The 114,372-nt window shown below is 39.7% G+C and overlaps 3 protein-coding genes across 6 annotated transcripts in view; 1 reads left to right on the forward strand and 2 right to left on the reverse strand.

The window, feature by feature from the left end:
• The window catches only part of LOC143282068 (uncharacterized), a 43,184-nt gene extending 40,322 nt beyond the window's left edge, over window positions 1-2,862 (reverse strand). For all 4 annotated transcript variants that reach the window (XM_076587528.1, XM_076587529.1, XM_076587527.1 and 1 more), the window contains exon 1: window positions 2,800-2,862. The gene's annotated coding sequence lies outside the window, so the exon portion shown is untranslated. The remainder of the gene's footprint in view (window positions 1-2,799) is intronic.
• Window positions 2,863-13,753: 10,891 nt separating this feature from the next.
• Window positions 13,754-61,163, reverse strand: LOC143282070 (uncharacterized). Its single transcript, XM_076587530.1, has 4 exons — window positions 60,996-61,163; window positions 30,156-30,254; window positions 24,659-24,864; window positions 13,754-23,372 (listed from the first exon to the last, which is right to left on the reverse strand). The coding sequence occupies exons 1-4, from the start codon at window positions 61,117-61,119 to the stop codon at window positions 19,293-19,295; spliced, it is 4,509 nt and encodes a 1,502-aa protein (XP_076443645.1). The 5' UTR covers window positions 61,120-61,163; the 3' UTR covers window positions 13,754-19,292.
• An 85-nt stretch (window positions 61,164-61,248) lies between these two features.
• Window positions 61,249-103,289, forward strand: LOC143282071 (ubiquitin-like modifier-activating enzyme 6). The gene is made up of 34 exons (XM_076587531.1): window positions 61,249-61,325; window positions 64,824-64,891; window positions 66,479-66,573; window positions 67,030-67,058; window positions 67,740-67,834; window positions 70,858-70,969; window positions 71,779-71,859; window positions 72,676-72,798; window positions 73,930-74,053; window positions 75,007-75,116; window positions 76,394-76,456; window positions 77,137-77,213; window positions 77,970-78,036; window positions 79,323-79,481; window positions 81,182-81,249; window positions 82,602-82,680; window positions 83,619-83,696; window positions 84,970-85,047; window positions 85,511-85,559; window positions 86,842-86,871; window positions 87,144-87,249; window positions 88,307-88,412; window positions 90,135-90,305; window positions 90,955-91,083; window positions 92,044-92,095; window positions 92,766-92,829; window positions 93,509-93,578; window positions 94,181-94,249; window positions 95,649-95,769; window positions 96,419-96,498; window positions 97,422-97,663; window positions 98,431-98,518; window positions 99,784-99,878; window positions 102,034-103,289. The coding sequence occupies exons 1-34, from the start codon at window positions 61,287-61,289 to the stop codon at window positions 102,152-102,154; spliced, it is 3,138 nt and encodes a 1,045-aa protein (XP_076443646.1). The 5' UTR covers window positions 61,249-61,286; the 3' UTR covers window positions 102,155-103,289.
• Window positions 103,290-114,372: the final 11,083 nt, after the last annotated feature.

The following is a 114,372-nucleotide window of genomic DNA, read 5'->3' on the forward strand; positions in this document are numbered from 1 at the left end:
ATCAAATGCCTGAACAGTTGACATGGCACACACACACATACACAATCAGACTATGTTTTATAATTATCGTGAAAAGGAAAACTGCATGACTGACTTCAGCAGGTACATGTTTTTACTGTTTGTTTGGTGTTTTATGTTAAGAGTGCAAGACATTTTTCATAGTCATCAAATTTCTGAGAAGAGAAGCAACAGACAAATTTGAAAGCTTCCTGACCGCACTGCTTTGTCTGTTGGTCTGGACACATAAATCAGACATCTTGAGGATCTCAGTGGTTGAGAAGCACTGTGAAAAAGAAGTTGCTTAATTGGTACTTAGGAAGATTTTCTACCTTGAATATAAATATCATTGAGCAATTTCTGATAAAAGTAATATGGAATCATTTCCTGGACAGGAAGCCAGTGAGTCCCCTTCATTGAACCCTGCGCCCAAGCATTGCTAGGACACTGAAATTAATTGAAATTCATTTCATTATAACATAATTCCACTTTCCTACATAAACTACAAACCTTGGGAACCAACTTCTACAGTATTTCTGGCTGTGTCCACAAATGTCAATTTGGAGAAAGAAACGGTTATTTCAGTATATTTTCAGTGTTTTCCAAAACCTGACGAGGCTGTGAACTCCCCAGGGTTGCATTGGTTAAAAAAGACCTGATATGCCCAGACTTTTTTTTCTGGACTCTTGCATGGCTGCAGCTGCACCATTATACACTGCCTGAAAACTATCAATTTACAACCTGTAAGAATTATACAAGAAGACAGTTGCAATCACCAAGCTTTGACAAAATAACAGTCCAAATTTCAGAAGTCAATTGCTGGACAACCACAAAACTCATTGACCCTGGACACATGAGCATTCAGGGACCAAACTCCAGCAACAGTCTATTAGCCAAGGGTGTCTCCATCCATATAAATTGTAGCTATAATACAGATATCTGACACAAATCAGGTTCGTCAGTTGGACTTCCATCTCGAGTCTGTAAAGCCATGTCCAGAATCTGGCAGTCACTGGAAGGTAAGGTTAAAAGGAAATAATTTTAACCCATCCTAACTCACCAGAAAGAAAACCTTGCTACCAATGTACTATTGGTTATTTTGTTATTTTGGGGAGACTTGGGCTCTGTTAGGTATAGAAAGCAATATCTGATTCAGAAAGAAAGATATGCTATCAAAGCAAGTGTTCACAATTTTGAAATGATCAGAGCATCATGTCTTAACCTGAAGTTGAACAACCTGTTATTGTAAATAAGACTAAAACAGTAAAACTAAAAGGACTGATAAACATATTCCATTATGCATGGAATAAAATGTGTTTACATTTGATACACTTTCTTTCCAACAAAATTTTTAATTTCCTGCCTGCATTTCTGAGTGGGAGAGCAACACTCTGTTTTATCATTTCATTAGCCTACCTCATGTCAGAGTCTGGAAAGATTTGTTTTCCTCCACAGAGTAATGAAAGACAAATTTCTGACATAACGTAACATTGTGTTTCGAACACTCAAACAGTGCATGTGTTAGAAATATCCCAAATGCCATTTTATGATTTACTGTTTACGATAATTTCATCTAACCAAAGAACACGTCTCAAAATGAAATATGGGTAAAGCAAATGAGCGGACTGTTGTTAAGCCTGAAGTGTGTACTCAGTAATGACATCAACACAGGTTATTACAGAGTACTGGTAATATAACATATTGACTGATTCACTAATTCACTTACTGTTTAAACATATGCAAAAGACAGAATAAGTATATAAAAGGTTCTAAAAATAGTAAAATCAATGAGGTGTCTGGTGGTGAACAGAAACCAACACTACCAGTAAGTACCTTAAAAAAAATAAAAAAAAGTATTATCATCTGAATAAATCCCAGGGCTGGGTTGCAAACTGATATCAGCAGCTTTGTGTTAAAAAATGTATGTTTGTGGAATTATCTGTGAAGTTAAGGAAATTTTCTGACACTTCACAAACTTTGTGCTGATAAAACCACTCATCCAACTCAGTCCTCGCTCACTGCTATTATGATTAATCAGTTTATTTACGTGTTGGGGTACAGGATACAATAACTGCCAGGATTATCATTGTATACATATGTGAAAGCTGACATAAAAAGAACAAAGTATGGCAGTCGAAAGTCTGATATCCTGATCCCGATTCTGGTTGCCCAACTGATTTCTCAAAGACAGAAAATGGCTGGTCCATGCCTACTCAGTATAAATATGCCCAGGAACGGACTACGGTATTCGCAGTCTCATCGATAATCAAATTATCATCTAAACGTGAGGAACGAGAGAAGATCGCTGACTTGTCCACAAAATCATCCACAAAACTAAATGATGAAAAAGAAAAACACTTACAAAGAAATTCAACGACCTGCGACTCGTGAAATGGTGTCATGCGCCGTTCAGTTCAATGATAAATCAAAAACACTTCAACATAAGTTTATCATCTCATCGCCACTTTGAAGAATCCTAACTAGTGAAACGCTTATGTTTTGTTTGCCTTCCTTCAGTAAACAATGTTTTAAAATGATACAGACCCAGCTGTTTGGGTATTTCCGTCTAAAATGTCGCTGACAAAAAAATCTAACTTCACCCATCAAGAGTAAGCTATGACGCCATGCCGGAATGCAGAGCACCGAATAAATCCGATTATCGAGAGAATTCTCGCTCTGATTTACAATCTCATGATATATCTTTAATATTTGAGTTATATTTCACAAGTCTGCATATTAATTTCTCCGATTTGTAGTTCTAGTGAGTAAATAATCAATATTAATACCCTGCACCCTTCTTACCTGGTATCTGCGCTTATGTGAAATACCGTCACGTGATCAGCAGCTCATTCGCGCCGCCATGGGCTTGCCAACACAAATTGTTGCTATCGTCAAATGTTAAACATTAAAAATTCAAGTATATTACTAGAGATGTATAACATTATTTGTTTATTTAATTACAAATAAATTATTATGTTTTTTGCTGAATTATTTTATTTATTTTATCCTATAAATATGTATTCCAATCCACATTTTTTATTACCTTCGAGCCAACAGAGGGCGCTTTGGTGTCTTTGTTCATAGTGAAAGTTCGCCATGCTTCTTTCAGAGAAGGTGCTATGTTGCGGAAGCGGAAATTTATCCAACGGAAAATGTCACCATGTCCCACATTTTATTTCTTTAAAAAAATTGCTTGTAAAAAAATCATGCAAGTTCTAGTGTCGAAGTTGTGTGCACGTTGAGGATCAAATTAATTTACAGCACTCTCTTATCGACCCTTGATCCTGGTTTTGTGCGCACTGTGTTTGGGCTTCTGTCATTTCACTTTTTTTTTCCAGTCCTGAAATCGGACTGCTCTCCCCTGAAATTATTTTTCGTGGCTGAAGACTGGTGTACTTTTTTTCTCGTTCGCGCTCCATAGGAGTGAAAAAAAAAATCACACACACACACAAGAAAGACACACACACACACACACACAAACACATATATGTGTGTGTATAGAAATATTGTTTGTGTAGTTGAGTATGCGTTTGTGCGTGTCTACATATCCTACACCCTTATTACCCCTGAACATCATTTGTGAACGAGCATTCTGGTGTGTGCGTGTGTATGTGAGTGTATTATCTCTAGTATGATATTAGTTGAAGAGCGCTTTTCCAAACCACCGCAAAGAAAATATTTTTTTTAATAACTTACGGAATAAACAGATAAACAAATGTAGAAAGAAATTCGTTTGCTCTCTGTCTCACGTACTATACACACACGCACGGACTCGGACGTACATGTACACTACTGACGCCAAAAAGCACCGTTTGCGTACACACGGCTTGATATGATACGCGGCACTGACTCAGCGACTGATGTACGTACACACACTGACGTATGTACATATTCACAAATAATGTGCAAATCAAGTTTATTCATGAGAAACTTTAAGATCAACTTATCGAAAAGCCTGTGAAGAGCCTGCCTGTTTTAAGTTTGGGTGTGAAATGTCGATTCTAGATTTGCCTGACTGGGCTTATTATGATACATTCATGACCGAATAACTGCAATACAAGCCGGTGAAGAGCCTCTCAAATCTTCAGTAAAAATTTTCTAAGACAGAGATGAGTCGTACTCGATCGAAAGAAATGCCATCAAACCGGCTAACACGGCAGTGGACCCGGCCAAACCGTAAGAAGGGAAATAGCGGTTCTCTGAGTTTAAGACTGAAAACTGAGGAGGAAAAGAGAGAGACGTACTCGATCGGAAGCCGGAAACTCGCGGTAATCAAAAACACGTGGACCCACCCGTGCAGTGCGACTGAAGGGAAAGAGCGGTTCTCTGGTCAAATCTACTGATCCGCGGCTGTTATCTGAAAATAGGGATGTGCCGTCAGTTCTCGATCGGAAGAAATGTAATTCAGTAAAACACCGTGACACACACACACACACACACACACACACACACACCTGACACACACACACACACACACACACACACACACACACACACACACACGGGCACAAAACAAAAACGAACTGAAAGACGTGGACCCCGACCCCCGGGCCGGCCATACCGTCGGCGCGAACTTGAAGAGACCGAAAGAGCGGTTCTCAATTTCATATCAATCTATGTATTTGTCTAGATATATATACTATATATACATAATCTGAGTATGATACCCCAAAAAAATCTTATATAATAATAATAATAAAAAAACACTCTGCACTGGAAATAGGCCCGCAACACCTACCGATGGAAATATCGCTATTCAACAATGCGCCGGGGGAAAAAAACAACGTTAAAATATACCCTATTTAGACTCAGTTAAATACTGACTGAACAAAAAGCACACACGATGAAAAACTGAAATACATGATCAGATGTACTTACACGGATACTGCTGGAGCGGGCAGCCGGTTATGAGACGGAGAGAAACACAACTGAACTTGAGAAACACACACGTGTAGCTGGCGCAATTCTACCTTCCCTACCGAGCTGAAGTTTCACTGAATAATAAAGGGAAGTGACAGGTCTACTGGCCTTTATACTGGTCACAACAAAGACAACACGTGACAGTGACGTCAGAATGGCCACCCAGTCACGCCGGGAACCGATTCCCGGCGTCCCGATTCCCGGCGTCCTTTCGGGTCATTTCTCGCCAACGTGACAATGTTTACATGAGGAGAACTGCACCCACTGAGCAACAGAAGCGTTTTTATGGCAGAAACTAACAAAGAATAAATAACGCTCCTTATGGTGTAAAAAATATGACTTTTAAAGCCTTGCCGAAAACCCAAGTAAAATGAGTTTGAATGTCTGCAATATCAGGAAAAATTAACATTTTGACAACGTCGGACGTTTCAAGTCGACTTCTGTTCAAGACGTTCGGATTGGGTAACCGTGGTTGTACACACGGCAATAGTGGTCGTTTTTTGTTGTTGTTGTTGTTTTGTTTTGTTTTCCTTTTCTTTTTTTGTTTTTGTTTTTTTTACTGATGTCCGTGGGCCAACATGCGTGAAGAAAGAGACATCGCACAGGTTTCAGTTGTGGTTTGACTCTTTATCGTTTTCATAAGAGGGAGCCGGCGGGGGGCGGAGAGGGGTGGGGGGACGTACGTTCGTGCGTGAGTGTGTCAAGCCTATTTTTAGACCAGTGGGCCAAGGCCTGGTCCAACCGGCGTCGTCCCAATCTTGTATTGTTATTGTGGGGAAAGGATACCTTGTGGAGCTCCTGCTTGAATAATGCCAAGCAAGCAGCCTTTGCCGGAACTGTGGCTGGAAAGATGTTCGGCAAAGAGGAACTGTTCTCAGTTGGGAAAGAAGCCTCGTTTCTGGTTGTTTTTGTTTTTTGGTTTTTCTTTCATTGAACACATAATGTGTGTTAGCGCGTGCGTGTGTGTTTGTATTTGTGTGTGTTTGAACAAAAATATTTACATCAATTTAGACTTGGTTAAATTGTTCATTATAAACCGGCACTGTGAACGAGAAGACTGGTTCATGTTTTATTTGAACAGAACGATTGTATGGTCATCGCCCATTTCACGGCAGTCAAAATCCTGTATACATGATGTGCGGTCTATCGTTAGGCTGCTTTGTGTGTGTGTGTGTGTGTGTGTGTGTGTGTGTGTGTGTGTGTTATTACCTTCTTCCTTTTTTATTGAAAAAAAATCAAGTCGTTTATATATACTTCAAGTCAGAAAACAGTAGAAGAATTCACCGATTTGAACAAACCCGCCATTGGCTCTCTCCAGACTGATATAGAAGTGAACTTTTGTGTTGTGTTAAAATGATTTGTGAGAGGACTAATTATTTTTTCAAGTTAAATGTCTAGTCTGGGTATTTTTCAGTGCACATCAAAAAGCAGACCTTTGTATATATCCGAGACTGTGCATATTCTATTCCTGTTTGTAATTTGCCCTATCGACAACCGCTCTTTCCCAAGTATCTCGATCTTTTCCCTCTGATGTTCTACCATGTGTCTTACTTGTCTTTGGTCTTGGTTTGTCCATCTGTGAATTATGTATAAAAAATATTTTAAAAAAACTTCTGTAAGTGGAATTTCAAGTAAAAAATTCATAACCATTCCTCAAGTAAGAAACAAACCTTCAAAAAGTAGGAATTCAAGTGTAAAATTAAAAAAACAACAACATTTGTCTTTAAAACTTGCTCTTGTTGTAAGAAACAAACCTTCAAAAAGTGGGAATTCAAGTGTAAAATTAAAAAAAACATTTGTCTTTAAAACTTGCTCTTGTTGGCGGCAAATTTGTTTAACTTCGGCCAATTGATAGGGCAATAATTTGTTTTATCAAAACTCACACATGAAACACATTATTCTTCACTTCAAGACGGTACATATCGAAGTGAGTTTTCTTGGCTCCAAAGGGAAACTAAAATCTAGTTCTGGCCTCCATCCCTTTGAGGTTGCCTGTGTCTCCGACAGGTAAATGCTCAGGTAAATGCTCACTGGAAAGCTTTTCCAAGAGCTGCAAGGGACGTTGCATTGTTGATTCGGTCCTCAGCGCTATGGTCACTGACAAAGTATTCAGTTTCCCAGTTCCAGTGTTGCAAAATGAAAGAGACGGAAATGTGCATGAGGCTTTCGGTCACCCAAAGACCGTCAATTTACCAGCAGATACAGAGATGACTGACAGCAGACATGGGAGCCAAGATGGTCTTGTTCAGTTGTTGATAATCAGCACAATGAACACTTTGGCCGGAAAAAAAGGGGGGGAAAAGAGATCATGACAGATAATTCCAACGATTGGGAGTGTTGCTCAAAATATCCTGAACAACGATGTGGGTGTCTGTATCGTTCGGGCCTGGCTGACACCTGGATTATGATGAAGAGAAGGATAGAGTGGAGTCTCATTACGTAGCCCGTCATCATCCTCGTTTTCATTCATCATCCATACAGAAACATGATTCTGGTGTCCTTCACTCATTCCCTGTCCTCATGGTTACCTCAGTTTCGTTCCACATCCACTTCCATGCTTAGGGCGAATTTCTGTCAAGGTTTCCAGTATCGACAGATTCAAGGGAGACACATGACAGCATGGATGCATATCCATGGTGGCAGTCACGGACTTAGAATGCCAATCTAATTATAATTCCGTGGGTGGAAGTCTTCATTTTGGAGTGGAAGCTCACTCACTCTGACTCTGCGATTTTGTGATTATTTCGTTTGTTGGGAGCTTAGAAGTAAAGGTGGCGTCCTGCATATGCTGAATCAGTACAGGCACGACTGAACACCACCAAAGTGACTCAACAGCAGTGCAGTGTCTTTTCTGCTGTTGGTGTGGCATTCTGGCGACCTGCTATCGTCTCTATGCACTTCCGGCATTGAGGCAACGGCAGACGAACCCTGTGTGACCGGTACTCGGGACTTGGAATGAGTGGCGCGGGAGTAATGTCACTGAGAGGGTGTAGATGATTGGGCAGCAAAAAGAAAAAGAAACCGTTAAACTTAATATATTTGCTTTAATAGTTTCCCCTTCTTCTTCCTTGGTATGTAATGGGTTCCAGACAAACTTTTAAAAAAATGTTTTATAATTGTCCAGCGGTAGTCTACTGAACTAACTGGGTACGAAAAGGGGGTGGCCCTTAACTCAGAAATAACTTGTCTAAAAGGTTAAACAATGTTCAAGTGGCACTGCTGGTTAGTGATTCCTAGCTGGGCCAGTATGCTGACCCTGGCCGGCCTGGAAGACCTCCAGTGAAGGAATATCGGTCAGGCTGGGTGGCAGGTTGTTCCACTGGAAATTGAAAATGTTTGTTTCCTTATGACATAAAACTCATACTATTTGTACGGTATCTGTTATCTGCCGCAATGTCCTGCTCACAGAGGTCAGCATCAGCGCGGCAGCAGTCAGTACTGTACTGCGCTCACTTTCTAGCGAGCTGCATTCCGCGCTTGCGTAACCTCCCTCACACGCTCTCGCTTTGCGACTCTTTGTAAGGCGCTCTCTTACGGCCAGAATAATAATTATAAAAAATCAAAATCTAATTATGTTCCCGCCCCATACAGTGGTAAACTTTATATCAGTGTGATCAGTATAATTTACTCTATTTTATCGTAAAAAGAACGGCTTCTTTGCACACATTTGGACCATTAATTTTTTGTATTGGCTCTGGACTATTGGGGGAGAAGCAGAGGGCTGGGTGGGTGGTGCGTTTCTGGAACTGTCTTTGGGCTCCCATTGTCCGGCGATCCTCTTTGGTGTAAAGTAAGGACTCAGCGATGTTGATCATGCTGTTGTTGATCTTGTAAAGCATGGTGAGGCGGTTGTGTCGTCTTCTTTCTGCGAGAGGCTCCCACTGAAACGTATTGAGTATACTGGTCACACACCCTGGTGTCCAATCACTATATAGTTAATGAAGATGTAGCGGGCTGCCCTGGGTTGCACTTTCCCAAGCGCCATGACGTCTTTTTGATAGGTCAGATCCCAGACAGTGAATGCGTACTCTGGGACCGGTCTGACCATGGCCTTGTATGTCGCTGACTTGATCTGGTGAAGCAATCTCAGAAGGTCCGCCTCAGAAAATCTACAGCTCTGTTGCCCTTGTTGACCGTGTTGGCAAAGTGGTAACACGGTGGTAGTTGCTGGATGATGTTTCAAGTGTCTGCCCATTGAGATTGTTCGTAGTTGGTATTGCAGCTTTCTTATTGCTTGGGGATGTGTGGATGACAGAACATTTGGTGGTGTTGAAGCTCATTAATTTTGCCAGGCTGCTTCCCAATGTTCCAGGGACAGGTATTGTAATTGGAGGCTCTCTTGAGGGGAGGTGATTCGTTTGAGGAGGAGACAGTCGTTGGCAAAGAGTTTGATGGTGCTAAACATAGTGTCAGGGAGATCATTAATGAAGGTGAGGAAGAGGACCGAGGACTGCGCATTGCGGGACTCTCGAGATAAGATGACATCAACCGATGTTGATATGTTGCCCTCCAGAATCACCCTTTTTGCTGGCGCAAAGAAATACGGAATTTTGCGCAATCTGTAAGTTCTTAATTTTTTTTTTTTATTATCATGATCATTATCATAAAAAAGGATAAAAAAGAATGCTGTATTATCGTAAGAAAATCGTCCTAGTTTTGCATCCCCCTCCCCTCCTCTATACCAATTTTTATGGACTATCTGTGCATGGTATCAAGTGTGTGGGTGTGTGGTGAGTTAAGACCCTCGAATGGCTTATGTGGTTTGTGCACATTTCCACAGGGTGTCAGCTGTGTGTGTGTGTGTGTGTGTGTGTGCCGTGTGTGTGTGCGCGCGCGCGTGTGTGTGTGCAGGTGCGTTTGTGTGCATGTTTTTTTACTCACTTGAGTAAACAAAGTGAGTCAAAAAACATGCACGCAAACGCACCTGCACGTGTGTGTGTGTGTGTGTGTGTGTGTGTGTGTGTGTGTCCGTGGTAAACTTTAACATTGCCATTTTCTCTGGAAATACTTTGTCTGTCAATACCAAATTTGGCTTAAACATAATATGGAAAAAAAAAAAAAAATCTTCACAGTCATATCAGTAATAGGTTTTAAGTCTCCCAAATTAAGCGTATTTCCGTTATGTGGTTTGTGCACATTTCCACATGGTGTCAGGTTTGTGTGTGTGTGTGTGTGCGTGTGCGTGTGCAGGCGCGTTTGTGTGCATGTTTTTTGACTCACTTGCGTAAACAAAGTGAGTCTTTGTTATAACCCGGTGTTTGATTGATTGTGTGTGTGTGTGTGTGTGTGTGTGTGTGTGTGTGTGTGTGTGTGTCCATAGTAAACTTTAACATTGCCATTTTCTCTGGAAATACGTTGTCAATACCAAATTTGGCTTAAACACAATATGGAAAAAAAATCTTCAGTCATATCAATAATAGGTTTTAAAGTCTCCTAAATTAAGCCGTATTTCCGTTATGTGGTTTGTGCACATTTCCACATGGTGTCAGGTTTGTGTGTGTGTGTGTGCGTGTGCAGGCGCGTTTGTGTGCATGTTTTTTGACTCACTTGAGTCTTTGTTATAACCCGGTGTTCGGTTGTGTGTGTGTGTGTGTGTGTGTGTGTCCGTGGTAAACTTTAACATTGCCATTTTCTCTGGAAATACTTTGTCAATACCAAATTTGGCTTAAACATAAAAAAAAAAAAAAAAAAATCCTGTCATATCAGTAATAGGTTTTAAGTCTCCAAATTAAACCGTATTTTCGTTATCATTAACGGTTCATTTCATAGAGATTTGTTCTGAAATCCGAAAATTCTAAAAAAACAGCTCCCACTGAGTTGCTGAAAGGTATGTTGTGTTTGGTAAGAAAACGACATGACCTCGTTTTTCTCGTTCACAATTGAAAGGAAAGAAAAACAAACTCTGGACAGAATACATACAGTGATACTAACTGCACCATTAACATATTCACTGCATATAAATATTCTAAAGTGGAACCTGGAATGAACATAAATGAAAAATCGAATCAATCCTTTCATCCCGTTGTAGACTGGTTCGTGCAGATCTAGAGATCTACAATGTGTTGTGATGTGATTGAAGTGATGGCATCCTCTCCTTTACCGCCGAAATAAAAGAATAATCGAGATATAATGAAACTCACAAAAAAACATGCTTTAAGCGGTGTTATTACGTCCAATATAATTATTTATTACAGGAAGAAGAAAACAACATTGCTTTAAATATTAAATTTGGACAAATGACGTCGCCGCAGCTGTGGGGATCAGTCAGCTTGCTTCGCAACTGAAAGTGCATGCTCCCCCCCCCAATCCCCCCACTTTAAAAAAGAAATTTATATATCATATTTAATACAGAACACTTTTGAACGATATTTTAATCTCTTTTTTGTTTTCTCCTCTTGATTCCTTTACTGGATAAAGCGCAAAGCACAAGTGAGTCTTGAAGGCTTTGCCCCTTGTTTTTAATGTTTGTATGAGTGTGTGTGCATGAGCTTGCATGCATATGTGTGTGAGAATGTGTGTTTAGGATCTATGACGAAGAGGGGGAGGAAACACAATGCAGAAGCATGATCACAAATCCCCAGCAGGCTTTGCATCAAAACAAAGAACCTGCATCTTGTGGTGGGTGAAACCAGCAATGAGGATAGGTTTGAACGAGACCAACACCAAATTACCTTCCGAAATGTTGTCTTTTGTGATCATGTGTCAAAATCATACCCGTTTTGCTTTGTGTTATGGGTGGCTTTGTAGGGATACAGCTGTTATATTGTTGGTCTGGTGGGTTGTCAAGTAGCAATGTTTGTGGGAGGAGGAATGCCTGGTGTAAGTGATGTGAGTTACGATGAGTTTGTTTTCGATTATCAGGTATCTTAGTTTTTATTTATTATGTCTGTGACATTGGCTTACATCTGTGAGGTAGTGATGCGTTAATATATATCATGTGATAATGATGACATGGCAAACTGAGAGTTATCATTTTTGTGGAGATACATGCACACCACAAGCAGAATTTTGGAAATTTTATCCGTCTCCAGTTTGGGAAAGGGCCAAGTACATGATCATGTTCCTTTGATGGAGGAACAGCTTTCTTATTGCTGATGCAAGTGACTGTTGGCAGAATGAACCATATCCAAATGATTGGAAGAATAATGTTCTCTATTCTGCAGATCAAGTGATATGTATCAATGGTTCAGAATTTCAGCTGGTTGCCAGTGTTTTGGGTTTCCCCAGAAACTTTGTATGCTTCTTTTTGGTTTCTTGACTAAATTTCATTTACCCGTTTTTCTGCTTGATTTTTCAAGTGCATGGTCTTGTGACTGGTACATACCAAATAGAAAAACAAAAACAATATCCACATAAGCATGCCATAAGATGCAAGGGATCAAATTAAAAGTGAACTGAAACTAATCATAAAATGAATGAATAAATAATGAACAAATGAATACATACATAAACTAGTACACCCACAATATTAAAAATGGTATGATAAACCCATCTGCGATGATGAAAATAAAAGTGCAAGAAACAAAACATTGGCATTATATATATATATATACATATATGGATTCACAAGAAATTTTAAATACCTGAAGACGGTAATAATTAAATTTATATTGTTCAGAATCAGTTCAGACCACAACATATCGACATTCTAAATACAAATAATTATCGTTTTAGAACTATTTCTCCAGTATGTTCTCAATACCAGTCTCCCATTTCCTCAGAATGTGTACCTGCAATACATATTATCTGTGAGCAGGAAGCAGTAGTTGTCCAAAAATAGTACTTTGCCTTCCTGATTTTTCTTAGCACACATATGACATGCTCACAATTCACAAGTAGACTTGGTATCATAAAAACAACCACCCAACTAACCCCCCTCCCCCCACCCCAAGGAAAAGAAAAAAAAGAAGAAAAAAAAAGGAAACATCTGAAGGTTACTTTTTTGTGTTTCAAGTGTACTGGTCTGCTCAAGTTAAAATTTCTGATAGTGTAGCTATAAAATTTACCTGTATCCTATTTCTCTCTTCATATGTTTGGATCTATCCCAGGATCACAGACCAGAAAAAAGGACCTCCATCAGAAGAAAATTATCATGCTAAAATGAGACATTCAGGGATGAATTGTCCAAATATTATAATGTCAGGATTCTCTCACTTGTATTGCGTTACTCTTTTGTCACAACAGATTTCTCTCTGTGAAATTCAGCAGCTCTGCATAGGGAGACGATTTCAGTACAGTGCAGTGCCATCTATATATTTTTTTCTTTATTCTGCCAGTAACACTGTTTTCCTATCAAAGTGGATTTTTCTACAGAATTTTGCTAAGGCCAACCCTTATGTTGCTGTGGCTTCGTTTACGTGTACTATATGCATGCAAAACATGGGACCTGTTGTTTTTGGTCTCATCTGAATGAATAGCGTCAAAACCTCAGCTCAAGGTCTAGTGGAGATGGAGAAAATACTGCCAAGAGTGGGATTTGATCCTGTGTGTTCAGATTCCCTCACTTCCCAGGTGGATGTGTACCCACACTTCCTTGGTGGGTGTGTTACCACTAGGCCACCACACTACTTGCTCTCCCACTAACACAGATTTATTCACACTTTCCCACAGCACAACACCACAAACTCACATTCGCTCTTCCCCACAGCCTTACACCACTAACCACTAATACACATTCATGCTTTCCTATAGCGTAACACCACTAACACACATTCACTCTCCCACACCACTAATGCACATTCACACTTTCCCACAGCAAAACACCACAAACACATTCACTCTTTCCCACAGCATAACACCACCAACACACGCTTTTCAACAGTATAACACCAAAAAACAGCATTTTGAAAATGTTTACTGACAACACTGAACATGATCAAAAAACAGGATGAGCAAAACAACAAAGAACAACAAAATAACAACACAAAAACTCACAGCGTGGAAATCAAACTGCTTGCACAGAACAATGCTCCATAAAAAAATGAGAGAAAAATTAATAAAAAGGAGGAAGGGGAGCAGACATGGCAGTAAACAAAAAAATTAATGACTGCGTAAATAAATTTGCGTTTCCATACAAATGTAATAATCAGAAGAGTTGGAGATAAAACTCTTTCACAGCAATCTTTGTTGTTCAGTGACAACACTAATGTCTGAAGACTGGCACACTATTTGAAAGTAACTTCCACTCTCTCAGTCTCTCACAACACACAGAAAATGACAATAAAAAACCCAACACATCCAGCTGACTGAAATTACACCCCTTACCAAACACCATCAGCAAACAAAACCCTAAAATCAAAGCAATGCCTTAAAAACAAAGAAAAAAGACATACTGGGTTCCGACAAAGCCATATTTGAAACATAACTCTGCACAAAAAAATGTCACAAAATCAATTATTTGAGGGAAAAAAAAGAAAAGAAAAAAAAAAGAGCAGCAAGCATGCATAAAACATTGCAGTCACCTTACATCAACTAGCTGTTGACCTTCTGTGCGCGGTGCTCATGCAGATAAACTTATGCACACACACACACACAAACGTATGAACGTACAAACTACACAGGACTGGTATGTGCTTCATGAGCTTAGCAGCTGAAGGGCAATGAAAAGCTCCGATACACCCAAATGTAGTATGTGATTACGCTGCAACAGAATATGTGACACTTTTGATTCAATCACAGTCAAGCATAAAAGCATGAAGGCAAAAAGGGTGTATCAAGTGGGGCAAGAGCAGTGCTTTAACTACATTGTCACAAGTTGTGTACACTCAATGCCATCACACGGTTCAATATGCTGTACATGCACCATAGTAGATGTCAAAGAAGAAAGACTCATGTTCACATGAAAAGCCTGTATTTACCCAGCAATCTTTTAAAGACTGGATATTCAACATTATTCTGTACATGCACCGAAGATGATCTTGAGGAAGAAAGACAGATGTTAACATGACAAGTGTATTATTGCCCAACAATACTTTTTGCACTGGCTGCTCTAAAATTATCAGCCATATTTCTTGGACAGGAACACAAGAATTTCCAATTATTTGGTCAGCAAGATAAACGGTCCATTATTGAAGCTGGAGAAAGCATCCGCTAATCTGGATTTAAAAAAGAACAAGAAAAAAGTAATCGCAAGATACAGATAAAATGTATATAAAGGATGTTGTTCACTGTCTGACAAGCTTTACACCATTTGGATAAAGCCAGAACATTTTTGCCTTTATCTGGGGAGAGGGGTGGGAACCTAACAACATGGGGGAGAAAAAGGCCCAATTTTCTTTGGGAAGGAGGAAGGACTGAAGGACGAGTATTGGGAGCCAGTTCCATCACAAAAAAAGAGAGGAAAAACTGCAGCAGATTTCACTGGAACAACACACAAGAGTCAAGAGTAGTGACCAAGTGGAAGAAGAGTTCCTACATTGGTAACCAAGTCCCACACATGGTGAGGACTTTTCCAATATTCCGTCACAATGAAGCAGGTGTAGACTCCTTTCTTTCCTTTTGAAGAATACAATTAGTTAAGGATCCATGTGCACCATAAACTTCACAGAAATAAAAGAATCAGGACTGAACAACTACTTGTTTGTGGCTAAATTATGCAGAATAAATAAATTTCAATGAATAAAATAATCATTAAAAAAAAAAGGGAAAAGAAAAAAGGACATTAAAAACAGGCATTGCACTGTACTGCTAATTTCATAAGTTCCTTTCCCAACTTAGGCATAGAGCAACCTACTATGACAGGAACTGAAAGAACACAACACTTGCACAATAGTGGTGCACAGTTTTGATGGAAAGAGTATGGGTGAGAATGGGGAATTTATTTCAACCCTAGTGATCACTTGATCTTCCTTGAATATAGCAGTGCATTGTTGTTTTTTTATTTACTGCAAGCTTAAACAAACCCCCTTTTTCATTCTTCAGTTTATGTGCTTGCTAGTTTTGTTTGTTCCTTCGGCATAAGATGCTATGTTTCTATAAGTCAAAGGTGAACCACACAAGCATAACTCATGTGAATTGTGATGCACATTCCTCAGTACTCCAGCAGTAACAGATCCCTCACAAACACACACTATGAATGGCCTCTGAATGGCACTCAACGTACTAAAAATGAAAAGACAAGTTGAGAACAATCCAAGCAAAAAAGAGGGACACATGTTATAACATAAACTGAATACAAACATGAGTGGGGGTGGGGTATGTTACCATTCTCAGCTGGTTACAAACTTGATTTACAGTGATAACACATTACCAACAAAGACAAAATGATAGGCTGGCAACTGAGTGTGTTCATTATACACTGACTTATTACCATGGTTTATGCATGTTTCTTACTATGCTGAATGTCCAATCAATCTACTGAATATGCTTCGCAGATTGATTTATGACAAATGAACAATTTCAACTATTAATTAGCTGCATGTGGTTAACCTCAAGTTTATGCTTTCTCCACACAGTTAGCAAATCCAGATAAAAACTTTAACAGTGATTCTATATGCTAAACACACACTCACACAACTGAAACACATATTTATAAAACAGAAAAAAAGCAAGTTGCAAGTTGCTTCAGAAATATGAAAGACAAGTGCAGACAGGATTGCATTTATGTCAAAAGGTAAGAAAATACACATATGGCATTGCTGAACACAAAAGAGACCACACTAACAGCTCCAAGCAGCAAATAAAGCAAGACTTTTTTTGTTGTTGTTTTATTTATACACAAATAACATAGCATCTTATACAGAACGTAAAAATCTCAAAGAAAAAAATATACAGGTATGAAGGCTATAAACATCAAAATCATACTGACAGTTAAACATGTCTGCAGCTTGTAATACTTTTTCTTGGACTTTCAGTCATATTGTGGACCACTGTATCATCACTTCATTGCAGGTGACAGCTGAAAACGGCCACTGTTACCAGCGTGTATCATATGGGGATTCAAAAGGAAAGCCTACAAAAAAATTCTTACTTCCTAACACTGGCAGGTTCTGAAAAAAAGAAACTGGAGAAACAACCAATGAAACAAAAAGAGGAATACATCATAGAACTACTGATATGAATGCTAATTACGATTTCAAGGCTGTCGGTGATAAGAAACAGAACAATAAGTTCTTAATATGGACTTGCTTCAGAACTCACTACCAACTGTATCAGTATCATATCACTACCAACAAGAATGCCAACAATGGTTTCAAGGCTGTCGATGATAAGAAACCGTTCACTATTTCTTAATATGAAAATGCTTCAGAACTTTTCAAACTCACATCTAGCTGATAATGTTTCAGACTGGATGTCTGACCAATAAAAGCAAAATGCCAAGTTGTTCACTAACAATAGCCATATCATTTTCCTTTTCATATTTTTTTTTGGTTTCACAAGTCATTAAAAATGATTGCAATGTCCATTCCAATTCACACTCGCCAATTTTCCTGTGCCTCTTACCCAAATTTGTTAAAACAACTGTTTAACAGCTTAGAAAATCTTGGTTACAAAACTGATTCATACATGCACACACGCAGCTTCTTTGCTTCAAGTTACTTTGAGTTGTCTCCCTTTCTTTGAACTGACTTTCTTTTCATCAGAAGAAAACCACTCACAGTCACACACAAAATTTCCTTTCCCAACATTCAATATAATACACAGTGCCTCTCACGGAACGAATAGAAGAGGAGGAAAAAAAAAAGAAAAAAAGGGACCAAGAAACTGAAAAATCCATAAATGCACAGAAGGTAAGTGCGTAGTCTGACAAAGACTGAATCTGAACAAGGCTTTTTTTTCCCAGTTACACAAAATTGCTAACCCCCACAAAACCTCTCTCACAACAACCTCCACAATGCTGTTATTTTCAATGAATCATAATAATATTGAAACTTCGTAAATTTGGAAATACAGTAAAATGTGAGATTCCAAGAGAAAAGGGCACATTGTGTATTTCACAAATGAAACCTAGGAATGGCAGCATAGCATCCAATTTTCACCCCACAGACACATCCAAAAGAAAAAATCATAAGTATTTCAAAGGTATAGCTTGCTGATATGATTGTCTCCAAAACAGCTCGTCTCATCACACTGCCATGTTTGTGCCATTCCCAAGTGCCAGAATAATTCCTTTAATGGACTGACAAATCACACAGTCAATCTTAAATGACAAAAACCAAGGCAAACTGGTTTAAAATGAGCAGTCAAGTCATTTTCAAACTCTCAATAAAGAACTGAATCTGATTTCATCTTACGGTGTCCAGATGATGCTCATACATGTCTCTTTTTAGTAGTTAGATCTATAGGGATGAAGACCCAAAGACAAATCCTTTCTCATCACTGCTTTGGTTTCAAACACAGATGCTGAAAACAGCATAGATTACTGGTTAATCAAAACTATATTGCACAATTACAGAAATGTTATGCTATTTTTGTTTACAAGTCTTTTTCTTAACTTGAAACAACCATATTACATTCATGAGTTGACATATTTCAACCAATTTCTCACTCTAGAAAGCCATGTGATAGGTACTTGGTTTCTGTGTTTATTGACAGCACTGCTTTTATTATTGCAATGATATTTGCTTAGAAGTCTTATAAACACACATGCTTGCTGAAAAACAAATCTAGGACCATTTAAGAATAAACATTAACTGTTCCTCCCAGGGAATACCAAAAATAAAAACAACAACAGAGGAGACAGGTTTAGATAAAGATGCTGTTTTTACCACTGAAGGTAGTTACTGATAATCTCTTTAAAATGACAATAAAAAAAAACCAACAACAAACATCCCAGCAATAATCACTTTGTACATGTAGATCTCCCCAAGATTCTTGTTTGAATGGTAAACAACCTACCAAAGTTTGCAGCTTGTGTGATCCTGAGAAATATTCATAAAATGGGGTATAGGAGGAGAAAAAAGAAGACGAAACAGATCACACAGATACACATACAAAAGCATAAAGACAAAGCACCAGAGCTAAATAAATAACAAAGCAGAATGGAAAAAAAAAAAAAAAAATGGCTGGGATGGGAGAAGAAGAGGAGAGTGAGAGACTGGGGAAAGACCTGATTAGATCAGATTTCCAAGTGAAAATGAAGCCATACCATACAAGAACGGAGAATTGTATTGGGGCAATACCATCAGATCCGAATACCACAAGCAATTATATGAAAAACGAAACAAAACCAAAAAATGTTTGTGAATACAGCAAACTTGCTTGGCCCTTCATTCCCATTTCTAAGCTAAAGCAGTATCCATCCTAAATCCTATCCTCAAAAAAGCTTGAACTTTCACTCTGTAAATGCACACACATGAAGCCCTCCCAGATTGGCCAGTTAAACCTCTCCCTTCCTTTCCCCCTGGGTGGTCCGCCTACAGCCCGTGGCAACACGCTCAAAACTCTAGCCTGTAAGTGTAGCAGCTGTCCTCATGGTCCTGTAACCTGACTGTGCAGCGACTGGCCGCAGGGGCAATCTCGATCTTGCTCTCTGCCAGCTTCTCCTTGTGGACAGCCATCCAATGCTGCAGGATTTGGGTTTCGTAGGTCGGAATGACAGTGACTTCATGGTCGTTGGCTTTATCCCATGTGGCTTTTGCGTCAATCAGCATCTCCAGAACTTTGGGGTTGGGGTTGCGGGCACTCAGGACATAGTACCGGGCGCGGATGCGCTTGAAGAATTCGGCATCGACATAGGAGATGTCGCCATGATTAGGGATGTAGGTCAAATCCATGTAAAAAGGGGTGAAGGGAGGCAGAGGAGGCATCTTGATTACGTCAGGAGAGGCGCGTGCTTTGGACGCACTAGCTGGTTTGCGTGCGGTAGGGGCTGACGAGACCCGGGGCTTAGACTCCACCCGTGATGTATCTAAAGATTTGCCACTGGCTGGGCGAGCAGAACGCGATGCATCCAGACTGGCTTTCTTGGGATCTGGTTTGGAACGAGCAGACTTGGGAGGCTCTGCGGTGCCATTGGCTGGCTTTGTGGGAGATTTTGCTGCACCTGAAGTTGGTCTTCTTTCCGCAGTTCCTGGTCTTCCTTTCATTGGAGAAGCACCCTGCTTTTTGGGTTCTGCCTTCTTGGTGTCACCAGCACCACCTTTAGCAGAAGCCTTACTGCTGGCTTCTGGTGGGGGAGGGGAGGGGAGGCCCATGGGCTGACCCCACTCTGCCAGAGGGTCAAATTCTGATGCGTCAACCTCACTGCCCTTGTCTGAATGAGCTGTTTCAGTATCACCCCCAGCCATTACAACCTGTTCCCCATCTCCTAGGGCTGCGAATTCTTGTCCTCTCATATGGTCTTCACCCCTGTGGTCCTCTCCCTCCTGTCCAAGAACAGCTTCATCCTGAAGCAGACTCTCTTCATGTGCATCATCCATAGCCTCCTGCACTTGTCCTGCGTCCTGCTCTGTGCTGAACTCATCCTGCAGTGGAGAAGGAGCGGGCAGACCGGTGGGAGGTCCCCACTGGGCAAGGGGATCAAACTCTGCAGGCCCCCCTCTCTGCTGCATATCGTTCAGCTCATCCTGTTCAAAAGGATTGACTTCACTGTCCTTCAGCTGATCAGCATCTGCAGCCATACCAGCATTCTGAGCACCAAGGCCAATGAAAGGGTTTAACTGCTCCCCGTCTCCCGCACTTGTGTCCTGTCCTGCCATCAGATCCTCCAGGGGGTCTGGTTTCTGCTGCTGCTGCATTGCCAGAGCTTCGTCAATGTCTTTGTCATGGTCAGGTGTTCCTCCATCAATGGAATCTGTGTCTTCCTGTCCGCTGTCCACTTCAGGCCCCCTTTCTGCCTCTGGTTCCATCTGTTTTTCCATGGGGGTCGGGCTCTCGTCTCTTTCAAAGGCTTCAGGAATGTTAGAACTCTGGTGATCCTGATCTCCGAACGCCTGTGTCTGATCTTCTGCGTGCTGATCGCCAGAGCCAGCTGCCATGCAAATCTCCTCATCTTCAAGGTTACCATCGTTCTCATAGGCATAGTTATCTTTTCCATAATCTTCAGGATAACCAGCTTCAGCAGCCTCTTCATCTTGGCCTTCATTATCATCATCATCATCATCATAGATTCCCATTTCTTCCATGCTTTGTTTGGTCATGTCTGGTTGTCCCATCAGCCCTTGAGAATCTCTTTCCAAATTCTGTCTGTCGGCTGCCTCTTCCTCTTCCTCCTCCTCCTCTTCACGGATCCCACCCATCTGGAAACCATTGTCATTGGTCATGCCATACTGAATATTCTGTGCGATGTTGTTACTACCTTGTGTTTCAACTGGGTCATCAGCAAAGCTGGGTTCTTCCAAGGCTGGACTCATGTCCTTCTCTTGATCTGGGGACGGCTCTTTGTCATATTGTTGTTCTTCGTTCTCTTGATCTGGGGACGGCTCTTTGTCATAGTGTTGTTCTTCAGGCATGGGACTGTCTTCTTTGACATCATCAGAAACAGCTGGACTTTGTTCTTTTAAGTTGTCTGGCTCTGGTTCAGGGGAGACAGACTCTGCTAGGTCAGCAGAAGCAGGAGCATCTTTGACATCAGCGCTGTAGTCTGGTTCTATCTCCTCCTCAAACAGCTGTGACTGTTCCATGGCGGACGGCTGACACAATGCATCCTGAATCAGGTCAGGCTCTGCACTAGGCGCGGTCTCCACAGCTGCTGGAGGTTCTGGGAGGGACTGGGGCTGTGTGCCAAACCCTGCCTCGTTCTCCCTGTCATCAAAACCATCATCAACTCCCTCATCGTCATCATCATCGTAGATTCCCAGCTCTTTCAGTCTTTGCTGTTCCGTTAAAGCAGGAGTTGCTGCCTCTTGAGGGGCAGCATCAGCACTGCTCTCGAACGCCTCAGGCTGTGGTGATTCTTCCGGTGCATCCACCAAGCGGTTATCTCCACCCATCATCAGGTCTGGCTTGGCAGGAGCTTGCTGCATCAGATCAGTTGCTGGGCTCAAGTCCTGGTCAATGTGATTGGCTTGTGGAGACAAGGGCGATGGCTGTTCCTGAGGAACAGGTTCAGGGGCCAGAGGCTGACTTGGAGGTGGTGGGGCGGCGGCGACTTCAGGGGCAGTGCTGGGGGAGGCGGCCACTGGGGTCTTGGAAGGGGATGAAGGAGTCTTCACTGGGGATGTGGTCTTCACTGACGCCTTGGAGGGACTGGAGGAAGTGGAAGATTTCGATTTGTCTTCTTTTTCCTTCTCATCCAGCTTCACCTTTTCCTTGTCCTTGGCACTGGAGGCCCTCTTGTTGTTGTTCTCTTTCTGTAGTTTGGCAGTTTTGCTGGGTGCTGCTGACAGTTTGCTGGCAGCTGCTTTTGTTTCCAGATGCCTTGGGGGTGCTGGCTTTGGTGATCGAGAGGCAGCAGCAGAGAGTGGCTCAGGCTTAGCACTGGCTGTTGATCGAGAAGAAGCAGCAGAGGGAGGTTTGCGGTTTCCAGGACCTGTTCGTCCACCAGCAGTAGCTGGAGGTGGTTTCTTTGCCTTATCCTGGGTGCAGAAGGTTGGGTGTTTGAGGAAATCAAGATGCTTTACACGCTCCAGACCTTCGAGCAGCTTGTACTGAGGGGCTGTACCAGGGAAGAGAATGCGGGTGACATTCTCTGTGGGGCTGGCAGGGCGGACCACCAGCAGGGCACAGACAGAGGTACAGTTGGGGATGGGGATACCATTGGCCTGGCTGAAACTGGACACCTGCTTATCCCACTGAGAAAGAAAGTCTTTCATTTCCTTGGCATCGCCAACTGGGTTCAACACGTACATGTCCAGCGACCCCTTGCCGACTTTGTGGAACAGGTTGATGGGTTCAAGGTTCCCTGACGGTGCCCGGGTCAGTGGATGGGGTGAGTGACCCAATTTACGACTGAGCTCCAACAGGCGGCTTCCTTCCGTGGCCAGGTTGATGACAAGGTCAGGATTGTTGCCCCCTTCTTCAATGGCTTTGGTGCCATTGGCCACCTTGCCAGTGTTCATGTACATGTAGTCGATGTCTGGGTGGATGGTGTCAATGGCCTTCCTCTCCAGCAAGGCCTTGATGCCAAACAGGTTGTCTGGGCCCAGGTGGGTCAGCAGGAGAGCGTCAATGCCGTCCAGGTGCCGCACAAAGTCCCAGAAGCAGGAGTGGCGACTGTAGCCACCATTCACCAGCATGTTAAAGCCTTTCATACCAAACAGAGCGGCATCCCCATGGTGGCCGGGGAAGATGTAAAGCACGGGGCGGGTGAAGGAGATGTTGCCGATGACGTCCGACGCCTGCAGCATGGAGCCCAGTGGGATGGCCCGCACCAGGTTGCCCACGTAGGCCGTAAACTGGACCACACCATGAACATGCTCCAGGTGAGGCTTGGGGTTCACCAACACCTTCAACAGCCGTTCAACATCTGACCCTTTCAGAGCTGAAGTCCAGTCACCTGGGGATGTGGTGTAGAGCATCAAGGTGGCTCCCTCAATCTGTTTGAGGGCATTTTCCACATTGGCATCTTTGAACACCTGTAACATCATCATCACCCATGGATCATTAGCAACACAATCACTAATGGATCATTAACACCTGTAACACCACAATCACTTATGGATGATTAATACCAGAAACACTACAATCACCAATGGCTCGCTAACACCTGTAACATCACAATCGCCAACATCCGCAACACCACAATCACCAATGCATCATTAGCACAGATCTGCAGAACCAGTATCACCAATGGTCATTAACACCTGTAACACCCCAATCACCAATAGATCATTATATTTCTCCCAATTTGTATGACACAGTTAACCTGTAACAGCACTTTCACTCAATGGGTTGTTACATTTCTCTCACTGTATGACACACTGTTTTAAAATACACAAACGCTTTTGACGCTTATGCAATTCTCTTTCAGTGCATTTGATATTGCATCCGTGTAAGCGTGTGTTTTATTAAATGCATTTTTATTTAATCTAAGCCTTATCAATTCAATAACCTTTATCATTTAATTTATTTCTGAAATGTGTTTTTTAATTTTTATATGTGAATACATTGGATATTTTTGTTGACAAAGAGCTGTAAAAATGTTTTTAAGGCCTGTTTATATTCAACTGGATGATGTAAGGCACTTTGAGCAGCATTGGTACTGGATATTGATCCATGGAAAAAATTATGTATTAAGTGTTTTTGTGTAAGTAGCACACACATGCATGCTCTTGCATTTATGTATAATGAAAAATATGACTCAGAATTAACTGTCAGATTGATCTAAGTAATGTCTTGCACAATGCTGGTTCCATTATCAATCAAGAACAGATTAGAAACGGGACTTACATTATCGGGACAGATTAAAAGAGCAAGTCAGTAGTTCTCTGTATGGTTTTTGTTGTTAAATATATCAGCATTAGAGTCGCAACAGCTGTTGTTGGTGATATCATACCCAAGTTTCAACCCCTTCCCCATTTTCTATCCAGATTTGCACAGGTATTTGGAATTCAACGACAACTCAGTGACAGTCATGCTCAACTGACAGATTAAAAAAAAGAAGAAAAAAAAGAAAAAAAAGAAAAAAAAAAGAAAAAAAGAAAACCGCTTTTAAATGTTTCTGCAAAGCTCTCACATCCCTGAATATACCAGCCATTCAATTTATCACCTCAAGATTTTAAAACAATGTAGAAAAAATATTTTAAATACTATATCAAAAACCAGTTAAAAACAACTACTTAATATTATGGCAAAGAAGTCTGCCAACAAACACAGAACTGACAAGACAAGATCAACAGGACAAAGCCTCTCTCCCACTGACCTGGTTGAAGGTGGCAAACGAGAACAGGTCATCCTGAACCACCCAGGCTGCGGTGCCTTGGAACGCATAACCTGCGTAAATCACAAGTTTGGTGGCTGACAGCTGCGTCAGAATGGCCTTCAGGGACTCCTTCACAGTCTGGGCCTGGGGGTTGATCAGCAGTTCCACAGCAGAGTATTCTGAGCGGTGTCGAATGATACGCTCCCCTTGAGTCACAGACACAAAAAGGTAAAGTATTTAATGTCAAGAGTTTTCTGAGCAGTGTTGAATGATATGCTCACCTAGAGTCAAAGACACAAAAAGTGAAAGTATTTAATATCAGAGTTTTCTGAGCAGTGCTGAATGCTAACCTAGAGTCAAAGATGCAAAGAAAGTATTCAAAGTCAGTTTTCTGATCAGTGTTGAATGATTATGCTCACTTAAGAGTCACGGCACAAGAAAGTCTTTCATGTCAGAGTAAGATCCTCCCACCCCCCAAGAACACATGAATAGGTAAATCAAAACAACTTAGCAAACTTCCAATAGTTTTGTAAATATATTCCTATCTGTAAATACATAAACATTATGCAAAAGAAAAATATGCTTGAACAAAAAATGGGATACATCCACCTTGTGTTGTCCAGTTTGTTTTTACGCACACACACACACAATCAGCACATAAAACAACAAAAACAACATCATATTATCACAAATCAGATTTGTTAGATGAGTCATAGAAACTGTTTTGATTTTTTTTTTTTTTTGGTAATCACCAATGGTGAGCAAGGAATCTATAAATATATGTTTCATTTCATTAATTGTGTGTGTGTGTGCGTGTGTGCGTGCGCGTGTGCGCACCTAAATCAAGTATATGTCAAAACCGATATTCATCTCAAGTATCTGACAAAACTGATATTCATCAGTGACCGACAAATGCATGCACATATATGTATTCTTAATCCGTATCATTAAAACAGCAATCCCTAACATTATGTAGAAAATCAAATGCATACTGATATTACGAATAATGCTGGACAACATAAAAAACAACCCCCCCCAAAAAAAAACAACAACAACAACACAAAACCCCCCAGAAATCAGCCAGAAGTACCCGCCCATCTACCATGGGGAAGAATTCAAACTTCATTTTTTGTTTCTTCAGAAGTCTTCATATCATCATGTACAGTTTCAATCCTGACAAGCTTTTTCCACGGAGTGTTTGTGTATTATGGGAGAATATGGGAAAATTTGGACAACACTGCAGTCTCGTTCACTTCACAGGTATGTTTCTAAAAGAGCTGCTGAAAATTCCTGAAACTGCAGGTGCCTATCTCCTGGATACCAGAATATGACAAAAAAAACCAGCATGACATACATCCCTTTAAAAATGTGCGCGACAGCTGTGTGGTTAAAGCACTGGTCTTTCAATCTTGGGTTCCTGGGTTTGAATCCCAGTTATGGCACCTGGTGAGTTAAGGGTGGAGATTTTTTTCCATCTTCCAGTCCAACAGAAATATAGGCCCATCAGTGCCTGAAACTTCTTTGCGTACACAGGCAGGCATAAGATCAAATGCACATATCAAATTTTAAGATACTGTAATCCATGGTAGCCACTGCGGGAAACAAGAACATACCCAGCATGCACCCCCCAAAAAAGTTTGGCACGTCAAGAACAGAGATGCATGTAAAAGATCACTCCTACATATGTGTGAATATGGGAGTTGCTGCTCAGAAGAAGATCCCCTAAATCTCCAACCAAACTGTAACTCCATGGGAACTATGTCAGGACTGTGCAACATCAGGCAGTGCTTTCAGACACCAGTTTTTAATTTCCCCTTCAGCAGTTCTGTCCATGCCTGTGGTCAGTACTTCCCCAAGTTTCCAGTGTTGTCAGGCTCATGAAGATTGTGGTTAGAAGAAGAATCTCTGGATGTCTCCGTTTCAGGAAGTACTCACGCTCAGTTTAGCACTGTGACTGAGCAATTATCTTAGAGCCTGTCTTGTAGTGGAAGGTGTGTGTGTGTGTGTGTGTGTGTGTGTGTGTGTGTGTGTGTGTGTGTGCAGGGGTGGGGTGGCGGGTAGAACCAGTCTTCTGAATTATATATCTGGACAGGTGCTCTTGAAGTGCCACTGAAGAGAGCAGTGCAGGCACATGTGTGCTTTTGACACTTTCTAACAGCATGAACAATCTTTATGGCACAGATCACACTGATCCAGCCACAAGAGCCTACCCCTGGCAATGACAACAAGGCGATTTTTTAATTAAAATTTTCTAAAACATTCTTTCAGGACACAATTCTCTTATTCGTTTACAGAGAACACTGAAGGTTAGCTGTAGCAAATTATTTTCAATCCTCAGGTGGGTAAACAGTAAAGCCTTGGAAAACAAATGACAACATAACTTGGTAAATTGAGGTGATGTGTTCTTACTATTGTCAATATTTGTGACAAGCCTCCCACCTACACACTCAGGAAACATTCGACTGACTTCAGCTCTGAGACGGTCTTCCTTTAGTCAGCCACATCAACAAGGAATGCTTACTTGGGAGGGAAAACTGTGACAGACTGCAGCAAGCTTAAACTTATGTACTTTGGGACAAACAGATCAAGAACCATAAAGTAAACTGGTGATGTACACAACAACAAAGTCCATCAAATGGGATGATGACACTAATAACAAAGTCTACAAAAAGCAATGACAAAGTCACACTCACAAAAAGCATCAACACCTGTCTGTAACAACACTGCAGATATTATTTTTCACAACACAACTGTGCTCTGGAACTGTCAAAAATGGGACAATTATTTTTTCTTATAAATGTACAATGTGCTTTGCTTGTTTATAACTGGATAACAACAATAATGGGACATGTGGTGATGCCTAAAACTGGAAGTGCAACTTTGCTTCATTAATCATCTATTATAGAATGTAGTCAGTATGTAACTTAATAGCACTAGCATTACATTATTTGTGGCAGGCATTAACCATTTGCCTTCATATTGAGCACAAATACCGACATTAACAATGCACACAACATTAGATACCACCATTCCTTTAAACACAATCTAACAATATCAGTCAACATATTTTTGAAAATGTACAAGTTCCAACAATGAAAAGAAGGGGCTAGTGGGGTGGGGGTGGGGTAAATAAAAGGAAGAAAGAAAGAAAAAGAAAAGTTTTTTTTCATTATTATTACATTCAACACTTTATTCTTAAAATGTCATTCATTATCCACAAGGAAAAGAATAGGGAAGGCCCTGCATAGCAACCCAATGACATTGTCTTTGCAATGAAACCGTGGCTCAATAACTTGGAAATGTGCATAAGGTAATTTAATTACTAAACTAATTTATTTTGATTTACTTAAATACTGTCAGTTGTTTTTAGATTTGTCAAATACCCTCTTGCTCAGGTTTGTGAATTACTATCTAAATTTCATGATGCTGGGGTTAGCATACCTAAATATTTGTTATAGATAAGAAAGCATCAACTGTTAACAAACATTTCTGACAAGCATGCACGACTCCTTAATTCAGACCTTTCTCAATTAGAACGTCAAGAATTTCTTTTCAGACCACTTGTATAACCTGTCATGTTGCTGCATTTTAAATTAAAGATGCTTTTTTAATTTTTTTTTATTTTTTAAATCAATCAAACTTGGTACTATCACTGTCAGTCTATAAGCTGGAGTCTTTCACATTAAATTTTCATTTTTGAAACATGCTTTTTGCCACTCTATATATTCTATTATTAGTATTAATGTATAATCCAAACACTTAAGTAACTGAAATTCAACAATTAAGTGTGAAAGAAATTGACCCCCTTTCAGTTTGGTATAATCAGTGTATCCCACTCTCCCTTTTTGCTTTTACTTTTGTTCCACCCTCAAGCTACTCACAAATTAAATCAGACAACACACTCACATCAAAGCGTGAGGTTAGAAAATCCCACAAGTCATTCAAATTAACCCACTGACTGCTAAACTTTGGTGAAATGAGATTGGTACGGAATGAGTCTGAAGTGCACTTTTGTGGGGAAAAAAAAGGGATAATAATTATTTATCTTCTGCAAAGAAATCAGTCTCAAATGAAAACAAACTGACTGAAAAATAATATCAGAAAAAAAGGAGTGAAAATAACTTCCATAATTCCCTTTATGCATGCTCTATCTGGGCTGTAGTCCATATACATGCTTTTGAGCTACCAAAAATCACAACTGTGGAAAACAAGAAAAAAGAAAAGAAAAAGAGGACAGTATCTGACAACAAACAACTGCTTAGTCAAACTATAGCCTGCAAACATAACCATTCAAACATCAAAACCACTGTAAGTAAGAGGCAAGGGGTCAGGAGGATGGGAGGGATCCTGGTTGTTACAACACCTGACAAAAAAAGCAAACAGTTTTGTTCCTCAATCAGCACTGAACCAACAAAAGCATAGAACAGGTGACAGAAAATTGCTGAAATGAAATGATTTTAGTTTAATTTGCAAGCTGCTGGCAACTTCATGAAATGAACATGAGGCAAAAAAAAAAAAAAGAAAAAAAAAAGACTAAATGAAAATGAAAGAAATCATAACAATCAAACAAAAAAAGAATACATTTACTTTCATTTCATACATTTTTTGCGACCATGACAAAGCATCTTTCATGTGAATGAAATTTACTTACCCGATTTCTTATCTGTGCAATGATTAAAAAGGATTCATTATGTTAGTCTAATATGGAGATACAGAGTTAATTACAGTTAATACAAGCAACAACACACACACACAAACACCACCAACTCTTACACACTAATTTCATTCTTCTTTAACAAAACCTATAATTCTGGGAACTAAAGAATTAAATGTATGTTCCAATGCTTTCAAAGCTATTCCGGATGTCTTTCTATCTCTTATATGTGCACAGATTTGCAGAAATTCAACCTCTGCAGTCACCAGCATTAACTGATGTGAATGATAATAATTCATAGGTGAGTAAACTGACACATTTCACACCAAAGACTTCATGACACTTGAAACAAAAATGGGTAATGTGAGAAAATAAAAACAAAGTAGGGTTCACAGACTGAAATGAAAACAATTAACATACTAAAACTGGACAATGCAATCACACATTTACTTCATGTTTGATTGGTTTCTGTATACCAATTATAGTGTGCTGTCCAGAAAAACAAGAGTGTTTAAATCAAATCTGACAGAAATCATCCCAATCTGGAAACACAGAAGACAGGATGATGTGTGAAGATAAAATGGCTGATGATCATGTAACTTGAAGATATATAATAGCTTATGATAACACAACTACTTTCAAGAAACCATGCAGGAGACCGAACAAAGCCACCTGACCAAATGTTCTAACATCTTGGCCGCTGCTAAAATCCAGCCTTTGTCACTACATCATGAAGATGACAGACCTGGCTGATGGACTGAAAATCCTTCAGATCGGTCAAGGAGGATTACAGATAATTACATGAGCTAAAGCACTAGTTGTAAGAGACCAATCAATACTGACCATTAGGGCCCTCCTCTCCAAGATCAGCACGGTTGGCAATCTGGGCCAGTTCATTGTTGATGTCAACACCCGTGGCCTCACTGTCCCAGCCCTTGAATCCTGAAACAGATGAAAGTACCACCCTGTAAAACAGTCATCATGTCATGGTGCTCAGGGAAAGTGAATGTGAAAAATGAAACAGAATACAACTTCCAAGACAACCGAATGAGCATCAATGTCAAGAAAAGAGTGGAGTTGTGGCATATAGGTATCAGCATCATTAGAAGCAAGGGACTGAGAAGAAAAAAAGAAAGAAAAATGAAACAAGCCAATATTTTCTGCCACTTCACTCGACTTTAAGTGGTGGTCTGGATGCTAATAATCTGGATAACACCCTTAACTGAGGTCCTGTTTGTAGCATGCATGCACTTACCATACATAAAAGAACCCATGACAACAAATGTTTAATCCCTGGCAAAATTCTGCAGAAAAGTCCACATTAAGAGGAAAACAAATAAATGGCATGCAAAAAAAGGGGGTGGCACTGCACTGTAGTGATGTGCTCTCCTGGTGAAGATCAGTCCAAATCTTACACAGATCACAAAGAGAAATCTGTTGTGACAAAGAGCAATACAATACATATTTAATGGTGCTATTGTAAACTGAAAGTGAAACATGAAACAAAATCCAAGATGACCAAATAAGCATCAATCCATGAAAAGAAGTGACACCCACACTGAGAATGGAAGGTAGCACAGAAGTAGTAAAGTGAGAACAAATCAATTACTGATGTCAAGTGCTCTCAAATACTACTTTTCAGTTCTAAATGTACAGAAACATGGAAACTCCATTCATAAAAGCAAGATTCAGGAAAGGTTAACTCATCACTCACTTGCCCTGTCAGGCAGGTCATGGGAAAATACATGTTCTATTGACACTGCATTTGCCCAGAGTTCTAATGGTTTTATGCTCACATCAGATTAAAAAAAAAAAAAAAATTTTTTTAAAGGAAAAAAGAAAATGCACAGATTCACACAATAAGGCGATTTAGTTCTCCACTAGATAAAGCTAAAAGAAATGGGAAAAACACACACACACACACACACACAAAACAACCCGCACTTTTTTCCATTAAGTATATCATCATATGAGCCAGCAACTGATCACTTTACCTTAAATATGTGACAGAAACTGATTTTCTGTTAAAATTGGTACTTACATGAACATTTTCCAAAGGAGGGGGCACCCTGTCTCAAGCTTAACCTCACTAGCAAAAATTACATTTTTCAAATGTGCATTATTTCATGGGCACTGTTTGCTACATTTTCAATTGGAAGGAAAGAGCAGAGCAGAAGTTGTGCTTGGATGGGAAAGAATGGTCAAATTCACCAGTGGCTTTCTGATAACAGCAGCCTGTGGCAAGGTGCTTTACAGCAAACTAAAAGCTGCATTCCTCACTGAAATGTATTATCAGACCTATACCTCTTTCTCTCCGTCCCATCAACACCCTGTCACTTATTGTTTGATATTGGAAACTATAAACACAGTGCATGCATCACAAGACCTCTTGCTTTCCAATCAATAATTCCCACTCCGCTTTGCTGCAAGGCATAATATCACTACCGGCTTATCGACCCTGTTGGCAGCTGTTGCACAAATAAACAGCAGGACCAACATTCTCCACATTCCTAACTGGTAAATGAGACTCTAACCACAGATGATGTCAGTTGTGGATGGTATCACTGATCAATAAAACCTGTCCTCTATCTGCATATTTGGTGACAGTCAAAGTACAGTCTCTTTCAGTCACAAATAAAAATAATGATGACCACATAATTACTATCAGATGCACAATTTTCTTTCCTTTGACTTTGAGGTCTGTAAAAAGATCTGCAGAGCTCTACAAGCAAAAATAAACATTCATGCAGGGAAAAAAAAGAAAAGAAAAAGAAACCATCAATACAACTCACATTTTCGCTATATACAACAGTGCAGCTACCTTCAACTACCTGTAACTCCAGGAACAAATTTTGATTAAAATTTAAACAATGTAGAACTTGTGTATCTTAAATTAGGCAGCCAGCACTTTGATCAATAAGGGTAACATACTGAGAAGGAGAGGAAGGGGGAGGGGGAAGAGAGAATGTGGGAGGTGGGTGGAGGAAGGGAAGGAGTTGGGGAAGTAGAAAACTTATTATTTCTGTCAGTTTTACTCCAAGATACCCTGTGCAACACACATGTATGGCAGCAGGAAACTTTCATTGAAAATGTCCTCCTCCCCCACCCCACCCCTTTCATGATCACAAAATATCTTGAGTTTAATTTATTAGGTGCTCCCCCCCCCCCCCCCTTTCCCCCACTCAATCCCTCAGTGCCCTCTTTCGAAACAAGCTTAAAGTAAACAGGTTTGGGTAAAAAATGAAGTGTATGTGGACAACAGAGAAGTCACATTATATCTGATCAGGAAATATCTCTAAATGTTCATTGTTCATTCTCACTGGATACCATCATCCTCTCCCATTTTAACTTAAACACACAATACAGACAGAATACTTGTACAGTTGTAGACTCATAACAATTACACAGCATGCAGAGTATTTTGTAAAGTGTGTGATTTCAATGTAGGGAAGCACTCGTCCCACAAACAGCTTTTGCTACTGACCAACAAGGAAGTAAATGAGAGGAAACAATGAATACTGCTCCTAGGACTAGTTTCCTGTGAAAATATGAAAGCCAGATAACAATAACAGCACTGCTACAGAAGTGAACGATTAGTTAAGTGGAACCACTGAGACTGAAGTGTGCTTGTGCAGGTCATAGTCAATTTGTCTGAGTAACCAGTAACGACTGAAAATGGGGGTGGGGTTCATGCAATCTATAAAAAGAAAATGAAAAAACAACAACAACAAACCCCCCCCCCAAAAAAAAAATTGAGTTGTAGAGTATAAAAGGATCGTCAATGTATGAAAATAGAATCTACTGGCAGTCTCATCTACGGTGTTCTAAGTACTTGTAATAACAATTCATCTTCAGTGTTGCTTTGTATTTGTAAACTCTTTAGTGTTGCATTGTATTTGTAAACTTTTCTCTACTGACTTTGACTTTGTAAAAAAAAAAAAAAAAAAAAAAAAAAAATTTCCACTGATCAAACCCTTTCATGATCCCAAATGATTTGCTACCATCTGAATATGCCTTCTGTTGCCATAACCACTTACTACCTTCCATTCACTGTTTTCAGAAACAAGTATGCACAGATTAATATAAAATGTGTGTTGAAAATTAAAAGCAAAAAAAAAAAAAAAAAAGCATCCAGTTACATGAACTGATGACACAATCATAAATTCACACAGATCTGCATTCAAGCGCTTCATTGCAGAATTAAAAATGCTTGCTTTTCCTTCACAGCTCATCTATCTATTCAAAACAGCCAGACTATGACTGGACATGTGTTTTGGGCTTCATCAGCGTATGAAAGGGCAGACAATGTACAGACTGTTCCGCTTCACTGCCTGAACAATATACACATGTCATCCCAGCTGTGTGCATCGGCCATTAATGTCATCATGTCTCACAGGATACTTTTTTTGCATAACATCAGCATCAAGTTGAATTGCACATTGTTTTGGGTGGCCCTTTTGCCAAGACAATGTTAGGCTAGGAACCTGTGCGCGTTTTCTATATACTGTCTTGTTACAACTTCCTGAGAACTTTACACCTGTCAGCTGATTACATATTGCCTGCAGGCTACATGCACATACAAACACTTTTGCATATACATATTACAATCGCATCACAAGCATGCACAGATGGTTATCCCCTACAAAAACAAAGCACTTGGAGGGGCTTCAATAAGTGGTGCATGTGTATGTGGGTGTGTCAATGTTTGTTGATCATTAATTGAACGTAAAATCACTGAGATGATTTCAGACAGGATGTGCATGCATGCTTGTGTGTATACATGCAGTGTTCCCCTGTGAAGGATTAACTAAGTAACATTGTACTGTGTTGTGTTGTATTGCCTGAAAAGGTCTACTGCGCATGTTGAGTCACTGATGCGCGTGTGTGTGTATGTGTGTGGTGTGTGTTGTGCGTGACTGTGTGTGTGTGTGTGGTTGTGCGCATGTGCGTGTGTGTGGTTGTGCGCACGCGCGCACACAGTATGCAAGCACAAAAGTGTGTCCCTGACAAGACAAGACACATAAAGTAAACCTATCTTTATGCAACTGCAAATGCAAAAAATCCCCAACTACAGGAAGGAGGGAGGGAGGGAGGGAGGGAGAGAGAGAGAGAGAGAGAGAGACAGACAGAGTGAGTTGTGAAATGGCTGGCTTCACCCGATTCATTCACGCAAAAATACTGGTCACATACTGTACACAGACTCTCATAAATTGTATGACTCACACACCAGACTGTTCAAAGGCTGCTGGCTGACAGATTTGCTTTGTGAACCAGTGCCAACACGCATGAGGTCTTCCCCTTTATATCACAGTGAAGACAGACATTGTGGCGCTGACTGGACAGATGGTTGCATTTCATTTTGCGCAAACTGTAAATGCTCCACGGTGTATTTTTGTACTTTTAAATAACAGTGCAAGCTGATAATTATGCGGTGTTGGCCTGTGGAGATACAGATGAAAATAGGTTGTAATACACTTTTTCCTTAAGATACCAGTACTTGCTTGAAAACTCCAAATCGTCGCATAAACCAAACACTTCTGTGTGTGTGTGTGTGTGTGTGTGTGTGTGTGTGTGTGTGTGTGCGCGCGCGCACATATGTGCGTGCACATACATTTGCGCGCATCCCTGTTTACACACATCTGCACATGTGTATGTGTGTGTGTGTCTATGTGTGTGTGCGCGAGATAGATTGATAGATAGCGCGCGCGCGCGCGCGCGCGCGAGCGAGCGAGTGAGCGAGAGAGAGTGTAAGCGCAACCGTCACACGAAACACTACCGACACGGTCTATTTGCAATGGCAACGCCAAGCGTACAGCATGGAAAAAGAATAGAAGGAAGGAGTGGCGATGATGATGAACGCAGAGATGGAGTGAGTTTGGGGAGGTGGAGTAGCGATGGTGTGGACCTGAAGCATGTGGTGTTGGGGGCAAGCAGCACACATGCACGCAAGCACGCACGCGCGCACACACACCTACTCTCTCACACACACAATGGAGGTAATTGTTCAAGTTTTAGTTCCCACTCATCCCTCCTAATGATGTCTGGTTAGTACTGAGTGAATGAGTAAAGTGTGTGTGTGTGTGTGTGTGTGTGAGAGAGAGAGAGAGAGTCACCGGCAATGCCACATGGGCTGACCGCAAAACAGCCTGGTCAGGCACTTCTCCCGCACTGGATTATTTCTCCTCCCCTCTCTCTCTGAACGGCTGATATTAATTACATCAACAAAGGCTGTCATATCGAAGGATTTTCGCATAGCCCCTCTCTTTGTGTGTGTGTGTGTGTGTGTGTGTGTGTGTGTGTGTGCGCGCGCGCGTCACTGTGTATGTGGCAGTCAACTGTGCAAAAGGGAAGACAGCAGTCGTCAAAAACAAACAGCCGTCAAAGCGTTTGTATATATTATTTAATAAAAAATAAGATAAAATAGAAAAAGAAAAGAAAAGAAGTTGATTTCGAGCCTTCAAGGTAGTTTTCATCAAATTTGTGAGTATAATTCACAAAATCAAAGACATGCACACAAACACATGTCCTCTCGTTGAAGTTACGCACAAGAAAAGGGCACAGAGAGAGAGGGGGCAGAGAGAGGGAGAAAGAATACATACAATCATGTACGTCTGCACACACGTTAGAGTTCTGGATGGAAACGGCCCTAGATTGGAACCAGAAAACGCATTACGGAAGTATCTTTTATGCACTGTTTATTGTCTGGAAACTATTACTTTATAAGATGAGACAAAAGTCCGAGCGAGATCCAGTGGACGGCGATTCACAACAACAAAAGGGTTTGTTCCTGACAAAATTCTGAAGATCCCCTACCCCTCCCTTTGACAGTACAGTGAAAAACTCGCAGACACACACATACAAACACACACACGCACACACACACAAAAACAGAAGGAAAAAAGGTGGCGCTGCACATGGGCGAAGCGCTCTCCCTGGGAACAGCAGCCCGAATTTCAACACACAGAAACCTTGTAAACAGATCAAGTCCTTTGTGTGTGACTTAAATAAGGTCTGCTCACTCTGTTCTACAAACAACGCCCTCGAACCCAATTTTAATGAAACTGACCAGTCACCAAAGCCCGTTTCCCCACCCCTTCAATTAGTTTCATGTTTCCCCACCAGGTCGTCTCCTTTCTTCAAGCAAGAAGACAAGGGAAATGTCAGGTGGAGAGTGCAGTGGGTTGCCACTGGCTAGAGGCTTGCCTTTTCTTTATTTTGAAAAGGGCTTGCCTTTGTTTTGTTTAAGGTTTGGATTCATTTTGCAAGAGTGTCTTTACTGCAGCCAACACTTTAAATCGAATGTGCTTTTCAGCCACATTCCACGTTAAAAACAAACAAAACCCCCTACTAAAGTTGATATCACAGCACTGTTTGCATGTGAACTTTAATGTGAAAGAATGTTCCAGCAGAGCTTTTCCAAAGGACGGTGGACGTGAAAAACGCGCACACATGTTAGTATTTGCAGGTTCTACTGTTGGAAATGCACTGTTGTAGAAAGCCTAAATTATACCACCGCTCACCCTCTTATCTGAGCCATTATCTGCAGCAATCTCTGCTCGTGGCAATGGAGCAATCTCCCTCCACTCGTGGCAAAGGTTAACGACTTCGAGGTCTGCAACTGCATCAGGGGATTGGGAGTGGGGGCAGAGGGTGATGGTGGGGGTGGCTGTAGCGTTTATGTCTGCAGGCTGGTTCACAGGGGTGCACTAAGGGGTTTTGTCTCACAGGAAACTGGACTGCGTTAGTGGGGGCTCCTAACGGAAATGGAAATACCTTTCGTGCCACTATGTATGGATACACATTACGTCATCATTCATACTGCGCGTGGGAAAACCCAACCACGGATAGGAAATTTCACATTCAGAGAACACATTCTTGGGTCAGGACGCTGTTGTTTTACTTTTGAGAAAACACAGCCCAAAAGGTTAAAAGAAATCTGAATATTTTCTGTGATATAAGGTTTTGAAGCCAGAAGCAGTGCAATAATTTCGACAAACACGCTATTCAATAGATCAGAGATGGGTGTTGCTAGGTGACTTACGTTTTGCAAGTAATCTCTATGAGATGGTATTCACGGGGGTAGTTATCATTTCTTCCTAAACCAACCCTCCCTCCACCACACACACATGCCTTCCCGCCTCTATCACTCAACCCCAGCGAAAAAGAAAATGAAAAAAGAAAGAAGTCCTTGGCAAGTCATCTTTATCTCTGACAAGAGAATGGAACTGGAAGGCGTGCTCCTTTACCGGTGAAGTGCAGATAGTGTTTTTCACCCTTCTCTCCACTGTTGTTAGCCGTAAAAAAGAGAACTGCCACTTTTAAACGCTTGACTGTTTGTCGACAGGTGTGAAAGCCGGCTGCCTTGGACTGAATCACGTCTCTCCCCTGCCCACCCACCGACCATCACCCTCCTCTCCCCTGTCCCCAGATGACCTGAAGGTCTCCCGCACGTCCCGTCCCCACCCCCTTCTCCCTGCACTCCACACGTCGACTGAGCCAGTTTCCTTTGCTCGAACTGATTCAACGCACTCAGTAGGCTACAATCAACAATGCAACCACTTCAACCGACACTCTTAATAAACACGACCCAAAGGTGTCTTCCACGCATTTGTCTTATCAGATCATTGTCTCTCAGTGTTGTGTTCTCTCGACACATGACAGCTAGGTTTCCCTGGGATAAGTTCGGGCTTCAATTTCCTGGGAAAAAGCGTGGGCGTCCCCTTTTTTCTGCGTTATCTTATCAATTTAACGTGAATGTTTCAACGCAGTTCAGCCTGGGCTATATTTGTTGCAGCGAGTTCTTTTTTCAAAGTCCACTGGAAACTCGGTTTGTTCTCTGACTGGAAAGACAAGAACACTGGTCAGCTTTTTACACACCAAAAAATATTGGTGAGGAATGACAGGGTGTATATATTCAGTTACTATGCGATTTGAATGTGGGTTTTTAGTCTTTCCGGTTTGTCGCGTTGTACCCCCCACCTGGATACAACTCCCCCCAAAATCAATCACCGACACCCATCCGCTGGAAACACACACCTGGGTCGGCACCCCCTTCCCTGTTTTTGTTGATATTGTCATTACATATTTTACCATTTGAAAGGTCGTGCCAACCAAATATGATTAAACATTGTGGGGACGAAATGCGCCACGTGAAAACGATTATTTCGCTTTAAATGGTTAACACGAAATAGTTATCAGACCGGATAGAGAATAATGTCTATGAAAACTCGTAAATTATATATATATATATATATATATATATATGAGTACATAACATTTTGGAATATTGTATGACCTCGAGCCCTACGCCTTCACACAAACATACTCTTCTCTCTCTGAAGGAAAGCGCGGGGGGTGGGGGTGGGGGTACGTGGGCTACAGAGAGAGAAGAAACAAACCCTTCCTTGTCAACGCTTTTTCACCACTCCTGGGACAACAAAATTTGTGCAGCATCAGCTTACAGTGAACCGGCCGGCTCATTCCGGTTTCAAGCCCCCTTATAAAGCGGACCGGCATGACTCGGGTGACAGCAGAGGGACTGGCATATGGCACCGTTCCACGTCCTTGACATGTGACTCACCACCACGAACCATGACACGACACACAACACGCCACCAGAGCCAGACAGCAGGCCGTGTCACGTATCAGTTTAAGAACACCCCTGTTCACTGACAAGCGTTGCTTAACAACTGACAAATGTTGCCTAACGAACCCTTCTGATGATCGTTCCGTGTATAGCAGAGCTGTTTCACATTACATGCAGTCGTTCGGTGTTGTAGCTGTTTCCAATTACCCACTGTCAATACAGAGTTTCGGATCTGATGAAACGATAATCCTCCACATTTCGGTGGGGTCATGTTGTTCCCCAACACTTCCGTTCGGCTCAGTTCAAACTTGCAATAACATCCCCAAACAGCACTTCGTGGCTTTAATGAAAACGGATACTTCTCGTTGCCTTCTTCGTATACGCATTAAATTTAAAGGCATAAACGCTACTGAATAAAATGTGTGTCAGATGTTGAATATAATCATTATTTTGGGGGGGTTCCTATTCGTCCAATGGTGTACATGATCGAAGAAACTAAGGATGGTTGACACGGTTGAGGGGAAATAGCTAACAAGTATACAACTGTGGGCCAACTAAACACACACACACACAACATACAAAAAGTAAAAACAACAACAACCCCTCTGCCCCCTCCCTCCCCCCAAAAAAAACCCCAAAAACAATCATCATCAACAACAACAACAAAAAACCGCATTAGAGATATAAACTCATTTAAATCAAAGAGTGGAAACATAAACATCTCATTTTCTGTGTTTCTGTGGTAAGATTTCCACAAAAAATAAGACATTGCTGTTGTCAACATTTGATAACACATAAGTACTTCTTGTACGCTTGTAACAAAAAAATCAGGAAAGTCAACACCATATCAATCAGTAACATAACGTTAGGCTGCACTTCTCGCGTCAGCTGCAGTCAATTTGGAATTTATAGCTGACATGACCCAGTTCTACTGGGGTTCTACTAATTCTTCCCTAAAGAGAATTGACAGGTCACTGGTATGGGAGTGGTTCAGACAGAATGTTAGAACAAAAATAATCAAGAGCGCCTTTCACAAGATCCAAGCTAAATCCGGGGAAAACATTTTGAACTGCTTACAAATCACAAAACAAAATTATCAGATCTGATGAACTCCACCCAGCCACCTAAACGTCTATCCTAACCCCTCCCATGAGGCGGAAGATACCCGTGTCCGAAATGAGTCCAGCGGACTGAAGAAACAGCTTATACCCAAACCTATAAAGACACTCAAATTCACTCTCGGTCTCTGGCTCTCTCCCTTCATACGCATTACGATCAAAGGTTTGCAGTCATAAGTGTGTGTGTGTGTGTGTGTGTGTGTGTGTGTGTGTGTGTGTGTGTGTGTGTGTGTGTGTGTGTGTGTGTGTGTGACAGATAGAGAAAGAGAGAGAGAGGGGGGCGGGATGACGGAGGTGGGATGTGTGTGTGTAACAGAGAGAGAGAGAGAGAGAGAGAGAGAGAGAGAGAGAAAGAGAGAGCGGGTGGGGTGTGGGGGGGAGGGATGGTTGTGGGTTATTAAGAGTGGAGGGATGACGGAGGAGGGATGTGCAGACATGGGTCAAGGAGGAAAAGAATGATTATCAGCATCTTCCTTTTGATCCCAACGTCTTATTACACAATGCCTGCAATGAAGTGAAATGAAAATGTGATGCCTCAGCAAGGTCCAGGGAATGAGATCATGTGCTGTATGACTTTTCAAAGACCTGCTCCACACCAAAATGTGACGGTTTTGAATCCCCGTGTAATGAAAAGGTGAGGAGGGAGGGCGAGAGGGCGTGATGGTTAGGGCAGAACTGAAGTATAAGGATACCAGCTTCCACTCATCCCTGGTGTCACGCATTCCAGCCTTCAAACTTCCAACTTTACAATTCAACAGGATCTCGATTAAGCTTCCAGTTGCATTATACCCACATATAATGAATGGCCTATGTTTTTACACTGAATTTTCTTCACAAGACCATGATAAACACTATATAAACCGAATCACACATGATCGTTGGGCCAACGTAACGCAATGAAGTGCACGCAGAAATGAGTGTGTAGGGTGAGGGTTTGGGTAAATGTTGTCGAGAACTCTTGAAACAATGGAACAAAACAACTACACGAATTGGCACAACAGACGAGCATCACTCCTGCCCCCCACTACAACTTGGAACGGGTGGGGAGGGGGGAATGAAAGGATGGGATCGAGGGATGTAACGTGAACGCCTGGCACACATGCAGTAGAAGTAATAAAGAGTGCACGTGAATCGTGTTCGTCAGCCATGTTGTGCAAATGCTTTCCATCAGGGTAGCTTCCTGGCTGCCAAGCAGGCCGCCGCCTCCACGGCTGCGAGAGGAGGTGTATGGGTGGTAAACGAGACTGCATGGGGGAGGAGGGGGGGAGGGGTGGAGGGGAGGGGGGTGAGCCAGCCAGCTAGCAGACAGAACGTAACCAACGATCCGCTAGCGAGCTGCTAACACGATAAAAATGAACAGGGGATAAAAAAACAACAACAAACAAACAAAAAAAACCCAAACTTTTCATCATCGTTTCGTCCCCCTCTTTTATTTCTATTTGGGTCGTAGGAAGAATGAATATTTTCCACACACATATACACACACAGACGCATCGACACACGCGCGCGCGCACACACACACACACACAGTGACCCTCTTCAGTTTCATTGGCATGTGTGTGTTCCGCAATGGAGAGAGAGAGAGAGAGAGAGAGAGAGAGGCGCACGCATTTGGTCTGTGGTATTTATGAACACAGTATACGGTATGTCAGACATTATATCGGCTGTTTGAGCTTATAGACAATTCATACCCGAACTGGATTAGATGATCGTGCAACCATGAGAATATATAGCATGTAATCCGGCCTTCACCTTCATTTCATCACCGAACGAATAAAATATGACATGAAACACATGGTCCGGATAAACCATTGCATGTTATAAGATCTAACTTTCGCATTCAACATAAATTCAGACATAACTTTTGTACAGCTCGGGTGACAATGGAACAAAACGAATAGCAACTAACAACAAGAACAAACATTCGAAGACAAAAACAGACCATAACCAACAAGTGCAAGGCAATTTAGTCACACGCCAGCCAGTGGAATGTCGGCTATGCGCGATGGGATGTCGATTGAGAGCTGGCTCCCAACTGCTCTTGTGTTGCTGGCGACAATCCCTTCTCATTCTGTTTGCCCTGGCTGCAGCAATCCAACACTTCATCGTCCCCACACCCCCTTCCCTCCCCCCTTGGGTCGTGCTCAGTTGTCAGCATCACCCTCCCGCCTTGTCCACCCATACGCTTTGCGATCGTCAGCGCTGGAACAAAATTCCCCACGCCAGACAGACGTAATCGATGTCGAGTCTGCTCAGCGAGCGATCTGTTTTTGTTCAGCCATCCAACCCGAGACCATTCACCCCACTTCATTTTTGACACACGACCCATTTCTACGGGAGGGGCAGTGCAGACTGATCGACTGATTTCCTGTTGCAGCACTAGGCATTGATTTTATAACCCCCTCCCCGCCCCTCATCCCACCCCTTTCAACAACCACCTCGCTCAATCCTGACCCTTCGCTTGCTTTCTCATGTTCTCTAAGCGGCGGCCATCAAAGTTTTATTGAAGCTATAGTTGGTGTGCAACGGTGCAGGTGCTCAAACTGATCGATAAGTGCGCCGTCGTCCTATCTCCGTTCCATAACACTACACTCTCTCTAGAATAGATTCAACCGAAGTCTGCAGTCACTAATGATTTTGTGGTAGTCTCTGATATACACTAACATACCCCTTCTTAGAAACACATACAATAAATCTTGTGACATGAGGGCCACACTTTCAATGTATCTTTGAAATGTACTGTGCGTTTCTATTATCTCACACATACACACACACACACTGCATGGCAATCTTTGAATAAAAACTTCAACACATCCCTTCAGAAAAAAAACAACAAAAAAACCCCATACAGAATGAACCAAAAGAGTTGAATTCAATCTCAAAATGTGTTAATTCCTCCAGGTAATGTGAAGAGTTCATTGTTTCCCTATCTCCTACCACTTCCAATGTTTGCTCTTCTGAGTTTTAGAAGAAGAAGAAGAAGAAGAAGAAGAAGAAAAAAAAAAAAAAAGCAGCAAAACTGGACTCCTTTCATGGGTTGATGCCACAACTAAGACTGTGACAGAATGATCAAGAGTGTAGCTGTACACATGAAAACCAGGTACATAGTAAGTGTAAACCTCCCCTTGCTCTTATCGTAAAGAATAAGTCATGGTCTTTACCCAACACAAGGGGAGTCGGGTTCGGGGAAAAGAGATTAGGATTTACTATTATAAAGAAAACACAGTCAGGCCCAAAGATGTTTTTGTTCACTTTAATTTCGTTTCAACACTCTGTTAAGACTGAAGGGTGGAAAAGTTGTACTAACTGACTAGCTAAAAGGAAAATGCTAACTAAAAAAGTCAATTAAAAGAAAAACTGAATAAAAGGAGAAAAAAACTAACTCAAAAAAGGGCTCTAGCAACCGTGGCCTGGAAACATCAATGCAAACCAACATAAGAACAATGCATTGTACATCCATTTCCAGACTTGAGTTACACACAATAATATCAACATATATCATACGTTTCCCCATCCAAATGGAGGAACAACATACAGAATCTGGAACTAAACAATTCCATGGGTAGTCGGCTGGACTCTTATTTTTATTAGCAAAGATAAATCAGATAAAATCATGTTGCTTATTGCCAAACTGACCGCAAAGGGGCCATTTCAGGGCTTAAAAATAAAAAAAGACAACTTTTAAAAGCAAAGATAAACAAAGATGAACTAGGCCACTATGTTTAAAATATTGGGGGAAATCTAGTTTCTCAATAAACATGGTTAGGTAGGCAATATTCGACCATATCAGACTTTTTCACAAGGTTCCATTTGACGTTGATGTTTTAATTTGAGGTCTGTTCAGTGGTTGGAGCTATTTCCAATTGAAATGGAAGATTTTTTTTTTCAGTGCCTTGCTAACAGGGTACACAGAAATTGACCATAGACTGATTCATTTGTCTCTCATTGATGCTGATGTTTGTTTCAGTCTGTTCTGTTACCAACAGCTCATGTTTTTTGACAATGCAATTTGCAGAACAGCTTTGATTTCTCAGAATAAAGTGCATTTACATCTGAAAATCTACACATCATTTTGTCACTTGGTGAAAGCTGCTGAAAGGCAGAATCCTAACATATGCATGGAAACTGAAATGCAAATCTGAGGGGAATGTGATAATCAGAAAAGAAAATAATGGCTTGTGGATAGGGGAAAATGTAACAGCATTGCATACATATTTATTCCATCAGTCTGGTCATGTGATGTGTCATAATAAAATGCTTGATGTGTCATAATAAAATGCTAAGCCAAACACGTTGCAAGTACAGAAATAAACATGTACGACACACACACTCTTTCTCTCTCTCTCTCATCACAGAGGAACTTGTAGTGAGTCAAAACCTAACGAGCAACTTCCTTTCACTCTTTGTACAACGCTTCCCCATCACTTGGTATAATGGAAATGACGGCTTCAACACACAACAACGCACAGCTTTGTCTCTGAACTACCATTGTGGTTGTCAGCACCCTACATCACTGTATCATACAGATGTTAGTAATGAGTGGAGAAACTGAATCAAAATGCCGACTCCCTGGGGTCACATATTTTCCTCAGTGTATGATTCATTATCGTCTCCATCAATCACAAGATAGGATCACATTCTCTCGATCCGCAGTTATTCGTTAAAAAAAAAAAAAAATCGCCGAGAGGTTGTGGTGGTGGTGAAGGGTTGGGGGCGGAGAAAAAATGGAGGGAAGGGTGGTGGGTGGGGTGGGGGGATAGCATGAGCAAGTCAGCAATGGTGAGAAATGGCGGGAAGAAAGTGTGCGAGTGTCTTACTAAGCTGACCTTGACCCAGTCGACGGCGAGGGAACACCGCCTCAATCTTTCTGTCTGGGAAAAGATCTACACGCCGTGTGAATGCTGTGTACATTGCTGTGTGTCTAGTAAGGTGGAAAGGGTGCTCCCAGGCAGTCATTAACCCCCCCACCCTACTCCTCCCGCACCCTCATTTATTCAACTTGCATGTATACGCGCGACACATACGCAGACAGAGACTGACATAAAACTGCGCACATGCAAGTACGCGCGCGCGCGCACACACACACGTATCTATGCCACTCACTTCATCGTCCTTCGCACTGAAAGGGGCTGAAGTAGCTAACTGGACAGCAGTACTTGTAAATGTTAAGAACTCGCTAACATGTTAAGGCTCTCTGTCACAACTAGATGCTTTTCGCATTCAGGAGGGGGTACGGGGGTCGGGGGAATTGCTTTTAGCATTTTATTTCGATGTGATAATGTCCTTACAGTATCTGAAATCCAAACTTAGTCATTTCGTGTCTCTGAATTATTTTAAGTCTAATGTATCTGATCGTACAAAATTCTGATCAAATTCAAAAACACTCGTGCGTGCGTGCACCCCCCCCCCCCAATGTATTCCTTATGAAAGTAAAATAGCTTGTAAGAATGACAGCGTAACTCTTTTTAAAAGGTAGGATTTCTGAACCATGTTTATGCAGCTATAAATATATTTCAAACGTGTGGCCTTCGCCGATTATTCAAACTCATATAGTATATTACTTCTGTTCGAGATAACAGAGTGACAAACCGGTTTCCCCATATTGCGCGCGCGCGCGCGCGTGCGTGCGTGTGTGTGTGTTCTTTTTAGTTTAGTTCATTGGAGTCTCTGTATGTAACTGCAGTCGGTTTTGTTATTTATATACCAAATCACTTTATTTCTTACTTTTATTAGCCTGGTTCAGTTTGAGAAAAAAAAGGGGAAAAAATGGAGATCCGGAACCACCACTCATTACTCAACCGTCTTGCAGCACAAACATGACATGGTCAACAGAGCGTCACGGTAAACTCTCCGAGTATGCCCCGTCTGTGCCCACCTCTTCTTCGTCTGTGTCTTATTTCGTGGACCGGTACAAAGCTTTAAACATCGCCATTTTCTCATGAAGGTTGAACACGAAAAGAAGAACGCGCCCTGGACAACAGAACACAGTGACATTGCGTGACCAGGTGATCACCATTCAGGCATGTCTTTAAGAAAATAAATAAATAATAAAATCCCCGGGAACACTCAAAAAATGACGTATGGATCACGTTTGCTGAGCACAATAACCCCCAAATCGTTTTTTTCTTTCTTTCTTTTTAACATTAAGTGTACGATACCACAGCCCAAGACAATAACATTGTTTTAAAATTTAAATTTGTGTAGTCAGTTTCAAACTCATAGCTGTGATGATATCCGTCACATACTCAGTATGTCATGTATCAGGACATGACTTTGTATAAGATTTTCTTCTTGTCTTGTTCATATAACTGTGTTGTATTGTGACAGTTTCAAATAAAATACCGTTTAAACCCATAACTTTGTCAAAAAAAAAAAAAAAAAAAATCTTCCAGTATACCTATGCAGCGAAAGGACTTTGCCCTGGCCAAGGACAAGGGCCATGGGGAGGAAAAGACAATGAAACGTGCGCTGAGTCAGGGGCTGCAAAACCCGGAGACTGTCAAATCTGCCGGAAGAAACGCACGCGACGAAAACAATGTCACGCACGCAGGGGGCCTGCATTGTGCAGTGGGTTGAGCACCGGGCTTGTTTTCCGAAGGTTGTAAGGTCGAATCCTGGGTGTCCCCTCCGCATAGGCACTTTCATACGTGTTATAGCTTATCATGACTTTTACTAATAATGTAGTTTTGATTGTGTTAGCGTCGTATTGGGTACAGTATATGCAACTCTACTGTGCATTGTTGCCCTGTATAGGGATTACCACTGGATTACAGAAAAGACAAGACCCCCCCCGCCCCCAACCCCCACACTCTCGGAGATAAAAGCATTTCACCCGTCCATGTCACTCGAGGAGGATGTTGACGTTTATCAGAATTTAACCAATCGCATCAGGCATAATATAGAACAATAACAACACAGGTGCAAATTTAAAGATTATTTGTCACACCAGGAGTCAGAAAGGTCAATGTTCTTGAAACGCCTGAAAACTGAAATTGAGTATATATATATATATATATATATATATATATATATATATATATATATATAAATAAATAACAATCACTGGCAAAACAATATGCAGTGACAATACCGTATATTTAGGTTCGTTTTGACTGACATTTCTGAGCTGATGAAATAAATCGTTCTTTATGCATGTACTAAGCAAAAAGTAAAAAGGAAATCTAAACGGGCATGATGATACAAGATCCTCTCTGATCTACGTACGCTCTGATCGATTTTTCTCAGTCATGTCAGTGGGTCAGGATAAAAGCGGAAACGGTCGTGACGAAGGTTCTTGGTTTTTCTTGTTATTTTGTCGCGACCTATAAAAATAAAAGCTCTGAGACGACAGACTTTGATAACTCTTTTACAAAACGCACCTTTCTTGTAAAGGTCAGGATCCAAAGCGATGTCATGTCGCAAATTTCAGAAGTCAAGTGTTTCGGTAGCTGATTATTCAGAACACTTATGCAGTTCGACAGTTTCTGAGACAGGACACATGCTCTGACAGAACTGATACCATCCATATATGACTTTTTGTGACCGAAACAAAATTTGGACTTTTTGAAAGAAGAGCAGAAAAAAAACCCTCCCGAATAAACAACCCTACCTCCCCATAAACCTCGATGTGTGTGCGCAAACGAGAGAGAGAGAGAGAGAGAGAGAGAGAGAGAGCACTCGCTTAATATTTAAGTCCCAATACAAGACATTTTTTTCATGTACTGCGTGTTTGATAAGGGCCTCGTGTACACGGTATGCCCACTGGGTATAATACGACCTTTTTCAAGCATCTTTTCCCATGGTGCAAAGGTCAACGCTTTCTTTCTTCTTTTTACCCCTCTTTGCCTCCTCTGTATGCCCTATCCTGGTCTGTAATGATGCACAAGTGTTGGTGATCAATAGGTGTTTGTGTGCTTGCGTTCTGCAGACGTATACCCTTTGAATCAATCTCCCAATTGAGCTCTCCCTCTGTATGTGTGTGTGTGTGTGTGTGTGTGTGTGAGTGAAAGAGAGAGTGCGCGCGCGCGTTTTCAGGGGGCGGAAGATGCGCGGGCTTGTGTGTATGTGAGTTGCATGCGTACAACCTTGTATAATGACGTGCCCATGCATTCGTGCAGACAAAACATGTAATGTATGGTCCTTCAAAAATTGTTCAAGGAGGGTGGGAAGAAAAAAAAAGTATTCTCTTGCTTCACAGCAGCTGCTACCAAATGTTCCAACAGATATAACCGGAGAACGTGAAGAGGAGGAAGAGGAGGAAGAGGAGGAGGAGAGGCTGTGTACTCTCCATGCAGTTCTGGTTCGACAGTCACTACAGCTTTTTAAGCCAGCCTGCAGTGAGTGACGAGCTGTGCCAGATGGTAAAGACTTCTTTTCTTTTTTTATCGCTGTGTTCCACTCCATCCTCCCCCGACATCTCTGTACCACAATATACACGTACGTCTCAACTACCACTACCGGCAAACGCAAGCCGCCGCCGTGACTCCAACACACACACACACACATACACATATATACACACTCACTCTCTCCTTGGCTGTGCTGCTCCCTACCGGGCTCCACCACAGACAGGTATCAAATACCGTACGTACACACGCACGCAAACACATTCAGTGTCAGTCTCTCTCCATCCTTCCAATCTTTTCCGCAAACTTCTCGGACATCATGACCGGCATACGTTCACGATTCTGTTTCGATCATAATACTTAAGCACGCGCGCGCGCGAACACGCACACTGTCCTGCACCTCCTTCCTATTTTTTTTCTGCATAACTTCTCAAACATCACGACTAAGAAAAGCACAAACTTCAGTTTCGAGGTACAATCACGTGCATGCGGACACACTTCCCTTTTCCGTCTCTCCATTCTTTTCTCCCAAGTTCCCCCCCCCCCCCCCACCCCGGTCTGCTTGTACACCTGTGCTTGAAGGTAAAGATTCTTTCCTCTTACCTGTTCACCCCCAAAAAGAAGGCAGGTAGACTAGAAGAAGCCAGGTAAGGGAAAGGAAGGGAAGGGGGAAATGGAAAGAGCAGGATGGGGCAGTAACATGGAATAGGAAAAGCTGAGTAGACAACGTAGTCGTATACCTGAGGTGAGGCAGTCGTGTTGTGAAAAGACAGTAGTTAAAGAAAGAAAAGAAAAGAAAGCAAGAAAAAAGCGTCGCTATTACCTTTTCCGTAGCGTTCAGCGTGAGATAAAGACAAACGGCGTGTGTGTGTGTGTGTGTGTGTGTGTGTGTGTGTGTGTGTGTGTTAGTGTTTACTAAACACAGGACTAAGTTATTTTGTATACATCAGATACTGTACTAGAGCACGCCAGAATAAAATACTGAGGAGGGTATGGAGTGCATACACACACACACACACACACATGCACGCAGACGTCGTACGCGTGAGTAAAGAAGCGAAACAGAACCCAGAATTCACTCGCCTGTGCACTGACAGCGACGACAGAGCTAATGAGGAAAACACACGCTTTCACGATTGTCTGAACAACGTAAACACGCACGTGCGCCCTGTTTCTTTCTTCTTGTATGAACGTGCTGGTGAGTCACGAGTGGAGAAAGAGAGACAGAGAGAGAGAGAGAGAGACAGAGATGACAGCTTTACCTGAATCGATTGGAATAGTGGGATTGCTGCAGAATTATTAGTCATTCAGACTGACTGTCCGTCGAACAAAATATTCCTTTTGAGTCACCGAAATGGGCCGGAAGCAGCTTGCACGGTACTGCCGAAAGACTCAAAACCCACTCATAATGCAAACTGCAGTTCACGAACGCAGATTTTGAGGAATGGTTCCATGTCAATAAAAATACTTTGTTTTTACCTGTCTCACTCAGGGCAATGACACAATGAGCAAGAGAATTACCTAATAATTTGTATCATTTGTATTTTTTCTCCTCAACAGAAAAAAAAATGAGTATGGACTTTTACACAACTAGGCCTTTGCTTAACAAAACTGCATAGTAAAATGTTACAAATCCATTTTTTTCTTTGTCTTCATGTCTTTTCAAAAGTATTTTCTGATGACATTATTTTTCTCCCTCTCCCTCAAACGGTGTTCACTCCATGTTCATCACAGAACATATTTTAATTATTCGGTCATCTCTCTCACACACCTATTCTTGGAATGCTCAGCGGCTGTGAAAAGATACCCATTTTCTCTCTCGCGCTTTCAAATGACTTCCTCTTATTATTCTTCGCTTAAATTCAAATCACGTTATATAACTAAAGATTTCATCACGCTTATGCTTGTGTTACGACATGTGAGAGAACTAATTAATGTGACCATTAATGATGTGCCGGTGCATATTCATTCAGATACACTGCATGTTTCGTTGCTGTTGACACTTGAACAATGTTGGCAGGAAAATGAACGGGACTACAGTACAAGTACACAGCCAATGGCTGGTCATGTTCCTTTCCAGTGTGGCCAGAAAAAAGAGTGACCCAACAGAACACCTGTACCACTACCACTTTTAAAACTACCCCTTCCCTTTTATCTCAATGATGATTATCCATTCAAACAAACGTTCGTTCTACCTTAGGTGACATTCAACAAAGAAGGGCAATTGTTTATTGTGCTTTTAATGGGTCCCCCCTCCCCAGTCACTCAACGCCCATATCCAACCCCTCCTTTTAATTCAATCTACACTGGTTGACGATAAAAGCTGTTTGTTACCACTATCAGCATTTTGTACGGTATTTCAACTTAATGGTTGAATTGTCCTTTTGATAAACTGAACCAAGTGAATGAGTCTCCCTAAAATTTATGAACAGATCCAGTCAAGATGTGGGCCAACCTACAACAGGCCTTGAATGAATGGGTGACGGGTTTCTGTAATTTAGTTTTCCCCTCTCAGCATTTTCATGTTATTTTGTATTTTTTCATAGAAACTGTGCTGAAATGACACAGGTTCTTATAATTCCATTTTTGTCTCGCATGTCCAACTTTTCTTCAAGAAGAGAAGTCTTGGACAAATTCCAATGTTTGACAAATGATGTAACTGGGGACAGTAATGCGGTATTTTCTTTATAATCAATCCTTGAAAGAAAAGAGGGATAGATGTCACAGTAAAAATTAAAACCACCCAACATTTAATTTAACCCTCATGCACAGCATTCAAGCAAAAGTCTGCCAGGTAATAGCAGCAGCATTAGCAAGCTTTGTTTTGGACACTAGTAAGCATGTGTCCCTGCTGGCACAATCCATTCCTTGAGAGGCAGCAGTCAAAACCTCTCCTGGCCCATCAGCCATGTCTTCCTTCAGCAATTCCACTTGACCCTCCTCTGTCCTACCACCACCGTCTGTGCGATCACCAATCATCCTGTCAAGTCAAGCTTGGCTGGTCGGCATGCGAACAATCTTCAGAGTGTGTTGTACTATGTCCTCTGGTTGTGGACAGTCTCCTCATTTCACAGCTCTTCACCTTGACCGGTGTCAAATGGCTGTCAGGGCTGTTTTTGCAAACAGCCAAGAAAATGACCACTGCAAGTTCACTTGTTAATGGAACACACCCACATATATCAATGTGTAGTCTTCTTGCCCAATCTAATGACCCCAGTGTCACCAAGTTATAAAAATATGCACGTGTGCTTGTGAACATGTATACATGTCAGCCTGCATACAAGAGAGAGAGAGAGAGAGAGAGAGAGAGAGAGAACGAACTCTGGATGTTTTTTTGTTCAAGGATTAAGATTTTACTCATTTTAAAGCATTTTTTAATTCATCTAATCTGTCCTTGAGAGAGAGAGAGAGAGAGAGAGAGAGAGAGAGAGAGAGAGAGATGTAAATTGGGATGGGGTAGGGGCTTTGATGAAAAAAAAAAAAAAAAAAAATCACAGAAGATAAAAGAAGTACACGTACCAAATACCAGAAGCCCTGAGTAACAAGTGAAACCAACTGGATTGAATTTGAAAAGATTGTTACAAAAGTAAAAAAATGAATCACTGATAAAGCACCAGATACGTCAAAGAGAAACACCAGAATATTTTCACAACATGGGTCACTTAGCAAGGGGAGAGTTGAAAAAGGGATGGACATGTGTACAGAGTGGATTGAAGGTGAAGTGGTATGGAGGAAGGAGAAAGAGAGAGAGAGGGAGGGGGGGAGAGAAAGAGGGGGAGGAGAGGGACATGGATAGTGAGACAGGGAGTAGTTCAAGAACAAGAACACAAAACTAGAATCTTGTTTAATGTAAATTTTCTTGATCTAACAAAATCAACCTGTTTAAAATGCTCTGTTGTTACATGGATTTTTACAACATAGGAGCACACTGTTCACCAGAAGCAAGTCTCAAAAGATTGTTCTTTTAGGACTGCTGAATATTATGGTGAAGGCCCCTGTAACTGACAGCTGATGGACATTGGCTGTTTAACTTCCCATTTAAACTTGGTTATGAAAGAGGTGGGAAATGTCACAGAGATACAGGATCCCTAATGTATTCCCCTTGATCAATACTGCCTGGCTGGGTCCTCCCTGCAATTACTGCTGTTCCCTTGGGCATTTTAAGCTTTCATGGCACAGTCATTTGACACCCCTAGCTACAACAGCAAGAAGTGTAGGACAGGTGGCCCCATCATGAATAATTAAGTGTGTGGTCATCTACAGGGCTTAGAGCTGACTCTTCAGTTTTCTCTGACAGACTTGAGCATGGGTCTGTGGTATAGGTTACAATGTCTTGTTTCTCCAGCTTGCCCTGCCAGGGGAACTGCTTTATAACGGACTTTCTACTTAAGAAGGGTGAATAGCAATCACTGTCTGTACTAGACAACTGTGCATACCTACATTTCTTAAATCCAGCACAACCATCATTTCTGATATAATATCTTTTCTACTTTGCAATCATCTGCTCACATACATGAACTTGTAGTGCCTCTGTGTCTCCTTTGTATCTGCATGCATGCAACCGTTAATTACGCATGTCCAAGAACCTTTAACTCATGGTAATGTTCAGATTATTATGGAAAAATGAACATATTGAAAATATAGTGATATACTGACAACATATCAAACATGTACTGCCCCTGAAAATAGAGTACAGGTGTTTAAATGGTGAGGATCATAAACAGTTACAAACATTAAAGTTCAGTTACAAGTATAATGGCATGAACATTGACAGAATATTATGATTTAATAACATTGGCAGAATATCATAATATAATAACACTGTTTTATATCAATACATCCTTATGGGTTTCAGGTATAACCATATCTTTCTCTTTCCCTTCCTCTGAGTGTGTGTGGTTGTCTTCCCTTTGTTTTGTTTGGAATCAAAAAGAAAAATTGATACTAATGTATTCGTAATTACATAATCATTACATGCGCTCTTTTTTTCTTTTCTTTCTTTCTTTTTTTTTTTATTTTTTTACATGTTACACATGTTCCACTGTATGCCCCCTAGCCCCCCTCTCACCTCCCCCACAAAACGCAACACATAAACATACAAAGCATTTTATATGCACACACTATTATTCAATGTACTAATTCATATTGCGAGACATTCCCTGTCAGTGTCACCTGGGGTTTTCCCCCTGCCTCTCCCTTCCCTTCACAGCTCCACTGTGTCTGTTTAAATTATGATAAACACCTTAAAACCACCTAAATGATAAAACCAGGATAATGTACAGGAGGAAGTAATAACACACATTACACCTTCAGATATACTTCTGCAACTGAACCACAGGACTTTATTTTTGTCAACCAAATGAGAACTGAACAGCACCTACACAGGCTGATGTCACCTGCCCCTCCAGGTCGCAACAGGATGAATGACCGGTCAGTTGGAGGTGCTACCTGCAGTCAGCTTCTTTGCTAATCAGTGCTGGACGAGTAGAGCTCTCCGCTGCCTGCACCTGCTAATTACATGACACTGCTTCTGAAAGGGTTGTGATGCACAAAAGTTGCCATGGTGACTGGCTCTAAAAAAGGCATCACCATTTACCAGTACTTACCTACACCCTGATAATTAAGAACTGTATGCTTACAGTTTTGTCTGTCAAGAACAACTGAGAGCATGCAACAATTTTTTTTTTGCAATGTCTTCTAGTTGTGCTTTTTCTTCCAACGAGGCAACTAAGGGTGTGTAAGGAAAATTGTGTGTGTGTGTGTGTGTGTGTGTGTGTGTGTGTGTGTGTGTGTGTGTGTGTGTGTAGCATTTTAAATGTATTGTACACAAGCAAACATGCATAATAATGAGTTAGTTTTTTGTTTACCCCCCCCCCCCCCAAGCATTTTTCACATTCTTATCTTTTCCAAGTGCAAGTGCACACATACACACACTTCATGTTAAATATTAAAATTAGCATCTTGATAAAACCATTCTTCCCTGAGGTCTCAAGGAGGTTTTCAAAACCATTCCTTGTTTATTATTTTACCATGGGATGGAAACTGCAGACTGAGGCAGAAGGGAAGCTACTGCTGGTCAAATCACTGATGACTGCCACAGGCTCTCCATCCTGTCCAGTCATTAACCTACAACTACCACCAGGCCATCTTCAGTCAGTCTTAGTGTGATGGGGTGAGATGGGGGAACACAGGATGCTAGGGTGCTTGCCTATGCTTTCATTTGCCAGTTCAATTATTCACTTTCCCACTACACACCAGCCTGGAAGGCTGCCAAACTGCTAATTGCAACAGGGCTACTTTGAACTCAGAGGTGGATGAACAATCTGGGAAAACAGTGAAACTGATCTTGTTGCACGTAAAAAATGAAAACCTGATTTCAAGTGCTATTTTCATACTGCATGACACTTAAATTTGTTTTTGTTTTTGTGGCTTATGTAATAATTGATATTTGTGACTATTGGTTGAATCTATTAATATTTCAGTTGTCTTATCAAGATTAAATCTGTCGAATATAATTTTGGTCATTTTGTTTTGCATAAGTGGGGCAAGACTGACATGGCCAGGTTAAAATAGCATTTCAAAATATTGTGACAATACAATACTATACCAGTGACAATACTAGTAATAGTAAACAAGTGACAGTTTTACTTAAGGAAGTGGCAGAAAGGTAAAGATACTTATCTGCCAATAAATTGTGTCTGTGAAGTGTGAGGGTCTGGGTTTGAATTCTAGTCTTGCCTTTTCTAAGTCTGACAGGAAAACCAAACGGAACATCTAGTCAATCAGATGAAATGATAAAATCATAAACTGAAGTCCTTGTGCAGCATGCACTTGGCACACTGAAAAAGAACCCATGGCAATTTGAGTGTTGTCTTATGCCCAAATTTTTTTCTGTAGAAGAAATCCATTGATAGGTACACAAAATGCATGCACTCAAGGTCTGACAAGCAAGTTGGGTTATGCTGCTTGTCAGGCATCTGCCTAGCAGATGTTGTGTAGCTTATATGGATTTGTCTGAATGCAGTGTTGCCTCCTTAAGAATATGATACTGTATATTTGCAATGTACATGGAGTTCCTTTCCACATGCATCTAGATATTAATGAAGAGCTGCATGTTGAAAACAATGACAGGAAAGTAAAGCATATCCTTAACACTTTAATGGAATGTATTACCAGGCTGAACCAAATGACAGTTAATGTGAAATCAGCCGAGTTGTTCAGAATGTTGAATCATAACATAAAGAAGCCTGTATGTATACACATGAAAGGAATAATAGGATTATTGTCTTTCTGTTGAATGGTTCACATCACCTTGCAAGTCGAGTAGTAGTGTTATCTAAAGATCTATTCACACTGAGAGAGAGAGAGAGAGAGAGAGAGAGAGAGAGAGAGAGAGAGAGAGAGAGAGAGAGAGCACCTGTGGTGTGTTTGCACATAATCTGTGTTCAGTATGTTTAGGTTACATTAATGATTTTGAGCTATGGCACACAATCGACCTCCCATTTCGCTTACAACAGTCAAACCCATAATATTCCATTTTTGCTGCATCATACTGATTCATAGCTTGTACACAACTCATACACTGCTACCAGCTTGCCCAAGCCACTGACGGTACTTCCCTCACAGTGAGAAACTTTAGAAGTGCACTGTGCAGACATATGGCAGCAATCAAGAAGACATAACCTTGCAGGCAGAAGGGAGAAGACAAGGAGGAAGCTAGTAAAGGGGAGAGGTAAGCATTACAGCTATGGTGCAGTCTCAGCAAGCTGGTCAGTAGTGCCTGTAGTATTGTTGTACAGCTGTAAGAACTGCAGGGGGCTGCATGTTGGCCATAACAAATGTTAGGAATGGAGGAGAGGGGGTGGACTGATGGTGTTCCCCCACACTGATGACAGGCATGCCGACTGCGAGTCTGGTACACATACACAGTGAGTGATACACACAACCTCCAACAGCAGTCAGACCAGAGGAATTGGATAAGGGAAGTCTGTATGTGGGTGGGAGATGGTGAAGAGAAGGTGTCCAGAATCTTGCCTCAGTTCCTTGAGTCTGCATAATGCTTAAAATTTCTTTGGTGCAATTGTGCTGGATAGAGTGTTCGATTTTCAAATTTAAACGGAATCATGTATACCTCATGTAATGATGTATGCACAAAACAACATAGGTCAAATATATAATATATATAATCTATGATCCCCCCACCATCCCCCAACACACACAGTCAATACTAGAAATAAACATACCTCTTTCATGTACTGATACTGCTTGTGCTATGACTAATGTCTTGTACAGCAGTTCTGATTTCCTCAACTGGGTCAAGTGACCCACCCAGTGCCCCATGAGTGAAAATTTACATTGTGTTATAATACTGTATATGAAGTTTATGCGGAAAAAAGACACCCCCCCCTCCCCTTAACAGAAAAACTTTAAAAAAAAGAGATCTAAAGATTTAATTAATAGTACCACACAATTTTCCCACATTACTTCCATTGATTTGATCAGTCATATTCATAATATCCAAGATTCAATGCATCTAATATTAGATGATTCCTGAGGGAGGGGAGGTGGGGGGAGAGAAACAAAGAAAATTATTGACACTGTGTGTGTATGTGTGTGTGTGTGTGTGTGTGTGTGTGTGTGTGTGTGTGTGTGTGTGTGTGTGTGTGTGTGTGTGTGTGTGTATGTGCATATTACACACATGTCAACTATTCACTTAAACCATGATTTACCCAGGTTGCCCCCTTTATCAGAATGTCCCGACTTACTTTGCAGCAGAACAAATATGTTATTTTTATTTCTCGTTTTCTTAAGGGTTGTAAAAACATTATGCCTCTTCTTTTCAGAGTAATAAGAACACTCAGGTACTGTGGAATGGTGTCAAATTCTGCACAGGGATTAGAGCTTGTAATTAGGGCATGAGATTCAATCTTAAAGGGGACACAAAGTGGTTTGGTTTTATGGCTTAAATGGATTTTAGGTAGTCATGGCTAGTCCAATACTTTTATAAGAAAAAAAAAAGTGTATATATAGATATATTATCTTGCGAAAAAATGTTCAATGTGATGTTTTGAATAATAATGGAGGCCACCATCTTGAAAAGGTTAGTGATGTCACAAGTTCTGAGACCAACTTTCACTACTGGCCGATTTGCAAAGCAGATCAAAACAAATGTGTTGAACATATACTGTGCAAGGACTTCTGAAAAGAAAAGAGAAAAAAGGGTGGAAAAACAAAAGAAGAAAACAAACAAAAAAACAAAACGTGCAAGGCCTGTGTTGGAATGGATTTTGGTCCATATAATTTTTGAACTTACACTGTTACAGAAGAGGAGTTAAAACAAGCCAGATCTCAAAGACAGATCAACAGTGTGTGAGTGCAGAAACTGTATGTTTATCAACTCTGTTGTGCCAGGAAGAAAGAATATGTTGCAGAGACAATGGTTTGACTTGCAGTTTTTGAAAATCATGAATGTGACTGGGCCTGCAGTTTGAATCACAGAACATCAGTTGTTTCCCACAGTTGTTTAAACCAAACAATCCTATAAGTTGGCTGCTTGCACTGTCAATTTGACATCACATGTGAACCCCTTTCAGCTTCCTTTCTAAAGAGCCAAATGGAGGCACCATGTGTTGCACCAAACTGATTCTACTGCACACAACTGTTAATGAAAATTAGATCTTCAGTCTGATTGAGGAGTGATCACTTCAAACATGCCAGTGCCTGAACCCCCTTCGTGTGTATACGCACGCAGAAGATCAAATACGCATGCTAAAGATCCTGTAATCCATGTCAGCGTTCGGTGGGTTGTGGAAACAAGAACATACCCAGCATGCACACCCCCTGAAAACGGAGTATGGCTGCCTACATGGCGGGGTAAATAAACAAAACGGTCGTAAAATGTTAAATGTTACATGTTCGTCTGAGTGTGTAGGTGTGCGCACCTGAAATCTGATTGAATGACACAGGAAACAAATGATGAGCGCCCAATGGCAGCCATCAGTCGGCTCTACCCAGGTAGGCAGTCTGTTATGTAAATGACTCCGTGTTTGTAAAGCACTTAGAGCTTGGTCCCTGACCGAGGATAGGCGCTATATAAGTACCCATAAAAAAAAAGAGAAAAAAAAAGAGGAATATGTCACATACTGTCTCAAACTACTACTACTGCTGTGTCAATTCTAATAACAGCAATGTAACCCAGCTTTAGCTCTACAGATGGCGACTATAGTCAGTTTAAGTGAAGACAACATGACTGACACTGATTACAAAGAAGAGCTTCCTTTTTATGATATTCTGCAAGCAAAACAGGGATTTAAGAAAATGTAAAGCATAAAACCATTCACCTAGGATCATGTTCAACACATATCATTTTGTATCAGCCACCATTCTTCCATGCAGGACAGAATCTTGGCAAGTTCTCTTGGCATAGTTTCTACCACAGATATTTTCATCTTGCAGCAGCTGGCATCCAACCGGTGACTACTGGCTCAAAGACTATTGGCATGGATGGCATCACACTCTCCAGACCCCATGGAAACATAACTTAGTAACAAGCTGATCTTTGGATGGAGAAAACCCTGGATGACTGCCATTTACTCTCACCCCTGCCTCCAGCTTTTGTCACTGCTGATGTTGGATGATGCCAATAACTATTCAAATATATAGATCACACAATTCCTACACAATATTCTTCCTTACAGTATGAGGTCACATGCACACATATTGGATCCAATGAAGAAAATGAATTCATGGTAAATAAAAACAAACAAACCCAAAAAACAAAACAAAAAACAAACCAAAAAAAAACCCCCCAAAACAAAAAACAAACAAAAACAAAAAAACAAACAGGAAAGGCTGGATAAAAATTATAAAGATAGAATCACTAGAGGCACTAAACACTGACAGCTTAATTCAAAACCGGTTTCAGTTTAAACATTCTCATTGTTCATATTTCGTCCCCTGTACATGTCTAGAAGATGGAAAAAGTTTTAAATTGGTTAATGACAATGTAATTCTCCACATTTCCCCCCCTCCACTCTGAGTGGCCTCTTTTAAGTCATTCAAGAGGGAAAGAAATGTAGAGGATATTATCATACAATGTTTTTAACCAAATTACAACTTTTTCAATCTTTGGAAAAGGAACCAAAGAAAGGAACTCAGGGAATAAATGTGGATATATATTTTGCTTTCTTATTTTGGTGGACACTGGTAGTCTCTCTCCCTGATAGTGATACTGACAAACAATGGAACAAGTGAACACTTACACATGACTCATACAAACTCTTTGCTCTTCGTATCATGAATGAGATTGAGAGTGTTATGAAACACACACACACACACACACACAGAGAGAGAGAGAGAGAGAGAGAGAGAGAGAGAAACTGTCATCTAAAAACAAATCAAAAACGAAGGTGACACTGAGGAAGGCACTGAGCAGCTTGTTACAATCTCTGCCATGTCTCTTGATTCAGCTGTACTTTTTTAACTGAAACTGCACGTTCAATAGGCTAGACCTGTGGCAACAGCTGAAGCTCACTGAAAGCTAAGCCGCAAAGAAAGGATGTGAGGAGCGGGAACACAAAAACGTGGGGGATAACCTGAAGGGGAAAAAAAAGAAAAGGAAAAGATTCTTCACTTCTGAGTCATCTGCTCCCGCAACAGCAGACAACGCGATGTTGGTCTTTTCAAGCGACTGGAAACTGGAGCGAGAGTTCTTCGACCTTTCTGGATTTCTCCGTCTTTCTGGTACTCTCTCTCAATCGTCATTCATAAGTTCCTTGCAGAAACTACGCGAGCGAAATATGTGGGCCCGAAAACAAGAAGTTTTCCCCTTTATCCCATATGTTACCTCACATTGTGTGTTCGGTCGGACTCGCTGCATGCAGCTATGATTCACACTTTCAGTTTGGCCGCAGTGACACGCTTGCCGCAGGATGTCTTACTCATGTTTGTTACACGACAGTGACAGTGACACCGACTGAGAAAACTGACTTGTCCTCTGTATGCAGATCTCCGCGCATTCACGATTCTCCATTATCACCTTATTATCTATTGTAAAATAAATGGGTCCGACGTTAAGTTTCAATGAGGATGCAAAACATAATGAGTCACACAGAATGACTGTGTTGATAAATTATGATAATAGTTTGCTTTTCTCTGCGAGCGGAATTAAACATTCGTTCACTTCGTAACAAAACAAAATGCTGGAATTTGTATTACAGGGTCTGTTACCAATGGTTATCGTGAATTACATAACAGGGAACAATTCTCAACCAACTCTGAGGAAGATACTTTTTATCACACCTTTTTTTTATTTTTTTTTTAGTTCAGACATGGAAAGAAAAAAGTTAAAATAACACGAAACATCTCTCCAACTGCGCCGCTGATTTGAATTTAAAAGTGCGCGATTTAAAACGGTTTGCCTGATTTTTCATTTTAAACCGATGATGCCAAAGCGAACAAACCAGACGAGGAGCTGTCGGTGCCAGTAACAGCCACAATTGTTCACTCCGACTCTCCCCTTCTTCCCAAAGTGGGAAAGTTTGGCTAGCCGGTAGAACTCTTTCGTGAGTAGCTGTTAGCAAAAATCTTTTCAAGAAAAAACAACAACAAACGTCAATGAAAATCAGGCACATACCTTTAACGATTTCTTCCAGAATCAACTGCTTATCACCGTCAGAAAAAGGTTCACCAACAATCAACAAAACTGCAGCCTTTGGCGAACTGCCGCCGGCCAAATCGTCTGCAAACTCAGTCGCCATTCTGAAGCTTCGTTTTCGCAGCTTCTGATAACCTCAGTGAGTTTAACACTTCTGCTTTGGCCCAGCCTTCCGAAGAGGAGTGTATGTGTGTAAGATGTGATTTCATTGGTTCAAAATTCGGGTCTGACCAATCCTCACTAAGTTTTCATCGAGAGCCTCATTTCCGCATGTCACGCCGGGAAAAACACAGAAACGAGTCTCAGAGGGTGAGAGTGGAGTTTGTTTTTCCATGTTTGGAGTATGTAAAATGAAATAGTTGATTTCGTGTCGTCACTGAAACTTATTTTTAAATCGAAACAGAAATCCACGATGGAATAGATCGTCTCCAAACCAATACTTAATATCATATTACGATTTATGCAGTGCCGACAATCACAGTGATGCAGAGCAATGAGCACCATGATCATGTGCCACGATGATCACGATGTGTATGGTTGGAAATGAATTAAACAATGATAATTAAAATAAAATTCAAAAGAACCAGTATACAGAGTCGCAACACTGAACAACGTCATGCAGAATTTTAAATTCTCAGTGACACTTCCACGTGGAATCTGTCAAGAACCCCAGTGAACCATCGGCCGCTCGGATTGGTTCCATGAAGAGACGGAAAATGAGTTTGGTTGATCAGTATCAATATTGGATCAATATTGGTTGATTCTGATGATTGAAAAATGATACTTTTATTGACATTGTAAAATATTTGTATCACTCATGTGAATTTGATTTTTTAAATGCTGTCTTCCATGACATTTTATGCAAATGCATACTTTCCATCTGTAGAAAATTTGATACCCCAAACTTACTGCTCTTACTACTTAATACAAGTCTTAGTATTTGAACATTGTACCATTTTTCCCATCTGCATTTCTTGTAGGACTATGCTGAGGTGCAGAGAAGAACTGATCCCAAGACTGTTGAAAAGTTTATATGTCTCATTGAGATCACCACATATCATTCTAACCTTAAGGGAAAAATAATTTGAAATAAGTTAATTGATCAGTGTTAAGTCATGCCCTTTAATTCATGTGCAGGCTTTGTGGCTCTTCTCTGCACCCTCTCAATTGCATTTGAAATAGATTGTCGCTTAAGAGAGGGGCACTACAGAGTATTTCAATACTCCAGGTGTGTTTGCACTTGATATTTGTATAGATTTACAAAAAATATGACAGTGAAGGTTATACAATTTTTTGAAAATTTCTCCTGCCTTCCCCCCCATACTGTCCAGTAAGCTGAGAATAGAGGGCAGGCATTCAAGCTTGAGTCAAAGAGAAGAAATAGAAGGAAAACACAAACAGGAAACCTTTTTCCTGCAGGGTCTGTTGTCCATATTTTGATCACGTGTCAGCTCCCATCTCAAGGTCTTTTGATGAAAGGAATTAAAGTGAAAACAAACTTCACAATAATGTAGAGAGCCCAAGAGTCTGGGCAAAAACATACTGTTAAATAGTTTGGTCAAGAAGATAACCATTGATATTATTTTTTTGATCAGTAAGAAAATGGAAATTTAATATTGATTATACTTTGATTGCACAGAGAAAAAAGAGATAGCCCCATAGGGTGATCTGCAAGGAAGGTATTTTGAAACGCAATGCTTGACAGCAAGTCAAGGAAAATTGTATTTTTGTATGTGGAGTGATGGCCTAGACTAGAGGTAACGCGTCCACCTAGGAAGCGAGAGAATCTGAGCATGCTGGTTCGAATTGGGGCTCTTCCCCTCCGCTAGACCTTGAGTGGTGGTCTGGACGCTAGTCATTTGGATGAGATGATAAACCGAGGTCCTGTGTGCAGCATGCACTTAGCACACGTAAAAGAACCCATGGCAGCAAAAGGGTTGTTCCTGGCAAAATTCTGTAGAAAAATTCACTTTGATAGGGGAAAAAAAAAAATGAATGCAGGAAAAAATACACACAAAAAAAGGGTGGCGCTGTAGTGTAGCGACGCGCTGTCCCTGGGGAAAACAGCCCAAATTTCACACAGAGAAATCTGTTGTGATAAAAAGAAATACAAATATAAACAAATACAAATAAAATTTTGTCGGCTGCAACTTCTAGTCCCACATTCTCTTGTAGATAGATCAATGTGTGGGCCTTTTATGCGCAGAACTATTCGGTATTGTGCATACAGGGTATGTTTTTGTCTCCATATCCCACACTGACATTGATTGTTTTTATTTGATCTTTTGAATATGCATACTCATGAAGGAGATTAGTACTAACATTGATTGTTTTTATTTGATCTTTTGAATATGCATACTCATGAAGGAAGTACTAGCGGTCTGCATTTAACTTTTAAGTAGACTCGTGAGATCGGACAAATCTCCACCCTTTATCCAGGATAAAGGTGCCAAGAATGGGATAGAACTGCGATTCTTCAAATTGAAAGTCCAATGTTTTAACCATTTGGCTTTTGTGCCTGTCATTAAAGCATGTTATGGCCTTTTTTCTCTGGGACAATGGTACTGTTAGATCTGTCTTGTCTCTATCAGGGTTGTTATGTCTGATTGTCATCTGTAGAGAACCACTTGCAAGAGCTAGAACTATGGAAGTAGCATCCCAAGAGTCATGTGGAACTGCAAGATTTGGAAACAGCCCGACGGGCGCAGTAGCCGAGTGGTTAAAACGTTGGACTGTCAATCTGAGGGTCCCGGGTTCGAATCACGGTGACGGCGCCTGGTGGGTAAAGGGTGGAGAATTTTACGATCTCCCAGGTCAACATATGTGCAGACCTGCCAGTGCCTGAACCCCCTTCGTGTGTATATGCAAGCAGAAGATCAAATACACACGTTAAAGATCCTGTAATCCATGTCAGTGTTCGGTGGGTTATGGAAACAAGAACATACCCAGCATGCACACCCCCGAAAACGGGAGTATGGCTGCCTACATGGCGGGGTAAAAACGGTCATACACGTAAAAGCCCACTCGTGTACATACGAGTGAATGCAGAAGAAGAAGGAAACAGCCTGTGTGTGCTTAGTGTGTGTGTGAGCGTGTGTGCATGTGTGTGTGTGTGTGTGTGTCCCAAGTTAACTCATGTATACATGTATGAGAGGGCTTTTATGTGCATGACCATTTTTACCCAGCCATTTGGGCAGCCAGACTCTGTTTTCAGGGGTGTGCATGCTGGCTATGTTCTTGTTTCCATAACCCACCAGACAAAGATTTCAGGATCTTAAATGTACATATTTGATCTTCTGCATGTGTATACATACGAAGGGGGTGTGGGCACTAGTAGCAGGTATTCACATTTATTGAGCCGGGAGATCAGAAAAATCTCTGCCTTTAACCCACCAGGTGCACTGAAATAAGTGATTAGACTCAGGAAACTGGGGTGAGAATTAAGCATTCTAACCATTTGACCACCGTACCGGTTTGTGTGTGTGTGTGTGTGTGCGCGTACATGTGCATATGTGTGCGTACGTGTGTGTGTGTGTGTGTGTGATACACTGAAAAATAAAGTATGTGTGATTGGTATTTTGTTAATTCTGCTTGTTTTGACCTTATCTTTCACAATTTGATATTGAGTAGGTCCTAGATTCTCAGCTTGGCATATTTAATGATAATATGGTTTCTCTTTTTTTCTATTTCTTTGTCAATTTTTGTTATGATTCTAACTGCTGTGAATATATTTTGTTGTTGTAGAATTTATTCAGGAGTTCAATACACAAATTATATGAATTAAAAATGAAAGTGTTTGTGTTGCAGGAACAAAAAGAAGTACAGCACAGAGAGACAATGGCATCCAATATGGAAATAGACGATTCTTTGTACAGGTATTTTCATTCTTGTACATTTTGTATTCTAAAATTTGATGTAAGTAATAAAAAAATCAACAACCAGAAAACAACAACAACAGCAACAACAACAACAAAAACAAAAAACAAAAACAAAAACAAAAAAACACACAAAAAAACACACCACCAACAACAGTTTCGTCAGCATGACATGAAATTGGAAGTTTCTGAAGAATACTTTTCCTCTTCTGCTGTTGTTGTGGAGATCTTCCTGAATAGTGATCAAATGATATACTGAATGCAAATAGTTTAGAAGGTTTTTATGATTTTTATAATTTGTGGTACATCAGAGATGCACATCATTTTGGAATAGGTAATTAGATATCTTTTCAGGTATGTTAGGAAGATTACATATAGCTGCACTGGATAATTGCTCATCTGTTTGATTGTGTAATTAGGTTTCTTAATGATTTGATAGGGAAGAGTATGTGATAGCAGAACTGTATCTGAGAAATGTAGCTTTTTGTTGTGTGCAGTGTCTGTTTGAATGACTTATTTGTCAAGTTGAGGAGAATTGTAATAATTTTGTATTGCATTTTGCAAATGACACCTGCATTTAGATCATTTGAATAAGTAATTAAATTTCTTTGTGAATAGTATATAAGGGGAACATTTACTGGATCATTGCAGATGTTTTTAAAATGTGTAATCAAACGGCCTCATGAGTATGTATCATTACAGAATGATATTCTGAAGCATGCAACTAGAGGTTTGGGGAACTGTGTTTATTCTGCAGCTCCTTTGGAATATTATTTACATTTCTTTAGAGGTAATTTGACCTCAGCAGTTGTTTCTGCCGAGTCTCTGATATTTTGAGTATTACTATAGAATCAGCAAACCACTTTCAAACAACTCATAGCAACTCATTATTTGGTTGATATTGCAGCTGTCTTCTTAACTCACTCGGGACGACAGGTTTTCTCAAAAATACAAAAAATACAAAATACTGTGTAAGAAAATGAAACTTTCAGAACTGGTTTATTACGTGTTGAGCTATTACATATAAAAAAAAATCAAATTTCTCATCTTATTTTTACAGTTTTGCCATATGTAGAAAATACTGCCAATTTTTCACCCCGAATCACCATACCCATGCTCGCTTTCTGCATTAAATTCGCTTTCTTCTTCATCATCATCCACCTCTTCAATGTCCGACCCTTCAGTTTGTAGCATTTCAAGTACTTTGGCAACCCTAAAACGTTGCCGTCACTGCCTTGTTCGCTTCACAACATTGTGAGAAGAGCCCGCTTTGCAAACAGGCTGGCACGCGAGCAGACGACCGGTCAGTGACTTTGTCAGCGTGTGTGCGAGACGGGCCACACATCCCAGGCTAACCAGTCATACTGTTCGATTGTGGAGTGACCCAGAATAGCACACTCTGCTTGGCTAATCACAAAATCACGTGTACAGCGCATGATGGAATTTTACTTTCGGAGAATGCTATTCCATTCCTTCGTCCGAATCCGAATACGTTTTGTGTAGGAATGCGTGAGCATTCCTTCGTCCGGAAAGAGTTAAAGTTTAGAGTCAGCTGTATGCTTGAAGTGTGATGTGTGTGTGTTGCAGTCGGCAGCGTTATGTGCTGGGTGACAGTGCCATGAAGCGAATGGCTCAGTCCTCTGTCCTCATTTGTGGGCTTGGAGGCCTGGGTGTGGAAATTGGTAAGTAGAAAGGTGACACATGAGTTGCGCCATGGGTTACATTTTATTACCCTCGGTGTGTGTGCATATGTGTGTGTGTGTGTGTGTGTGTGTGTGTGTGTGCATGCGCGTGCGCACGCATATTTGATGATATGTAATATTTCGTTGCCAAGTTTTATTGTCCAGATAGAACTGAAAATCAGCCAATGAATGTTTGGCTGTTGTTTATTTTTCTCACCTAATTTTCCCCATCTTTATATATGTGTGTTTGTGTGAAATTACTTTTGTTTATTTCAGATAATTTAAAAAAATCTAAATTGCTTAAGTTTTTGTTTTTGTTTTTTGTTTTTTTGGTAAACTTAGTTTGACCAAATGATGAGGCCAGTTACCTGTGAGTGCTAAGAGTGAATGTTGTTCTTTCCTCATTTCTATGTACTGAACAAATTTTTTTCTTTTTTTTTTCCTTCTTTTTTTCAGCAAAGAACATAGTTCTGGCTGGAGTGAGGGTGAGTAGAAACTACATTGCCCACAGTACCTTGTTGCTTATCTACGTTTCTTTTCATTGGGTTCTAGGGGTATTTTATTTATTTTTAAATTGAAACAAGTTCTTAACAACTTATTTCAGTGTGTCAGAACTTTATCAGCAAAATTAATCACTTTTAAATCATCTCTTTCCCTTGGTTGTGTTGATTTTTAAGGTCTTTGTGTGTAGTGGGGGAGGGGGAGGAAGGGAGGGGAAACAAAGTGAATTACATTAATGTATTGGAAGGTGGGGAAACAAAATGTGTTCAGTTTATAAGTTGAGGGTTGGGGAAACGAAGTGTGTTTCATTAATGTTGGGGGATAGGGAAACTGTGGATTAATATGTTGGAGGGTGGGGAACATTAATATGTTGGGTTGGGGAAACATGGTATGTTCAGTGATTTGATGTGTTTGAGGTTGGGGAAACAAAATGTATTTAATTAATTTGTTGGGGGGTGGTGAAATAGTGTTTTGTTTTACGTTAATGTTTGGGGTTGGCCAAACAAAAGTGTATTACATTTGTTGGGGTGGTTTGGAAACAAGGTGTGTTATATTAATATTTTGGAAGATGGGCAAACATGTAATTTACATTAATGTGTTTGGGACATTGGGAAACAAACCTCAGACCACATCCCTTTTGACTTGCCTCGTGTGTATGCTTTCAGACATTGACAGTGCAGGATACGAAGACATGCACTGTGTCTGATTTGGGAACGCAGTTCTTTGTACGCCAGTCTGATATTGATACATCCAAAAACAGGTAGGATATTTTCCCTTTTTGACTCACTTGTGTAAACAAAGTGAGTCTGTGTTTTAACCCGGTGTTCGGTTGTCTGTGTGTGTGTGCGCGCGCGCGCGTCTGTGTGTCCGTGGTAAACTTTAACATTGCCATTTTCTCTGCAAATACTTTGTCAGTTGACACCAAATTAGGCATAAAAATATGAAAAATTCAGTTCTTTCCAGTCATCTTGTTTAAAACAATATCGCACCTCTGGGATGGGCACAAAAAAATAAAAAAAGAAGCCAAATTATATGCAAACTGCATTTATTGTTATATTTATATTTTTTTTATTTTCTAAACTTGGCACTTTGATATGATATTCTGACACAGCAAGAAGAGCTGTCATTTTTATCATTTTTTGTTCAAACAGGAACTTCTTTTGCTAAGCATGGAAGTTATATTTATTTTGCAAACGTTTTGGTGCAGATAGTAAAAAAGGGAAATTAATCTGTAATTAATGCTAGGGGACTTAATTTGCTTTAAACTGATCTTTCTCATCTTAAACATTACATTTTGAAATTATACTCTATACATAAAAAGCTTGTGTGTTTTACTCTCAGTGTACAGGGCTTTCACTATGTTCATTCGCCCAAGTGGTCTTTTTCGGAAAATACTAAAATCAATATGACGAGTGGACTTATAGATCTATTGGCTGAGCCCTGAAGGTCATGGGCAAAAATCAACTGTGTACACATATTTATAGATATTCAAAGCATGTGCTCACATTCTTCGCGAACACGAACGACGCCATTTTGTTTCAAGTTGTTGACCTGCCCGTTCAATCCTATATTCAATCGACAATACACGATAACTTGTGATGGAAAGTTGGAGGAGACTGTTAAATATTTATTCAGAGAAAGATTTGTGAATGCCTCATCACTTACTGGATTATGCCCCAAACTGCCATAAAAATATCCACAGAATCAGTCGGAATTCACAGTTAAAAATAATAAACCATGCGAGTTAATACCCTTGAATTGATGAAACGCAAAAATTTCCAGTCTTGACTTTTCTCAAAATGAAGTCCTTTTCACTTCATGCGACGTTTAGAAGTACTTGTACTTGGCTCTACATGTTATTAGTTTAACAAAATACTCGATTTTCATATCAACTTTAAAACTATAAAACTAGAATGAACATAAAAGAGAAATTGAATCGACCGTGTCAACCGGGTGTAACTAAACTTGTACATCTATCTAGATCCAGAGAAGACGGCTAAATTTTGCTGTGTGATTGCGGCGATAGCCACGTCTCCTTTACCGCGGACTTAAAAAGAATTTTTAATTGCCCTGAAAGATTTTTTTAATGCCCAAGATACACCAGAATAATATGATTTAAACAGCGTTCTCACTGCGAATACCGCAATCGATTTATCGCCCTTTAAAAAAGCATATTTAAATGTTATATTTTTGCATGTCAGTTAAGGAGCCCCGATAGTGTAATGGGTAAGACAGTTTCTTCTCACCCGAACACGTGGGGTTTGAATCTGCTGTTTGGACTTTTTTTAATTGTCTTTTGTTGTTTTTATAATTTAGATTTTTTTGATTGAAAAAAAGGTTTCTTCTTTTTAAAAGAACAAAAGAAAATATTGGTCTTCCAACAGCTTTTGTTTGTTTTGTTCCTTTCTCAAATATGACGTTTTATATGATTAGAAATGTATTTTGATCTTTTTGTTTAGTAGTACTAGTGTTATAAAGATCATAAATGGAGATATATATATGGAGGTACATATAAATTGTAGAGGTAATTTTTAGTATATTTCTCTTTTCTTGTAATAAAGAGAGAGATTTATATTTATATTTATGCGCAGTGATAAGGGGAAATGTTTTTGCACAATAACTAAAGGAGGCTATTGCGCACTGTGTCACAGATTGTAAGTCAGTTTTCTGTAAACATAGTCATAGTGTAACTGTAAGACATTGACTACAGACAGCACAGTATAGTTTGCTGTTTATCTGATATTTTTGTATTTTCTTCAGACATTTTGATTAATGTGTTTACACTGATACATGTAAAAATTTGTGTGTGAAAAATAAAAATAAGTATGCTTTGTGGTTAATTCTGTAATTTAGTATACAGGTGTATGTATATGTATGCATATATACTTTGCATGCAGTCTCACTCATGGAGATACATACTCTTTTCTGCTTGCAAATGTATTTATGAAAACTCTCTTGGCTTGCATATGCAACACTCAGTTTCTTTTATTCTTAGGTGGTGTTGACATATATGACAACAGGAGTATTCTTGAAAGGTTAATGAAAATAATAAGACGTGTATCCTTCAGCATTGTACCTGAAACTGAGCTGTGTTCTGAATGCACTAAATCATAGTTTGTTTGGTGAATTTACTTTTGTGTTGAAAATGCTTGGCAAGAAAAGAATTTCATGTATTGCATTTTTATTGACAACACTTAAAAAAAAAAAAAAAAGAAAAAGAAAAAAAAAAAAATTTGCACTTCCACACACCTCCAGAAAAGGTGTCGAATGTTTTTTGCTGAATGTGAGCTGCAAAAGATGCTTTTATTTATCAAAAAGCTTAATCTGTTTCAGAGGTTTGTTGCAATAATTCTTTGTACTATTATCCAAAACCATGATTTACACAATTTATTTTGTATTATATGCAATGCCCATTTTGCTGTTGATATTTAAATGTAAAAGAATGAAAGTAAGCAAATTATTAAGTATTCAGAAATTTGTCTGTTTTTGAAGAGTATCATGATAGTCTTTTCCCATTTTTTCAAACAGTATATCTTTTATCATGATTTTCTCATCTGTAAAGCATCATTAATTTCAGTGTTTAGATCTTTGATTTAATCCATTCTAACCATGAAAGGTAAGAAAACTCCAAACATTTTCTGTTACAAAATGAAAATGTTTTCTGTTTGAAAACTTGTCTGTGTTTTTATTTACTTTAAGAATTTGTTATTTATTTGTTTTTGTTTTTTTATATTTCTTCTTCTTCTTCTCCTTCATATTGTTGTATTGTTTCAATGATTTCAGAGCAGAAGCATGTGCTGGCAGGCTTGCAGAACTGAACCCATATGTCAAAATAGCAACAATGACCGAACCCCTGAACTTATCAACAGATCTCACATACATGAAGCAGTTTGATGTAAGTACAAACTTTTCCTTGTACATTTCCCCAAGGAACATTTTCTGCAGAGTTTTGTAAGACCACTTAATTAAACTGCTCAAATATTTGAGAGACATAATGGATTTTGTGGCAAGGAATACAGTTTTGTAAAGACTTCTGGATTTTTTTTGTTTTTGCATTAGATTGAAGTTTTCAGAATTGCCAGTTTCTTCTACTGACAAAATTTTGTGACTTTATGATAAGAGCACAGAAGAAATAACAAGAAAATCTGTCATACATCTTTTTTTAAATTTTTTTTTTTTAAATCAGATAGTTTCATCTCCACCTGAATGACACTGTAATCTGTTGTGTCATGTTTTAAGCCTTCAGCTTTGAGATAAACTATGATGTTTTCAAGCATTATAATATTACATGAAATCAAGATGTGTATAAATATTTATTACTTGATGTGAACAAGCATTTTATTATTAAGTGGAATCAGTGTGTGAATGGATACTTATTGTTCTGCCAGTATTTTTTTTTTAATGTAAACTAAGCACCATAATATTATATACAATCAGTGTGTGAATGAATATGGATTGTTCTGTCTTCAGTATTTTGTTGTAAACTAAACATTGTAATATCACATGGAATCAATGTGTAAATGAATACTTGTTCTACCTGGACTATTTTGGTGTGGGTGATTAATACTCAGACTGTAAGACTTCCCAATCTACAAATTATATTTGTATCTGTAAACCCTTGTCTGAATAAGAAATGCTGAAAAAGACCAAAAGAAAACTTTGATGTTTTCTGACTATAAATGGTTTGTTTTGCCTTTGTTTCAGTGTGTGATACTGACAGAATGCCGACTGTCTGTTCAGCTGTACGTGAACAAGTTTTGTCGAGCATGTTCTCCTCTGGTGAAGGTGGGTTTGGGTTTTTTCTTTTCCTGAAAATATCTGTACTTGTTAATTTGCACAAAGGCATAACAAGTAAATTATGTCATCCTTCTCTTGTTTGATTCGGTGATGATACCAACTGAAAGCAGTCTTTATTTAAACTTGCTTATTTGATTTTGATACAAAAGAAATTAAAAGGAGTAATATTGTCAGATTATGTTGGTTATAATTAATCATCAGAAATCATGCCGGTATATTTGGATATTGTCAGAACCTCATCCTTTCTTACCTCTCATACCCCCAATCTATTTTATCTTAAAAAAAAACTTCTTTGTGTTTATTTTCAGTTTCCATTCAATTTGACATGAAAGTAGATCTTGGATAAAAGCAGAAAACCTCTATAATCAGAGTAGATATGAAATGCTTGTTTGAGATTCTTGATGTTTAAAGCTGTTGATAAAAACGGAAGAAAATTATTTCATTGGAGATAAGACACACTTGTTTGAGATATTTAATGTTTAAAACTTTTGATGAAAACAAAATCTTCATATCAGAGGAGATAAGACAGTTTTTTTTCTTTCTGTTTGTTTGTTTGAGATATTAGATATCTAAAGTTGTCAATAGAAAACAAAACCTTTTGATACAGGAGATGAGACACTTGTTTTTCTTTTTGTTGGTATGAGATACTTGATGTCTAAAGCTGTCAGTTATTAACAAAACCTTTAGATAGAGGAGATCAGACACTTGTTTTTTGTTTTTTTTTGAGACACTTGCTGTCTAAAGCTGTTGTGAAACAGTCAGACAATAGATTTTATAAGCATGGTATTTTTGTGTATGTTTCAGTTCATTAGCTCAGATGTTTTTGGAGTGTTTGGCAGTGCCTTCTGCGACTTTGGTGACACCTTCGAGGTGATGGACCCCACGGGAGAAGAGCCCAAGGAAGTTTTCATTGCCAAAATCACAAAGGTGAGGACCAGTGGTATGTATGCCATGACATTTTAGGGTACAATGACTAATTTTCTGTATCAAGAACACATAGTTTTTGCAAAAACTGCAGTGGAAGTGTCTTATTGTTATTTTTTGTTCTTATGATTTAAGAAATTCTTTTTTTGACAATACAAAAGAAAATAACACAGAACAAGCAGACAAAACAATAAATTGAATAATAAAAAGTATTTTGTTTTCTTGTTTAAAAGGGCACAATATGGTAATCACAGGACACTGCAATATAAGGAAACTGTATGATATTCTGAACTATGATAATGGTCTTCTTAGTTGTTGATTCTAACAGATGACGTTTTGTACAATAGATATAACCCAGTTATGTCAGTGTGATGGATGAATAAGCTGTCCGGTGTTTAATTCATCTTAGTTGAAAGATATTTCATTATTGTTGAAAGTGCTATTGGATCCTTATTAATTAAGGAACTCAGTGGAGTATTTGTAAGAGTGTGTTTGCATGTCTATGAATATATCTATATAGTTATGAATATGTATATACCTTTCCTGTACTCCACCACTACATTCTGTCAAAAGAGGGCGCTAGCAAGCAGGACAAAGGGGAGGTTACCTACTTCCGGGAGGTTATCGGCCGTAGTTGCTTTCGTTTTCTCCGCATAGGCGGATAGTAGTTTGCACAGGACAGGAATGTCAGACCCCTGCCGGAGTCTGCACTAGTTGGGTCACGGTAAGTATGTTATTTAAACGTAATTTTAGATAGAAAATTTCCTTTTTCGTACTTAAGTAAGTTTGTTTCCAGCTGATTTTACTTTCTAAGCCTTTTCTTTCTACCACATATTTAGTGGTGTTATTTCATAGATCTTTAGTGATAATGAATTTAACCCCTTGACTGCTGCTGACATGCTTGCTTGTCAGGGAAGGGCTCACCTGAAACAGACTGAGCTTACAGGTCAGGGTGGCAGTCACCATTATTTATTTTATCTTCTTTCTTTTGGGACTGCACTACATTTGTTTAGCAAAATCAGTACTTAAGGAGTACAGGAAGAGTAGTAATTACACTTAGAATTCATGCCACACTGTTCCCTTGTCACTGAAGCTGAGCAGTCAGGGAGTTGAACAAGAACAATGTTGTGTTAGGCGGACCCAGGTGTGGTGACGTGTCTCGACAACCGACTTCACGGTCTGGAGACAGGGGACCTGGTCACCTTCAAGGAGATCAAGGGCATGGAGCAGCTCAACTCCAGGCAGTGTGAAGTGAAAGGTAGGGCAGCAAGGCACAGGGGCAGGTTGTATCACTGTATTGTATTGAATTACATTTTGTTACAACAGATTTCTCTGTTTGAAACACAGGCTGTTTCTCTCAAGGAAGAGTGTGTCGCTACAGTGCAGTGCTGCATTTTTGTTTTCATTTTTCTGCCTGCAGGTGTATTTGTTTTCCTATTAAAGTGCATTTTTCTTCAGGATTTTGCCAGGAAAAACCTTTTTGTTGCTGTGGGTTTTTTTGTTTTTTTGTTTTTTAATCATTGGTTATGTGCATGCTACACTTGGGACCTCAGTTTATCATCTCATCTGAGTGACTAGCTTTTAGACTACTACTCAAGGTCTAGTGGAGGGGGAGAAAATACTGGTGAGCATGGGATTCAAACCTGTGTGCTCAGATTCTCTGGATTCATAGGCATGTGCATTATCACTAGGCCGCCACTCCACTATGATGTTTGTTAAGTAAATGTGCAGGGTTGTGCTGTTGTAAAGTCAGTGTCTAATTGTTTTGTAGGTGTGTTTTGAGTTTTGTGAATGTCTGAGTGTGTTTGTATAATTTGTGTGTGTGTGCAAACGTGTGCGTGTGTGTGTGTGTGTGTGTGTGCGTATGTGCATGTATATGTTCGTTTCTCACCAAGGTATGAATGAAAAGAATTTGATTGTCGATTGATTGTGTGTGCATGCACCAGTTATATTCAGATGGGTGGAACTCTTTCAGGTATACAGCTGAAAAGAAGATTGAAGACTTGTAAAAAATATTTTTCCAGATAAACTGATTTGGTTTGCTCTGTGTTCTTTTTATCTCTTGCTTATCCAAGGACAGTGTATTAATTCATTTTCATGTGTAATGGTCCTTTAGTATAATGTTATTGTGTATTAATATACATTGGTACCAATTAATAAGTTTTTGATGTTGTTTGACAGTAGTAAGGTACCATTCCTATATTATTTCAGTGTTGAGCCCCACCACCTTCTCTGTCTGTGATACAAGTGGCAGTGAGTTTGGAGAGTATGAAAGTGGTGGAATCATGACACAAGTCAAGGTGCCCAAGACCGTCCACTTTGTGAGTATCTTCCTTGCTGATTATGGAACTGTCTGAGTATGCATGTCGAGTTTGTTGATAGTTTATTTCCTATTATAATAATGATAATAATACTAATAGTGATAATAATGATGAAAATGATGATTTAATGTATTAAGTGCCTGTACTTGTAAAACATGCTTAGATGCCCTGTTCAGAGTTTAAAAAAAGAAGAAGAAAAAAAAGAAGAAAAAAAAAGAAGAAGAAAATGATTAAAACATGCATTTAAACAGTAGAATGAAAAATTTACATTCGTAACCCTGCACAGATATCCACCCCAAAACTCAACAATGACTTTTGTTCATCCACGCAAAATCATCACACGCAACACAACACAACACATATATAATATCAGTTTATCATGCATCACTATACATAAATGATGCACACATTATACCATTTAACTTAAATCCAATATCACAGTACATAAAACCATTTTAATTACACATACTTAACCGTGACCCACTAGTGCAGACTCCGGCAGGGGTCTGACATTCATGTCCTGGCATCACTATACCTAAATTATGCACACATCATACCATTTAACTTAAATCCAATATCACAGTACATAAAACCATATTACAGTGAGGAAGTTGAAATATTAATGAGGGAATGATATCCAAATCATTTATCCAGGTTTGAAATGTAGATACTGGCAAATGCAGACAATGATAATATTAGCCAAACTGGTTTGTTTAAGGTCAAGATTCAGATGAAGTGGTGAACATCAGACTATTCCTAACAGAGAATGAATTTCAAATCAAGTTTGGCTTTAGGATACAAGGTTTAGCTGTTGCTACAACTTAAGGAAATTTAATTTACACTGATTTTAGATTTGTGTAAAATTTAATCGCTCAAGAACAGGCAGGATTATTTTTCAAATTTTCATTTGGAAGTTGGGCCATGATTTAGTGAATATAGTGAGACCATCTTTGATTTTCTACTGATTGAAACACACAGCTGAAAAGTGTGTCGACTTTCTTTGTCATTGCACCTTGAGGTTCTTACATGCAAGGCAGCAACTGAAGACATTAATTCTTTAAATTTTGTTAAGGTATGGGTATGTGCTGTCTCATGACTAATAATCACAGCAGACTTTATCACATACAGAAAATGAAAGTTATTTTCTGTTCTTGAATTCTGTGTTAGAAGTAAGGAACAAGTACAACAGTGGAAGGAGAACAGTTGCTCAACAGTCTCTTTCCGTTGTTGGTTAGTTTTTCACAGACGTTAACATGGCTTCATTTCGTGTGTTTCAGAAATCCCTTGAGGAACAGCTGGTGTCACCCTCTCTCCTGTTGCCAGACCTGAGCAAGTTCAATGTATGCATATGACCTTATTACTTTTTGAAACTGACTGCATTTGGAAAACATGTTGATCATAATGTCTGTATGTTATGAATGTCTGGTTTACTTGGGCAATTTTTGTGTGGTCCTGATCAGCAGCCTTCTGTTTCTGTTATTTCATGTAAGTCTGGAAAAGTCCAGGAAAAATGACTGAACCATTTCCAGGGCTGGAAAAGTCTTGGAAAAATAATGTTTTACCCTTCATGGTCTGAATTTTATGGAAACCCTTGACCAGTACAAGGAGCTTAAATGCAGTAAAAAAAAAAACAACCCAACCCAGACAGCTAGTTGGAAAAACAAAAAGCAATGGAAATTGGAATCAGTATCGGGATATCAGGCAATCTGTTATGTCAGTGATGATGCAGACAATTATTCTAATTATTTTTTCTTTGTGTTTGGTATGGACAGTTTTCAGTCTGGTTTAGAAGACAGCTGGGAAAAGTCCGGAATTTGTTCAGTCACATGCATGGGAACCATACATGAATGTTCCTTGAAGTTTCTGGTTCACATATGTATCTTATCACGAAAGGACAAGCAAATTTCCATTGCCAGACAAGTGAAATGTTCTGTCATTTACATTTGGCACAGTAAGACGTATCCCATTTTCACCTTATACAAAGTTACAGTATCCCACATGACCACTTTTGTGTTTTCAGGCCCCAGCAAATATTCATTTGGCATTCCAAGCATTACATCAGTTCTGGGCAGAAACTGGCAGTCTGCCTCAACCATGGTCAGTGTTTATCATTCACACTTTGTTGAAAAACATGTTTACTTATTTAGTTTTCTTTTTATTTCATGACCACAATAGATGTTTTTTAAGATGAAAATTTGGTGCTTGCGTATTCTGTAATCTTTCATTTATATTTAATATAAATTCTTTGAATGAAATGGTTGAATTGATTTGATGGCGGAAGGGGTTGGGAAACAGATATGGGGAGACAAGAAAACGATTTATGTAACTTTGTTAGGATGCACTAGTTTGTCTGTGGTGGAAACCGCTTCAAAGCTTTCTTCATATTGTTCAGTATTTCTGGCAGTGTTGCATTTTAGAATTCACCTGACTATAAACATGTAAAGATTAGAGAGCTCTAGATTATTGTTTAAAAAGCATGCACACAAAAAACTCCCACCCCAAAAAAAAACCACTCTCTCTCTCACACACACATACATACACACACACACACACACACACACACACACACACACACACACACACACATACACAAAGAAAAAGAAGAAAAAACAAAACAAAAAGACCCAACATCCCAACAAGAACTAACAATGACAATAGAAAATAAACAAAATCATCTTACATTAAAAGGAATTGATATAGTATCTTCTAGAAAAGACAATAATGTACTTGGTCTTGTTTGAAAATCAAAAGGAAAATGTTTGGTTAGGAAGGTTGCTGACAAATTGTGAACCGTGTTGATCTGAACAGTGGTGTGCATTCATATTCGACAACCTTGCATGTTTGTGTTATCAGGTGCAGTGATAGTGCTGATCGTTTGGTGGCTTTGGCTAAGACATGCAGTGCTAGTCTTGCTGAGAAGGTAACAGTCTTTTGTGTTGTGCTGATTTTTGCGTGTTTGTGTGAGTGTGTGTGTTTTATGAGAAAATTGTGTGTGTGTGTGTGTGTCTGAGAGAGTGTATGTGTGTTTTGTCAAGAGAGTGTGATTTGATCAATGAATTGATGATAGTTAAATACACTTGCATATTTTATGTAAAGCTTAGTCTTGTGTGAAGGACTAAGACTCAGGGAGGCAAGATTGCACTGGCTCTTAGTGCTGCAGCCTTGGGGGCTAGTTGGCCTTTGGGAACCATCCCAACGGACATGACTGTCATACATTTCATATTTTATGACACTTCACTGTCTTAAGGAATTGATTAGTGAATTGATTGTAGTGTAATGCACCTTGTATTTTTTACGAGGACATCAAAGTGGTTTGATTGATTGTTAATCATGATTGCAGTATATGTCATATTGCCAGAATGATCAGTAAGGTGTTGGACTTCTGATCCATTGGTCAGGTTCGATCACCTGTTTCAGCCCGGTGTTGTGTCCTTGGGAAAGGCACTTTACTCCAGTTTTCATCACTCCACCATAGTTTGAATGGGTTCCTGACTTTGGGAAGGTTAAAGTCGGGGAAGGAGAGGAACGGGCTCCACCCTATGCAAAACCCTAGGCACAGTGGATATGAATTCACTGCCCCAATGGTCGTAAAAGGCTATAGGACCTTCAACCTTAAACTTGTACAGTTTGCCTTGTATTTTTATGAGGATGTGAAAGTGATTTGATGGGTTGATTGTTCGTGATTGTAGTGTAATGCCCCTTGCATTTTTTATGAGTGCAATAAAATGATTTGATGGATGGATTGTCCATGATTGTAGTGTAACACACCTAAAGGTGTATCACAGAACCTGGCGATCGATTATGATTAAAGTGTAATGCACACAAATGTTTGTCACAGAACCAGGCAGTTGATTATGATTGTATTGTAACATTCCCAAATATGTGTCACAGAACAAGGCAGTTGATATGATTGTATTGTAACGCTCCTAAATGTGTGTCACAGAACAAGGCAGTTGATATGATTGTATTGTAACGCTCCTAAATGTGTGTCACAGAACAAGGCAGTTGATATGATTGTATTGTAACGCTCCTAAATGTGTGTCATAGAACCAGATGATTGATCATAATTGTAGTGTAAAGCTCTCTAATGTGTGTCACAGAACCAGATGATTGATCATAATTGTAGTGTAAAGCTCTCTAATGTGTGTCACAGAACCAGATGATTGATCATAATTGTAGTGTAAAGCTCTCTAATGTGTGTCACAGAACCAGTCAGAGGCAGGAGAGGTGGATGAGAAGACAGTGCGTTGTGTTTCACACACTGCGGCGGGATGTCTGGCGGCCATGTGTGCTGCAATTGGGGGCATTGTGGCCCAGGAGGGGCTGAAAGCTCTCACTGGCAAGTTCCTCCCGCTGTCTCAGTGGGTAAGGGTCTCTTTGCACATTTCATACTGTTACTTGAACGCTTTTCTTGAGAATAATGTAATAACCCCACACCTACCACTGTGTATTGAGAACAACTCAAACCCTGATAATGTTGTGTTGAAAATGATTCTACCCTTGTGTGTTGAGAATAACTCTAGCCCTGATAACGTTGCGCTGAAAATAATCCTGCCCATGTGTACTGAGATTGACTAAAACCTTGATAAAGTTGTGTTGAAAATAACCCTGCCCTTGTATGTTGAGAATGACTGGAATCTTAATAATGTTGTGTTAAGAATTGAGAATGACTGAGACCCAAATAATTTTGTTTTCAAAATAACCCTGCCCTTGTGTATTGACCCTAATAATGTGTTGAAAAGAACCCCTCCCCTGTGTGTTGAGAATAACTCAAACCCTGAAAATGTGTTGAAAATACCACTAACCCCTGCGTATTGAGAATAACTCAAACCCTAATAATGTTGTGTTAAAGATATTACAACTTCCTGTGTATTGAGAATAATTCAAACCCTAATAATGTTGTGTTGAAAAATAACCCTACCCCTGTGCATTGAGAATATCTCAAGCCCTAATCATGCTGTGTTGAAAATAACCCTAACCCTGTGTATTGATAACTCAAACCCTAATAATGTTGCGTTGAAAATAATCCTACCCAGGTGTATTGAGAATAGCTCAAACTCATAATGATGTGTTGAAAATAACCATATCACTCTGTATTTAGAAGAATTCAAACCATGATAATGCTGTATTGAAAATACCCCTTCCCCTGTAGCTGTGTATGGAGAATAACAGCAACCCTGATAATGTGTGTTGAAAATAACCCTACCTATGTGCGTTGAGAATAACGCTAACCCTAGTTTTGCTGTATTGAAAATAACCCCACCCTACTCTTCTGTATTGAGAATAACTCAAACCTTGATAATGCTGCATTGAAAATAATCCTACCCATACCACTTTTTTTCTTTCACACAAAATCAGTGATCTGAGAAGGCTTTAAACAGTTTTGATTTCTTTGTTGTGACTTTGAACTTTAACTTTCAACCCTTTTGGATTCTGAAGGATATTACAAATAACAAATCCATGAAGGACATGATGCCAAGGATTGTTAAATGCAAGGACGAATCATTTTCAGAATTCATTAATACTGCAGACATGTGAAAAGGAAACAGAAAGAAAGAAAGAAAGAAAGAAAGAAAATAAAAGGACAATATAAAGAAGCGAGAAAAGGCTTTTACAGCCTTCTTATTAAAAAAAATTTTTTTTTTTTGCAAACTTCAGCTGAATTTTCTTACATTCAGACATCATAGAAATATATAGATTAAATTTTTTTAACAGATATCAGCACACATATATGTACACTCATTTAGTTTGTTTACTTTTGCTGGATTGTAATATTTTTATGGACTCATTGTAAATAGATTTGGAGGTTATTGTTCAGTGTGTTTTTATGTTTGTGTTTGTGTATTTGTGTGTATGTTTGTATTTTTCTGTGCTTTGTGTCTGATTGTCATGTTATTTTGGTGCTTTGAAAGGTTTGCAAGTGGAATATAAATGTACTATTATTACTAGTATTCATATAGAGGAGCAAAAGGCAGCTTGGAGATGCACATATATAGATTTGTTTTTAACGTTATATACAGTCATGTTTTAGTTAAAAAATGAAAGTGTGAATTTATTTGTGTCAGTTATACCTGGATGCCATGGAGACAATACCAGATTTGTCATCAACATGTCCCGAGTCATTCCAACTTCGGTGAGAATTTTTTTTCTTGTGGTCAGTGACTTTGGAGATAATACCTATGAGAAAATAAGTATGTTTGAATTTAAGCACAAATGTCTTGGAATGGGTCATAGAATGGAAAATGGAAAACTAGCCAAATGTACATATATGATGTGAAATAATTTCTAACACCTTGAGCTGTATGAAAGAAAGAAAACAAAGCAAAAAAAAAAAAAAAAAAAGTTGTGGTTTGTTAACTTTTTTCTTGTGTCTAGTTTTATAGAAAGGGGTTTATGTCTGTCCATATGTTCAGAGTTTATCCCATGAAAAAATGCATAGAGGAATGGAACTGGTCTGAGCAGACAAAAGTATTGGTCATTTTTTTTTAAAGATCTGAAAAAAAACCTTGGTAGATTTTTGAAAAAGCAACAGATGTTGTAAAGGACAGGTGAAAGAGGTGACCCTTGTGGAAGCCCTTTGGAAAGTTCATGGGGTGCAGACATCCCCTGTCCCAGACAGTTCTTTCCATAAGGTGATGTTGCTAACCATCGTTCTAGTGTCAACCAGCTCCACACTTCAAGAAGTTCCATGAGTACTGAGGACAGGACTGGACATGTATCATTCACAGCTTGCTTTGCTTTTTGCCTTGAAGTTGACAGTGGAATTGTTTTATGGATTTGTTTTCAAGGGTTTTGTTTGTTTGTTTGTTGTTGTTTTTCGCAAGTGTGTTAAAAAATGTGAATACATATCTGTTAAGTGAGTGGGAAAAAAAAAGCATAAGACATTGGTGGTAGTGGTGGTGGTAGGAACTAGGATACCTGTCTTTGGTGGAAAGAGAATGGTAAAAATTCCTATGACAGGACTGTTCTGTTCTACTTCTATTTCTTTCTTTCTTTCTCTTTTCATTTTTTTTCTTTTCAATCAAGGCCATGTGATTCAGGTGTGTCAAGAACACTGGTCCCATGCTCAGCAGTCATAAAGTATTCTTCAGCATTTCTGATGCAGACTAAACAGTAGACTGAATCATTGATATGCAGGACAGCAAGTTCAGAAAGAATTATACTTTTTTTTGTTTGTGAAAAAGTATAATTTTATCTTTTAAAAAAAATCACCTTTTTGTGTGTTAAAAAAACAAAAACAAACAACAAAAACACACCCCAGGAAGTGAAGGAAAAAACAATAAATTTTAAAGTGAAGACTGATTTTGACACTAACCTTTTTCTCCTCCCAGTCCAAACACAGAAACAATGATGTGTAGCAATGCTTTTCTTTCTTTTTTTTTTTCTTTCTTAGAAAAATACAAAACAAAGCAAAACAAAAAAAACAACAACAAACTTTCACCATTTTTCTCCTTTTGTTGTTGATGTGTGCTCCAACATTTCCAGAAATGATCGGCTGGATCCACTTCGTATCTGTGTGGGTCAGGAGGTGTGTCAGAAACTGGCAGACACTCGCCTGTTCATGGTCAGTACCTGTTCTGGTTCTGCCTCTGTGTGTGTGTGTGTGTGTGTGTGTGTGTTTGTGTGATCACATGTATCTTATAATCCACATCCAAACAGATTTTAGTCAGGTCTGAGTCTGAGATATGTGTATTTCCTACTCGCTTTTAGCAATGTGATGATTAAATTGAGCATTTTGTTTGTATTGTGTGCATCAAATGTCATTATGTTTAGTCCCCTTCGTTTTTTTTACATATTGTATTTATTTATACCTTTTGTTATATCTTTTTATTTTTTTTTTGATGTTGATGCAGTATACCTGGTTTCGATCATGTTTGGACGTTGTGTTGGACTGTGAATGTAACACCTTGCTGTTTTACATGTTGCCTTTTCATCTGTGAATGCGTCAGCAATTTCTGTTTTAAAGATGTTAAAGTAAACTTACATCTTGTGCTAGCATTTTGAATTTTTTTGTAAAAACCTATTGAAAATTGTAGTGATTTAATAATTTAAATTATTGTAATTTTGTTAGTCATTCTCATAATTGCATTAAAAAAAGGGATCAAGTTGCCATTTTTGTGCATGATTTTTTAGAATATATTGTTGAAAAATGAAAGAATCCTGTATATTCACATTAAAGTTTTGGTTATTTTCATTCATGAATTGTTTTCCATTATTTTGGTTTGTAACTGGCATAATGTGTTGTTCTTATATAATCTTTTTTGTGAAACTTACAATAAGATGGACACTTTTTAGTTTTGATATTGGCTTGTGCTTCGCATGTTATATGGCCTTGTTCTTGTGTAATCTTTGGTGAAACATCACGGACATTATGTTGATGAGATAATCATGGGCCTTGTTCTTATATAATCTTTGGTGAAACTTCATGGAAATTATGTTGATGAGATAATCATAATGGCTTGCACTTGATATATGTATGTGTTTATATGTGTTTGCCAACAGGTAGGATGTGGGGCGATAGGATGTGAGATGCTGAAAAACTACGCACTGTTGGGTGTGGGTACCAGTCAAACAGGGCAGGTCAGTGGTGTTTGTTTGAAGAATTCATTTTATTATTACTGGTAGTAATAGTATGATTATTTTACTTCTTTTTTTTTCTAATGCACACACAAGAAAAAGTGTGGGTACCAGTCAAACAGGGCAGGTCAGTGGTGTTTGTTCAAAACATTTATTTTATAATAAGTAGTAGTATTTGTATGATTATTTTACTTCTTTTTTATGCACACACAAGAAGAAAACAACAGACAACAGATTGTTCACAGTGTACAGCAGGAGCAGTGTGAATTTTCAGTGGACATACAAAAGTAACAATGTTGGCAGCAGGACAATGTTACACATACAAGGTAGAATCCAGTGCTGGTACAACATTTCATTTGAACAACTTAGTACCAGTAATTCCACTATTTCCACCACCACCTCCACCACATTAATAACGTGCCCCCTCCATCCACCACCCACACCCCATTAAAAATTCTTACAAAGCTTTTGGTATGGATACCATTTTCTATGAAAATCTCATTGTTTTGACTCCATAAAATGTTTATATTTTTCTGTTCTATTCTTATTGTTCACATTTTTCTAAAAAATAAATGTGTATGTTTCATTGTGTTTTATTTAATTTGCATTTATTGTTCTTTGTCTCTGTTGTTTCATATTTTAAGGAAAAGATGATCAACTCCATTTGTGCTTTTTGTCGACTTAAAATTCATTTTTCACTTTCAAGGAGGCATCAGAGCATGTGGAAAAATCCATATGTGCTGCATCACTTCTGATTTACAAAGAAAGAAAATGTGTAGAAAAGAGATGTTAATGAAACTGATTAGGAAGTAAGTATTGTTTAAAAAAAAAATGTTTTAGAACCAGTGACAAGATGCAGTAAAGAATTTCATAGGGTGATAGCTTTGACTATCAGAAATCTCAGTATGGTGGTGTGTTTCTTTTTTTGTGTTTTTTTTTTTTCCTTTCCTCCTGTCTGGGTCTATCCAGGCTGGAGTGCATTTTATGGCTAACAAACTATATTGGTCTTCAAAGTGTTGTAAAGTTTGATGTTCCTGTATTTGATATGCTTTCCTTTCACATACATGCAGGTGAATTTAACAGTGTAATGTGTAGACAGGAGAGAAAACAAAACATATGCATGTAGTTTTGATTCATTTAAAATGTTGATAGTTGAGTGAGCAGTGTTATTGAATGTAATCATTTTTCTATTTGAATATTTGCATTATTTTCATTTATCTGTAGTTTATGTTTGTTGTTAATCTGTCTTATAATTATGCTTTGACTGTAATTCCAGATAACAATAACGGACAATGACTTGATAGAAAAATCCAACCTCAATCGACAGTTCCTGTTTCGCCCACACCATATACAGGTATTTGCTATGGTTTGTTTTGTTTCTCAGAGTTGCTCTTGTGCATATTCTGTTTTGTTTTGATTTTACTGCAAACTTAAATAACATAAAAGATAGGTGATTGGTCACTTTCAAGACGTCGTATAAAAGTGTATGCCCATGTAAGCATTTGACAGATGTGCATACATACATGCGTGTTTGCGTATGCGTATGCATGTGTGTTTGTGTGATTTGTGTGTGTGTGTGTGTGAATGATGTTAACTGAATATGTTCATTTGTGCATGGCAAATTCCTCAGTTTGAAGCCTGTAAAGAGTCCTGAATTTTGATTTCTAATTTTAGAGGGAATAGAAGGGGGAGTGGAGGGGGGGGGGTAATGGGGGTGGGGGGTGGGGGCACAACATAATTTCATTGGTGGGGAAAAGAACATAATTTCAGTGTCTTATTTCTGTTCTAATTACTATTATTTGTTTATTTGTTGTCAGAAACCTAAATCAACCACAGCAGCCCAAGCAGCAATAGAAATCAATTCAGGTGAAGTGTTTACTCGCACTCTTCATAGTGTGTTTTTAAGTGCTGATAAAGAATCAAGCACAATTCAGTTTTGTCTGTATGTAACGGTGGTGGTCATTGTATGATTTATGTCATTTAAAAAAGAAAGTTTATTTACAGCTTTACTTTTATTGTAGAATATCCTTACAAAATCATTGGGTGTTATATATTCAAGCCATTGGGTGTTGTATATTCTATCCCATTTTGAGACAAGTTTTGTTATTTAAGCCTTTGTGTTAAGGTCTCATGCATGTTATGTTTCTTTATTCTTTGTTTCCACAAAATTTAAGAGAGAAAGAAAACAAAAAGCATATTTTTTGTTTCACTTTTTAATCGACAAAAGATTGATGATCTTACAGGTCCTATGGGACCAGTAACTACAGATACCTGTTGTTTTTATGAATCAGCTTCAGCAACTTTTGAAAGATCAAGACTCTTCTCTGGGAACCCTAGTTTCATTCAGTGAAGGAGACATTGAGGGAGCAGTGAATGATGACAGTTTGTAGTTCTGCTGACTGAAATGTGATCCATGGTTTCTTTTTTCTGTGTTTTATTATTATTATTATTTTTTTGCTGCCCCATCATCTGCACCATTTCAGTAGCATTACTCCCATGCTGCTTGTTCCAAGTTCTTCTTATACAGCCACACCAGGGTTCATCTGTAGCGGTCCCAGCATTTACAGAGAACTATTGATAAGGTAACCAGGAGGCCACACACCAGAGGAGACCATGCACTGTTGCTGAGTGACTTTGATGGTGTTCAGGCACAGGACGCCACCTACTAAGCTGCCTACTGACGACAATAATAGCTAGTCATACCGATTGTCCCCTCCAGTGTAGAGATTTCCACCACATGCCTCCAGCAACAGTCCCCCATGATCCATGGTTTTTTGGTTGATGATCAGCGGCACTACCCACTGCCCTGCTGTGGCCAGTTATGGGCATGAAAAACATTTTTCGATTATGCATGTAATCATTGTGTTTTCGTTTCTGATATGAGCAGACTGTGTTAGTATGATTCTCTTCTGGAAGTATTTGGTGTAAGGAAGAGGGAGTGGAGTATATCTTGAATTTTTTTTTTCCTGGAGGAAAACAGTGTTTTTTGCTTGACATTAAGCCTTGTGATGTTTGCAGATTATATGTTAAGAAAGTAGTTCATGTGTATTTGCTAATAAATACTGCTAATAAAGTACATACTTGTTACAAGTACTTACTTTTTCACAACAAACATCTAAGTCATTATGCTGTTTGTTTTCTGTTTCAGCTCTGCATATAGAAGCTCAGCAGCACAAAGGTGAGCTTACAGATTTAATGAATCATAGTGCACCCTGGCATGGGCTTTTCAATTATACTCTAATTTTGCGTCATTATGTATCAGTTAATGGTGATGATGTTTTATTATTCTTTAGATCATTGTTAAAGTGTATAGCGCAAAATTGTTTCATTAGATGCAGTATGATTTAACTTCTTTTTCTTCTTGTTATCATCATCATCATTATTATTGTATGACTTTTTGTTCTTCTGCAGTGGAGTTTGATTTGTTGAAGCGATGTGCCCTTTGTTCAGTGTGTCCGCAGACGGAGAGTAGCCACTACACTGATGCCTTCTTTGAGGCCCAGGACATCATGGTGAATGCACTGGACAACTTGGAGGCCCGCAGATACATGGACAGGTGAGGCTGGCAGCTGTCTTCTGCACTGTCACCGGTTTGAGCTGTTCATTTTGAGGGCTTTGAGCTGTCTTTTGCACTATCAGGTCTTCAAGATGTCTTCTGCTGTGTGAGGGCTTCAAGATGTCTTCTGCATTGTCAGGGGTTTGAGCTGTCTTCTGCTGTGTGAGGGCTTTGAGATGTCTTCTGCTGTGCAAGGGCTTCAAGATGTCTTCTACATTGTCCGGGGTTTGAGCTGTCTTCTGCTGTGTGAGGGCTTTGAGCTGTCTTCTGCTGTGCGAGGGCTTTGAGCTGTCTTCTGCAGTGTGAGGGCTTTGATCTGTCTCCTGCAGTGTGAGAGCTTGGAGCTGTCTTCTGCCTTGTCACAGTTTTGAACTGTCTTCTGCCCTGTGACAGTTTTGAGCTGTCTTCTGCAGTATGAGGGTTTTGAGCTGACTTCTGTAGTATTAGAGCTGTCTTGTTCAGTGTGAGGGCTTTGGGCTGTCTTCTGCACTGTCAGGGGTTTGAGATGTCTTCTGGGCTGTCAATTTTTTTTAGCTGTTTTCTGCAGTGTGAGGGCTCTGAACTGTCTACTGTGTTTTCCCAGTCTGTCCATCTCTGCTCATGTTCATGTCTCACACCTGTGTTTCTCAGTAGGCGAAGAGTATAAAGACAACTGGATTTTGTTACTGGGTTGGTGTTTTTTTATGTTTATGTGTGCATGTGACAGCTTTGTTGTGCTGTTCTACATGCGCACAATATGTATGTATGTAATTATGTATTCTCATAGAAGCAAGAAAAACATGATTTCAACGCACACAAAATTAAACGTATTAATATAAGCAAGGAGTTTTGTTGTTTGTTAACAGTAATAAATATTTTATTCTCTGTACAACAGCCCTTTCTTTTATTGTATTGATTTGACATTTTCTCCATTGAATGCTTAGCGTAAATAAATCACATTTATCACATTGAAGCTTGTAAATAAGTTCTTATGTATTTCCTGTATGTAGCTTTTTTTACTGGTGTTTATTTCTTTGGTTGCTGTCCAACACTTTACCCTTCCTTCTTTGTCCATCAGTCGTTGTGTGACCAATCAGAGACCACTGTTGGAATCAGGAACCATGGGAACAAAAGGTCATGTTCAGGTCATCGTACCCCACTTGACGGAATCCTACACCAGTCAGGTCAGTGTCTGTTGTTTGTGTTTGGACATCCTTTTTATTGCAGAAAGAAAAGAGGTTCATTACTCATGATGAGTGTGTGTACACATGTGGAGCGTGTGTTTGTGCATGCACATCTGTGCATGTGGATGTTTATGTGTATGAGGAAGAGAAGGTTAAGAGTGATATGTTTGGTTGTTGTTTTTTTTATGTGGTGCATGTAATTTTAACAGTTTTAGATATGACCTAACTTTTCTTGTCAGTGGACCCCCCCCCCCCAAAAAAAAAAGATATGTTTTGTGGTTGTCACTTATGCAAATTATGTGCTAAAGAGCAAAAAATTGTGAAATATGAGGAAGAATATACAAAGACTAAGATTGTCAGCAGAATAAGAGAGATCTCCACCCCTTATTCACATTTAATTCAGTTTTTAAAAGAACATTTTCTTTTTATTTTATTATTATTATTATTATGTTTTTCCATAAACAACTGCAGAATATCAAGGCAATAGCACATAGTCTGCTGGAATCAGACCATACTGTAAGAATATGTGCTCATATTAATCTATTTTTCTGTCTTTTGTAGACTGATATTAGAGAACTGGCCTGTCCCTTGCAGAATGTTTTCAAAAATCCATAGCTCAGACCTGCCTCAAAGGTTGTTGACATTTAAAAAATCAAAACATTTTTTTTCTTTATTATTTTGCATGTGCATGTTTATTCTAGAATCTGCCCAATATATAAATGCCAGATGAACATGTGAAGTGTACACACAGCATATTTTGGTAGCTTGCTCAGAAAAAGAAGTGCTGTACAGATGTCCTCCTGTCAAGCTCACATGCTAGAGCATGTTTCTTCAAAGTTTCGAGATATGAAGACAGCCAGCCTAGAGTAATGAGCCTTAGTTAATCCGCTGTCAACCCAGTGTGCCAGTGTGGGTCCGTTCAATAAACCTGGTGTAGAGGTCTACATTTGGACATGTTCTCATATTGTGAGGGTTAAAGCCTTGAGAAAAATCACCAAATGTGTAATCAGCAGTGGGTGAAGCTGAGTACAATTGCTAGTTAAGAGATAAAATGAAAAAGTACACAGGTTAGGGTAATGGGACTTATAAATACATTGGCTCTAAGACCGTTTCGAAATAGCTGTATTTGTTACGGAAACACATAAAAAAATCAATGACCATTCCGCATGCTAATGCCATAGGTTGCGTGTTATGGGAAAAAATAGCATAGAAACATAGGGGCACCTTTTTTCATGAGTGGACTAATGCTATGGAAGATGGGAAGTTGTAATTTGTACAGTGCATGCTTGTGCATAGGTCTGTAACCGGATATGGAGCTGGTGTTCAGAGAACGCATGCTCAGTTGAAAAGATGTCTAGCTGTCACAAGCAAGTGTAGATTGAAGAACAATATGGAGAGGAAACCCTCGTTGCAAACCCCTCCCACAAAATTGATGCTCCAGATCGTCACAAAAGAATACAATGAACAGTCTTTACAAGGACAGAGAAGGGAAAACTTAGTTTGTGCACTGTCTGCAAGTGCGAATTCTCCATCAGTCATGGTAGTCATGATTATTGTCATCATGATGAATGAAAACAGAAGAAGACAGTGTGTTCCTGAAAACTCTTGAAACTTTCAGTTAGTTCCTGATTTTAGTATTGTCTGTTCCTGATGGTAAGATTCGGGGGTTGTCATGTATATGCTGTCCAGCTGTTCAGCGCTAGCTCACTGTGTGTGTGACAGCAAGATCCAGCGGATGAGGACTTTCCATACTGCACGGTGAAGTCATTCCCTGCCACCATAGAGCACTGCATCCAGTGGGCCCGGGACAAGTTTGAGGAGCTCTATGTCAACCAGCCCAACCTCTTCAACAAGTTCATTGCTTCCAATGCTGACATAGCCGTCGTGGTGGATGTAAGTGGGGACAGTACCACGCACTTATGAGTGGTGTTATGATGTCTGTTTGCATTGATTTGGTTTATGATTTGTTTTATTATTTCATCCTTTATAGTCTGTGAATTTGGCATGTGTAAAATGCTTTGACCTCTGTTAGAGAAACAAAAAGCACTGAATGTGTTCACTATTATTATTATTTTTATTGTAATTATAATAATTATTACATACCTGATCTGAAAGATCAGGAAATTTTTGTTTTATTGCTTGTTTTGATTTTTTTTGTTTTGGTTTGGTTTTTGTGATAAATTATTTTGTATGTAAATTTGATGGGATTCATGCATAAATCACGGAAGGGTTTGCCTCTTTAGTTGTTTCATGTTAATACTTTTTATTTTGGTTGTAGTGGTTGTAGTAACATCAACACTTAATCTAAATAAAGCCTTAGGCACTTGCAGTAAATTTTAGATATGCAGAATTCATCACCAGCATCTTTCAGTACAAAAACCAACAACAAAAAAGTTTTGAGCACATATTTATAGTGGGAGGAAAAGACAGCTGACGACCCAGACCACACTATACAGTACCTTAGCAAATCACACCGTTCATGATAATGACAAACAACTATCACAGACTATTGACATACCATTGTCCATGTTTTTTTCACCAGAAATTAAAAGCAGGAGATATTGTTGATGGAGGAATGCGCGTCAGCAAGATGGCTGCCTCACGGCCCCGTTCATGGGACGATTGCGTTCGTCTCGCACGTGTACGATTTGAAAAATACTTCAATCATAAGGTAAGTGTTCACCGTTTCCTCCACTTGCTGTGTTCTAGTGCTAAGTTTTTTTGAATTTCACTTATTTTTATCGCATTTTTATTTATGTTTTCTGTAGACCGAAATTCTTGATTTTCTTTTTTGATTGAAGAAGGTAAATGGAAAAGTGAAGTGAGGGTAAATATTTTTGTTGATGAGCTTGATTTTGTTTGTTCACTTGTTCACAATTCTTTATGTATCCGAAACAGAAGAAGAATGGTAAGATATATATAGTGACTGGTTTGTCTCATATACTGTCTCTATTATCTGTTTCTGTTACATTTCAAAACATTTACCTACCTGTCCCTCTTTTTAAAAAATCATTTTTTGTTATTTTATTTTATATTTTCAAGGGAAATAAGGTATTTTCCAGTTTCATCGTACGGGATGACTGGACAGTATTCCTTTACCACTTTTTAATGTTCCCATACCCTTCAGGCTTCCAATCTTTGGTATATGAATCTGGGGGACCTGTAATGCAGACTTTTCAGACTGTCCACTGGGTATGCTCTGCTGAAATGGTTTTCATTAGTATTTTATTGGGAATGTGTAAAGTGATTTGCATAATTATTTTTCTGGGAATGTGTGACTGTGGGGGTTGTGTGATAGGCATTGTCTTTTTTTTTTACCCAGCATGTTCAACCTCATCACCTCCCCAAAATAATTTGTTTTGCAATAAGCTCAATTGGAGGTGCCATGGTAGAGTTGGTTAGGTGTTAGACTTTTGATGCAGTCGTCAGGGTTTGAGACCCTGTTTCTACAATGTGTTGTGTCCATGCAAAAGGTTGGGGAGGGTAAAAATGACAGAAGGATAGGATAATGTCCTCATTCCTATGCGGAGTCCTGGACACAGTGGATATGAACTCATTGCCCCAATGGCTGTAAAAGGTTATGGGACCTTTAACTTTTTTTAACCTAATGAATGATTGTTTTTTTCTTCAGGCCCAACAGCTGCTGCATGCATTTCCCCTGGACACCAAACTGCCTGATAACAGTAAGTCAGAGTGATAGTTTTCATTCCGGTTAACCTTCATTAGTTAAACTAGAAGGAATACCCTTTTTGTGCTTGTGTGAGTTATGTGCGTTCATTTATGTTTTATTGTAAACAAGTGCCTTTTCCTGTTTCTTTGCAGTTAGTAAATTGGTGTGATTTGTGCTTAGGAAAATGTAGGAAGGAACAAAAACAAAGAACTATGCTACACACTTACAGGAACTCACCTTCAGATTGTGTCCATGGGTCTGTCACAGAAACAAGGGACGCGGGGGAACTCCCCGGAAAGGACTGACTGGAATGTTTTGTTGACATTGTCAGGTTTCTTAATGGCATCCAGCAAACCAGTAACAGAAAGCAGAGATCTGATGAATATTTTCTGTGAAACCTCTTTCACTTTAAACACACATACCTCTGTCATCATTAACATGACAATAAATGTTGAAGGAAACAGCAGGTAGTCTTTCTGTTGTCCTTCAAAATTGCAAGTCACTGAACGGAAGTTTTGTCATTTTAAAATGTTTCAGACTGTATAAGGACAGAATCAGGACTTTATTTTAGCAATGTGGTAGTGTTTCATTGTTTTGGTTGTGTTCAAATGTGAACTTACCTCCCGTGTGTCTGTGAGTATGTGTGGACTCCAGTTGATTGGTGTGTGTATCTGTTGTCACAGGCCTGTTCTGGCAGTCACCAAAGAGACCTCCAACTCCTCTTCACTTCAACTCTGAGGAACCACTGTAAGCTGCAGAAAGTGCTTGGAAAATAATTTTTAACTGGTTTTATACTGATACTTCAAATGCTTACCTCACTACACACAAAGTCAAATGTTGAAAGTGCATGCGTCACTGTTAACTTCAGCTGTAGTCGTCATCCAGCTTCATTGATTCCACCACACTTGTGTTCATGGTTATGGTATGAAAAATTGTGAATGTTGTGCAGCAGATTAATTTTGCGTGAATGTTTTGTATATGTTTGTGATATGTGAAGGGATATGAAGTTTAGTAAGTGATGATTTCTTCAGAAGAGAGGTGCAGCTGGCTGCATCTCATACATGTTAAATGACAGTGCATATACAGAAGGTATTTTATTTTTGGTCTTGTCAGGAAATTTCTTTATAAGTGATAAAAAGTAAACTGGATAGCATTTTATAAAAATGGGGTGTTGTGGGTTGGATGAAGTTTGGTGTAAGCGGTGGTGTAAGGGGTGGTGTGGGTGGGATGTTTAGTCACTGGTGATAGGGGTGGTGTGGATTTGGTGTTAGGGTTTGTGTGGGTTGTATGTTAGGGTGGTGTGGGTTGTGCATCAGGGGTGGTGTGGGTTGTGCATTAGGGGTGGTGTGGGTTAGGGGTGGTGTGGGTTGTGCATTAGGGGTGGTGTGGTGGATGACGGCTTCACTGTTGGTGTGGGGTGTTGCAGACACCTGGCCTTCATCACCAGCACTGCCAGACTGCTGTGTGACATCTATGGAATACCTGCCCCCTCACAGGTACTGTCTTCTGCTTCACCTTTTTTGACATGGACTGGAAACACCCACACACCCAGTGCATGCACCCACACACTCACATGCAGGCACACACTCATGTGCAGGCATGCACTCATGTGCAGGCATGCACTCAAGTACTGGTGAATGTGGGCGCACACATAAAAGCACACACAGGTACACCAGACATATCTGGAGTGTGTAAAAGATGTTTTAGTTCTTCAGCTGTACAAACCTGGAATTCACTGCTTTTTACAGTCTGTCAGAGTTTCTCATTCACATCCTTTAATACAAATCTAAATAACATTCCTTTTCAAGCAGTCTCTACATAATTATGGTACTCCATTCCATATCTGTATTCAACAAACATTGATCCACTCGTATGTGTGTGTGTGTGTTGTGTGTGTTGTGTCTGACTGATGTGTTGCTGTAAAACGTTTTGAGAGGTATGAAAGACTGTATATTTGTGTGTGTTTGTGTGCTTTGTGTCTGACTACTGTGTTAGTGTTATGGGCTTTGAGAGGTATGAAAAACTGTATAAATGTAGTAGTAGTAATAGCAGTAGTAGTAGTATATCTTTGTTACTGATTTTGCGTGTGATGTTGCAGGTTAATGTGGATGATGTGAAGACCATGTTGCAGTCGATCACAGTTCCATCGTTTGTGCCCTCTAACAAGGTGAGTTTTGCTGCTGAACTCACGGCTCTACAGACTGGGGAACACACACATACTGGGCAGTGTATGCACAATCATGCACTGTTGTGCACACACACTCACACGCTTGCAAACATGCACACACACATGCGCACACACACACATGCACACACACACACACACATACACACACACTCGTATACATACATACGCACACATGTACACACACCCCAATTGGGGACCATAGCAGAATGAAAATCAGTAGTAACTGATACAATGCTGAATTACTGGTGATACTTGGTTGAATGAAGAAAATCTGTCCAGATACTTCAGACTTTTGCATTCATAGCATTTTTGACTATTTAATTTTGCCAGTGAGTGACTGTTTACTTGTGTTCTCACTTATTGATTTAAAAAATGTTGTGCAGTCCGCATGAAACAATGTGGTTGCAGTTCTTCACTTTGCTATTGTAGTCCCCCACATGAGCTGAAAATACATGTGATTCTAAATTCAGAAATGTCAGAAGTTGAGTTGATACTCCGGGCCAAATATTTGGAATGTTAAAGCCAGGAGTGCGTTTAGATTCAGTGAGTAAATGCCTGAATATGGTTCACTTGAGAATGTGTTGGGTCTTTTTGCATTATTTTGAACCAGTTTATCAAAAACCACCTTTTTTAAGACTGTCATAACCTATGAAAACAGAATGGCAGCCTAAATGTAGGGGTAAAAACAGTCATACACATTAAGTCCACTTGTATGTAGCAGAATTGTAGTCCATTAATGCAGAAGAATTTAATTTTGATTAGTTAGTTTTAACATATCTGTGAAATTGATGAATTTGTGTAACAGTTACGAATCCATAACCATAACTGTATTCTAAAATCATTCAAGGTCATTTCTTTCTCTAGTTATTTAGTCTTTTCATGAGAAAAAATAAGTGTCAGCACTGAAATCTTCCAACATGATTGTATGAAAATACAGGATGTATGCTGACCTCATCTGTCAGTGAAGTATTATGGTGTAGTGTATTGTATTGTATAACTTCGGGATGCTCTCCCTTGGGAGGGCATGTCACTAACAGTGCAGCTCCACCATTTTTTCACCCTTTTTTTCCTGCCTGCAAGTGCATTTGCTTTTCTGATGAGTGCAATATTCTACAGAATTTTGCTAGAGACAGCCCTTTTGTTGCCTTGGGTTCTTTAATTTGCCCTTGGTGCATGTTACACACAGGACTTCAGTTTATCGTCTCATCCGAATGACTAACACCAAGATTACCACTGAAGGTCTAGTGGAGGGGGCAATGAAAATCGTGGTGGGCATATGAGGTGCAAACCTTTGGACACTCACTTCCTAGTCAAGCATATTACCACTAGTCCAACGTTCAGCTCGTGCGTGTAATGTGTGTGTGTAATGTGTGTGCAGAAAATAGAGACGGACGAAAGCAAGTCAATGCAGGAAGTGGAGGCCCAGACGTCTTCAGACGATGTGACGGCGGCCGGGGAGAGATTGGCCCAGGTGGTCATGTCCTCTGAGGCCACCACAGGTGGGTTCCATGGGGAGAGAGGGGAAGGATGGAGGGGAGGGGGAGGAAATGGGACTGGGGGCAGAGGCAGGTAGGTTATTTGGGAGAGGAGGAGGGTGTGGGTGGGGGGCCAGACATCCTGGACAATTTATAATGTGGTATTTGTTCAGTCAGGTGGTGGTCTTTCTTTGACGTCTTTTCTCTTTGTATGATATTGGATGTGTTCAGCGTGTGTATGTTTGTGAGGGATGTGTGTGTGTGTGTGTATGTATGACGTGTGTGTGTCAGTGTATGTGAGGTGTGTGAGTATAAGGTGTGTGTGTGTCTGTGTGAGGTGTGTGTGTCTGTGTGAGGTGTGTGTGTGTATGTGAGGTGTGTGTGTAGGACTTGTGTGTGAGGTGTGTGTGTATGAATTATGTTGTGTATGTGAGGTGTGTGTGTGTAGGACTTGTGTGTGAGGTGTGTGTGTGTGTGTGTGTGAGAGGTGTGTGAATGTGGGGTGTGTGTGTGTGTGTGAGGTGTGTGTGCAGGGATTGTGTGTGAGGTGTGTGTGTGTGTGTGTGTGTGTAGGAATAGTGTGTGAGGTGTGTGTGTGTGTGAGGTGTGTGTTTGTCTGTGAGGTGTGTGTTTGTGTGAGGTATATGCATATGTTTGTGAATGTACTTTACAGCTCTGAAGCCCATGACTGCTGTAGAATTTGAGAAGGACGATGATTCCAATGAGCACATCAACTTCATTGCTGCTTGTTCTGTAAGTCTGGTTGGGTTATCGGTGTCTCTTTTCTGCATGGTTGCTGTAGAATGATGCATTGAAGGGAAAGGAGGGAGCTTGTTCAGGTGGAATGGGATTTATTGGTGGGATAGGCTTTATCATTGTCATATCTCTCTGAGTGTGGTTTTTAGTTTGTTGGGTTTTTTCATGTTAGTGCTTCATATCTTCTTGGTGTCATCATCATCATATGCGCGCCTTTGTGTGAGAGTTTTCAATCTGTGTTATTGCAGTGCTTTTAGCTGTGTATTTGTATTGAACAGATAAGGCAGATGTTACAGGGACCTTGCTGTGATGCCAAAAGAAGTGGTTGGTGCATGGTTTAAGGTATAACGTGAACATTTTTTAAGAAAGAGAGAGAGAACATTCATATTGAGTACTGCGTGGCATGTGAACTGTTTTACTTCTGTGTTATTCTCTTCATAATATTCTGAGGCATTTTGATAGATTATTTTGATATGTTCTGAACATGTGAATGCATTTTGAAAGCCGTGGAAATCTTCCATTCCCCAAAAAGGGGTGAGAGGAAATTAAACCATGAATGTTGGATTTGTTTTTTTTTTATATATTTATTATACCAGTCATTTTTTTGGAGCCGCCATGACAGAATCGGTTTGGTTTCAGACTTCAGAGCCAGTGTTCACCAGTGATCAGGGTTCAAAGCCCCTTTCTGGCCCATTTTTGTGTCCTTGGGAAATGAACTTTGCTCTGATTTTCCTCACTTCACCCAGTGTGAATGGGTTCTGACTTCAGTTGGGGGAAGGTTGAAAATGGTGGAAGGAGAAGATTTGGCGTTGCCTTCCGTTACCAAGCTCTAGACACAGTGGATTGATTCACTGCCCTGATGTCTGTCAAAGGCTGTGGTCTCTTTAACCTTTTTTTAACATTTTTTTCTCTCCTACCAGAACCTGCGTGCCGGGATGTACAGCATAGAGACAGTGGACCGGCTGAAGATCAAGCGCATAGCAGGTCGCATTGTGCCGGCCATCGCCACCACCACAGCTGCCGTGTCGGGTCTGGTGACGGTGGAGCTGATAAAGGTGCTACAGCAGCGCCCCCTGGAGTCCCTGAAGAATGCCTTCCTCAACCTGGCCCTGCCCTTGCTGCTGCTGTCGGAGCCTGGGGCCTGTGTCCGCAAAGTGCTCAAGTCTGTCGGCCTTTCTTTTTTTCTTGTTTTTTTGTGCTTGTTTATTCTTGCAACAGTAGTTATTTTCTGCATGATTTTTCAGTAGTCCGAAGGAGGGGATTGGGCATCGCTTTCCTGTGCTGAGCCCTAGACACAGTGGATACGAATTCACTGCTTTGGTGGTCTTAAAAAGTTATGGAATCTTTAACCTTCTCTGAAAAAAATGGACTGAAACCTTTTCAGTAATTTTCCTCCTGTTTTGGCTTGGTGTTGTGTCCTTGAGAATGGCACTTTGCTCCAGTTTTCCTCACTCCACCCAGGTCTGAGAAGGCACCTGACCTTGCTTTTGGAAGGTTGAAATGGCCAAAGGACAGGATCAGACCCTTGTTTTCATGTGCAGAGCCCTAGACACACTGGATATTAAATAACTGCCCATGTTGTCGTAAAAGGCTTTGGGGCCTTTAACCTGATATTGTTTTCATTTGGGAATTTCTCAGATTCAAAGCAGTGCACAAAAAAATGGACAGGAAGGACATTTGCACAGAGAATAGAAAAGGAAGCAACACATGGAGGATAGTGTTTATTTGCTGTTGTCAAATGCGTGATATAAATCATAAATATTCATGTTTTCTTGTGATAAATACCCTGCTCCAGTTAGCCTCAATTTAAACTGTTTATTGGTTCTTCCTGTTTTCTGACGGCTGTGAATGTGTTGGTGGTTGGCATTGGATGTGAGTGCTGCCTGCATGATGAGTGAAGTGAGACTGATGGATAACTGGCTTTCACAGGGAGGGCCTGTCAGTGTCTGTGTGGGACAAGTGGACCATTCGAGGCAGTAAAGACTTCACCCTGCAACAGTTCCTGAACTCCTGCAAGGTATTTGGCCCTCCTCTGCTGTCCTTGATATTAAACACCCAAGATGATGAAGATTATAAATTCCTGTTGCTGAGAAAGGGGTGACATTATGTGGACGCAGTTTCAAAATAATAAAGCTGAAAGTTGTGTTCTTCATGGAATCCCATTTGAGGTATGAAGGACGTTAATATATTTAAAAAATGGTTAAGGATGTTAATTGTGTTATTTAAAAAAATCGGATGCAAATAAATCTTAAGGTAAAAACACTGTGTCCAGGTGATGGAAATTGATGGAATTGATGGAATACAAATAATAATATATGCGCGCGCACACACACACACATTACACATGATCTCTTTCAGACACAAGGAGACACTAGCATGTGCATTCACACACACATGCACAGACTTGTTATTATGAGCATTTACGCCCATCTTGAAAATAAGCCCTAGGTGTTTACAAATAGAGTACATATGTAAATATCCAAAAAGAAAAATTGAACACAATATACCAAACATCGTTGAAAACTATTCATGCACACGTGCACGCACACACACAAGTCATAGCAAACAATCATAAATGGTACACAATCAAAAATACAACCAACAAATTCTGAAACTATCAAAACTCACTCACTCACAAATAGTCATTTTAGTTCATACTGGAAACGGATGAGCTGTTGAGAATTAATCAGGAGGGGAAAAGGTGGGTCTTCATTCTAGATGTGAAAGATTGCAGCAAAGATGAGTGACGGAGAGTCTGAGGAAGTTGATTCCAAAGAAAGGGGGCTTGGTATGAAAACTGCGTTGGCCACATGTTTTGGTTCAAGCAGGGGGGATTCTAAGCATACAGGTGTCAGAAGAGCGGAACTGGTTTGAGGGTATGTAAAGATGAATGATATCAGAAAGATACTGTGGACCAGAAGCCTCAATCGACTTGAAACAAAGAGAGACGACTTTGTAAATAATTCTTTCTTGTACTGGGAGCCAGAATAAAGTATGTGGAGAGATGTGATCAAATTTACAGGAACGAAAGACAAGATGAGCAGCATAGTTCTGGACTTTCTGAAGCCTAGCAAAGAGGTAGCTGAGTGAACCAACAAGTAGGAATTGCAGTGATCCAGGCAGGACAGCACAAAGACACAGAGGAGAGTTTTGGTTGCTTGCAAAAACATGCACAGACAGATACATACAGTAAGGCACACATACACAGAGATTTCTTCCTTGTAGGCCACAGATGTAAACAATGCTCATTGATGATGACGTGTGAAATGCTTTGTGCACCAGGAGCAGTTTGGTTTTGAAGCCACAGCGGTGGTGAATGGGGTGAAGATCATCTACATGCCCATCATGGCTCCCCACAAGAAACGCCTGCCTCAGACGTGAGTGCCACTTCAACTTGGGTCATATATTTATAAATTGTAGACAGGAAAAAGCGAAGGAAAGAATACATGGAGGGTGCTGTACTGGAGCAACGTGGTGTCTCCAGGGAGAGATCCAAATTTCATGCAGGGAAATCTGTTGTGAGAAATGGTAATTCTGTACAATATAGTACAGTGCAGTTGTGGTCATAGCGGGCGCTTCTTACTTCAATATTGTGGCTTTGCAAATAAGTGTTGTGGTAATAAAATGTTAAATACATTCACTTTTTTTCAGCAGACATGTTGCTCTTATCAAGAAGTGTTTGGGAATGAATTAGCAGATGATGCAAAGTTGTATTCTGTGGGGTTGTGCAACTCCTTTAGCAAATGAAAACTCTCATTTATTGAACACACTTCCACAAAGTTTCTTGCTGAAGTTTCTTGTTAACTTCACAAAGTCATAACCAGTATGTCAGCCATACAAATTGTTTCAAATTTCAGCGATACATTGCAGAAACACTGTTCAGTGATGGTTTACAGTTCTCTCATTAGCCTTGTTACACATCTGTAGTTGTTCCCAAGATTTTGATTGCCACAGGGTATGGATACCAAATGATATTGCAGCATTATTCTTCATAGGAAGCCAATCAAGTCTTGAGTGTGTGAATGATAATGTAGTGTTGTACTGGATTTCAGCTCTTGTTTCTTATCCCTGCTTATTTGTCTCATGTGGACAACAAGACTGCACTGTCCAGGACAATAATGAATAGAAGTAATTCTCTCTGTTTACAAGGTACACAACTTCAGGTCAAACCGTTCATGCTACCCATTCAGCTATAGCACACATGTAAACAAAAGGTACCCTGGAACAAACCCAGACACTTCCTCAAATGATCAGAATAAGGACAAGCCTGGAACTTCCATTTTGTGAGGAGTGTCGGAGTTTGTTCCAATGTACCTTATGTTTACATGCGTGCTAGCTGATTGGGTAGCACAAGCAGCTTTGACTTGAAGTTGTGTACCTTGCAAATGGAGAGAGTTACTTCTCTTTATTGTTCAATCCTTTACTCTCCTAGCCTCATTGTTCTTTCATTTCATGTCCAGAACGGTGCCAGAGTGATAGATGGTGATTTGGCTTCTTGTGTGGTGATAGGGCTGGGTTGTGTGAGCGATATTTGCAGTGCTGTGTTTGCTTGTATTGAGGATATTCCTTAGTCTGTGGAATTAGCATAGACTAAGGAAAATTCTATATGCTAATCAAACTTAATGCCATTAAGATCGCTCATGCAACCAAGTGCAGTGGAATGGTGAAATTGGACAGCAATGTATTAGGGCATGTCCACTCAGTATTGCTGGTAGAAAAGTGGTTATTGCCATGCAAGTACTACAAAATGAGCGGTGATTAAGTTATAGCTTTCCTGCGGTTACCAAACTTCATTTGCAGGATGTATGTCATGTCTGTTAGAGAAGTGTTGTAGTAACATTTCTTGTTATTATTGATGCTTATATATAGTACCCATCTTCTTAAAGTGTTTTACAAACATGAGTCATTTGCACAACAGTCTTCTTAGGTAGAGCTAACTGACAGCTGCTGCCTTTAGGTGTTCATCATTTGTTTCCTGTGTCATTCAGTCACACTTGTATATTAACAGTGAATTTTTCTTCAGCATTTAGCCAGGGATAACTATTTTAACTGTTTTTTTTTTTTTTTTTTTTTTTTTAATATCCACTTAGTGCATGCTGCACATGGGACCTCAGTTTATCATCTGATCCGAATACAGACGAAGTACCAGGCCTCACTACATGTAGGTGAACAGTACACCAGCTGTGTTGTTTCTAGGGATTGTATCTAACATGTAGTTCCCTGCCTTCAATTTCACACCAAGGCTGACATTGTCAGATGACTTTTAATTTTGAAGCCCGATCAGCACATTGGGTTTATAAGGTCAGGCATCTACTGCTTAAAACACACACACGCACACACAAACCGACAACTGCCAGTGTAATGTAGCAGGTGTCTGCATGCTCTGAGACCTTCAAACTGAAACTCCAATCTGACATTGTTGCTTACACTTTGCTGTATCATTCTTAATATTCTTGTCACATGCTTTTTTTCCTTCTTTTCTTGTGCCTTAGATGGTCAGTGAACAGGTGTTGATTTTCTGCCTTTGAACAGAATGATGAAGCTGATCAAGCCAGAGCCAGGCAATGCCTATGTGGACCTGGTGGTCTGCTTTGAGGACGATAAAGAGGAGGAGATCGAGGGACCCCCTGTTCGCTACTTCTTTGGCAATTGAAACTGACAGACGCACTGAACGTGAAGGAAACAGACTGACTGACTGTGAAGGAGAGACATTGGGCACTTGTTTCAATGGAGCAACACTGTGATCACCTGTGAGAGTTTTGTCGCTTTGAATTGTGTTGTTGATGTCGGTGTGATTGATGATGAACTGGACTCTGTTGCTGCTTTTACCAAGACCACACAGTCGCCAACACTGGTAGTCCTGGACAGTCCTCTGCATCCATTTTAAGACATGTTTTCTCCACGTTTGGTTTCTTTTCGGTTTTTAGAATATATTTTCTTCCTGGTTTTATGGTTTTGGGTTAAGAACACTGTGATAATATGGGTTCTGTTGATGCTGAGAGATGTTTTTAGGGACTGCACTTTATACAATCATTGTTTTTCACCAAGGTTTATCTAAGCAGTTTTGTCAAAATTTCTCTTTTTTTTTTTTTTTTTTTTGTTGCTGCAAGTTTTAAGTAGTATTCTAAGGAAACCCGTTTGTAGTAGTAGTATTTTTTTCTTTTTAGTTAAATCAGTATTAAGTTTTTAAGGTGTACAACCATTCCTATAAAGGTAGGAAGTGCAGAACAACTGGTAAGACACAAACACATCCACTAGTAGATTTCTGTATTGGGTCTTGGACACATATTTAACTGAAGTTTTGTATACTGTCATGACAATAAAGTGTTCCAAATGACTGAGGAAGATGGTGAAGTTTCTCTGCATTTGATAAGTAATACAGCAGTGTGATGCTTCATGAATCAGTGTATGTGATGTGAGGGCTGACCAGTGTAGGCCATTGTCATTTGAAGTGGTCAGTACCATGGACGTTGCAAACAGTGGGTTTTTTTTGTTTTTGTTTTTTTCTCATGCAGGTGATGTCAGTGGCAATGTTGTTTGCATGTCGTGTTTAAAGATACACATTTTTGATTTAAAATAGACTTCTGGATCAATATACAGTCACATTACACAAGATTTTAAAGTATATGATAAAACCAAAACCAAAAAAAAGGAACATGAACAAGTCAAAATGTTAGCTTGTTTAAAAAAGGAAAGAAAGAAAAAAGATCAGTCAAAAGGCTTGTTTACATTTTTTTTTTTTTTAAGAAAGAAAGAAAAAAAGCTGAGTCAAAATGTTGGCTTGTTTACACATTGCTTTCTTTTTTTCTCTCTTGATGTCTTCAAATGTGTTATAGTTTGAGCTTGGTAAGCAGGAATTAATGCCAGACATGATCAATAGTTTTGTGGTGAAATGAAGTTGGGTGTGGCACTGTGTAGGTGAACCATGTGGAGAGCTGCACTAAGGCCGTGGAAATGACATGTTGGGGCAGAGAAAATGGGGAAGAGTAGAAAGAGTGAAAAGAAAAGGAAAGAAAGGCCTTGCATTTTAGTGGTTTGGGATTGGTGTCAGTCATGTGAAGCGTATTATGGTCCAAAGGGAGACGAAGAGCCAGTTTCACAAAGCATACTGAGGTTTAAAAGACAATACGTTTTTAAGGAGCAATTGTTCATAAAGATCACAAAGTACTTATCATACACTAGGTTTCATTATGTTTACTGAGGTTTAAATAATACATTGACTAGATATGTTTTTAATGAGCCATGTTCATAAAGATCACAAAGTACTTATCATACACTAGGTTTCATTATGTTTACTGAGGTTTAATTAAAATATTGACTACATACGTTTTTAAGGAGCCATGTTCATTAACATCAGAAAGGGCTTGTCATTCACTAGGTTTCATGAAGTATACTTTGGTTTGAAAGACATGTGACTAGGTTTTAAAAAAAAAAATTTTAAGGAGCTATGTTCATAAACATCAGAAAGGGATTATTATACACAAGATTTCGTGATGTTAAATGTAGTTTAAAAGACATTGACAAGATACGTTAGGGGTGACAAGATATGTTTTCGATGTGCTACGTTCATTGGGATCAGAAAGTGCTTATCATGCAATGGTGGGTGTCCCATGTGGTCATTGTCCACCCAGCCTCAAAAGTGAACTCAGTTGTGGCTATTTGCTCATCTCCCAGACTTGCCATTTCACTGAATGATAGGATAGTATTGTGCTTTACACTACTTGCACAATACTGAAGAGAGAGAAGGCAAGATACTGCAAGCAATGGTATGTATTGTAGGCAGACTATGGCAATGCAGGTCTCACCAGATGGTGTAAAACTGGACCAAACATTTACAAAACTTCGTCAAACATTCATTAAAATATTTGCAGTTTTACATTTTTCAGAATTCATAGGTTTGTCATTCTTGTTTATGCATGTACGCGTTATTTTGCAAAAAGTGCAGACAATTCACATTTGCTGGGGAACCTCAGTGATGAGGGGAGGGTGGAGAACCAATTGAAATATCGTACACACATTGCACGTACTCTTGACAGACTTGTGTCTAATTAATCTTGATGTCAGTGTTTCTACATATGACTTTCCAATACATTTTTTTTTTTTTTTTTGAAGACAAGTTTTGATTTGAGTTGATGTGAAAGCAGACAGTGATATATAAGTTTTCATGGGACAGAATGAAAGGTTTTATGTTTGATTTTTATCATGCCAGCTGATGTGCATTTTAGGTTTGATTCCATGTGTATTTTATTTGAAACAGAATCAAGGAACAAAGCCATTGTCAGACATGAAGAAAACAGAAGGGTTGCAATGCATATAACATAAGCATCTATCTAATCAGATAAATTGAGGTGAGCATGACTGTTTCTGTCAATGCAAAGTGCACATGCTGATTTCATGGATGTTGCTTTTGATGTAATTGCTGTTGATTTTGATTGGGAATGAAGTAAATGCCATTTTCATTGGAAAGAATTTGTATGTGTGTGTGTGTATGTATGCGTGTGAGCGTTTTCATCTCTGAAGTCGCTGACATCTTTCATGGTTTGAGATAGAATTCCATCATGAAAATAGTGACAGAATTCTCAAACAGGAGAATAGCTGCCCAAGAGGCTGTGCATACATATGCAGTACATATAGCTTTATAGTTCAGTCCACCTTAGGAATTACCGCATCCAAAATCAGAAGGAAAAAGACATTTGAATAACTGTTCTGAAAGTAAGGAAAACCAGTGGTTGAATTTGATACCAGAACCTGGTTTAGATTGTGCTGTGTCTTTGTAGGAGAAAAAAAGGTCTAGTTAAACATTAATTTACTCACACATACTTCACCATGATACACTGTACCCTGCACAGATTTAATTCTTGATACTGCAGTGAATCATATATCAGTATGTTTTTTGGGGAAATTGTCATCAACATGTGTATGTCAGTAAAATAATCCCACCTGACACTGAGTAATATTTGTCATTTTCAAACCCTTGTTTTTCTGCACATTATTCTGTCGCCTCCAGTTTTCAGGCCTAATCATCTGCACCTTTCTTCCCCAGAGTCTGTACAGTGCATACAGGCATGGGTGTGTGTGTGTGAGAGAGAGATACTGTACATTATTTCATTAATCACCACTCACACACTGCTCACCAAACCTCTGCCACTTTTATAAACGACCACACCTTCACAGTTTGTATCAAAACCCTCAACGCCAAAACCCCTTAGGGAGCAATAAGTGTTCTGTGACTAGGAGGTTACACACCAGAGAAGAACCTGCCCTGGAGCGGTGTCACTTTGGTGATGTTCACAGATGTTTGTTTTTTCCCATGAACCAATACAGGACATCAAACACTACCTAAGCCCATACTGACAAAAGACTTTCTTGCAGAATCCAGGTAATAAGGCTTGGCTGGTGTGTTGGCTTACGTAAAGGTATAAACTAAAAGAGCAGATGTGGTGTAGTGCATATGGATCAGTCCACACATTTTGACACCTTTGAACTGGGTAAAAAAACATCAAAGACATGTCACATCCCATCTGTGACTCTGCATAAGCATCATGTGGAAAGTGCAGAAAACACTGGAAGAAAAATATAGGACGTCATTATGATTTGCTTGGGGAAAAAAGAAAAGTTTCTTTTCCAAGCTAACATATACTTAAAGACAAATTACTCTGCAATTTTCCTCATTAAAAATCATTTTCAAGTTATTTAATCAGAAAAATAGGGTTGCATTTTCTGATGAGCAAACACATGCACACACAGGGGTATATTTTCACTTTCACACTGGTTTTGAGGGCTGGTTGAAAACCTAAGCGGTATGAATTGGTGGTAAGAATTACTGGAATAGACTACTGAAGACAGGAATCATTTATAACTGCAACTTACGTTTCCCTAAAGCACAGATTTTGAAAATGAAAAAAAGAACTTTCACTCTCATGTGCCTGAATTCTGCCTAACCCCTTAGGAGAAAAAAGAAAAAAACATGCGCTCGCACACACGCACACAAAAAGCCCATCAAATATGTATAGCCAGGTAAGGTTACTTGTTATGAAAGGAGAACAGCTGGCATTTCTTCAAAGAAAGCCTGACATGCTGTGAGTTGATTTTGATAGTCGCCCGTTTGCTATAAGCACAAAATTTACACCCTTGTACAAATGAAAACCAAACCAAAATTTGAAAAAGGGAAAGTTTGCCAGGGCTGAAAAGTGATAATGTGCTTCAGTGATGGTCTGAGGTTCTGACCAATGTCAAACAAAACCATAGATGCTGTGACTGCTGACTGCTGATTATTTGTCACTTCAGGGAATGAAAGCCATTTTCCCCCGGAACAAACAAAACTGATAAACACACATTTATCAACACTGACTGTACTGTGCACAAAATTGTGGTTATATTTGAAAACCAACAAAATGCCTTAGAGTTTGTCATATATTGTCAACATATGTAGACTTCATCATGATATATGATGTCCTTCAGTCCATCACAGCCAAGTTAGATAAAAGTCAGTGAATCAGAAAGTGATGAAAATTAACATTTTCACAAGAACATTCTCATACATAGCCATATGTTCAACTAAACCAGCAGATCACAGTTTCTGTCTGCTTAACTTCCAAAAAATCCTAGTCAATAAGCTCATATGTAATCCAACTGAAAACTCTTCATTTCAACATCTGTCGTGCTCACACTCATTTCTCATCTCAGTGCACATGGATGTGTTAAAATCATTTTTACTGCAACACCTCATTAAAAAAAAAAGAAAAGAAAAAAAAAGCGCCAGTCAGAGAGAAATACATACAGTGCTTCTTCAGAAGCATGTCTGGTTAAATGTTCTTACTGGAACAGGTACTGCCATCATGTAACATTTGTCCAACCCAGTGGGATTCATTTTGTTAACAATCAACAACAGGTGGGCAGACATGGAGCTGCAGCTCTGACCACCTACATCAGTGGCAGAAAGAACACCCCCCCCCCCACACCCTTTCCAAGAGCTGTGGTCCTGAGCAAAGAGAATCACATTAATAAATTTTGAGCTTAGGGTTGGCTGCACAGCATATTCCAGCACAGGGAATGAAGTGGATTTGGCGCTGTCATGCATACACACAAATGTAGATTGTTCTCAAACAAACAAATGCAGACTATTCATACGAGCAAATACTCATGCTGACTGTTGTACATACACCAATGCAAACACTCACATCAACACGAACAGTCAACTTGTCCAGGTGTCACAGAAGCTTCTTTAGCCAGAAACCTGTTGAATATGAAGAGAAAGCTGTTTTGTGCCTGCACATCTTATATGCATGTGTATCATCAGTCAATGAACCAAATCATGGAACAAAAGGGGTGATGTTTTTCAATTGTCTCAGGATAATTAAAAAAAACAGAAAAAAAACCCCAAAACATGTAAGGTGTTGATTCAGATGGACTTTGGACATGTCAGCTTGTGGCTTAGTTCAAAGTCTGAGTGAGTCCAGTTCATGAACCACTCCACTTTGGCTTCCATTTCAGTTTTAAGGTGTCAGAGCATGTGGATTGAGCCATATATGCTACACCCTATCTCATCCGCTGTGAACAACTCAGTTACAGTTCAGGAGGAAAAGAAAAAAAGAAAAAAGCACAATGAATATACAACAAATGTTCTACGAAGGAAAATTCCCAAGGAAATTCTTTTCTTTTCTAAATTTATAAAATCATAAATTACACACACACACACACACACAAACTTACAACCCAATGTGGCAATGCCTGTGGATAACACGTTTAGTTTCCACACTCACAATCTGATGCACTGGTGAAAGAAGAGCCCATGTAATAAAAACACATACAAACTGAACAACACTGCCATACAGTGCAACACAAGTCAACACTTTGGTGAGATGAAACACAGAATGCTTGCTGACCAGGAAGGGCTTGAAGAGGCTAGGTTATTAAAAAAACAACTGACTAGGTTACATCACATTGCAACCTAATCAGTAATGTCACATTTTATATCACATTTCAATCCAATTGTTACATCACATTTTATATCATATTTCAGTCAAGTCACTTTTGTCACAGTTTACATCACATTTCAATCCAGTCAGTTACATCTTATTTTACATTATATTTCAATTAAGCAAGTTACATAACATTTTACATCATATTTCAATCCAGTTAGTTACATCACACTTCAATCAAGTCACTTTTATAACATTTTACATCATTTCAATCCAGTCAGTTACATCACATTTTAGATCATATTTCAATGCAGACAGTTACATCACATTTTAGATCATATTTCAATGCAGTCAGTAACATAACATTTTACATCATATTTCAGTCCAGTCAGTTACATAACATTTTACATCATATTTCAATCCAGTCAGTTACTTCACTGTTTACATCATATTTCAATCAAGTCACTTTTATCACATTTTACATCATTTCAATCCAGTCAGTTACATCACATTTTATGTCATATTTCAGTGCAGTCAGTTACATCACAGTTTACATCATATTTCAATCAAGTCAATTATATCACATTTTACATCATATTTCAATCCAGTTAGTTACATAACATTTTCATCATATTTCAATCCAACCTGTGGATGATGAAGCTGACACCCCAAGAACACAGGTGTGGTACATGTGCACAGTGATCAAGCAGGCCATGCACATATACATGCACATATACACAATACTGATTCTGATCATACAGCATGCACATGCACACACTAACATTACATGTCTAGTATCACTCAAAGCAAAAACACACAAAAGGAAGAAAAACCAAGTAGGCCTACAGACTGGGCAGACTTTAAGACAGGACAGTGTGTTGACACATCCACAAACTGTGCATGCATGGAATGGAACGGGCTGGTTAGATTTCACAATGCACTGGTAAACAAGTGGGCAACAGGTCTGCCAAGAAAGCGACAAGTTTACAAGCTCCTGGTCACATCTCAAGTCAGATTTTTTTCTCCCTCTCCCCATTACATGCAGTGGTTGTCCTGGTGTCAGGTGGGTTTTTGTTTTGTTTTTTATTTGATAAGATGACAGCATGAGGTTCTGTGTTATGCATCAACTTATAAAAACCTATGATTTTGATTTCTAAAATATATACAGTACATTTTGACGAGTGTGTAATACCCAACACACACACACAGACATTTATACACATATACATATGATTTAGATTTCTAAAATATATACAGTACATTTTGATGAGTGTGTAATGCCTAACACACACACACACCAACATATATACACATATATATATATGATTTACATTCTAAAGAAAAAATATATAGTACATTTTGACAGTCCCATAATGCCTCACACACACACACACATACATATATTCACATTTGATTGACATTATCATTTTGATTTGCTTTCATGTTCTGTTATGATTTCAACATGCCAGAGATACTGGTGATATAACAATGACGTGTCTTGGTTTTCAACTTTTCTTCGCTCTCTTTTCCACAATACTTTCCACATCAGTATCACATACATAACAAAATATACTGGTGATATACAGACAATGATAGAATCATCATCTACTTATCTTTGATCTTGTTCACTTTCAGCATATCAAAATGCGCCAGTGATGTATATTGCATAAGTATAGTCATTCGGATGAGACGATAAACCAAGGTCCTGTGTGCAGCATGCACTTAGTGCATGTGAAAGAACCCAAGGCAACATAACAGTTGTCTCTGGCAAAATTCTGTAGAAAAATCCACTTCAATAGGGAAAACAAATAAAGAACTGCAGGCAGGAAAAATACAAGAAAAAAAAGGGTGGCACTCTGAGTGCAGCAACGCGCTCTCCCTGGGGAGAGCAGCCCGAATTTCACACAGAGAAATCTGTTGTGACAAAAAGAGTAATACAAATGCAAATAAATAATGGCATATGTATCTTGCTTTTCTTTTTCTTTTATACTTCTCTGTCTCACTTTTTCTTCCAATATGATGGTAACTAGATGCAATGTAATAAAAAATGTAAATAATTCACCAAATCATTATGTCAATAATACTGCAGTATAAGAGCACAATGGCATTATCAGTCACAATACAGATTCTTAAAATCAGTGTCCACAGTTACTGCTTGCCTACAATTGATCACTTTTTTTTTCCAAGACAGTCTTGAAAATTTACACAATGCATGTCTGGTTCCAGTTACGTGATCTGTGTGATGGAGTGTTCTAAACATTTTGTATACATCAGCTTAATAAAAAAAAAAAAAAGTCATAATCTTTGCGCTTGTGGAATATAGATCATCAGGCAGGCTACATGAAAAAAAAAAAAAATTTTTTTATACATTCCTAAAATCACTTAACATGAGGTACTGAGGAAAATTCATAGTCACGCACTGAACACATACAGTTGCAACAATGACCATCCTGTAATACTGCACATGCACCATTACATCATTACATGCTGAAGGCAATGCTGACAGATGTTCTGTGGCAGGATGCAGGACAAAAATGGTGAACTGCATGTATGATTTATAAAATAGTATCACTTATAATATTTCTTGATTTGTAGCAGGGGGTGAAATCAGCAATCTGCATTTTTGTGCCACAGGTTTGGTGAAAAGGAAAGGTAAAACATAAAGGAACAAATAAATTTGAATCATTCAGTGTTATCCACTCATTTTGTCCCCTGTTCACATAAATGTTCTCATAACTGAACTGAACACAAAACTTGGCCCTATATTCCTGCTTGTAATTCTGGTTCTCATGAACCCTGATTATGTATGCTGGCTTCATACAGATGATTTCAATGGACATGCAAAATGTAACAGGGTCAATACACAGAGTATCAATAAACCGGTAAAATCAGGACACTGTGACTGGCTTTGAGAACTTCACTCTGTGGGAAAAAAAAGGCTGTCGGAATACTGCACATCCCATAACAATATGAAGGTGTCAGAAAAAATTGTACAAACCAAATGTTATCAACTTTAAGGCGTGGGGAAAAGTTTCCAAATGACACCTCTCTTTGCCTCCAAGAAGCCAAGGCACTGATGGGACAGTTACAACTGATCAGTCGATCACTGACACTATCAATGACCACTGACAGGTTTTGTTAAATCCTGAATATATGTTGCATGCAACAAAACAGGCCAAATGAACACGCATAAAAGCCAGTAAAAGCGTTAGATGAGGCTGAGCAGGAAACCTGACAGGATGATGTTGACAGCCTGGCCAAAAGAATGAATCGATCGCTTGTAACCGCTAACAGCGTTTGATTGGCTGGCACAGACTGGACATGGCCAAGCATCTTTTTACTGTGTTGCCAAGTGAGGTTTGACAAAACAAGGTAAACTGACAGGCCTAATTTACATTAGCTTGACATGGTATAGTATATGACACTAAACATTTAATTAATGTTCAGTCAGTGAATGACTCTATCAATGACCAGTGACAGTTTTTGTGAAATCTGCAGAACACTTAATGTCCCAGACAGCATACATACATACATCCTTAAATAAATACAGACTGAACCAAAATAACTTAGAGAACAATAACAAAATCAATCAGTTATGATCCCATTTTCCACACATACAGAATCAAACAATAATCACTGCATTTTCCACACAAACAAAATCAATCAATTATGATCATATTTTCCAAACATACAAAATCAATCAGTTATGATCCATTTTACCACACAATCTAAATCAATTAATTATGATTATATTTACCATGCAAAACATCATGAAAACCCCCCAAAGAACTGGAACATTTGCTGATGTGCTGAGCTCTAAAGTGACGGGTCAAAACAGGGTGTGAGCACAATTCTGCTGTTCTTTTTCATCGAATAAGCTCTGTGCACTGCATTATGATGTGCAGAGCAACAGGTCACACTGGCTCCGTGTGCAGTAAATTGTCCCTCTGTCCTTGCATGTGGCTGTCCAGAACAGGTACCTATGTCCTTGCATGTGACTGTCTGGAACTAGTACCCCTGTCCTTGTATGTGGCTGTCCAGAACAGGTACCTATGTCCTTGCATGTGACTGTCTGGAACTAGTACCCCTGTCCTTGTATGTGGCTGCCCAAAACAGGTACCTATGTCCTTGCACGTGACTGTCTGGAACTAGTATCCCTGTCCTTTTATGTGGCTGTCCAGAACAGGTACCTATGTCCTTGCACGTGACTGGAACTAGTACCCCTGTCCTTGTATGTGGCTGCCCAGAACAGGTACCAATGCCCTTGTACGTGACTGTCTGGAACTAGTACCCCTGTCCTTGTATGTGGCTGCCCAGAACAGGTACCAATGTCCTTGTACGTGACTGGAACTAGTACCCCTGTCCTTGCATGTGGCTGTCCAGAACAGGTACCTATGTCCTTATACGTGACTGGAACTAGTACCCTTGTCCTTGCATGTGGCTGTCCAGAACAGGTACCTATGTCCTTGCCTGTGACTGGAACTAGTACCCCTGTCCTTGTATGTGGCTGCCCAAAACAGGTACCTATGTCCTTGCACGTGACTGGAACTAGTACCCCTGTCTTTGCATGTGGCTGTCCAGAACAGGTACCTATGTCCTTATACGTGACTGGAACTAGTACCTCTGTCCTTGCATGTGGCTGTCCAGAACAGGTACCTATGTCCTTGCATGTGACTGTTTGGAACTAGTACCCCTGTCCTTGTATGTGGCTGCCCAAAACAGGTACCTATGTCCTTGCACGTGACTGTCTGGAACTAGTATCCCTGTCCTTGTATGTGGCTGTCTGGAACTAGTATTCCTGTCCTTGTATGTGACTGTCCAGAACAGGTACCAATGTCCTTGCACGTGACTGGAACTTGTATCCCTGTCCTTGTATGTGGTTGTCCAGACAGGTACCTGTGTCCTTGTATGTGACTGTCTGGTAGTATCCCTGTCTTTGTATGTGGCTTCCGGAACAGGTACCTATGTCCTTGTACGTCACTGGAACTAGTATCCCTGTCCTTGTATGTGGCTGTCCAGAACAGGTACCTATGTCCTTGTATGTGACTGTCTTGAACTAGTATCCCTGTCCTTGTATGTGGCTGTCCAGAACAGGTACCTATGTCCTTGTATGTGACTGTCTTGAACTAGTATCCCTGTCCTTGTATGTGGCTGTCCAGAACAGGTACCAATGTCCTTGTACGTGACTGGAACTAGTATCCATGTCCTTGTATGCGGCTGTCCAGAACAGGTACCTCTGTCCTTGTATGTGACTGGAACAGGTACATATGTCCTTTACATGCTGTCCAAAACAGGTACTTCTGTCCTTGTACCTTACTGTCTGGAACAGGCACCTCCGTCCTTTACATGACTGTCTAGAACAAGTACCTCTGTATGCAACTGTCCAGGACAGGTACCTCTGTCCTTGTATGAGACTGTCCTTAACAGGTGCTTCTGTCCTTGTATGGGACAGTCCTTAACAGTTATCTCTGTCCTTTTATGAGACTGTCATTAACAGGTACACCAATAATCATACATTTTGCTTACTGAGTAAAGAACCTACTCAAGACATCTTAAATTCATAAAAATCCTGCATGTGCTCATAAATAATTAGCTTCCAGTTATGCCACACTACCCCCATATACTAAGCGACAATAATTAGCCTACAGTTATGCCGCACTATCCCCAAATACAAAGCCACAATAATTAACCTACAGTTATGCCATATTATCCCCATATACAAAACCACAATAATTAGCCTACAGTTATGCCACACAATCCCATATACTAAGCCACAATAATTAGCCTAGTCATACTGCACAAGCCACTTATACTAAGCACAATAATTAGCCTCCAGTTATGCCATACTACCTCCATATACTAAGCCACAATAATTACCCTACAGTTATGCAGCACTATCCCCATATACTATGCCACAACACAGAAACTCTAAGAAGTGGAGTGTTGGCTT

Source organism: Babylonia areolata, chromosome 5 (genome assembly GCF_041734735.1).
Source record: "Babylonia areolata isolate BAREFJ2019XMU chromosome 5, ASM4173473v1, whole genome shotgun sequence".
Classification (NCBI taxonomy): domain Eukaryota; kingdom Metazoa; phylum Mollusca; class Gastropoda; order Neogastropoda; family Buccinidae; genus Babylonia; species Babylonia areolata.

What these genes read in the sequence shown, in the direction of transcription:
- LOC143282070 (XM_076587530.1), bottom strand. Translation starts at nt 61,119, where the DNA reads ATGGCGACTGAGTTTGCAGACGATTTGGCCGGCGGCAGTTCGCCAAAG. An exon ending in TGGAGAGGAGGGCCCTAATG is followed by an intron (nt 24,865 to 30,155) that starts GTCAGTATTGAT and finishes CTGTGACTCAAG; the next exon opens with GGGAGCGTATCATTCGACAC. An exon ending in CGTTTGCCACCTTCAACCAG is followed by an intron (nt 23,373 to 24,658) that starts GTCAGTGGGAGA and finishes ATGATGTTACAG; the next exon opens with GTGTTCAAAGATGCCAATGT.
- LOC143282071 (XM_076587531.1), top strand. Translation starts at nt 61,287, where the DNA reads ATGTCACGCCGGGAAAAACACAGAAACGAGTCTCAGAGG. An exon ending in CCCGAGTCATTCCAACTTCG is followed by an intron (nt 81,250 to 82,601) that starts GTGAGAATTTTT and finishes CAACATTTCCAG; the next exon opens with AAATGATCGGCTGGATCCAC. An exon ending in TTCGCCCACACCATATACAG is followed by an intron (nt 85,048 to 85,510) that starts GTATTTGCTATG and finishes ATTTGTTGTCAG; the next exon opens with AAACCTAAATCAACCACAGC.